Source organism: Alligator mississippiensis, chromosome 6 (assembly GCF_030867095.1).
Source record: "Alligator mississippiensis isolate rAllMis1 chromosome 6, rAllMis1, whole genome shotgun sequence".
Lineage (NCBI taxonomy): Eukaryota > Metazoa > Chordata > Crocodylia > Alligatoridae > Alligator > Alligator mississippiensis.
In genome coordinates this window covers 84,553,046-84,678,834 of record NC_081829.1, presented here as the reverse complement: position 1 = coordinate 84,678,834, position 125,789 = coordinate 84,553,046, and the positions used below count along the sequence as shown (strand labels likewise).

Sequence of the window (125,789 nt, the reverse complement as noted above, 5' to 3'; positions counted from 1 at the left end):
GGAGGCCTCACAAGAGCTCCAGGCCAGAGGCAGCAGCAGCTCAGGGTCCCTGGATACTCTTCATTTCACCACCCTTATAGTAGCCCCCCTCCTCATTCACTATTTGAAGTCTCTGTCAGAAGCTCCCATGTACTCCTACATAGTGTGTACTCCTACCAAAAAACTGCCTGCAAACTGCTTCCCTCTTGGTAGTCCCTGATCGCTGGCTCCCAGGTTCCATTAACATCCATATTGGCTCTAGCATGATCCTGATTTTTCTATTTCCTTTTCTAGAAAATAGTAAAAGCTATTTTTTTTCTTTTGCAACTGCTTCAGGTTAGGATGCCTCTTCATTCTGCATTTTAAATTACCCTTGCCTTAAATTTTCCTTGAAAAAGACGCCTATTATCTCAATCAGTCCTTTTTGCTTTCGTTTCCTTTTGTTCTTTGCTCTTGGTGTATTTTTCCTTTACATAATCATAACTGTGTTCTACAGTCTTCCTACTTCTCTCTGTACCTGGCCCCTGAAATACTTTGCTTCATGATTTCCTGAATTGTGATGTATTGATCCTTTGCTTTTTGTGTTCTCTGTTGGTTTCTTTCTGTTGTTTTCTCTGTTTCTGTGTATTTTAACACTAACTTATTCAACAATTATTTATTGTATTCTTGTAATGCCTACAGGTCCTAGGAATGGGCTAAGACCCCATTATGCTAAGCAGTGTAAAAGCAAGGAAGAGAAATGGGTCCTGCCCTGAAAGGAACACCAACTAACCTCTTTATATATCATTACAACCAAAATATGAGGGAAAGCCTGACCTGTTGCTCCTACATGGGTTTCAGTTTTTCATTTTATTCTTTCCAAAATCTGCATAATCAAGTAAAAGGCACAATATAATGGGGAGAAGAAAGAAGGGAACAATGTTGATCATATGTGGAATTTTTAAAGGTTATTTGTCAGGCTGTAGTAATCATGTGATGTGGAGTAATCTATTCGTGTGGTCTCTCCAACGTCCTTCCAACTAATCTTGCAAGCTTTGAGCCTGACCCTACTTATATGACCCTTATTTAAGTCAATGGAAGTTTTGACAGGAAATCTTGCAGACCTGGTCTTGTATAGTACCAGGCGTTGCAGTCTTGTAAAAACAGTTTGACCAACTGATACTTTCCATTAGCACTTCAGTTGTTTACATTAGCTTTCAATAATTCCCACATATGCCTGACCCCTAATCTTATAACTGAATATACTGAAATGATATCAAGTGTTTCATATGAGGCAGAATTATAAACAAGTAATATAATCTACTTCCTTATTATAAATACATACAGACAATACAACACTATTTTCTTTCTCTAAGACTAATTCCCTACTAAATGCACTGTATATACTCAAATCCAGGATGAAGTTTCTCCCACCCCTCAATAAGGGGGAAAAGTCCCTCATCGTAGATTCAAGCACAAAATGGGTGGCAGTGGCTTTGGCTTTGACTTCTGATTCTGTCCCAGAGCCTGGGTTCAGAGTCAGAGCTGCAGCTGCAGCTCTCCCTGAAGATTTTGTTCCTCCCTGCTTCACTTGCTGCTGCCACTTCTAATAAGAGCTCTGGCTCTGGCTGGAGCCCTGCTGTTGCGCATGCAGTGGCAGCAGCAGTTCTGGCCCTGGTCCTGGTCCTGTCCTTTGTGCTGGGATCATGGCTGGGGCCCGAGCTGGGGCTGCTGCCGCTGCTACTGTTGCTGCATGGCTGAGCTGGGGCCAGAGGTAGCATGTGCTCCCTGCCCCAGAGGCAGGCAGTTGCAGTAGGTAGTTGGTGCAAGTGGTGAGCAGCAAGGTGTGGCAGAATGCAAGCACCCTGTAGGAGTCAGACAGATGGCAGGGGGTACGAGCACTGCAGGGGGGCAGTATGGGGCATGCCAGTACCATGGGAGGGCAGGCAGCAGGGTGGTCAGGGAGCAGGCTACGTGGTTTCCATGCTGCCGACCTCCCTCCTACCTCCCCCTTTGCCACTGCTTGCCCCAATACAACAGTGAGGGGCATGAATTTAAGACAATCCTCCAACATTTAGATTCTAGACACAGAATATAATAACATTCATAATTTTTCTGTGTCTGTAATCTAATTATTGGGAGGCCATATTAAATTCAGAGTCATCTTAGATTCAGGGAAATACAGGAAATTGGCAGTGTTCTGAAACTGATAACTACTAAAATTTTGAAGAAGTGCCATATTGAGATGTACATTAGGTCTTGACCTGTGTAGTTAAGCAGACTTAGGAAGTAGTCAGGATGTTAGAATCATAGAAAATTTGGCTAGTGAGGAACCTCAGGAGGTCATCTAGTCCAACCCCCTGCTCAAAGCAGAACCATCCCCAACTAGATCATCCCAGCCAAAGCTTTGTCTAGCCACGTTTTGAAACCTCCAAGGAGGGAGATTCCACCACCTCTCTGGGTAACTTGTACTAGTGTTTTACTACCTTCCTAGTGAGAAAATTCTTCCTAATATCTAACCTAAACTTCCCTTGCTGCAACTTGAGACCGTTTCTCCTTGTTCTCTCATCTGCCACCATCAAGAACAGTCTAGCTCCATCCTCTTTTGAACCCCACTTTAGGTAGCTGAAGGCTGCTGTTAAATACCCTCTCAGTCTGCTTTTCTCTAGACTAAATAAGCCCAGTTCCCCCAGCCTCTTCTCATAAGTTATGTACTTCAGCCTTCTCACCATTTTTGTTGCCCTCTGCTGGACTCTCTCCAATTTGTCCTCATTCTTTCTTTAGTGGGGGCCCCAAAACTGAACACAGTACTCCAAATGTGGCCTCACCAGTGCTGAGCAGAGGGGAATAATCACTTCCCTAGACCTGCTGGCAACACTCCTACCATTGCAGCCCAGTATACTGTTAGCCTTCTTGTCAACAAGGACACATTACTGGTTCATAATCATCTTATTGTCCAGTAACCCCCAGGTCCTTTCTGCAGAGCTGCTGCCCAGCCAGACAGCCCCCAGCCAGTACCAGTGCATGGGACTGTTCCATCCTAAATGTGACACTTTGCACTTGTCCTTGTTGAACCTCATGAGATCTGTTTTGACTTAATCCTCCAATTTGTCTAGGTCACTCTGAATCCTAGCCCTTCCCTCCAGCATATCTACTACTCCCCCCAGTTTGGTGTTGTCTGCAAACTTGCTGAGGTGCACTCTATGCCAACTTCCAGGTCATTGATGAAGACATTGAACAAAACCAGCCCTAGGACAAACCCCTGGGGTACTCTACTTGATACTGGCTGCCAACTAGTCATCAATCCACTGATTACTACCCTCTGGCCCTGATGCTCCAGTGAGTTTTCTATCCACCTTACAGTCCATTCATCCAACCCGTACTTCTTTAACTTGCTTGAGAGAATGTTGTAGGAGACCGCATCAAAGCCTTGCTAAAGTCAAGGTATATCACATCCACTGGTCTTTCTGCATCCACAAAGCCAATTATCCCATTACAGAAGGCAATCAGGTTGGTCAGGCATGACTTGATGACTGTTCCTAATCACTTTCTCTTCCTCCAAGTACTTAGAATTGGATTTCTTGAGGGCCAGCTCCATGATTTTTCCAGGGACTGGGTGGAAGCTGTCCAGTTTGTAGTTTCCTGGATCCTCCTTCTTTCCTTTCTTAAATATGGGAAATATATTTGCCCTTTTTCATCTGGGACCTCCCCCAATTGCCATGACTTTTCAAAGATGATGTCCAGCGGCTCTGCAGTCACATTGAATGACCCCCTTAGCACCTCTGGATGTATTGTGTCTGGTCTCATGGACTTGTACATGTCCAGCTTTTCCAAATAGTCCCTAACCTGTTCATTGGCCACTGTTGTCTGCTCATCTTCTCCCCAAACTGCTTCCTGGTGCAATAGTTTGGGAGCTGACCTTTCCTGTGAAGACTGAGGTGAACAAGGCATTGAGCACTTCAGTTTTTCTGCATCCTCTGTCACAAGGTTGCCTCCCCCATTCAGTAAGGGACCCACACTTTCCCTGATCCTCCACTTGCTATCGACCCACTTGTAGAAACTCTTCACGTCCCTAGCAGCAACTTCAATTGCACTTTGGCCTTCCTGACTTCATCCCTGCATGCCCAAGCACTTCTCTTATACTCATCCCTAGTTATTTTTCCAAACTTCCACTTGTTATAAGCTTCCTTTTTGTGATTTAGTTTACCCAAGCATTCCCTGCTAAGCCAACCTGGTCTTCTGCTGTACTTGTTAGTCTTCCTGCGCATCAGGATAGGGTTGCTCCTGCACTCTCAATAAGGTTTCTTTGAACTACAGCTAGCTCTCCTTGAAGTTGCAAAAGGCATCACTTAACCATTAGGAAATGCCAAAATGAAGGTTGGCCCTACAGCCTTAATTCTACGCGCGCGCGTGTGTGTGTGTGTGTGTGTGTGTGTGGGAGAGAGAGAGAGAGAGAGAAAGAGAGACACTAGATTTTAATGTCATAATCATTTTTTTCCTGTGGAAAATCACTCTCATTCTGTGCATGTTTTAATGCTTATTTGTATTATTCTGCATTCAGACTCTGACCCCAGGACAAGTTAATTACACCCAAAACCAGTACTGAATGCAAAATTATTGATTTTTCTCATATATGTTCCAATAGTGTTGTTACCACAGCAGCTGAAGGCTTCACTTTGCCCCTAGTCAAGGTCATCGATGAAGATATTGAACAAAATCGGCCCCAGGACCAACCCCTGGGGCACTCCACTTGATACCAACTGCCAACTAGACATTGAGCCATTGACTACTACCCTCTTTGTCTGATGATCCAGCCAGTTTTCTATCCACCTTACAGGCTGTATCTACATGAGATGTTAACTTTGCTGTAGCCCGAAACTACAGCACACTAGCATCGCATGGTAGAAACCATGACAAAATGCTACCACACAGTAGTCTTGGGTTACTGCTCATTCAACACAACAAAGAAGGCATTTGTTGACACTACTACCCTCAGTAAGGTTTGTTTAAAATACAACCAACTCTCCTGGATTCCTTTCCCCCTCAGATTGGCCTCCCAAGAGATCCTGCGCATTAGTTCCCCAAATGAATTGAAGTCTGTTTTTCTGAAGTCCAGGGTCCTTACCCTGCTGCCCTCCTTCCTTCCTTTTGTTACAATCCTGAGCTCAATTATCTTGTGGCCCCAGAGGCCCAAGCTGCCATCCACTACTGCATTCCCCACCAGTTCCTCCCTATTTGTGAGCTGCAGGTGAAAAAGAGTATGGCCCCTAATTGGCCTCTCCAACACTTGCACCAGGAAGTTGTCCCAGTGCTCTCCAAAAGCTTCCTGTATTGTCCTCCCAGCAGATGTCAGGGTGATCAAAGTTCCCCATGAGAACCAGGGCCTGTGATCAGGAAACTTGTGCTAACTGTCTGAAAAAAACCCTCATACTCCATACCTTCCTGGTCTGGTGACTTATAGCAGATACCTACTATGACATCATCCTTGTTCCTCTCTCCTCTGACCCTAACCCAGAGACTTTCAACAGGTCTATCTACAGTTCCATACTGGAGCTCTGAGCAATCATATTGCTCTTTTACATAACGCACAGCTTCTCCTTCTCTTCTCCCCTGCCTGTCATTCCTGAACAGTTTATATCCATCCATGACAGTGCTCCAGTCTGTGAGCTATTCTGCCAAGTCTCTGTTATGCCAATTACATCATAGTTCTGGGACTGTGCAAGGACTTCCAGTTGAGAAGGCCTCCCCTGTTGCCCAGCTCTTGTTTGCACCTCCCCAGGTCATCTGCTTCCTCAGGGCTTTGATCTCCATCCCCAGGCAAGCCTAGTTTGCAGTTCTTTCTATGCCATGCAGCTCTCTCTACTCCATTATTCTCAAACTTTCTAGTCTGGCCTTAAAAATTAATTAAAGATAAATTATAAGGAAGTACAAGATGGAAATTCAGCCTCACTTTTAATTCAACTAGATTGTGTAGTAAGTAGCAAAAATGAATGATAAGAAATCAAAATAGAACCACCTGTACTGTAATCATGCTTACTCAAACAGATTGGCGACAAAGCTATTAAAAAAAACCCCATGTAATATTTTTAATGTATTTTATGATAAAAGAAAGATCCAATTTCAATGTCAGCCTCCTGTATATATTTTCAAGCAATATGTAACGTTCAGTCCATTTCTTTTCTGTTGCCTCCAAGCCCAGTCAACATGGATAGTACTCTGATCTTCATTTGGGTGCTACTTTTATACTCAGGTATTGGAACTAAGATGATAATTTTTCTCAATCTTTTTTTCCTCACTTATAAAACAATTGAAGAAAAGTTTAAATTATCAGAAGTGATAAATATTTGGATATAAATGTGAGCAGTCTAGGTAATTGAAGTGAAGTTATTTTTTAAACTCTTATTCTGTTGAATGTATGAACCTGATTCTAGTATCTTTTATACTTCACTAACTCTATGGACTTCATGTCCAGGAATGTAAAGAGGATCAGGCCCTGTATAAGTACAAATATAATTTGTACATGGTCAATATTCACTGTTTTTGTTAATCAAGGTTTAGAGGAGAGCAAACAGGGGATGGAAAACTAAACAATGCAAAAGAGCTTTTCCCTTCCACTCTAGCAAATGCAGTAGGAATGCTATTATGCTTTCCCTTGGTATCTATGTTAAACTAAAATCTCTCTTTCTCTTGCACTTGCTCTTGTCCAGACTCTGAATGAGCATTTAATGTTTTCTGGTTAAAACTAAACATGTATCGTGGGTGTTCTTTATTGCTCTGTATGGTCTTCTATGTTTGATTATTAAATAATATTGCAAGTACTTGCTAGTGATAATATGACTAATATGAGAATGATAGCAATTTCCACTGCTTACTGTTGGGCTTTCCTTCAAGACAGCTTGATGCTATTCAATATGTTACATACTGGGGCTGTGCAAAGCTTCAGGTGCCGATTGGATTCAGAGGAGATTTGGCCCGATTTGGTGGCTGAATCTCCAAATCCCAACCGAATCGGGACCAATTAAAAGCTCTGAATTGATTTGAAGCTCTCCAAATTAATTTGGAAAAGATTTGGAGAGTTTCGGTGATTCAGGCAGTGCCCGCCTGCTGCAGCAGGGAGCTGGACTTGGACTCCATGTTTGTAAGTAGGGGCAGGGGAGAGGAGGCAGGAGGAGCAGGGAGGGGGCCATAGGGGGGTCCTGCCAAGCCCCATTCCCTGCCTGCTCCCCCGTCCCCCCATGGCTGCCCTGCCCACCCCAGCTCCCAGTGTTTTAAAAAAAAGCCCCCACTCACCGAGTGCTGCCAGGCTAGGGGGAGGGGGCAATCTCTTCTGCCCCCCCACTGCCCCATACTACATAGAGGGCTCTGCCACAAGCCCCCCACTCCTCTTCCCACTGTCCCAGTGCCCCCATGGCCACCCCACCCACCCCAGCTCCCAGCCCTTTAAGAAAAAATAAACCAAAAAAAATTCTGTACTCACAGCTCCTGCAGTGGCCTTGGGGCTTCTGGGGGCTTATGCAGAGCTCCCCCATGCAGTGGGGGCAGCAGGGATTGCCCCCCCCCACTGGGAAGGAGCCTGTGACTGCAGGGTTTTTTTGGGGGAGGGGTTCTTAAAGGGCGGGAACTGGGATGGGTGGTGCAGCCTTGGGGGGCTGGGAGAGTGGGTGGGAGTCAGGGGGCTCATGGCAGAGCCCCTCCACGCAGTGGGGGGCAGCGGGGAATTGCCCCCCCCACCCGGTGCCACCTGTTGAGTTGGGGCTTTTTTTTCAAAGTGCCAGGAGCTGGGGTAGCCATTGCTGAGTCTGGGAGAGTGGGCAGGGGATGGGCCTGGGTGATTCAGAGATTTGGCAGCAGTCAAATCACCAAATTAGATTTGGCCCAATCAGTTCAGGATAGCGATTCAAATCACCGAATTGAATTACTGTCCCCCAAATTGGCCGAATCTGAATTCGAAGTGAATACTAGTTGCTTTGCACAGGCCTACTACATACAACTAACATGCACATGTGTGAGAGCTGTTACTACTTTCCCAAATACATGAAACTTAACTGAACTGAATGACAGGTCAAGGCCAAAGGGATACAGAGCAACTTGTTACAGTTAGTCCTTAGTTTTAATATCCATTCTTGCTACATGCATGCTACAGACAGATAACGTCCATGTGCTACAATATAGTGTAAATATTTTAAGCCATTATGGGACAGTTTATTTTTAATGATAATCACATATATTTTCATGTACATATCTCAGTAACATTTCTATTGAAGAGGGTAATATTTAATTAGGTATAAGTAAAATAAATTATCACCTTAGATTTCTATCTGTTACAATATTTTCTGCTAACATTCCTTAAATTGAAGCTTTAATTAATTATTTTCTTGGTTTTTGTACTGTTGGGTTAGAATAACCTAAGAAGTTGAATGTGACTTTCTGCTGAAGAAGAAAAACCCCTCCAAACACTACCTTTTGGCCAGATTTGCCAGTTTGCTTCATTTAAACAGAATGGTTTAATGCTATTGGAACTTAGCATTAAATATGGTATTTTGGTTTTGAGTTGGATAGATACTACATTCAGATTTAACAGCTTTTTATTTAATTATCAATTTAATTCTATCCCTTTTCACATTCAGCTTATGCTTACACCCTTTTCCGTTCATCTCTCTGCTAGTCAAAGAGAAAAAAAATCCCTTATTACATATATTTTGGAGCGTTTATTTAATCTTTCTTTGGTAAACTTAAGTTAAGAGAGTACATCTCAGCAAAAAAATATCTTAAAGTTTTGGTTCTGCCATGGAAACTTGACTGTATGTACAAGTTTCTGCAGGGGCACGGTTCCCTTACAACATATAAGTAATAATTCCTGCAGAATTCAATAAGACAGAATCAGGGTGAAGAGATGTGAATTAATCTCCCACAAAAGTTATAAAACATTCTTGTGTCTTAAGAGCTGTCTTTGCCTGTCACCTCACAGTACAACAGGCCTTCTCCAGGTAATGCTCTGAGATTTTTTTTTATGATTTGAAAAAACAAAGCCATAATTATTTACAGGAAAACTGTGTGAGATTCCCAGGTTTTCAGCCTAAAATCTTTTTTGGAATCATAAGTTATTCTGAGACTACAATGGGTATAAACTCCATTTTCCTGGGTTCTGTACATAGATTGGCATTTTTCAAATTGCAATTAACATATGCCTTAAAAAAGAAAGAATGAAGATCAGCTGTGAAATTCTTGACAGAGCTGGTTGATGCAGAAAGGAGTACCGGGTGTTTCAGAAAGCTTCCTCAGTGTATGCTGTCCTACATGTATGATTTAAGTTCAGTTCTTTTAGTCTTGGCCACATGACTTCTTGGATCCTCTCTCTCCATTGGGTAACAAAACCACAGTTCTGTTTTCTTATTTTACTTTCATCTTATTTACTGCTTTATAGTAAAGCTTTTGTTTCCATAATAAAAATGTTCCTCATTCCCTTGTTGGTTCTCCTTTTGATTTAACAGAAGTTTTCAGCTCCAGTGCCCCAGCACTGACAACAACAGGTAAATCAAATATCTTTTTCTGCTTGTTTCCCCAGATATGTGCTGAAGCCCTCTCTATTTCTGCATTAGAATTTTTGGGACATTCTTTTGGGCTTGGACAGATATGCAGTTTGTTTGTCACTGTCAAATGTCCTAAATGTCAAAACAGCACTGTTCCATTTCAACTTGAGTTTCAAGGTTTCAACAGAACAGTGTTTTATTTCAAACATCATTTTGATTTGAAACAGCTGTTTTTTTTCGCTTCATTGAAAGAGTGGGGCTGTTTCGATGCTGTTTCCATGTTTCGCCCATTAGCTATAACGGGGAAGCTTGAAACAGCCTGTCTCATCTGGCAGGCAGATGGGGGCCTGCAACCCTGGGAGGGCTGTGGGGGCTGTGCCAGTCCTCTTGGGGCTGCAGGCCCCCAATCTGCCTGCCTGATGAAGGAGGGAAGCTGGGTGCTGCCACCTGGGACCAGGGAGGTGGGGAAGGGAAATGAGCCAGATCGCTCAGTTCCTCCCGTCCCCAGTGCTAAGATCGGGCTGGGGATGAGAAGTCAGCCCAGCTGTCTGAATCTCCAACCCAGCTGGGCTGAGTTCCCATCCCCAGCCCGATCATAGCACAGGGGGTGGGAAGTCAGGTCTGACATGACCTGCCCCTAATGAAACCGTGCTGATTGCCCTTGAGCATCATCCCCAATGCCGGCCCGTCACAGATGTGCTCCTTGATGTTTTCTCAAAGAGTTTCCCCAGGATTGAGGTAAGACTGATGGGCCTATAGTTGCCCGGGTCCTCCCTCCTCCCTTTCTTAAAGATGGGGACCACATTGGCTATCTTTCAATCATCTGGCACCTGGCCTGAACACCACAAGTGTTCATAAAGCCATGCCAAGGGCCCAGCAATAACCCCTGCTAGCTCCCTCAACACCCTGGGGTGGAGAGCATCTGGACCTGCTAACTTGAACATGTCCATCCCCTCCAGAAGCACTCTAACCTGGTCCTCCTCAACCTTAGGTCTTGAGGCATTCCCCTCGAGTCTGTCTTGAAACATGGTGGGGGAGTCCCGGTTCCTGCACAAGAAAATGGAGGTGAAGCTTTCTTAAAGATGTCTGCCTTCTCCTCTGGCGCAACCACCAGATTGCCCAGCGCATCTTGCAGGGGCCCCACGTTTCCCAGTGCCTTCTTCATCCTCCCTATATATTTGAAAAAGGACTTTTTATTATCTTTGATCTTGGACGCTAGTCCTAGCTCTATGTCCGCCTTAGCTTTCCTAATAGCCCCCCTATAGGCCTGAGCAGTGGAGGTATACTCTTCTTTGGAGATAGCCCCCCGCTTCCACCGGGTGTATGCTGCCTTTTTGGCAACCAGGCATTCCCGGATGTCCTTGGTGAGCCAGGGAGGCTTTTGGGCACTCTTGCCCCACTTGCTTCTTGTTGTCACCCCTTGGGCCCTGAGTATCGTCTCCTTAAGGAACGACCATTCATCTTGGGCACTGAGTTCCCCTGCCTTCGAGAACCCCAGTGCCTCTCCCACCAATCTCCTCAACTCCTTGAAGTTGGCCCTCTTGAAGTCTAGGGCTACCGCCTTGCTGCAGGCCCTTGACACCCTGTGCTGGATGATGAATTCCAGCAAGTTATGATCACTATCACCCAGGTGGTCAAGGAACTGGAACCCCCTCACCAGATCATCGCCTGTGTCCAGGACCAGGTCCAACAGGGCATTTCCTCTGGTGGGACTGTGCACCTCCTGGGTTAAGTGGAGGTCCTGTATCTCAGCCAGGAACCTCCTGGAACGGTCCGACCTGGCTGACTGCTCCTCCCAGCAGATGTCCAGGTAATTTAGATCACCCATGACAACTACATCCCTTGCCTTAAGTGCCTTTGCAAGCTGGCCCGAAAATTCCCGGTCCAGCTCCTCCCCTTGGTTGGGGGGTCTGTAAGTAGACCCCCACCGTTAAATCCCTCTCCCCACGACCTCCTTGTATCTTGACCCAGAGCACTTCAGCTTGCCCCTCCTCTGACCCCATTTTGCTGGCAGAGGATGTGTATTGCTCTTTGACATAGAGTGCCACACCTCCTCCCTTCCTTCCTTCTCTATCCTGCCTGTAGAGCCTATAGCCCCTAATGCTAACTGCCTAGTCGTGGGATGAATCCCACCATGTTTCTGTAAGCCCTACTATGTCTGGGTTTGAACTGGCTATTCTGAGGGCGAGTTCCTCCTGTTTGTTCCCCATACTCCGAGCATTGGTATATAGGCATTTAAGGCCTTGCATAGCTGTGCTTGTCACCCCCCGATTAGGGAGACCCCTGTTTCTTACCTGGGTACTCCTTGCATGTGTCACTTGTCCCCAGTGCTCTCCAAAAGCTTCCTGGATTGCCTGTGCACTGCTGAATTGCCCTCCCAGCAGATATCAGGGTGATTGAAATCCCCCATGACAACCAGGGCCTGTGATCATGAAATGTCTGCTAAGTGTCTGAAGAAAGTCTCATTCGCTACTTCCTCCTGGTGGTCTATAGTAGACACCCACCATGGCATCACCCTTATTGCTCTCCCCTCTGACCCTAGCCCCGAGACTTTCACTGGGCCTGTTCCTGTTTCATATTGGATCTCTGAGAATCATACAGCTCTTTTATATAAAGTGCAACTCCTCCTCCTCTTCTCCCCTGCCTGTCCTTCCTGAACAGTTTATCTCCATTGTGGAGAGGAACTAGGTAAAAATAGGATACTTACCGCAGAGAATAAGGTTGAGCAGAGGGGAGAAGAGAAGACAGAAAGAGAGCGTCATTTCTGAAGCAGCTGTTGGATAAAAACAGAACAATCCCAGGAGGGACAGGGCAGGATGGTGCACCGAGAGAGAGTGGAGCAGAGGACAACTCAGCAGGAGGGAACATGAGAAAGCTGCTGGGGAAGAGAAAGCCCTGAAGATAGGTCCAGACTGAGGGAGAGAGATCGACTGGACCCAGTTGAGCTGAGAATCATCAGTGAAGAGGGTTCACCTTCAAAAGAAAAAAAATACATAAAAAATACTCAGAGTGGCGCAGGGATACCAGTTGAGACAGCGGCGAGGAACAAAATCTGTCTGTTTTTCAGGTTATAGCGAAAGCTGTGTTTATGGTTTTCTTTGATTGAGTTGGGGCATTTTAGTGAAGCCAGTCAAGTTCTAGAGGGATTAAGGGGAGAAAGAGCCTGAGTGACAGCTACTCCCTCACCCTTAAAGAACTGGGAATACTCAGAGTGATCTGGAATAATATGATCTCACCCAGAGACTGTGCAAGTTGTTTAAAAAAATTTTTTTTTTGCTTGTTTGGTTTTTTTATTAGTTCAAACTGGTGAATTATAATTAACCTAAATTGTGTATTACACAAGAGTGGAGTGAGCAAGCTGAATATGTCTGAAGTTAAAATTAAGACTTACCTGAATGGTGTAGGGTAACTACAGTCTGTCTTGCTGTGGGTGGATCATAGATGTAAAGATAAATCACAAAACAAAAAAAGAAAATTGTGTAACCCAAATAAGTCTGATTCCATCAATGACTGAAAGTTTGGGTGGCATCTCGAAGAGATACAGGAGAGGCTGTGACCCCAGTTAATTCCCACGTGGATTGCCAGTGTCCAACTGCAGTAGAAAAGAAGTAACACTTCCCAACTAATAAAATCATAAAATCCTTAAGACGTGGCAGAAAAGAGTTGGAATATACCACAGGGTCCCAAACTTGGGCAATCACAAAAATAAATAAATAAATAAATAAATAAAAGGAGGCGAGAGCCTGAACAAGCTGTACCACCATACTAATCCATGATGGGACCCCAGTTATGTGAGCTGGCCCACCAAATCTCTGTTATTCCAATCTTAATGAGTTAGTGCGTTGCTCTGAAGGTTTTCTCTCCTTAATGGAATGTTCAATACTTCTTTGTTGGTCTTCCTTAGTCTTAACTGAAGCTTCAGCATCACTATCTCAGCACTGACAGTAATTCAAATATCTTATTTACTAAGAAACTGCTGAAGTCTTCTGTTTTTAGAAAAGCTATGGGACATTTTTGGGTTTGGACAAGTGTGTGGTTGTAGCCAGGGTTCATATGCCAGTTCAAGAGGTATGACACTAGAACTATCAGACTATAGATTTGGTTGTATGGATCTACCACTTGCCACAGCTGTTTACATCTTGTATCCTTACTTCTCAGCCTTGCAGTTATACAGTGGAGATAAATTAACATTTTTTTCTCATGTCACTCATTCTTGCTTAGATCTTCTCTCTGAATGTGCTACCTGATATTTGCCTTTTGCTTTTATTTTCAACATAATGATTTTGATGCCTTGTTCACAAACTTCCATCTCTCTCTAGTTGAAAAAGGGTTTTTCATACCATTCCTATTCTTCCTTTTTCTTAAACAGGAATTTTCAGCACAAGTACCCCAGCACTGCCTATAATAAGTAACATTACACTGCGTACTATGAGTCCCCCAGCACCGCCTATACTGAGTACCATTGGACAGCCTATGACAAGTACCCCAGGACCGCCTACACTGAGTACCATTAGATGGCCTACTACAAATACTTCAGCACCACCAATAGTGAGTAACATTACACTGCCTACTATGAGTCCCCCAGCACCGCCTATACTGAGTACCATTGGACAGCCTATGACAAGTACCCCAGGACCGCCTACACTGAGTACCATTGGATGGCCTACTACAAGTACTTCAGCACCGCCAACACCAAGTAACATTACACTGGCTACTATGAGTCCCCCAGCACCGCCTATACTGAGTACCATTGGACAGCCTATTACAAGTACCCCAGGACCGCCAATACTGAGTACCATTGGATGGCCTACTACAAGTACTTCAGCACTGCCAACACCAAGTAACATTACACTGGCTACTATGAGTCCCCCAGCACCGCCTATACTGAGTACCATTGGACAGCCTATTACAAGTACCCCAGGACCGCCAATACTGAGTACCACTGGATGGCCTATTACCAGTACCCCAGGACCACCTACACTGAGTACCATTGGATGGCCTAGTACAAGTACTTCAGCACCGCCAATAGTGAGTAACATTACAATGCCTACTATGAGTCCCCCAGCACCGCCTATACTGAGTACCATTGGACAGCCTATTACAAGTACCCCAGGACCGCCAATACTGAGTACCACTGGATGGCCTATTACCAGTACCCCAGGACCGCCTACACTGAGTACCACTGGATGGCCTATTACCAGTACCCCAGGACCACCTACACTGAGTACCATTGGATGGCCTAGTACAAGTACTTCAGCACCGCCAATAGTGAGTAACATTACAATGCCTACTATGAGTCCCCCAGCACCGCCTATACTGAGTACCATTGGACAGCCTATTACAAGTACCCCAGGACCGCCTACACTGAGTACCATTGGATGGCCTACTACAAGTACTTCAGCACCACCAGTAGTGAGTAACATTACACTGCCTACTATGAGTCCCCCAGCACCGCCTATTCTGAGTACCATTGGACAGCCTATTACAAGTACCCCAGGACTGCCAATACTGAGTACCACTGGATGGCCTATTACAAGTACCCCTGGAACGCCTACACTGAGTAACATTGGGTGGCCTACTACAAGTACTTCAGCACCGCCAACACCGAGTAACATTACACTGGCTACTATGAGTCCCCCAGCACCGCCTATACTGAGTACCATTGGACAACCTATTACAAGTACCCCAGGACCGCCAATACTGAGTACCACTGGATGGCCTATTACCAGTACCCCAGGACCACCTACACTGAGTACCATTGGATGGCCTAGTACAAGTACTTCAGCACCGCCAACACCGAGTAACATTACACTGGCTACTATGAGTCCCCCAGCACCGCCTATACTGAGTACCATTGGACAACCTATTACAAGTACCCCAGGACCGCCAATACTGAGTACCACTGGATGGCCTATTACCAGTACCCCAGGACCGCCTACACTGAGTACCATTGGATGGCCTAGTACAAGTACTTCAGCATCGCCAATAGTGAGTAACATTACAATGCCTACTATGAGTCCCCCAGTACCGCCTATACTGAGCACCATTGGACGGCCTACTACAAGTACTTTAGCACCGCCTATAGTGAGTAACATTACACTGGCTACTATGAGTCCCCCAGCACCACCTATACTGAGTACCATTGGACAGCCTATTACAAGTACCCCAGGACCGCCAATACTGAGTACCACTGGATGGCCTATTGCCAGTACCCCAGGACCGCCTACACTGAGTACCATTGGATGGCCTACTACAAGTACTTCAGCACCGCCTATAGTGAGTAACATTACACTGCCTACTATGAGTCCCCCAGCACCGCCTATACTGAGTACCATTGGACAGCCTATTACAAGTACCCCAGGACCGCCTATATTGAGTACCATTGGACAGCCTACGATGAGTACCTCAGCACCTCCTATAATCAGTAACATTACACTGCCTACTATGAGTACCCCAGTGCCACCTATACTGAGTACCACTGGATTACTTGCTACGAGTACCCCACCACTGCCTATAATAAGTACCACTGGGCTGCCTGCTATGAGTACCCTAGCACCACCTATAATGAGCACCATTACACTGTCTAGTATGAATACCCCAACTCTGCCTATTATGACTACCATTAGACTGCCTACTATGAGTACCCCAGTACCGCCTATGAATGCCATTGCACTGCCTACTACAAGTATCCCAGCATCACCTATAATGACTACTACAGTACTACCTATTATGGATACCTTAGCACCATCTACTATGACTCTTCCACCTACAGGTTATTCTTTCCTTTATTATTTACCTATGTATTTGCAGAAGTTTGTCTTTTTCCACAATAGAATATACCACCACTGCTATATCTGAAATTCACCAGTCTTATGAGAGGGCAGGAAGAGCAATGAATGCTGTCTCTGCTAGGGAAGCTATTTCCATTCTAGAAACATTAGAACACTTCTAAGATCAGACTTGGCTTGAAGAAAGTAGATATATGAATAAATAGATTGGTCTGCAGGTTTGACTATCCAAACTGAAAAATGTGGAAAGCAGGCAGTGCTCTGCGGCTTACACACAAGAAAGTCCAATCTGCTTCTTAGAAAGAGTTGTGAGGTCCAAGGGCCTAGAAAACTAAGGTGGGAGGTGGTATAAAAAAATAACACACGGAGCAGCACACACTATGTCCAAAACCAGAAGTGAAGCAATGTTGGGTCTTGGAACAAAGACTGCAAGGAATGGAATTCCATCATTTGGCTAGCATTTGCAGGCATCAGCAGACCACACACAGCTGGGCAAAGAGGATTAGGAGAACACCAGTAGTGCCGTAGAATTCTTTGCTGGAGTGGTGGTTGAGGTGGGTAGACAGGCTGACTAGACAGAGAGCATGAAAAGCTACTAGGATAAGTATTTTAAGCTGGACACTTGTATAGTAGCCCAAACAGCACCTCAGATTGTAAGGATGGGCATTATTTATGCTGAAGTACTAGAGAGCACCCAGCTCACAAAAACACACCAGCCCAGTTAAAAATACATTAACAATTCTAGGGTATGTTCCATACTCATTGATTTGGCACATAGGATATCAAATTCATGGAAAAGAATGGCAGTTGGACTTCACAAATGGACTTCAGATATCAGAACATAATTCTATTTAAAAATTCATAATTTTTCTTTAGTGAAAATTATATTCTTTGATATCTATTCCCTGTCTTCACTTATATATATATCTTTAGAGCCTAATCTGGAGAGTTACTGAGCATTAAATAGATTGGTATAGACTCCAGCAGCTCTTTGGTTGGCTCCTCCTCATTCAGAACCTACCTAAAGGCCACTATCAATGGAAGACTTTCCTTTTAGCTTTAGTAGCTTTGGATTAGACTTCCAGGATCTATGCAAGTATGTGCAGAAATTAATGTAAATTATCTGTCTGCTTTTTTCTCCCCTTCACTCTGCAGCAAATTATTCTTGTGGTGGTTTACTTGCCAACTCATCTGGGGCATTTACTAGCCCATTCTATCCTGGAAATTATCCAAACAGTGCTGCTTGCATATGGGAAATACAAGTAGACAGCAATAGCCATATAACACTCGTTTTCAGAGATGTTGTGTAAGTATAGGGCAGACATCATGGGTGATGGATGGGGTCAAAATCTTGGATTTTTGATATTCATATCCTCTTTTGTTTAAGAACTTTGCTCATCCTGTTCAAAAATTATAGGTGTCTATAACTCTAAAATGAAAATACTACCAGTGATAATTTTTGTTCTTGCCTTTTGTTGAGCCTTAAAAATATGCTTGGTTCCATATTATTTCCCAAAATGGAAAAAATTCCTGGTCCCCATAGATTTTACAGTCTGAAAAAATGCCATCCCATATTAATGGACTGTTTTGTGATAAGAGGTTAAATTGTACTTTACACAATGCATACTACAGCATGTTCATGTTGCTTATCCCAGGATGCAAGGAGTTGGATGCCAATATGATTACATTGAAGTGTATGATGGACCACTAAATATATCTCCTTTGCTTGGGAGAATTTGTCATGGCTCTGTTTTCACCTACACATCATCCTCAAACTCGATGACTGTTCGCTTCCACACTGATGACAGCTATACAAGCAGTGGGTTTCATGCTAACTATTACTCCACACCAGCAGATCACAATACTAGTAAGTTCCTGTTCATTACTGTACTTTGATTCTTGGTGAATAAGAATATTTGTTCATTTTTTTGCTACTGAAAGGTTTGGTAGAATAGCAACCATTCCTTGACCAAACATTTACTATTTGATCATCGATTTGCTACTCTTAGGTAATAATTAGCTTTAACTTTTAAAGGTTCTGACTGTAAGTTTGTATAGCATGAATTATTTTTAAATTTTTAAAGTTATTCAGCCTAATTTTTTCTTTAAAATCAGATTAATGAAATTATATATACTTCCTTGTGCTGTTTTTTGGGTCAGATCCTAGTACAAATCCAGGGAAATGTCCACTGGAGTTGGACTCATCTTGTTTCACACTGTGTGAGATGGCTGCATGCCTTCCCTTAACAAATTCATTGTCATTTATCTGAGGATATGCTTTTTAAACACAACACTGGTTTGTCTGAATAAAGGATTTAGTCTGCAATAAGGACTCTTTAGCCCTAACTTACTGATCATCACCTCCCAGTGACCATCCAGCACATCCGGTAAAGATCATCTGAGCATCAGATCTCAAGACTGAACTTTCCTGTAGCTTCCCCTCTGCTCCCTTGCTGTGAGCTCTGTACTCACTGGAGATGAAAGAGGCATGGGAGGTCTGCCAGTGACTCTTCTGCACTCCACTTTCATTACCAATAATCATCACCACAGCAGGAGAGACAAGTAAAAGGCATGGATCTTAAAAGGACTCTACTTAAATTTCCTGTTCCTTTCCTTCTAGGACACTGCTCTCTGTGTAATGTTTCCATACTTCACAAAATCAGAACAGAATAGTAATACATAAGAGGAGGGTGGCTTGAATGCCTTTGGGATATTTTGAGGCAACCCTTGAAATGAACCCATAGCTGAAGTTTAAACTTTCCCTAAATCAGGCCTTAAAGTAGGTTCCTCTGCCAGCCTGAGATCTAGAATACCAAGTCCCTCTCCTGGGCACACAAAAATGGTTTTAGCAGTGAGGCTGCCAACTGGTTAGAGCATTCATGAAGGAAGAGGGAGTTCTGTGTTGGAGGCTGCCTCAGCCGAAGGAGCTTCAAACCCACAGCTCCCTCTTTCTTTCCCCCAGTTCCCAAGAGCTCACCAGCTATCAAATTAGAGACTAGGGCCATGTGTAGACGAAACGAGGGCCATGTGTGCATGACACTTTAAAGCGGGTTAATGCTTTTGCACTGTTTTAGTGGTGTTGGTGTTTGCACACATTGGCGGCATATTGTGCAGTAATTCCAACCGCTGTAGCAAATTCGGCACCATAATGTGCCTTAAGTAACTTGGGGCACAGCAAACTAAAACTCCTCTGAGGAATTTTAGTTTGCTGCCCTACAGCCATGAAGTGAAGCACCGGACTCTGTGCAGCTCCGCAGCTCTGCAGGAAGCCCATGCAGGCAGCCTGGCAGCAGCCCGGGAAGACAAGATCTGCCTAAGAAAAAAAAACCTGGAAAGCCTGATCTCCCCCCCTCCGGAGCCTGCTTGCCTGCCTAAGCTGTGTGGGGGGCCAGTGCATCCCTCCATGGCTGCAGTCCCCCAGGAGCTCCTTACCTGGGTGCCTGTAGGTGGGTGCTGCCTAGGGGGAGCACCAGCCCCCTGCCATAGCCCAGGGACCGCTCCACTCACGGGCAGCTCGCTCTCCCCTCCCTGCCATGGGAGAGGTAGGTAAGTTAGGGTGAGTGCATGACACAGGGGTTTAAAGAGCCCTAAATTAGAGCAGTGTTTCTAAAAACCCACCGCTTCAATTTAGGGCCTCCATTTCATCTACATATGCCCTAGCTGCACAGAGACACGCTGGACTCCTCCAGATGAAGCTTTACCAGACCCGTAGCGATTGCCACCGATGAAACACACTGTTCACAAGGACAGAAGCCCTAATTTGCTTGATTTCATTATAACAATTAATCTGTTTAAGAGTTAAAATGTTTAAGAAAACAGAAGTGAAAACATGTGGTTTGGCCTATGCTCTCCTTCCCACACAATTTACACATGCAATGGATAACAGCACTTGCTTAATTGCATTAGTTTATCATTACCAGATACTGGGCTGTACTAATGATATCTGTTTTTCCTTATCCCCTAGCACTTGTGTGCATGCCAGAACACATGCATGTGGCAATTAGCAGAGACTATGTCCACTCACAAGGCTACTCTACAAAGGATATCAGCTTGAATGACCTTTACTGTAAACCAAAGATCACACCACACTATGTCATATTCGATATACCATATAATGGCTGTGGCACAAGGAGGGAGGTATGATACTGAACACCTACCTGCATAAACAGATCTGTTTAAAAAGCAGAACTCATCTTGTGAAGGTCTGCGAATTGAAATGTGCACCACTATTCACAGTGATGAGGAGTGAACCGATGGCTGCAGAGATGTTTGAAGGTTCAAATTTAAACATTTAAGTGTAGGAGGGACTTGTGTAAAAAAAGAAAAAAAAACAAGTTTATGACTCTCCTAAGCATAAGAAGAACTTCATGATTAACAGTAAACACTTCAGTATAATAATTAAGTCATTTCTTCTTTAGGATTACTCACATATGCTTTAAAATACCTCGCTGCTTTGGAACATTTTGGAACCTTTATATATTATGTATTCAAAGCTTTCAAAAGATATCTTTGGATTCAGTTTAAATATCTTGCACATAATGTGTGGTTATATACAATGTTGTCAACAAGGTTGTTTAATATCCCCTTGAATAGACTTTTCTTTTCCATCCCAATGTCTACTAGTCTTTGAAAGACTTCCTATAGAAGCAACATGATTATCTTATATCATATGTACTCACACGCCACATTATTTCCCCCCCCCCATATTCAGCCCTACAAAATTACAGTACATGTCTGAAACAGGGAGGCTTATTTTTTAATTGGAATGGAAACATGAAGACAATGTTTTTTAATGACCACCCAGATGGTTGTGCTTCTCTCTGGCCCAGGAAGCAGCAGGGGTGGAGTCCAGTGTTAACCCTCACACAGACTAAAGCTGCTACCAATCCTTAGCAGCTGTTAGAGGCTTAATACTGTAGCTTGTGCCTAAAGCAACCATGGCATGGGCTTGAGGGCAAGGGAGCTGCTCCATGCAGTCAACCATCACCCTAAAAGAATTTCTTTTTTTTCTGTTTTCTGCCAAAAAAACAAGGTGCGTGTCTTGTTTGGTGGTGTGTGATATGTGAGGAAATGCAGTGTGTTAGCAGAGGGGTCCATTGAAATTTTATTATGCATACTGTTAACTTACCTGCATGAAATAATTCTGTACCCTTTCTCTAACATGCCTAATAGGAAAACAGCAATATTATCACCTACACTAATCTAATCAAAGCAACCTCTTCTGGTAACACAATCGAAAGACAAAAGGATCTTCTCTTGCGTGTTAATTGCAAAATGCTCCAGGACACCTGGATACAAGTCATGTATCTTGCTGACGATGTTATAGAGGTCAATGAAACTCAGTACAACAGATATGATGTGAACCTGACTTTTTATGAAACGTCGTCATTCTCACAGCCAATCTACGACTCTCCATATTATGTTGATTTGAACCAGAATGTATACCTTCAAGCTTATCTTCACAGCTCTGACCCAAACCTGATGATGATTGTGGATACATGTGTTGCTTCCCCTGATCCCAATAATTTTACAACAGTGACATATGATATAATCAGTCATGGGTAAGGACTTCCTCAGTCAAAATGTCTATATTTACAGTTGTGTGCAAGGTTTGGTTTTTTTTAACTTCTGTGTTTGTCATATTTATGGAAGAATGGGAATAGAACTAGCTTCAAGTGTAGGTAATAGCCACTGAATGTTTGATTTTTATACCATGGGACCATTTAGTGGAAGGACACACAGTCAAAGCAGGACATTTTTAACATAGGTTTCTTCCACGGTGGGTAACTGTTTGGAATCCATCCATAGCTGCAGTGGGAAAAAGGACATGACGCTGTCATTTCCCCAACAGTTTTGTGAGTCTTTCTCTGCAAATTTTCTGTTTCCAACCAAAATGAATTTTACCTAATTGTTTGAACACTTCCAGGGAGAATATTGTTGAAATTGAAATGTTTATGAATTTACTGTTTAAAAATGTTGCCCATCTGTGATCAAGATTGATTTTTTCCAAAGAGTTTATCTGTGGAATTTAATTATGTTTTTCCCTACTAGTCAGCTGTTTGGTTTTTTTTAATAATTCATGTGTGTGTGTCTGAAATTTCACCTGTCTTAGAATCAGCTCCTGCTGTCAAAGGACATCTTTTATTTTGCTGTGGTATTCCAGTTGTATAAAAATAATGGAAAATAGAGTGAAAAATCAAAATAATTAAACTAAGTTAATATTAGAACAGGACATTCGGAAGTTAAATTTAGAAGACGTTATTTTCAAGGTGGTTTAAGAAATTCCTGTCTAGGACAGCTTATAAAAACAAAATGGTCCAAAGGACCTTTCGAAACAGTAGTCTGATAGTGGTCCAATAACCTGTAGAAACTGAGATTATACTAAGAGCACTTTATTTCCTTGTGAATGTTTGATGAGTTTCTTGGACTTTATGTGAGAGCTGGGCAATTTATTCCAAGATAGCATCTGTGTGTGTAAACAGAGGAGTTGAGCTCCTTATTCCTGCTAGCTGAATTGAACCTGAATGCGCTGGCATGAAATTATGCTATCCAATGAATTTAGCTCCTTGACAGGAAAGCGAAACTTAAAAGAGAATAGAAAGTACTTCTGTAGCTGATCACATAGAAACCTTGTTCCATGGAAAAGCTTGCTTTCTTCCCACACCCTACGCAGAAATTGAAAGGGTGGAGGCAAGTGAGAGAAGAGGTTGGAAGAGGGACATTATTAATATTTCTATTTCATTAACAAGGAGAACCACTCGGGCCTGCTGGCTCCTTTGCACTAAACATTGTATAAACGGTTAGTAATGAACTGTTCCTGCCTTTAAGAGCATAAATCAAGGTCACGTTTTCTCCCAGTAGTAAAGTTAGATCTGCCTCAGTTTCAGCTGCTACATAGGGATCATTCATGTGGCAGCCTGAATGTATGAATCCCCAGTTCCAGGTTCCTGTGTTAGATTAGTTGCCAAAATATTTCCAAGGCACCTCTTTGCAATTTGGCAGTCCTTGTCCTCATCCTACAGACATCTGTGCATAGGTTTAACTTTAAACATATGAATTCAGTAAGGCTATTCACTCTTAAGGTTGTGCCTTACTGGATGGGACAATCAGTGTTGCCCATTTTGCTTTCAGAGACGCTATCCCTTCTAATTTTACAAGTCTTATTGCCTGTTTCATAAAAATACACATTTTTCTCTTTGCCGTTCCTGTTATATTTTCCGTTCAATATTTGGACTTAAATGTTTCTATTTGCTGTAAGTGATTCATTATTTTGTGTTTTCACTGTTACTATATTTATTTTTTGTCTTCCTTTTCAGGTGTGTTAGAGACTCTTCCTATGCTACATACTCTTCACCCCACACACACATGGCCCGGTTTAAATTTAATGCCTTCAAGTTTATTGGCAGACATCCTTCTGTTTACCTGCAGTGTAAGATGGTGGTGTGCAGGACAGATGATTATGCCTCCCACTGCTACCAGGGCTGTCTCAGTCAGACCAAGAAAGATACTAGCTCTTCCGAGGAAGAAGTGGCTGTTGTTGTTGGGCCACTGAAGCTTCAAAAGTAGCAATGCCGGTAAGGTTGCATGACCTTCCTTGTACTTAATATTGGAGTTTTCAAATCATTTTGCATTTCATGAAAGGCAATATCTTGACAGGTAGGTTTCCTTTTGATTTGTACCTCTGTAGCATGGTTTTATTGATTTCTTGACAGCTTAACATTAAACATGAGGGATATGTATATTAACTCATAATATTTATAGAAAATATTCCCCATTTAGCAATTTCAAATGATTTAATCTGCACATATAAAAATGCTGATTGAGTCAGAGTTATAATATATAGTCCAGTTCCATATAATAGCTCCACTGAATTCATTATACGCATTTATGAGAATCTTTAACAACTCCAGTAAAAACGTATGTTTCTCATTCCTTGAAAAATCTTCATTCCCTAACTCTTCTTCCTAATATTCAAAACCCCCTGCTTCTAGTTAAGTTATCTTGTAGTAATCCTTTCTAATATATCGATTGTTACATGTCTCTATTATCATGTATGAAATGAGATGAAAGAAATTGATAGCCAGGTTTGATCGTGGATTCATTATTTTAATGTACATTGCCTTTACTCTGACATCATTGGAAAGATATAGAACAAACAAAAGTTTGAACAACCTTTTCTTCTCTTCATTTACAGAACTGGGCCCTTCAAATCTTCTGGAAGACATGAATTCCTGTCATTCATTTATTCCTTCTGCTGATAATTTCCACTTATCATTATTACTGTCCACTTAATTACCATGGTCCTGTTGTTATCACTCTTGCTAGTTCTCTTTTGGGAAGCACATTCAAGAACGAGATTCTCTATGAGATGATGAGGAGAGATGTAAATAACACAGGAAGTTAGTGCATTTCCATTCCTCGATGGTACGTTTTCTAGCCTATGTGCTTGTTATCTTTAAATGCCAAATAAACTTTTAAAAAACAATGAAGAGAAAAGGTATAACAACGTTTCTAACTTTGGTTTTGCAAGTTCAGACTAGAAACGGGTCTGAGACTAAAATTTCTGCATCTGACTAAGGCTGGAGACTCAGGGAAGTTTGACTCGAGATCCCCTTGTCCAATCAGCTGCCATTTCCAGTAATGGACTCAATGCAAAGCCTGTATCTTATCCACCAGCTCCCTTTTATCATACTAAGCTTAGACTTTGCAACACAAGAGCTGTCTCTAATCTAGATAAATGGAAAAAGTTCTACCTGGTATTTTGTAATGCGGTTCCACAGGGTACATTTGGAAACCCTGAGAGTGCAGGAAGGATGACACAGCAAGTAGAGGGGTCACATGCGCTGGAGGAAATCTGGTTTCACACACCTTAGGGTCTGTGACACTAGGCAAATCAGTCTCCAAGTTCCTGACCAGTAACATGTAGATAACAGCACTTTCCTACCTCACGGAAGTGCTGTGAGAAAATGTCTACGTTCAAGTTCGTTCGGCATGGTAGGATGGGAGCCATGTCAGTACCTAAGAAAGTTGCTTTGATTGGTGGGATAATTGGGGCAGGGTGAATGGGGCAACTGCTCATGGAGAGAGGGGCATGAAAAAAAGTGTCTGCTATTGGCAGCCATGTGATCGCAATCATGATGGTGGCAGCAACTGGAAGTCAACGCACCTCTGTGCCCTCGATGCCTAGGAGCATCCCTGCACTACTGGGCTTTAATAGCTTATCCATAATAAAAACCAGTCAAACTTGTGGGTGTGGGTGTATAGAATACACACACACATGCGCACACACATATATGTTCTATTATATATTCTAAACTTTTAGGCACAACTACATCAGTCAGATATGTAATAGTTTTATACTCCGTTTCACTTTGCATCTGAATATCCAAATATCCGTTTTGGATTCAAACACAGGTTTCCTCTCATCCTACCGAGGCCCATTCCTCTTAACGTATCAGATATCTAAAATTGCATACTCTGGTTACATTGCTCAAATACAATATCAAAATTATTTTCAGCAGGAGCATCTTAAATTTAAATTACTTACGGCAACAAATATAAAGTATTTATTCTAATCTGTAACATTTCGCATTCAAAAAATTGTCTAAATGAGAACCAGAAGAGACACTGGTCATAAAGCACTTCTCTGAGTACATGAGCAAAAATACAGTATGTACATTTAAATTTCTAACTCATGATTTGTCCTGTTGCAGACCTCGGTCCCTCATAAAGAAGCTTTGCTAAGCAACAATTTGTACTGGTCTTTTTATATGTGTATATGCCAGGGGTGTTACAAAATGCACATTTAGCTATGAAATATGTCTATTCCTTCTTTTACCATATAGAATTTTGGAGAAACTGTCTTGAAGAACTGGATATATTACGGGATAGATATTTTAGATATTACTGATGTTTATTTTATCATTTTTTTGCCTTTAAATTTTTCCATTAGGTGTGATCATTGGTAAAAGAGAGTCAAAATGGCAGTAGGAACTGTCAAATAACCAAACCACATCTCCCTGTTTTTTTAAAGTCTGCACCAGCAGACTGTAGCCCTCAAAATGTGCAAGTCCTTACTGGCTACAACTATTGCTCAAGCCATACCAATGGCTTTCCTTGATTGTATACTACCTAAAATATGGCATGCAGGGAGATCCAGCATAGACATGGCTAGCCCTAGGACATGGATCTTTCTGGAGGACCTTAAGTGCCATTTTGAATGCCTGAAACACTTGTGATTCTTCCTGTAGGCCAACACTCGTGTCCCACCCCTTATTTGTATGTAATGGGGCCTATGAATATTTTACTGCAGACAGCCCATTTCATACTATTATGCAGGACCACGCCTTACAACTAGTATCCACTTGGAGTTAGTCTTATAAAAAAACCCACTCAAATGGATTTTTCTCCAGATTTTCTGGTCAACAGTTGCATATGAAAAGTATTTCAGATGACTTTTCTCACAAAATACCTGGATTTTGCTGATGCTATGGAGAACAGGGGGATTTCACTGTTTTATGTGATGTTCATACATGTTTCCATATGTTTGTTTTTCTATTGGGTATTGGGCATTGAGTTCGAGCAGAAGGATGCCTAAAGAAAACTAGCAGCAAACATTAAACAAAGTCCTGGATAAGGAATTTCCCCAAATACAATAGCCAGTCTCCCAGCTGTGAAAGGCACTCCTCAACCAAGGGCTGGTAACAGGTTCTGCATACCAAACCTGAGAACTTGGAGATGGAAAGACTCAGATCTGTTTAGAGGCCTGGCCTACAGAGAGGGGTGCCAGGAAGCTGTCAGCAGCCACACGCTGAGATAGATGTAGGGAGAGTAAGGAGCTGCAACAAGAAAATGAGAACACCAAGTTAAAATCTTGACTTCCTACAGGCTTGAGATTCATGCCAAACACAGACCTTAGAAGGAGAATATTTTCAAGGGCTAAATCCACTGGACCTGTGGGTTACCAATTTGAGAACTAGTTCTGAAATAGTTAAGGAGCTCCTGGAGGAGCTGGATGGGTACAAGTCAGCAGGCCTGGATGACCTCCATCCACGGCTGCTGAAAGAATTGGCCAGTGTCATAGCTGAGCCACTGGCACAGCTGTTCGAGCACTCATGGTGCTCTGGCCAGGTCCCTGAGGACTGGAGAAGGGCCAACATGGTGCTCATTTTCAAGAAAGGGAGAAGGGATGAGCCGGGTAACTTTAGACCACTCAGTCTTACCTCTATTCCTGGGAAAATGCTAGAGAAAATAATCAAAGAACACACTTGTGCAGGCCCAGCAGGGGAAACAATGCTGAGGGGAAACCAGCATGGGTTTGTCACAGGTAGATCCTGCCTGACAAACCTTGTAGCCTTCTGTGACCAGGTCACACACAGCCTGGATGCAGGAGCCAAGGCTGATGTCATCTTCCTGGACTTTAGGAAGGCCTTTGACACAGTTTCATACCCTATCCTCATTGGGAAGCTAGCAGACTGTGGAGCAAACGCCTACACGGTCAGGCGGGTGGCCAACTGGCTTAGGGACTGCACCCAGAGAGTGGTGGTGGATGGTTCCTTCTCGACCCGGAGGGAGGTGGGCAGTGAGGTCCCACAGAGTTCAGTCCTCAGACCAATATTATTTAATATCTTCATCAGTAATTTGGACGAGGGTGTCGAGAGCACCCTCTCCAAGTTTGATGCTAATACCAAGTTATGGGGCAAAGTTAGTACACAGGAGGGCAGGGAGCAGATTCAGGCCGACCTGGACAGGTTGGATCAATGGGCAGGGAGAAATAGGATGCAATTTAATAAAGATAAATGTAAGGTACTCCACCTGGGAAGGAGGAACCCCCAGCACACCTATAGGTTGAGCAGTGTCCTTCTCAGCAGCTCGGAGGCAGAGAGGGATCTTGGAGTCATAATTGACTCCAAGATGAACATGAGCCAGCAGTGTAAAGAGGCCATCAACAAGGCCAATTGCACCTTGATGTGCATTAGCAGGTGTATGACTAATAGATCAAAGGTGATGATGCTCCCTTTCTATGCAGCACTGGTCAGGCCACAGTTGGAGTACTGTGTCCAGTTTTGGGCACCACACTTCAAGAGAGACGTGGAGAATCTGGAGAGGGTCCAGAGGAGGGCCACTCGCATGATTAGTGGCCTTCGTGATAGACCCTACGGTGGGAGGTTGAGAGCTGAATCTCTTCAGCCTTCACAAGAGACGGCTTAGGGGAGATCTTGTGGCCGCCTATAAATGAATTGGGGGAAGTCAACGGGGAATAGGGAGTGACTAGGAATAGCGGGCGTAAACTAGTTGAAAGTGGATTTAGGTTAGATATTAGGAAGAAATTTTCACAGTAAGGGTGGCCAGGATCTGGAATGGGCTTCCAAGAGAGGTGGTGCTATCACCTAACTTGGAGGTCTTCAAGAAGAGGCTAAATAGTCACCTGGCTGGGGTCATCTGACCTCGGTCCTCTTTCCTGCCAGGGGCAGGGGGTCAGATACGATGATCCATTGTGGTACCTTCCGACTCTACAATCTATGAATCTATGAACTAGGGTTTAACTCAGAGATGCAGCTGGAGAATGGCTCATCAAGTGATCCCATCCCATAGAGAAATGAAGGCACAGGTCCTCTTGAAAGGAGGGCCTCATAGAGGACCAGACTGGTAACAAGCTAGTTTTTCTAATCTCTCCACTACCAATTACCTGGCCTGAGCACTTCTTTTCAGAGGTGGGACTTCATGGTGATTGGGGGTAGGATTGAAGGAAATCCTGTAGTGGTGATGGAGTGTTAGTGGGAGACAATTTGGGCACAAAGCAAAACGATCCCCGAGCGAGGCAAAAGAGGGAAAGGGGCCAGGAGGCTTCCATGGCTGACCAGAGAAATCCAGGGCAGCCTAAGGGCCAAAAGGGGAGCACATAAAATGTGGAAACAAGGTGAGATCACTAAAGATGAATATACCTCCTCTGCTCGTGCTTGTAGGGAGGCAGTTAGACGGGCCAAAGCTACCATGGAGCTGAGGATGGCAACCCAAGTAAAAGACAACAAGAAATTGTTTTTTAGATATATAGGGAGTAAAAGGAAGGCCCAGGGAGGAATAGGACCCCTGCTAAATGGGCAGAAACAATTGGTGACAGACAGGGGGGACAAGGCTGAACTCCTCAACGAGTTCTTTGCCTCAGTGTTCCTAAGTGAGGGGCACGACAAGTCTCTCACTGGGGTTATAGAGAGGCAGCAGGAAGGCACCAGACTTCCATGCGTAGACCCTGGGACGGTGCAGAGTCACTTGGAAGAACTGGATACCTTTAAGTCGGCAGACCCGGATGAGCTCCATCCGAGGGTGCTGAAGGCACTGGCCGACATCATTGCAGAGCCACTGGCGGGAATATTCGAATGCTCGTGGCGCACGGGCCAAGTCCTGGAGGACTGGAAAAGGGCTAACGTGGTCCCCATTTTCAAAAAGGGGAGGAAGGAGGACCCAGGCAACTATAGGCCAGTCAGTCTCACCTCCATCCTTGGTAAAGTCTTTGAAAAAATTATCAAGGCTCACATTTGTGAGAGCCCAGCAGGGCAAATTATGCTGAGGGGAAACCAGCATGGGTTTGTGGCAGGCAGATCGTGCCTGACCAATCTAGTCTCTTTCTATGACCAGGTTACGAAATGCCTGGACACAGGAGGAGGGGTGGATGTCATATACTTAGACTTCAGGAAGGCCTTCGATACGGTATCCTACCCCATACTGGTGAACAAGTTAAGAGGCTGTGACGTGGATGACTACACAGTCCGGTGGGTGGCGAATTGGCTAGAGGGTCGCACCCAAAGAGTCGTGGTGGATGGGTCAGTCTCGACCTGGAAGGGTGTGGGCAGTGGGGTCCCGCAGGGCTCGGTCCTTGGACCGATACTCTTTAATGTCTTCATCAGTGACTTGGACGAGGGAGTGAAATGTACTCTGTCCAAGTTTGCGGATGACACAAAGCTATGGGGAGATGTGGACACGCCGGAGGGCAGGGAACAGCTGCAGGCAGACCTGGACAGGCTGGACAAGTGGGCAGAAAACAACAGGATGCAGTTCAACAAGGAGAAATGCAAAGTGCTGCACCTAGGGAGGAAAAATGTCCAGCACACCTACAGCCTAGGGAATGACCTGCTGGGTGGCACAGAGGTGGAAAGGGATCTTGGAGTCCTAGTGGACTCCAAAATGAACATGAGCCGGCAGTGTGACGAAGCCATCAAAAAAGCCAATGGCACTTTATCGTGCATCAGCAGATGCATGACGAATAGGTTCAGGGAGGTGATACTTCCCCTCTATAGGGAGCTGGTCAGACCGCAGTTGGAGTACTGCGTGCAATTCTGGGCGCCACACTTCAAGAAGGATGCGGATAACCTGGAGAGGGTCCAGAGAAGGGCAACTTGTATGGTCAAGGGCCTGCAGACCAAGCCCTACGAGGAGAGACTAGAGAAACTGGATCTTTTCAGCCTCCGCAAGAGAAGGTTGAAAGGAGACCTTGTGGCTGCCTATAAGTTCATCACGGGGGCACAGAAGGGAATTGGTGAGTATTTAGTCACCAAGGTGCCCCCGGGGGTTACAAGAAACAATGGCCACAAGCTAGCAGAGAGCAGATTTAGATTGGACATTAGGAAGAACTTCTTCACAGTTCGAGTGGCCAAGGTCTGGAACGGGATCCCAAGGGAGGTGGTGCTCTCCCCTACCCTGGGGGTCTTCAGGAGGAGGTTAGATGAGCATCTAGCTGGGGTCATCTAGACCCAGCACTCTTTCCTGCTTATGCAGGGGGTCGGACTCGATGATCTATTGAGGTCCCTTCCGACCCTAACATCTATGAATCTATGAAAGTCCTCTTAATCTCTATAGAGAAGGAAAAGTAAATTGGTGTAGAAAAAAAGGCGGAGTCCTCTCACTGATCTTCAGAGCACTTGCTTGTGGTTAGTCACCAATATATCCAGTAGGCCTGTGTGAAGCGGCTAGTATTTGCTTCAGGTTCGGATTAGGCTGATTTGGGGGACAGAGATTCGATTCAGTGATTTGAATCACTGTCCCAAATCGATTCAGCCAAATCTGATTCAGAGATTTGGCTACCATCCCCTGCCCACTCTCAATTGCAGCCCTGCCCACTCTCCCAGCTCCTGGCTCTTTAAAAGAAAAAAAGCCCTCACTCACCGGCTGCTGCCAGGCGGTGGGGGGGCGATCCCCTCTGCCTCCTACTACCCTGTGCTGCATGGGGGGCACTACCTTGAGCCCCCAACCCCCACCCACTCTCCTAACCCACCCCCCTCATGGCAGCCCCACCCGGTCCCAGCTCCCGCCCTTTAAAAAAAGCCCCAACTCACCAGATTCTGCCAGATGGGGAGTGATCCCTGCTTCCCCCCACTACCCCTTGCTGCATGGGGGGGCTCTGTCATGAGCCCCAAGAAGCCGCAATGGCTACTACAGCAGCCGGTGAGTTGGGGCTTGTTTTTTTCTTTTTTAAAGACCCAGGAGCTGGGACGGGGAAGCCATGGGGGAGCTGGGAGAGCAGGCGGGAGTTGGAGGGCTCATGGCAGAGCCCCCCATGCAGTTCAGGGCAGTTGGGGGCAGCAGGGCAGTGGGGGGGGCAGCCCCCCTGCCTGGCAGCAGCCGGTGAGTGGGGGCTTTTTTTTTAAGGGCTGGGAGCTGGGGCAGGTGGGGCAACCATTCGGGGGCTGGGGGAGTGGGCGGGGGTCAGGGGACCGGTGGGGCTGGGGCTGCAGGCAGGGGATGGGGCCTGGAAGGGGTCCCCCCATGGTCCCCTCCCCGCTTCTCCAGTCCCCCCTCCCCTGCCCCCTACTTACCAGCACACAGTCCGGGTCCAACTCCCTGCTGGAGCAAGTGGGGACTGCCACATCTCTGAAGCTCTCTGAATCTTTTCTGAATTGATTCAGAGAGCTTCAAATTGATTCAGATCTTTTAATTGGTCTCCTGATTTGATTTGGATTCAGAGATTCGGCCACTGCATTGGGTCGGATCTCCTCCAAATCGAATAGGCACCCAAAGTGTCACACAGCCCTAATATCTAGATATGAAACCATATTAAAGGAAGCTAAAACATTATTTTTACCTTTACATGAAAACTTTGCCATGCCAAAAGTAAGCTATGTCATCATAGATAGGGTTGGGAAGGATCTGCACCAGTACAAGTGGGAAGGAAAGGGGTTAAGTCTTCATGGTGTGAGAAGTCCTGAAATAAGGAAAAGCAAACAGAAATCTAGGGAATAATGCAATACTCTCCCTCAGTGGATTTGTATGCTTTTGAGAATGTAAAGTTCTAAGTCTATTGGGCTGGGCCTGTAGGTAACATAGTTAATAACCAGTTGTTGTAACTTAGTGATTCAGGTAAGAATGATTAATGAGGTCATTCTCCCCCACAGAGAAGTGAAAGCACTTGCCTGTCACTCAGCTAGTACAGTAAGAGGTGGGGGGCCCATTAATGTAAGTGGAGATGTATGCCAAAGCTTGCTTTCTGTCTGATGCCACATCCCTATGAGCATAGGGATGCCCTATGTGGCATCAGAACTAAGATGTTCCAGTTCCATAAACATCCGTATTGGCTCTAGCATGATTCAAATTTTTCTGTTTCCATTTCTAGAAATAGTAGAAGCAATTTTTCTCTTCTGAAACTGCTTCAGGTTAGGATGCCTCTTCATTCTGCATTTTAAATTACCCTTGCCTTAAATTTTCCTTGAAAAAGACCCCTATTATCTCAATCAGTCCTTTTTGCTTTCATTTTATTTGTTCTTTGCTCTTGACATATTTTTCCTTTTCAGAATTTAAACTATGTTCTACAGTCTTCCTGCTTCTCTCTCTACCTGGCCCCTGAAATACTTGCTTCTTGATTTCCTGAATTATGATGATTTATGTATTGATCCTTGCTTTTTGTGTTCTCTGTTGGTTTCTCTCTGTTGTTTTCTCTGTATTTTAACACTAACTTATTCAACAATTATTTATTGTATTCTTGTAATGCCTACAGGTCCTAAGAATTAGGCCTGTGTGAAGTGGCTAGTATTTGGTTGGGATTTGGATTCAGCTGATTCAGGGGACAGTGATTCAATTTGCTGATTCAAATCACTGTTCCGATTCAATTCAGCAGAATCTGATTCTGGGATATGGCTGCTGCTGAATCTCTGAATCAGCCAGGCCAGGCCCATCCACCACCCACTCTCCCAGCCCGGCAATGGATGCCCCGCCCACACCAGCACTTGGGGGAAAAAAAGCCCCAACTCAGCAGGTGCTGCCAGGTGGGGGGGGCAACCCCAACTTCCCGCTGCATTAGGGGTTCTCCATGAGCCCCCTGACCCCTCCCTTGCTCCCTCAGCCCCCCTCCCCCCATGGATGCCCCACTCAGGCCAGATCTGGTTCTTTAAGGAAAAAAAAAAACACCTGAAACCCCCCCCCAGACTCACCGCTTCTGCTGGTGGGGAGCGATCCCTGCTGCCCCACACCATTTGTGGGGCTCTGCATGACCCCCTGAAGCCCCGAGGCTGCTGGAAGCATGGTGAGTCCCGGGGCTCTTCTCAGCTTTTTTTTTTCCTTAAAGAGCCAGAGCTGGCCCGGACGGGGCACCTGTTGGGGGACTGGGGGAACAGGGGGGTGAGAGGGTTCATGCAGAGCCCCCCATACAGCATGGGGCAGTAAGGGGCTGCAGGGATTGGCCCCCCCATCCAGCAGCACCAAGTGAGCACTGGGCCTTTTCTTTAAAGTACCAAACTGGGGTGGGCAGGGCAGTCATGGGACGGGGCTGGGGAAGCGGGTAGGGGTTGGGGGAGTGGGGGGGGTCAGGTGGGCTGGCAGGGGTCCCCCCATGGTCCTGTCCCCCCTCCCCCAGCCCCTAGTACTTACTAGCTCAGAGTCAACTGCAGCTTCCTGCTGTAGCCACTGTGGACTGCCCGAACCATCAAAGTTCTCCGACTCTTTCCCGAAGATTTGGAGAGCTTTGAATTGATTCAGCCTTTTAAACTGGTCCCCTGATTCAATTCGGATTCAGAGATTTGGCCACCGAATTGGGCCGAATCTTCTCCGAATCGAATTGCCACCCAAAGCTTTGTATATCCCTGCTATGAATGGGCTGAGACCCCATTATACTAAGCAGTGTGCAAGCAAGGAAGAGAAATGGGTCCTTCCCCAAAAGTACATCAACTAAACTCTTTATATATCATTACAACAAAAATATAGGGGAAAGACTGGCACGTTGCTCCTACATGGGTTTCAGTTTTTCATTTTATTTTTTCCAAAATCTGAATAATCAAGTAAAAGTCACAATTTAATAGGGCAAAGAAAGAACGGAACCATGTTGATCATATGTGGAATTTTACAAGGTTATTCTTTATGCTGTATAATCATGTGATGTGGAGTAATCTATTCATATGGTCTCTCCAACTTCCTTCTAACTAATCTTGCAAGCTTTGAGCCTGACCCTACTCATATGACCCTTATTTAAGTCAATGGAAGTTTTGATAGGAAATCTTGCAGAACTGATCTTGGTAGTACCAGGCATTGAAGTCCGATAAAAACAGTTTGACCAACTGATACTTTCCATTAGCACTATGTATGCCTGACCCCTAATCTCATAACTAAATTTACAGAAATGATATCGAGTGTTCCATATTAGGCAGAATTATAAACAAGTAATATAATCTACTTCCTTGTTACAAATACATACAGACAATACAATACTATTTTTCTTTATCAAGACTAATTCCTTGCTAAATCCCTCCTCCCTTGCCACTGCTTGCTCCACTACATCAGTGTGGGGCATGAATTTAAGACAATCCTCCAATATTTAGATGCTAGACATGGGATATAATAACATTAATAGATTTTCTATTTCTGGAATCTGATTATTGGGAGGCCATGTTAAATTCAGTCTCATCTTGGATTCAGGGAAATACAGTAAACACATTTATTGGCAGAGTTCCGAAACTGATAAGTACTAAAATGTTGAAGAAGTGCCATATTGAGATGTACATTAGGTCTTGACCCATGGGATTAAGCAGACTTGGGAAGTAGTCAGGATGTTAGAATCATAGAAAATTAGGGTTGAAAGGGACCTCAGGAGGCCATCTAGTCCAACCTCCTGCTCAAAGCAGGAACATCCCCAACTAGATCATCCCAGCCAAAGCTTTGTCTATCCAGGTTTTGAAAACTTCCAAGGATGGAGATTCCACCACCTCTCTGGGTAACTTGTGCTAGTGTTTTACTACCCTCCTAGTGAGAAAATTCTTCCTAATATCTAACCTAACCTTCCCTTGCTGCAACGTGAGACCATTGCTTCTTGTTTTCTCATATGCCACCAATGAGAACAGTCTAGCTCCATCCTCTTTTGAACCCCCCATCAGGCAGTTGAAGTCTGCTATTAAATCCACTCTTAGTCTCCTCTTCTCTAGACTAAATAAGCTCAGTTCCCTCAGCCTCTCCCCATAAGTCATGTGCTTCAGCCCTCTTACCCTTTTTGTTCCCCTCTGCTGGACTCTCTCTAATTTGTACTCATCCTTTCTGTAGTTCATAGATTTCATAGACATTAGGGCTGGAAGGGACCTCGGAAGATCATCGAGTCCAGCCCCCTGCCCAAAGGGCAGGAAGTCAGCTGGGTTCATAGGATCCCAGCAAGATGAGCATCCAGTTTGCTCTTGAAGGTGTTCAATGAAGGCGCTTGAACTGCCTCCGATGGCAGGCTGTTCCAGACCTTGGGGGCTCGGACAGTAAAGAAATTCTTATGTCCAGCCTGAAACGGTCTTGTAGTAGTTTATGACCATTCGACCTAGTCATCATCCCTTGGGCCGCTCTGGTGAACAAACATTCCCCCAGATAATGGTGGTCACCCCTGATAAACTTATAGGTGGCCATCAGATCACCCCTGAGCCTGCGCTTATCCAGGCTAAAGAGCCCCAGGGCTCTCAGCCTGTCTTCATAGGGTCTGCTTCCCTGACCTCTGATCATGTGTGTGGCTCTTCTCTGGACTCTCTCAAGCTTCTCCACGTCCTTTTTGAATTGTGGAGCCCAAAACTGGATGCAGTACTCCAGCTGCGGCCTCACCAAGGCCGAGTACAAGGGGAGAATGACGTCCCGGGATTTGCTTGAGAAGCATCTATGGATGCAAGCCAGCGTTTTGGTTGCTTTACTAGCCGCAGCATCGCACTGCAGGCTCATGTTCATCTTGTGGTCAATGATGACCCCCAAGTCTCTTTCTTCCATAGTGCTAGCCAACATAGCACTGCCGAGCCTATAAGGATGCTGTGGGTTTTTCTTCCCAAGGTGGAGAACCTTGCATTTATCGGCGTTGAACACCATCAGATTCTCATCCGCCCACTTGCTGAGCCTGTCCAGGTCAGCCTGGATCGCCTGCCTGTCTTCTAGTGTGGATGCTTTTCCCCAAAGTTTGGTGTCATCGGCGAACTTGGCCAGTCCGCTTTTGACTCCAGTGTCCACATCATTAATGTTGGTAGTTGGGGGCCCAAAACTGAACACATCTTGGATTCAGGGAAATACAGCAACCACATTTATTGGAAGAGTTCTGAAATTGGTAACTACTTAAATTTGGAAGAGGTGCCATATTGAGATGTACATTAGGTCTTGACCCATGGGGTTAAGCAGACTTAGGAAATGGTCAAGATGTTACACGGACAAAGAGAAAAGAAATCTATCTGAAATAATATCTTCCAACTAAAATCTTGGGGATACTCTTGAGACCCTCAAATATAGAGCTGGTATTTAAAATTATACAGAATTGATTCATTGAAGTACATTAAAATTGCAAAAGGCAGAACTTAATCACTAGGAAATGCCAAATTAAAGGTTGGCCATACAACCTGAATTCTACCACTGTATGGCTGCATCTACACAAGTCACTGACTGCGCAGTAGCCCATGACTACTGCACAGCAGTGTTGCATGGCAGAAACTGTGATGTGATGCTGCTGTGCTGTCAGCATCACAAAGAAGTTGTCGGTGCTACTGCACAGTAACCCAGATTACTGCAGTCATTTAGTACTTGTTTGTATGAGTTCTAAATTACTGCACAGTCAGCGTCTCATGTCAACGTGGCCTATGTGTGTGTGTGTTACACTAGCCTTTAATTTCATAATTAGTTTTCCCTCATGGGACATCACTCTCATTCTGTAAACAGTTTTTAATGTTTATTTGTATTGTTCCCCATTCAGAATCTGACCCCAGATTCTGGTAAATTAATTACAACCCAAACCCAGTACTGAATTCAAAATTATTCTTTTTGTCTCATAGATGCTCCAGTAGTGTTGTTAGTATAGTGGCTGATGGCTTCACATTTGTGTGTGACGGAAAATAAAGTTCACATTGCTTGAAATCCATTCATGTTAAGAGGCCAGGATGGCCTGTTTTTCCCAGGGTATGGATAATTTTTATAACGCTTGAAACCTTTAAAGCTTAACTCCAAGTAAGTGGTTGAAATTGCAGTAGCTGCATACCAATGCATGCGTGAACAGCTGATGCAGTTTCGTGGTTCAGGGTAGAAGTTGGTGTGCAAGGTTTGTCCTTAAAATAGAATAATAGAATCATAGAAAATTAGGGTTGGAAAGGACCTGAGGATGTCATCTAATCCCTGCTCCAGTTGGACCATCTCCAACTATGTCATCCCAGACAAGGATTTGCCTAGCTGGTTGTTCAAACCTCCAAGGACGTAAATTTCACAACCTTTCTGAGTTATCAGTTCCATTGATTTACTACCCTCTACATGATATCTAATCTTAATTTTGTTTGCCACAACTTGAGACCATTGCTCCTTGTTCTGTCATCTGCCACCACTGAGAACAGTCTAGCTCAGAGGTCAGCAACCTCTGGCACACATGCTGAAGCATGGCATACAAAGGCATTTTGCCTGGCACATGCACCTCGGGGTGGATGATAGGGAAGGGGCTAGGGCTACAATGCCACAACGAGGATTGGGTCCCTCACAGGTCCCCTGCAATCCATCTGGATATGCATGTGTGCCCATCACTGGCAACAAGCTGGGCTGGGGCTCTGTCAACCCCAGTGCAGCTGCTTGTACCCTCCCTGACACATGTCATGAGCAGCCCAGAATCCATAGTGGGTGGCAGGGGCCTTCTCAGAGTCCAGGCCAGATGTGGCATTCAGCTGGGAGGCTACAAGAACCTGCATGAGGGTCCACAGAGCTTCAGCCTGGCTTGTTGCTGACTGTGGGTACAAACACACCTGTGGCAGAAGGCAGGGAAGCAGCGAGGGACCAGATCCTTGTTGTGGCAGTGCAGCCCCAACCCCATTCTGCTGTATGCCCCAAAGTGTGCATGCACCAGCTGCCTGAAATGAGCCAGGCCAGGGCTGTGTGGACCTGGTGCAGCCAATTGTACCCTCTTGGTTGTGGCAAGCAGCCAGCTGGGGCAGGCCCAAGCCATCTTCCATGGAGTCTGGGCCGCTGGCAGCATGCAGGGGTGAGATACTAAGGTCTACAGAGCCCGGGCCTGGCTTATAGCCAGCTGTGGGTGCATGCATGCCTTGGGTCAGATGGTGTGGAAGGGGCCCAGGCTGTACTGCCACAATAAGGATTAGGCTCTTCACAGCTTCCCCCACCATCCACCCCGGCATGCCAACATCATCCAAGTAGAGATTGTGAGTGCTTTTGGTGCGCTGCCCAAAAACATTGCTGACCCCTGGTTTAGCTCCATCTTCTTTGTAACTGCCTTTCAGGTAGGGTGCTATTAAATTCCCCCTGTCTTCTCTTTTCCAGACTATATTAGTCAAGTTCCCTCAGCCTCTTCTCAGAAGTCATGTGCCCCAGTTCACTAACCATTTTTGTTGCCATCTGCTGGACTGTGTCCAATTTGTCTCTATCCTTTCTATGGTGGAGGGTCCCAAAACTGGACACAATACTCCAGATGTGGCCTCACCAGTGCTGAATAGAAGGGAAGAATCACTTTCCTTGATTAGCTAGCAGCACTTCTACTAATGCAGCCCAGTGTGCCATTAGCCTTCTTCTCAACAAAGGCACATTGTTGGCTCATAGTCAGCTGACCAGTCTCTAGTTCCATGGATATTCCTTCTTCCCTTTCTTAAAGATGGGCACTATATTTGCCCCTTTTCGGTCAACTGGGACCCCTCCCAATCACCCTGAGTTTTCAAAGATAAGGCCCTATAACTATATAAAGACATTGGCGAACTCCCTCACCACCCTTGGGTGCATAACATTTGACCCCATTAAGTTATATACATCCAGCTTTTCTAAATAGTTCCTAACCTGTTCTTCCACACCTGTTGCCTGCTCACCTCCTCCCCAAACTGTGCTGCCAGATGCAGTAGTCTGGGAGCTGACCTTGCCTGTGAAGATGGAGGTGAAACAGGCATTGAGTACTCCAGCCTTTTCTGCATCCTGTGTTACTAGGTTGCTTCTCCCATTCAGTAAGGGACCCACAGTTTCCCTGACCTTCTTGTTGCTGACATACTTGTAGAAACCCTTCTTGTTACCCTTCATGTCCTTTGCTAGCTGCAATTCCAGTTGCACTTTGGCCTTCCTGATTTCAACCCTGCATGCCCAAACAATATTCTTAAACTCCTTGCTACTTGTTTGTCAAAGCTTCTACTTCTTGTAAGCTTCCTTTTTGTGTTTTAGCACACTGAAGGGTTCCCTGCTAAGCCAAGCTGATCTTCTCCCATACTTGCTAGTCTTTCTGTACATCAGACTGGTTCATTCCTGTACCCTCAGTAAGGTTTCTTTAAAATACAGCCAGCTGTCCTGGACTCCTTTTCCCCTGAGACTGGTCCCCCAGGGGATCTTGCCCATGAGTTTCCTGAGCAAATTGAAGTCTGCTTTTCTGAAATCCAGGGTCCTTAGTCCACTGCTTTCCTTTATTCCTTTCCTTAGGATCCTGAACTCAGTTATCTCATGGTTGCTGCTGCCCAAGTTCCCATCCACTACTACATCTCCCACCAATTCTCCCCAGGCTGGTCAAGAACAGCATGGCCTCCAGTTGGCCTCTCCAACACTTGCACCAGGAAGTTGTCCCCAACACTCTCCAAAAACTTCCTGGATTGCCTGCACGCTGCTGTATTGCCCTCCCAGAAGATGTCAGGATGATTGAAGTCCCCCATGAGAACCAGAGTCTGTGATTGGGGAACTTCCATTAGTTGTTTGAAGAAAGCTGCATCCATGACAGTGCTCTAGTCATGCAAGCTATCCCACCAAGTCTGTTATTCCAATCCCATCATAGTGCTGTGACTGTGTGAGGACTTCCAGTCCTTTTTGCTTGTTTCCCAGGGTCCATGCATTTGTGTATAGACACCAAGAGTAACTAGCTCATTGCCCTACTTGGTCAGGAAGAATGAAAAGGCCTTCACTGTTACCCCCCCGCCCCCCGGTAAACCTAGTTTTCCATCCCCCGGCAAACCTAGTTTGAAGCTCTTTCTAGTCCATGAAGCTCTTTCTGCTCCATAATCCTCAAACTTTCTAGCTTGACCTTAAAATTATTGAGAAAAGCAAGGAGAAATTATAAGGAAATGTAAGATAGTAATTCGGCCTCACTTTTAATGCTAGCAATTTTTGCAGGAAGTAGCAAAAATGAATGATAAGAAATCAAAACAGCAGTGGCTGTACCTGTACTGTTATCATGCTTACTCAAAGAGATTGGCGTCAAAGCCTTTTAAAAAATTAATGTGAAATATTTTAATTTATTTGATGATAAAATAAAGATCCAGTTTCAAGGACAGCCTCCTCTATATATTTTCAAGCAATATATATCTTTCAGTCCATTTCTTTTCTTTCACCTCCAAGCCCAGTCAACATGGATAACACTCTGATCTTCGTTTGGGTGCTACTTTTATACTCAGGTATTGGTACTAAAATGATGATTTTCTCCCACTTTTTATCACCTATAAAAGAGTTGAAAAAATATTTAAATTGTTGGAGGAGAGAAATATTTGGATACAAATGTTAGCAGCCTAGATAGTTGAAATAAAATTATCTTTTAAACTCTTATCTTGCTGAATCTATGGACCTGATTCTATTATCTTATATACTTCTCTAACTCCATGGACTTCATGTCCAGAAATTTAAGAAGAATCAGGCCCTGTATAAGCACAAATTATTCTTTGTGCTTTGTTGATATTCTCTGCCTCTGTTAGTCAAAGTTAAGAGGAGAGCAGGCAGGGGATGGAAAACTGAACATTAAAAATAAAAGAACATTGTTTCCCTTCCACTCCAGGAAATGCAGTGGGAATGCCTTCCCTTAGTATCTATGTTAAACTAAAATCTTTCTTCTCTCTTGCACTTGCTCTTGTCCAGATTGCTATTGAGCATTTAATGTTACCTGGTTAAAACTGAACATGTATCATGGATGTTCTTTACTGTCCTGTAGGTCATGGTCTTCCGCGTTTGATCTTTGAATAAGAGCGCAATAATATGTTATTGATAATGTGACTAATATGATAATGATAGCAATTTCCACTTCTTACTGTAGGACTTTCCTTCATGACAGCTTGATGCTATTCAATGTATGACATCATATTAACACTTCACATGTGTGAGAGATGCTACTCCTTTCCCAACAACACAACACTAACTGAACTGAATGGCAAGTCAAGGCAGAAGGGGCATAAATAGGTTGTTACAGTTAGTTCTTAGTTTTAATATCCACTTTTGCTACATTCATGCTACTGAAAGATGATATCCATGTGCCACAATATAGTGTGGTAAGCCTTTATGAAAAAGATTATTTTAATGATAATCACACATATTTTCATTTACATATCTCATTAACATTTCTGCTGAATAGGGTAATATTTCATTTTGTATCAATAAAATAAATAATCACCTTAGTTTTCTGCATATTACAATACTTTCTGCATACACTCTCTAAAATGAAGCTGTAATTAATCATTTTGTTTCCTGTTTCTGTATTATTAGGTTATAATAATAACCCACAAAGTTGAATGTGACTTTCTGCCGAAAAACAGAAAAAGAAACAAACCAAACAAACAAACAAAAAAAACCCCCAAACAAGCCTTTTGGTCAGTTTTGCTGGTTAGCTTCACTTGAACAGAACGGTTTTAAGCAATTAAAACACAGCATAAAAATATGATCTTCTCATTTTCAGCTGGATACATGTTACATTCAGGTTTAACAACTTTGTATTTAATTAACCATTTTTCTTATGCCCCTTTAGAGGTTCAGCTTTTTCTTACATCCTCCTCTGTTTGTCTCTCTTCCAATCAAAGCAAAAAAATATTCCTTATTATGGATATTTTGGAGTGTTTATTTAACATTTCTTTGGTAAAGTTTAGTTAGGAGAGTAATTCCCAACCAGAAATTTTCTAAAGATTTGGTTCTGCCATGGAACTTCAACTGTATGTGCAAGTTTCTGCAGGGGCCTGGTTCCCTTGCAGCGTAGAAGTAATAATTCCTGCAGAATTCAGTAAGGTAGAGCCAGGTGAAGAGATGTGAACCGATGTCCCACAAAAACTCTAAGACATTCTTGTGAAATACTCTTTGTGTCTAATATGAATCCTTGTCAAACTACACTGTTCTGTCTTTTTGGTAATCCACTGCCTCATAAGAATCAACAATACTAATAGAATGTTTAAAACAGTTTCTAATTTTCTCATTTTTACCATCTGTATTAACATCTCTCCCAGATCCAGCATCTCATGTGGCTTCTAGTGCTGTGGCTAGGTTCTATTTTCTTTCCTTACTTGCTATCTTACTGTACATTCTTCATTCAAATAGGTGGCCTACACATCTAAAGATGGAAGAATCCATTTCATATCTCAATATGAGATATGACTCAACAGGGATTGGATTTACTTCTAATAACCCTATTGCCCTTGAATATGAACAGACCTCTTGATAATCCACCATGGAGTATGATAGAAGTTATAAAGCATAAGTCATTTTTTTCATTATCGAAGGCCTGAGGAGTTCTGAATAGAGGTGGACAAGACATGGGCTTTTATTTCTCATTTTTAAACATCATTTCAAAACTTATTTAAATGTGTTTTTTAAGTTAACACTTGAAAATAAACCTAACTCATCATATTACTATTGTCTTTTTGCATGAGCCAGCTGCTACAGCAACCACCACAGAGAATACTGCAAATCGTAAGTCAAAGCTCTTATTTTTATAATAGGGAACCAAATTCTGAATGGTTCTGAGCAGAGGAAGGCAGACCATGACCTTTTCATCTCATAAACATTTTTGAAATATTGAAAAAAGTTGCAATCCCAACTCAGCCTGAGAAGTAGAAATTGAAAAAAATGTTGCAAACTAAAACTCCAAACCAGGTTTGGATCAGGCCAATCAAAATATTTCATTTAAGTGATTTTGACCTGTTTCATTACTAATTTTTTACTATAACTATTTTTTATTATAAGTATATTTTTACTGTAATATTAAAAAATGTTGTTTAAAAAAATCAGATCCTTTTGTTCTGAAAATATCAAAATGAACCATTTCAGTAATTCTGAACCTTTTTCATAATTTTTTTGAAGTAGACAAAAATTTGTAAAAATTAACCCTCTCCTTTAAATGATGTATTAAAAGCAAAGCTACTTTTACGACAAATTGGCTGTCATTAGCCAATACCTGTATTTTGGTTTTTTTTTTCTTAACCGTGCATGTCACTTAGGTGTAAAATTTTGTTTCAGTGCAGATATCATGTTTAGCTATCAAACCTGATTGCTGGCTATGCAAATTTGCAAGCTAGGAGAAATGTAATTTTTTTTCTTTGTCTTTTTTAACTTGTTATCTCTGATATAGATGTAGAAATTCAGGCAGCTTCATCTTGCCATGAGCTGCCATCACTACTAAAGCCCAGTAACTCTGTATGTACAAAAGTACTAAAAGTTCTTCAGGAAAGTTAGTCATTGAGGTCTCCCCGCTTAGACTTGGCCAAGGTGGATACTTGGCTTTGCCAGAGGTTATTGGGAGGCTCAAGAATGCCTTTCTTATTTAGCCTGCATCCTGAAATACCAGGTGCCAATGTTACATCATTTCAGACTTCTCTTAAATGGCTACTAGGGGAATCGGTAAGGGATCTGCTGTTTTCTCTTGTTCTTGTTACATGCCTTCCTCTGCCCACAGGAATATTTACAAACATTTCAATTTGGTATTTCCTGTAATATATATTTCTTGGTTTTCATTATTTGCATTCCAAATCCATCCATCTGCATCCATCTCACAAATAGCTTCCTGCTTATATCTTCTTCGGTTGCAGGCAATAAAAATGACACCAACTATTTTGGGGTAACAGTAGTGAATGGAGATCCCTTTGAATTCAGTTGGTATAACTTGTTATCTTTTCACTGCCAGAGAAGAAGCACACAGCCAGAACTAAATCAGGCTTCTGGATTGATTAATTATGTCACCATATTTATCTTGTTTTTTATTTATTAAGTAATTATTGAAATTTTATTGCCCAAAACTTATTCAGTAGTGGATTCAGCTACATAAATCAACGATAAATGTAAAGATTTGAATACCACTTTTAGATGACTATTTCTTTATTTTTTTCTGCCAACAGAAACAACAATATTGACAACGTCAATTATATCCACCACCACACCGGAGTTTACTTCGAGTAAGTGGTGAATCCTTGGCTGTGGGGTAAATTCAGTGGATAGATTAGATCAAAAGAAAACTGACACCTGATGTTTGCCTGAACTGCAAATCGAACCCCACTACCCTCAGTAGTGTTATGCCATTTACATTTGCTGTTTTCACATATAGCTATTCATGTCTTTATTTTGGGCAAGAACATAAAGGGAGAAGATCTACTAAATGATCTATAGAGCATCTATCCATAACTAACCATTTTACACTTTCTTTTTGTCACTCAGTTATTTCATTTGGGCCTAGAATTTAGCAAAGTAGAAGCTTCATCTGCAAGACTATTCTTATATTATAAAAGCCTTTGTCTGTCTGTCTGTCTGTCTGTCCATAATGCTTTATTCACACATTGATTGGTTGTCTGAAACAACCAATCAGAGTGCTCCAAAAACATTCCAGAGAGGAGGCAGTGGTGGCCCTGCTTCCTGGAGGCAGCACCATTGGCCTACCCTTACCCCTTCAGCCCTGCTCCCTGGAGGTGGCCAGGGTGCTGGCCGAGGGGGATGGAGGGAATGAAGGACACCCCACCGCTGCTGCCCCACTGCTGCCACTGGGCCTTGAGAACAGCTTGGGGGAGGGGGTTGCACATGGATGGATGCACAGCAGTAGCATCATGAGGCACTGGGTGGCTGCTGCAGCTGTCGTATGCAAGCTTCAAGCTCCGCCCCCCCCCCCACGCACACCTGGAGAAGGAATCCACAGCATACATACTGGCTGGGGAGTTCCCTTCTTGAAAGCACAGAGGCGGAAAGGGATCTTGGAGTCATTATTGACTCCAAGATGAACATGAGCCGCCAATGCCAGACCGCAGCCAGCAAGGCCAGCCATACCTTGTCGTGCATCCAAAGGTAGATCTCAAGCCGGTCCAGAGAGGTGACACTCCCCTTCTATGTGACTTTGGTCAGGCCGCAGTTGGAGTACTGCGTCCAGTACTGGGCGCTGCACTTCAAAAGGGATGTGACCAGCCTGGAGAAGGTTCAGAGGAGGGCCACCCGCTTGGTGATAGGGCAGCAGGACAGGCCCTATGAGGAGAGACTGAGGGACCTGAACCTGTTCAGTCTCAGCAAGAGGAGGCTGAGGGGGGACCTGGTGGCTGCCTACAAACTCATCAGGGGAGATCATCAGCAAATAGGTAAAGCCCTTTTCTCCCCAGCACCACCTGCGGTGATGAGGAGCAATGGTAAGAAGCTGATGGAGAATAAGTTTAGGTTGGAGATCAGAAGGCAATATTTTACATTTAGGGTGGCCAAAATCTGGAACCCACTTCCCAGGCAGGTGGTCCTCACCCCAACCTTGGTCATATTCAAGAGGAGGTTGGATGATCACCTGTCTGGGGTCTTGTGAACCCAGCATTCATTCCTGCCTGTGGCAGGGGGTCAGGCTAGATGATCTGTTCAGGTCCCTCCTGACCCTAGCTACTATGAAACTATGGAACCTGGGAGGCGGTGGCACTACAGGCTGGAGCAGCGGGTGGCTGGGGTGGTGCACAGAGCCAGATGGCAGGGTGGGCACACAGGGCCAGAGGCACAATGGTGGCAGTGTGGGCCACTGGGTGCTGGCACTCTGTTTTCACCTGCTCCCCACCCCCCCCACCCCGTCATTCTTGATGGGCAATTGGCTAGTATGTAATAAATGGATACAGTGGGAAATAGTTTTTATTTGACTAATAACTTTTTTTTCATTAACAGCTCAAGTACCAACTACATCAGAACATCCTGTAAATAGTAAGTTTCATAACATTTAGGCATTTAGGCTCCTCATTTTGTTCTTTTTAGTTATTTTGTCATTTTGTTGACTATTGCAGGAAGGTTTTAAGCTGATTTTACTGCTTTCTTCCAAATCTGTGTAGCCCCTTCATCAGTGAATCATTACCCTTTCATGCAATGTCTTTTGTAACAATTTTAACTTCTGGCACTTTTAGAAAAATTGAATCTTGGGTCAGTAGCTGAATTTTGAAATGGAAAAAGACTGTTCTGCTAACTGTGTGTCGACCTGCAAAGGGTTGGGTTTTTTTCTTCAGCCTCTTGCTGGAAAAAGAATCAAGAGTTATTTCAGATTGAGTTGAATTAAATATTTCAATCAACCTCAGGTGAAATGTTTATTTTAAGGTTTCTTACTTTTTTAAAAAAAGATCACGGTAGGTAAATTCTTAGATTAAAGTTTGTTTTGAAATGAAAAAGTTTATTCTTTTTCAAAATGTAAAAAAATACTAAGTGTTTCCCTTTTCCCTATTCTTTCCCCCTCCCTACCTCCTCTTTCCTGATACTTTAATGATTTGACATGCATTTGATAATAATTTAAATAGGCATTTTTGGCAGAAAATAATTTTTCCTGAAAAATTTCCCAAAGCTCTACCACCCCCTTTCTCCTAACATGACTGTTGTCCTGTTTGGATTATAAGGTCAACTATGGAGTTAATGTCCCTACATATTACATCTAGGTTGCCCATACGTTACAACTTGTTAGGTCTAGCATTATGGTCAGCTGATGTGTGTCAGACTAAATTGTGATTCAGAGCTTATAAAATGCAAACTGGAAAGGCTTGTGGCCAAGCCAGATGGCCAATGGGCTCTGCAAGAAACATAAATGTGCATGGGATACATGTAAGTGGAGTTTTGAATGTGTAAATTTGAGTGAGCTAAAGGCCATTAGGAAGGAGCCAAGAGCATAGTTGGATATTTCCTTAGCAAATAGGAGCACAACCTGATTAGGCAGATTCTCTTGGACCAAACTTTCCAGAGTCTTTTTGTGTATTTGTCCCTCACATAAAACAGAACAATCATTCAGCCACAGGTTGAAATGTATCTGAAAGACTTACATTGTTGATGGACAAATTAGTCATTGCTAGGAACCTTTCTTGCACCAAATACATTTTGTTTTTTATGGAGTTGATTTCTACACACATATGCAGGTTCTTTTTTGTGATTGTGCAAACATGCATGCACTCTTGTCCCAAAAATCACCTGTCCCATAAATCAGCTCTCCAAAATTGGACTGCATGTCTTAAGCAGCGAAACTGATTTCTGCACTGTATAGAAGCACAGGGGTGCTGTAATGGCTGCTGGGACTTTGCTCCTCTCTATGGCTGTAGAGAGGGAAGTCCAATCTGTGGTGTCACCGTTTTAACCCTTTTATAGCCACTGCTGAATTGGCAGTAGCTTTTGGCTGAGCAGCCAAAAACTGCTGCCTTTTCAGCAGCAGCTACAAGAGGGTTAAAAACTTTGGCTGCACAGCGATAGCCAGAATTCAGCCATAACTCTGGAAAAATAATTTTATTCTTCATTCTGCTGTCCCAAAAACAAGGTATGTGTCTTATTTGGGGGCAGGTGGCATGTGAAAAAATATGGTAAGTGCATCATCCACCCTCGTTGTAATTGCTTCACGCAGAATCAATGGCATCTCCTCTGAAGAGAGCATCTGGGAATTTTCTTGATCTAATTCTATTCAGCTAGCATCAAGCCACCCTAACTTTTGCCATACCATCCAGCCTTTCCCCTGCTGTACACAGTAACAGGAGATGTTGTCAGCTGGAGAAAGAAGAACTGGAAAGCAATGTTTACTAGCAGTTCTCAACCATAATGCTATATATTCTGGCATATAAGATAAATCAATATATGGTAAGCCTCTGAGAGAGGATAAAAATATGATGAAAAGCTTTCAACATAAATTTGATTATATTTCATGAATATTTGTACAGCAATTCTTGCCTTCCTTCCTTCCTTTTACACTTTTTTTTTTTCTGGAAAAATCTGTGTCTTATACACCAGGCAATATGGTAGCAGTTTCTATAATTTAGTGAAAGTTAGAGCAGGCCTTAGGTGGCTGCAACTTGGGCCAAGGCATGGGTTAATTGGTACCTTTCCCCCGTCAGCAGCCTTAGATCTTGTTCTACATGCCTGGATATCTGCACAGGTTTAAAAAGAAATGGCATTTTAAATAGTTCTGTGCATTTTCTCTTCCAGAAACTTCCATCTCTTGTGGTGGCTTCCTTACCAGGTCTTCTGGATCATTCTCTAGTCCTTCATATCCTGGAAACCATTCACAAAATATACAATGTGTGTGGAGAATAAAAATATCGAACAATTATTACATAAGACTCACCTTTCAAGACCTTAAGTAAGTAAATTGTTAAGCATTTAACACAAACTTGCCATCTTATAATTAATATGCATGTGTTTATATTTTGATTGCCTTTTCACAGAAAAGTCTCCCAATTTAATTTATTTCCTTAAACTAACAGTGTCACAACTACTATCATGCTAAAGTTTCTTTTACTTCTGGCACTTCTGGCATGGCTGGAAATGAGAATGCTTAATCGCAGAAGCCACATACCACATCAAGTTCAAAGCGGTGGGAAGGGGGACGTAATGGTTATTAGCTGCTCTATAAGTACTATTTCATGTGTCTTTTCTACCTTTTGGTAACCAAAAGAAATGGGTCTAAATTACCATGATGTAGCTTTTATTAGCCATGGGATAGAATAAATACTCAAAGCAGGTATCTGTTGATGAGATGATACACAGTATGTGCATCCTCCTCTTTTTAACTTGGTATATTTTGCTCATCTGTCCACATCCAAAAGATATAGACCTGGACCTGCTTCATGATGTGCATTTAATTTCATTTTCCAAGGAATAGAACAGCCATAGCTACTATGGATCCATTTATGTACACTAAGTGCCCTTCCTTTTAACACAGTACATTTTGTTTGCTGGTTTACATTCTCTGGACTCTCTCCTACAAGTAATCCATGGGATAATTCAGCCACTAAAAATTAGATACATATTTGTTATCTCCTGGCTGCTATAGTCAGGCCCTGTGTTCATATCTGAAGCTGCCCCACCTTGTGGAATTGGCAAGAAGGATCTCTACACAGTTTGAACCCTTGATGGTAGATGAAATTAGTCTAACAGAAGTAAAAAGATTTTCAGAATCATCAAACAGAGGACGAATAGTTCACAGGGGGAGAAACACAGTTCTAACAGTGCTAAAAAACCATTGTTTTAGATTTTGGCAAAAAATGTTGAATCTGTACTTCTCTGGTTTTAAAGCAGCTAATGGGGTGGATTCACTTTATAGACCTACAGACTGTGGATGGTGGTGGTGCTAGGGATGTTAAACAACTAGTACATGTTAATTTACTGTAGCAATGATCTGGCAGGTTTTTGTCACCGAACCCAAACCTGGTCTGCATAGAGGGGAAAACACCAACTCAGTACAAGAAGGCACTAGTTTGTGAATAAGCTTAAACTTCCATTACCTGGGTGCATCTACTTGTGCCCTTTACTGTGGAGTTGACTAATTAGCTCCATAGTAAGCAGGGGTGACATGTAGGGGTACATGTGCACCCCATGAGCGTGGCGGTGCACCCCCTGCAAAAAGGCAGTGTTTGCGGGTGGTCTGTGGGACTGCTGGTGGCATCTGCAGGTGGTCTGTGATTCCTGCTGGACGCTGCTGGTGGCTGTGGCTCGTAGCCAACCCTTGGTTGGCAATTGCCACCCACCACCCTGCTGCTTACTGGCAGCATCTGTGGGAGATCCCCCGCTTACTGCCACTGTGCTCCCACCACTGCCATGCTCCCCCAGCTGCTGGGGGCACATGCCATTTATGACAGTAAGGCATCACAGTCTACACATGTGCCAGCACTAGGGCTCAGTAAATTAATTAACTCCATCATAGGATAGTACTGTCAGTATTATCCTATGGCCAAGTAATACACTCTGCTGAAACACATGTGTAGATGATGACAGGGGCTGGCTGGGGCATGAGGGTGCTAAAGTGTGGAGGCTGCCTGCTGCCTAGCTCTGTGCTGTAGGACTCATGCCCCAGCCAGCCTCTCTGCCACCTGATGCTATCACCTCGAGCCTGGGCCTGACCCCCTGGGCCTCATGTCAGCCCAGGCCTGCTCTGCCCTGGCTCCCAGTGCTGCGGTCCAGGGAGCACATGTAAACACTGAGCCCAGCAGCTGCTGACTGTCGCAACCTGAGCCAGAGTTTTTCATCACACGAATAGCATGCGTAGATGCACCCCTTGTTTTAAAATAACTTCTGTTTATGGTCTTTTAGGCTCTATGGCTATCAGTCCAGTACTTTCCAAAGTAACAAAGTCACTTTTAAAAGGGACGGCTTGGAAAGTAAGAGTATCTACATATACCTTTTTAACCTGTGTAAGCACCCTTCCCCAATTCTCTCTGTGAGTCTCCATTACTGTGATTATGCAAAAGAGATCATAATGGCACATCTGGGAGGGGAAATTTACTGCAGATTTGCATTAGTTCATCAAACCATTTGCTTATCCCAAGTATTGCTACCAGACAGGAGTGTCTTCTGTGATACAAATAAGGGAGTACATTATTCAAGAGTTTGGATTCCCACTGAAATCAATGGGAGCGATTTAGCTAAAGCTCCATTTCACCATTTTGAAAATGTAAAGCGTTGTATAACCTTGACACTATTTTATAGTAACATGATAATTTCAATCCACAGTCTAGGTGATTCAAATAATTGTCTCTATGACTATATCGAAGTCTATGATGGTCCTCTATATACATCACCTCTACTTGGGAAGATTTGTGATGGCTCAAATTACTCATTTACATCAACTTCAAATACAATGACTGTTCTGTTTTCAAGTGTTTCTGGTTACTCAGCGGGTGGATTCAGTGCTTATTATTACTCTGTTCCAGAAAACAACAATGATACAGGTAGGCTTACCTAAACCATTGTAATTGGCCTATAAAATCCTGATTGTGTGCCTTTGAATTCAGTGAACAGTTTCCTATTTAACAAACACAGGATCAAGCTATAAGTCATGGAACAATCCTATAATAATGTTTGGTGCTAATGTTAAAAGTAATTTATTTTTTCTTCTCTCTCTGTTAGCATTGACATGTTCTGGAGAATATATGCATGCAGTTATTAACAGAACCTATCTCCTATCATTGGGCTACTATGCATGGGATGTTCATATGAAGGACACCTCCTGTGTGCCACAGTTTACAGAAAACTATATTATATTCAATATACCACTGGTTGGATGTGGTACAGTGAAAGAGGTAAAAAATGGTTCTCTTTATTCATATGTCATATCTGTGTACAGTGATATCTTTCACTGGACAAAGTAATTTAAAATTAGCTTTGGACAAAAATCATTATATTTTAGATTCATCAAAACTCAGAAGACTATACTTCAGATTTGGAAATAATGTTTAAATGGTCTAAATTAGAGGTCACCAACCTATGGTCCAGGGACTGGATCTGGCCTACAAAGCCATTAAATCCAGCCTGTGGACCAACCCTCTAGGATTGCCCTGGAGCCTCCAGGAATTAGATATAAATCTCCAGGAGACTGCTGAGAGTCACCTGAGAGATAAATGATAGGACATTCATCAAAATAAATATTAAATGTTGAATCCGAGTTATACAATAGTCCAATGGGTTTTCAAAATGTAATAGTAATGTGCATTTGCCTTCCTGATGTAACGTCTACACATTGTAATCTATAACTGATATACACAAGTATATAGGCACATTTGTGCAGTGTGTCGCGGACACACTGGTGTTCTTGAAACCTTCCTTAATAGATTCAAAGAGAGTTGGCAAATTCAGGACCAAAGGTGGCCGTGATTTTGGTGGTATTCAATGGTATGGGGCGTCAGCAACTTTCATCAGGAGCAGTCTTCACCCACTCTATCACCAAGAGGTATTGGGTTTCACTCATGCCATAGCTGGTTCACAGGGAAAAAACAGGAATGGCTGGATCTTAGCACCAGCCTGCCTTGGACTTGAGACAGATCATTCTGGCCCACCACAGCAAATAATGTTCGAAATGAAGTAAGGGGTATAGGTTGAAGTAATGTTCTTTCTTCATTTGAGTTGGTGTGTCTGTTTGCTTTGTATCACTGGTGCCTTACTGGATCCAGATTTTTAAAAAATCTGTTATATCAGAGGGAAATTAAATTCTGTCACTTTATTTATCATGGACGACTTTTGGTCATGGAAATGTGCATGGTTCAACAGCCTTTGACATCTTGGTCACCAGTATGAATGCTGCTATCCACCCAGATGCTGGTGTCAGGGGGGAAGGGGAACCTGGTAAAAATGAGAATCCAGTTCCTTTGTTTTTTAGAAGGAAATGGTAAACTTTTAATACTAAGTTCTGTGAAAGCTGTACACATTCTTCAGTTCTTCTTGAACTGTGGTGACAACCTGTCAATAGCAATCCAAGATGGTAGTAATCTACTCTCACTCCTAGAAGTGGTCCTTCTCAGGGACCATGGTGGTAGATCACTGTGTAAAAGTAGCTGTCAGTCTGTAGAGCTCTGTATCTCATAAACCTACTGAAGAACGTGAAAAGTAATCAAAACCAGTGCTCAGCTGTAATGCATATTAAACCACAAAATTGGTATTGACCATGAAGTCAAACCTCCTGTTCTCCTTGAACCTAGGAGGCATTGAAAAGAGAAAACCTATTTTGAAAAGGATAATAAAAAGTCAGATTCAGTTGTCCACTTTACTACTGACTAAGCCATTTTTTGAACTTTCTGTTCTGTCACAACCAAATAAAAGGATGGCATTAATTTGAAAATGTTGTTTGTTAGAAAATGTCATACCTAATATGTCATACCTAATATCACCTAAATGATATTCCAGATTACTCATCTGAAAAATGTTGATGGGGGAAAACATGACTTACCTCTATTTTTTCAGCATGAAATATTACTTTGTGTATAACTGTTTCTTTGCAAAGACCATAAACATCAACTGAGAAACAAAAAAATTAGGGATGTATTTTTAAAGAACTAAAAATTTAAAATAGTTAAATGATATTTAAAGGGTATGAGTTGGAAAATTGATTTTTTTTAAGTGAAGTTGACTTGATATCTTTATCTAAATCAATTATGTTAACTATAATATATTGACAAAATACATGCCCAACTTTTACTTTATTCTCTTTTATATTTTAGCAAGGAATAAATAACACTATCACCTACTCCAATGTAATCACAGCATCATTGTCTGGTGATGTTATCGTGAGGGAAAAAGACTTTGTGTTTCATATTACCTGCAAAATGAACGAGAACGCAGTGTCAGAAATAAAATATGTTGCCAAAGATACTGTTTACATAAATGAAACTCAGTATGGCAAATTTGACGTGAACATTTCATTTTTTGAGTCGTCATATTTCTTGAAACAAGTTTCTGCTTCGCCATATTACGTTGACCTAAATCAGGATTTGTTTCTTCAAGCAACTCTCTACAGTTCTGATCCAAATCTGGTGATATTTATAGACACGTGTGTGGCATCTCCATATCCTGATGACTTCACAAACCTGACTTATGATTTAATCAAGAGTGGGTAAGGACTTCTAGTCTTAGATGAGAAATCAAGCTCAAAACATCTTTCATTTTGTTTTATACTACTGATAGAGAACACGATTTGCATTGCAGAAATATTACTCTGATTGCTTCCTTTCTACAGTTCATGCAGGAATTTTGATTTGTTTTGTCTTTTCTTTTTGTTAGTTGTCCAGTGGATCCCACCTACAACACATACTATTCATCAAACAGCAGCATTGTTCGTTTCAAATTTAATGCCTTCAAGTTTCTGAACAGACATTCTGAAGTTTACTTGCAGTGCCAGATGGTTATATGCAGCAAAAATGATCTTTCTTCTCGATGCCACCAGGGATGTCTTGCTAGATACAAAAGGGATACAAGTTCCTATCAGAAAAAAATGGATGTCATTGTGGGGCCAGTTCAACTTCAAAGCAAAACAGAGGACACCAAACTGGGTAACTTATCTTATAAACAGCTACATATAACTTTAGGTATAACTTTGCCATATCATTTTTAAGTCTCTTTTTTCTATATGTCAAGTTCTTTACCTTTTTGCATTGCTATTTGTGCTATGCCTTCCACAAGATATTAACCTCCCGACTATTACTCCCGGCTAGGATACTCTCACAGCTAATGCGATTTACATTAAACTAGCACATAAAATTTATTCATATAACATACATTAATCAATTGCCTATTTATTTCACATTTATTTGGCCAGGTTACTCTTATCCTAAAGAGTGGTTATATTTTCACCTATGAATCTCAACATGCTATCCAACTGGCCCTTCCCAGGTATTTTGACAATAACTGTATGACACCAAGTCAAATAAACTGCATTTCTCATTTGCAGGTTCAGACAACAGCGTGCTTCTGGGAACACAGAATATCCACGGCCCGTATTTTGTTGCCACTCTGTTTTTGGCACTAACTGTGTTGGTTCTTACTGGGATCCTTTTGAGAAGTAAACTGAAAGGAAGAAATGAGCATCAACTACTGTGAGAAACAGGACCACAAACCATCACTTCAGGTTGCTCTGTCTTATTCTTTAAAATTCTCAGGCTAAAACCAGACATTTTTGTTGTGGCATCATCTGTGCCAGAATGCATCCCAGAACGACTAATCTGATTAGCCAAAACAAATGTCACCATTTTCCCATAAGGTTAGGGATCTGCTTCTCCCAGGGCTTCAGGTGCTTGGCCTGGGGCACAGCAGTGCGAAACACATGCCCTGGAAATCTTCCTGCAGGGGGATTCCTGCGGTTCACAGGATCAGGTCCCTAAAGCTTCAGGAGTGCCTCTCCTGGGTTGCCTGCTCTCTCCTTCCATAAACTGACAGACATCAGCCACAAAAAGGCAGCACAACTGTTACCACAAATTGCCATAACCACAAATGTAAAGACTTGCGGGGTGACAAAGGGCGTTGGTGTCTCTTAGCTTGGGTTTTGTGCTGCTGTAAACAGTTTATGGCAGTACAAAGGCTATGTCAGTGATTTAATAGTTTAAAAGGAAAGTACTTGTCTTTCAAAGTACCTGTAATAAATAAAATTCCTGCAATAAATACTAAGATCCTGCTATAGTTTGCAGACATACAGTTCACAAAATAATTTGCATACACTTAAATAGGACTGAAGAATCAAATGATTCATAAGGTACAGGTGCTGGGTACAAAAGTATACATGCATCAGTTGCTTTGGCTGCAACTTGCTTTTGACTAACAAACAAATGTTTAAGTTTTGAAGTGGGCAGATGTACAACTTGGAGATAAGTACGTAATAACTTGATTCATGTAGGATTTGGTGAGCACTTATTGAATGTCTAGTGAATGTCTTGTTAGTTAACCAAAAATACAAAGACATCATTCTAAGTCTATTCATTAACACGCTGGAAAGTGTTTAGAAATAACGATGGCTCAGCAACACAGAAGATTAGGTTGACTTGGATTTCATTAGGTAACATGAATGGATGCTACCTAGTTACTTAGAGACACAAGGAACCTGGTACTGGTCCACAAATCACTATGGATGTCCAACCTCCCAGGCAGCATTGGTCACTTCAGAACATCACTTCACTGATTCTTTGTTAGAATGGATAATAATATCTTTCCTCTACTTTCTTTGCCCCATGTGTATTAGCTCCTACTTTCCGTCTTATCTCTCTTCCCATTTTATGCATATTTTCTACCAAATTAAACTGGATTTTTCTCACTGTGTAACCATTTGTACTTTTTTCTCTACTAGTATTATATGCTTCCATGCAGCTTCTTAGGTGTGCAGAGTCCTGCTAGCACTAAGCTATGAATGAACTGATGTAATCACCAATGAACATTTGTATGAAATGCATGCTTTGTTTCTGGTTGAAATGCAAATCTGAAATCTATTAAAATCCTAAAACTTTGTCAATGTAGTATGCACGCTATTTTATAAAGGAGTCCTTTAAAGCAAAAAAAAAAAAAAAGAAGTCCTTAAATGTTGGCATATGAACTTTAAAAGGAAATCAGTTATCAGTATTATATCATTTTAATTAATAGAAACTTGTAGCTAGTTTTCTACCAATCCCCATCTGTGGGTACCATAGGCAGTGGAAGGCTGGGGCTAACAGAGGTTATCACTGCCAAACACGGCTACACTGCTCCAGCGCCACCTCCACGTGCTCCTCCACAACAGCCCTGCAGGAGGGGGAGGGGAAGGGGTCAAGCAAGTGCCCCCTGCACTGCCCCCATACTCCCAGCTCCCCAAATAATATTTCCTCCTGCCACTTATGGTGGGCACATCACCAAGTACACAAGCATTTTAATAATTAAGACTATAATAAAAATAGGTGCAGCACTGAGTTTGCCAATTTACTTCTGATGGCGTAAAACCAGTCCCATGAATACAGTTTACTGTATCTCCCCCCACTTTGCGATTGTTGAAATTTCATTGCTCACCCTCTATGACACTATTCATGGCATGTAAGTGTTTGCAGGAGAGATCTAAAACTGACAGCTCTATTATGAAAACTTTCCCATTTACAAGCTTGTAAAGTAAAGTGCATAATAACAAATGGCCAGTTCCCTGACATGTTTAGTTAAGAACAAGGAAAGAGAAGCATTTTTCTGCGTAAGGTCTGTATCATCTGTCCCAATATTTTATATGTAAATTTCTTTGGTGCTTATCATAAAAATACAGCATCTAATTTTGTGCACTGTTCACTGTGAGAAACTTTCAGAGGACCTAATGTTACTAGGTGAATCAACACTAGGCAAATCAACACTGGTGGTGAATAACATTGATACCTAGGTGAATAACACTGGTAAATTAAATCTGCTGTTCTCTAATACAAGATGGTTATACTGCATATTGGAAGGGATAATAGGTTGATATACACAGCATTGGTCTCACAGAGCATTGGATTTCTAGATTAACAATAAGCATTCAGAGAAAAAACTGAATATCACCAGTGACCAAGCAATGAAAGCATGTGCCCCATGTGCTTAAATCAAAGTGATCTGAGGCTTAAGAAGACTTTCATCCATTAACAGCCATGGTACCATTTAGCACAGAAAAGGGATACAGAAGGAAGAGTCTTATTTGGCCTTTCTTGCAATGTGTAAACAAGAGGGCTGTGCGAGTCGGCAGTGATTCAATCCGGCTTTGGATCCGGCCGCTTTGGGTGGCCACGATCAGATCTGGTGCACTGGACCGGGTTTCCGCCTTGATCCAGCTGAAGCAGCTCCAAAGCTTTGGATCCGCCTCAGAGATCCAGCCATAGGGTATAATGGGGAATCAACGGAAGATCTATAACTTTGGGGTTTTTTTATGATTTGGATGAAACTTGCTGAGATGGTAGCCTTTGCTAAGAGCATGTAGCCTGCCAAGTTTCAAGAAGATCAGTATAGGGGTTTGGGGGGAACTATACCCCAAATTCTTGAAAGTCAAACTCATGTCACGGTTGTGTGTCACACCACAGGGGTGTGAAAACTGCAGAGGTGGTAGCTCTTACTGAGGTCACAAAGCTTGCCAAGTTTCAAGAAGATCAGTGCAGGGATTGGGGGGAACTGTACCCCAAATGCTTGAAAGCAAAGCTCCTGTCACGTCTATGTGTTACAACACAGGGGGCTGAAAACTGCAGGGATGGTGGCTCTTGCCGAGGCCACAAAGTCTGCCAAGTTTCAAGAAGATCAGTGCAGGGGGGAACTGCACCCCAAGCTGCTGACAGGCAAAACTCATGACACAGACGACCCTGTGTGTGTTAAGGAGCAGCGGGCTGAAAACTGCAGGGGTGGTGGCTCTTACTGAGGCCACAATGCCTGCCAGCTGTGTGTGTCCTAGAGCAGGCCTGAGTGAGGGCTGGGCCCTGCCAAGCCATGAAGCCCACCTGCCAGCTGTGTGTGTCTCACTGGGGGAGTCTGTCGTTTGGGGCCCTGCACCCCAAGCTGCTGGCAGGCAAAACTCGTGGTGTGTGTGTGTGTGTGTGTGTGTGTGTGTGTGTGTGTGTGTGTTAAGGTGCACCCTTCCTGGCACTGGGGCCTCTGCACAACACGGCAGCGTGCCCCACTGAGGCCTCCTCCTCCCCTACAGCCTCACGCCCGGTCCTCCGCTTTACATGACAAGAGGTACAATAACTTAGCTGGCTCAACACCAGTATCAGCAGCAGCAGCAGCAGCATCAAAGGTACCCACACACAACTGTCACCGAGCCTGTCGTTTTTTAAAGGAATTGACAGCAAGAAGTAAAGATGTTGTGCTGTCTTAAACATATGATGTTATTCATGGTGTGTGATGGCTTATTTTGTGTTTTTATGTCTATATGTGTATTATGAAAAAAAAGGAGTGCTTAAAAAAAATGTATCTTTGGAAGCTTTAGGGTTGAAAACCCCTTTGTCAGGCTGACGAAGTACTTGCAGTTGGTCCTGGATGGAAGGAATAGTAAAGAAGCCAGAGGTTGGCCTGGCCTGCAATGCAGGCAAGAAAGCCAGTCCGTGAAAATGGAAATAGAGGCATCAGGGGGTGAGGGATAGGCTGGGGTGGGGGGTAGGGGGGAAAGGGGGATGTAGCAGGGCAGGTAAAAGCTCAGAGGTGCCTGGGGTGCCAGATGTCCGGCCGGTCGCAGTGCGCCAGAACTCCACCGTGTATATTGAGTCCATGAGTTTCTGTACCTACTACCTAGGAGGATGAAGAAGTGCAGTTCATAGGCCCGGCTCTGAAAAGTTGCTTGTACATTCAAACAAGCACCTAACCTCATCACCAAAACTGAAGCCAACCTCCTACAGCTCAAAACACAAACCTACCAACTATCTCCAGTACTACCACAAACTGCACACCAAAATCTATCAAAGACAACAAAACCTAACTACCTGTGGGGACATATTCCTCACCAAAAAAAGACTCTGCCTCCAGTCTCTCAGGCCTGATCCTGAGAGGGAACAAATTACAACGCAAACCACTTTTCAGAGCTGGGCCTATGAACTGCACTTCATCAACCTCCTAGGTAGTAGGTACAGAAAGTCATCCGGAGACTCGCACCACCCTAGTAAACAAAGGTAAATGAAATGGTGGTTCCTTTGTTATGAATGTTACTTATTAGACCTATCAGGTGACATTTAAACATCAACTTTCATACAGAAAGACATTTTTTATGCAACACATAAGTGACTTGTAAACCCCCAAATATCAGAACGCAAATTAACTACTTACACAGAAAAGGAGTTAAGATCATGCTACTATATTGTTCTTTCTGTATCTGGACTTCAGCAAGGTTTTTGACAAGATCCCACATGACTCTCTCATAAACAACTGGAGAAATGTGGGCTGGATCAAACTACTACAAGGTGGATAGATAACTGTCTCAATAGCTCTAAGCAAAAGATGCTTATTACAGGCACCCCCCGCTTAACGCTGTTCCTCTTAGCGCCATTTTGCTATAAGGCTCATTTCAGATTGATACCTGATTTCATTTAGGGCTCAGTGAGTTTTGTTATAACACTTGCAGTTGCCATCCTGGGTAATTAAAAACACTTGTGGTTGCCATCTTGGATCGCCAAATACCTTTGGTTTCACTTACTGCGTGTTTCGCTTAACACTCGTTTTTTCAGAAACCAATTAAGAGCACTATGCGGGGTTTGCCTATAATGGCTCTGTTTCAAAAAGGCAGAAAGTTCCAAGTGGAGTCCCACGGAGGAATAATCAAAAATATGAAATGGGGGACACCTGGCTGAATGGCTGACTGGCAGTGCTATGGAAAAGGACTTGCAAGTCTTGGTAGATCACAGGCTCAATACGAGTTGGCAGTGTGAGGCAGCCACACAAAATGCAAATGTGGTTTGGGGCTACATCAATAGAAGAATAAAGTGCAAGACAAGGGAGGTGATAGCACCTCTCTACCCAGCATTGGTAGGATGTGTATTCATGTCATAGATGCTTATGAGCAAGCAAACAGGGGCAGCAAACAGAGCAGTTTGCAAGCAATTCACTGAGAGTAAGAGGAGGAAGGGGAGGAAGAAGAGGAGCCAACCATCAGGTACCAGATCCTTCTCTGAGAAGGTAAGTGAGCCAGACCTGTCTGTGTTTGGCTTGCTCAATGTTTGTTTCAGTGGGTTGTGGGTTTGGTCTTGTGCTCTGAGCAGCTGGGAATGCTGCTAGCTGGGTGATTGCTACCTGTGTCTAACAAAAGTCATAGGCCCGGAGGTTATAAAAGGAGACTCCCGCAGTGGCCAAAATAAGTAAAAGTGTGTGTGTGTGTGTGTGAGATTGATTATAAACAACCAGAGGGCTATTAAAACAGTTCTTCTATATTGATATCTTACAGGAAATAGAAGATAAAAAACCTAGTAGAACCTAGTAGATAAAACCTAGCAAGATAATCTTGATTTGAATGCTACTGTTAAATGCAGGATGTTCACATAACTCAGATAGTGTATCTGAAATCATCTCCATTTCTCTCTAATACTTCAAAGAGTATATGGAAGGAAATAGCTATGCACAATATCTCCTGAACTATGAACTCACTAAAACTTGTAGATTACACTGGGCACATCTACATGTGTCCCTATGGTGCCTTGGTTACTGCGCTGTCATTTAGTACTTTCTTTTGGTCCAACACCTTTCTCAAAGCAGGACCAACCCCAACTAGACCATTCCAGTGACAAAGCCCTGGCTAAAATGATCTAGTTGGAGATGGTCCTTCTTTGAGCAAGGGGTTGGACTATATGACCTTCTGAGGTCCCTTAAAAACCTCCAAGGATGGAGATTCCATAACCTCTCTGGGTAACCTGTGCCAGTGTTTTTTACTACCCTCCTTGTGAAAGAGCTTTTCCTGATATCTAACTTTAACTTCCTTTGCTTCAATTTTAGACCATTGCTCCTGGTCCTGTCATCTGCCACCATTGAAAGCAGTCTAGTTCCATCTTCTTCATAATCACCTTTCAGGTAGTTGAAGTCTGCTCTGGCAGGTTCAAGCCCCAGGGGTAGCAGTGATGCCCCCTGGTATTTGTGTGGCTCCTGTCTAGCTCAATCTTTACTGTAGCCCTCCTTTGATTGCTTGCCCACCACGCCTTGGTCTTATTGAAGATTATGTAAGGCAGGCTGTCCACAGAGTGAGCCTTAGTCCATTCATATCACTATTGGGTCCCCCCCAGACCCCACTATTCTCAATTTAGTCCTTACTTTCAATAGGCCCCCTCGGCCTACCCATGCCTCTACAGGGCACCTGCAGCCTTATGGGCTCATTGTGTAGCTCCATCCTCCCGTACATCACAACCCATGCCTTGTGGGTATTGTTGTATAGTCTTTTTAGAGGTCTTAGCTTTATTGGCCTCCTCCCCTTATACCCTCTCTCTGGGCCTTTTAGCCCTAGCCCACAATATGGGACCAGGCTTCTAGGCTTCAGCCTCCCTGACTGCAGGTCCCTAACCCTATCAGTCTCTGATGGTGGTCCCTCTTGGACCTCTGGTCCCTTCTGGGCCCTGGCCCCACACCTTGCCCAGTTGAGATCTAGACTCCCCTGCTCTGGTAGTCCCCAGTTGTGGTCTCTCCTTGACCTTTAGGCCCTCCTTGACCCTGACCCCACTCTCAGGCCAGTTGAGACCTCCAGGCTCCCTGGCCCAACTTTCCCCCTGGACTTGGTCTCCAGCAGTGGCCCATCCTAGATGTTTGGCCCCTCCTGGGCCTTGTCTCTGCTCTAGGCCAGTTAGGATCACCAGGGGCCCTGGTCCTGGCAATCTCTTTTGACAGTCTTTCCTCTGGGGTTGTGGACCCTCAAGTCCCACTAACAGCCCCTCCTGAGCTACTGGCTCTCTGAGTAGGCCTTGAGCTGACCCCAAACAAGCTCCAGGCTACACTACTGGTGCAACTTAAGTAAAAAGCATCTCAGCCCTCTGGCAGGCACCCAAACTCTCTCTGGATTTAACATAAATAAAGGCTGCCTGCCTACATAAAGAAGCCTTTCCCTGTTCCCCAGGTAACTTTCCCCGGATCCCTAACCATTTTCGCTGCCTTCCACTGAACTAACTCCAATTTTCATAGATTCATAGATGTTAGGGTCAGAAGGGACCTCAATAGATCATCGAGTCCGACCCCCTACATAAGCAGGAAAGAGTGCTGGGTCTAGATGACCCCAGCTAGATACTCGTCTAACCTCCTCTTGAAGACCCCCAGGGGTAGGGGAGAGCACCACCTCCCTTGGGAGCCCGTTCCAGACCCTGGCCACTCGAACTGTGAAGAAGTTCTTCCTTATGTCCAGTCTAAATCTGCTCTCTACTAGCTTGTGGCCATTGTTTCTTGTAACCCCCGGGGGCGCCTTGGTGAATAAATCCTCACCAATTCCCTTCTGTGCCCCCGTGATGAACTTATAGGCAGCTACAAGGTCGCCTCTCAACCTTCTCTTGTGGAAGCTGAAAAGGTCCAGTATCTCTAGTCTCTCCTCGTAGGGCTTGGTCTGCAGGCCCTTGACCATACGAGTTGCCCTTCGCTGTACCCTCTCCAGGTTATCCACATCCTTCTTGAAGTGTGGCGCCCAGAATTGCACGCAGTACTCCAACTGCGGTCTGACCAGCGCCCAATAGAGGGGAAGTATCACCTCCCTGGACCTATTTGTCATGCATCTGCTGATGCACGATAAAGTGCCATTGGGTTTTCTGATGGCTTCGTCACACTGCCGACTCATGTTCATCTTGGAGTCCACTAGGACTCCAAGATCCCTTTCCACCTCTGTGCCACCCAGCAGGTCATTCCCTAGGCTGTAGGTGTGCTGGACATTTTTCCTCCCTAGGTGCAGCACTTTGCATTTCTCCTTGTTGAACTGTATCCTGTTGTTTTCTGCCCACTTGTCCAACCTATCCAGGTCTGCCTGCAGCTGTTTCCTGCCCTCCGGCATGTCCACTTCTCCCCATAGCTTTGTGTCATCCGCAAACTTGGACAGAGTACATTTCACTCCCACGTCCAAGTCGCTGATGAAGACATTAAAGAGTATCGGTCCAAGGACCGAGCCCTGCGGGACCCCACTGCCCACACCCTTCCAGGTCGAGACCGACCCATCTACCACGACTTTTTGGGTGCGACCCTCTAGCCAATTCGCCACCCACCGGACTGTGTAGTCATCCACGTCACAGCCTCTTAACTTGTTCACCAGTATGGGGTGGGATACCGTATCGAAGGCCTTCCTGAAGTCTAAGTATATGACATCCACCCCTCCTCCTGTGTCCAGGCGTTTCGTAACCTGGTCATAGAAAGAGACTAGATTGGTCAGGCACGATCTGCCCGTCACAAACCCGTGCTGGTTTCCCCTCAGCATAATTTGCCCTGCTGGGCTGTCACAAATGTGAGCCTTGATAATTTTTTCAAAGACTTTACCAAGGATGGAGGTGAGACTGACTGGCCTATAGTTGCCTGGGTCCTCCTTCCTCCCCTTTTTGAAAATGGGGACCACGTTAGCCCTTTTCCAGTCCTCCGGGACTTGGCCCGTGCGCCACGAGCATTCGAATATTCCCGCCAGTGGCTCTGCAATGATGTCGGCCAGTGCCTTCAGCACCCTCGGATGGAGCTCATCCGGGCCTGCCGACTTAAAGGTATCCAGTTCTTCCAAGTGACTCTGCACCGTCTCAGGGTCTACGCATGGAAGTCTGGCGCCCTGCTGCTGCCTCTCTATAACCCCAGTGAGAGACTTGTCGTGCCCCTCACTTAGGAACACTGAGGCAAAGAACTCGTTGAGGAGTTCAGCCTTGTCCCCCCTGTCTGTCACCAATTGTTTCTGCCCATTTAGCAGGGGTCCTATTCCTCCCTGGGCCTTCCTTTTACTCCCTATATATCTAAAAAACAATTTCTTGTTGTCTGTTACTTGGGTTGCCATCCTCAGCTCCATGGTAGCTTTGGCCCGTCTAACTGCCTCCCTACAAGCACGAGCAGAGGAGGTATATTCATCTTTAGTGATCTCACCTTGTTTCCACATTTTATGTGCTCCCCTTTTGGCCCTTAGGCTGCCCTGGATTTCTCTGGTCAGCCATGGAAGCCTCCTGGCCCCTTTCCCTCTTTTGCCTCGCTCGGGGATCGTTTTGCTTTGTGCCCAAATTGTCTCCCACTAACACTCCATCACCACTACAGGATTTCCTTCAATCCTACCCCCAATCACCATGAAGTCCCACCTCTGAAAAGAAGTGCTCAGGCCAGGTAATTGGTAGTGGAGAGATTAGAAAAACTAGCTTGTTACCAGTCTGGTCCTCTATGAGGCCCTCCTTTCAAGAGGACCTGTGCCTTCATTTCTCTATGGGATGGGATCACTTGATGAGCCATTCTCCAGCTGGATCTCTGAGTTAAACCCTAGTTCATAGATTCATAGATTGTAGAGTCGGAAGGTACCACAATGGATCATCGTATCTGACCCCCTGCCCCTGGCAGGAAAGAGGACCGAGGTCAGATGACTCCAGCCAGGTGACTATTTAGCCTCTTCTTGAAGACCTCCAAGTTAGGTGATAGCACCACCTCTCTTGGAAGCCCATTCCAGATCCTGGCCACCCTTACTGTGAAAATTTCTTCCTAATATCTAACTTAAATCCACTTTCAACTAGTTTACGCCCGCTATTCCTAGTCACTCCCTATTCCCCGTTGACTTCCCCCAATTCATTTATAGGCGGCCACAAGATCTCCCCTAAGCCGTCTCTTGTGAAGGCTGAAGAGATTCAGCTCTCAACCTCCCACCGTAGGGTCTATCACGAAGGCCACTAATCATGCGAGTGGCCCTCCTCTGGACCCTCTCCAGATTCTCCACGTCTCTCTTGAAGTGTGGTGCCCAAAACTGGACACAGTACACCAACTGTGGCCTGACCAGTGCTGCATAGAAAGGGAGCATCATCACCTTTGATCTATTAGTCATACACCTGCTAATGCACAACAAGGTGCAATTGGCCTTGTTGATGGCCTCTTTACACTGCTGGCTCATGTTCATCTTGGAGTCAATTATGACTCCAAGATCCCTCTCTGCCTCCGAGCTGCTGAGAAGGACACTCCTCAACCTATAGGTGTGCTGGGGGTTCCTCCTTCCCAGGTGGAGTACCTTACATTTATCTTTATTAAATTGCATCCTATTTCTCCCTGCCCATTGATCCAACCTGCCTCCTGGCCCCTTTCCCTTTTTTGCCCCGCTCGGGGATCGTCTTGCCTTGTGCCTGAAGGATCGTTTCCTTAAGGCACAGCCACCCTTCTTGGGCACCCATCCCATCAAAACTCCTACTCTGCAGTGCTTCCTTGACTAATCGCCTGAGTGCAATGAGATCAGCTTTCCTAAAGTCTAGCACTTTCACCCTACTAGTTACCTTACCCACTCGCCATCTTATGTTGAATTCTATTATAAGGTGATCACTGTCTCCCAGATGGCTACCGATCTGGAGGTCCCCTATCATGTCATCTCCCATTGCCAATACCAGATCCAGTATGGCATTCCCCCTAGTGGGACCATGCACCTCCTGTGTCAGGTGGAGGTCCTGTACACAAGTTAGAAACCTGCGTGAGCGATGGGACCTTGCTGTCTGCGTCTCCCAGCAGATGTCCGGGTAGTTTAGGTCCCCCATGACTACCGCTTCTTTAGCTTTTATGGTCTCCGAGAGTTGCCTCAGGAGCCCCGCATCTATTTCTTCCCCTTGGTGTGGGGGTCTGTAACAGACCCCTACCACCAAATCCCTTTCTCCTTGCCCTCCATGTAGCCTAACCCACAATCCTTCTACTTCCTCAACCTCGGATTCTGTCTTGATGAGGGTTGATGTGTATTGCTCACTGACATAAAGTGCAACCCCCCCCCTTTCTTCCCCGACCTGTCCTTTCTATACAATCTATAGCCCTCAATATGTACCGCCCAGTCATGGGATGAATCCTACCAGGTCTCTGTTAGTCCCACTAAGTCATAAGTGTTTAGTGCAAGCAGGAGCGCTAGTTCATCCTGCTTGTTCCCCATGCTCCTAGCATTAGTATATAGGCACTTGAGCCCTGCGACTGGTGCCTTTGCTGCCCCCCCGCCCCCAGTCCCATGGGGCCCATTGTTTCTTACCTTCTTGTTCCTTACCTGTTCTGTAGTGCTGGCCTCCCCATGGCTTTCAGGTTCCCAATGTTCTCCTTCTTCAGGCTGGGCTGTCCTTGTGGGTGCCACATGGTTTGGTGGTCCACAGCTTCCCCTGACCTCGTACTCCCCTCCCCCCGACGAGCCTAGTTTAAAGGCCGGAGGAGATCCGCCAACCTAGAAGAAAACACACACTTACCTTTGGGGGACAGGTGAAGCCCATCCCAGCTGAGCATGTCCCTCGTCGTGATGTGCGGGTCATTGTCCAGGAAGCCGAAGCCTGCCTCGAGACACCACTGCCGAAGCCGCCAGTTGGTCTCTCTGATGCAGTTCTCCTGCCGTCTTCCTCGTCCGGGCACTGGTAGGATGGAAGAGAAAACCACCTGGGCACCGAACTCCTTCAGCACACCGCCCAGAGCACTGTAGTCCGCCATCAAGTGATCGGGGGTTCTCCTGGCCCCATCATTAGTACCCACATGGACTAGGACCATGGGGTAATAATCGGTGGGCTTGATCCTGGCCTGGATTACCTCCGTCACATCCCGAATCTTTGCTCCAGGGAGGCAGCATACCTCTCGTGCCGAGGGGTCCTGGCGACAGATGGGTCCTTCCCTACCTCTCAGGATGGAGTCTCCTATGACGAGCACTCGTCGCCTCCTCCTCTGGGTCCTCGTGGATCTCTTGATCTGTTTGGAGTGTGAAGAACGTGGCGTTTCTTCTTGCCCAAGGGTTTCCTCCTCCCCTTCCATCTCCTGCAGGGTCGCCAGGGCCTCGTACCTGTTCACCACACCACAATTTATCCACATCCTTTCTGTAATGGGGGGCACAAAACTCAACACAGTACTCCAGAGGTGGCCTCAGCAGTGTGGAATAGAGGGGAATCTGTTGGCAATGCACTTCCCTCAGTCTGTTGGCAATGCTTTTACTAATGCAGCCCAGTATGTCATCACCCTTCTTGGCAACAAGGCCTCACTGTTGGCTAATATTCAGCTTATTGTCCACTGTAACTCCCAGGTCCTTTTCTACAGAACTTTTCTGTATGATATGTGTTGTGCAAATAACTGGATTTGCACTCTCCAATAGGTCACACAGCAAACAGGCTTTCTTTGTTTGATGGATTTCCCTATAAAATCTGTTACTAAGGGAGACAAGCAAGCTGTTATATGCCAACAGTGTAGAAATCAATCTAAATGTTATATGCAATGCTTCCTCTTGAGAAAGCAAAATTTAACTATTAAATATGAACTTAAACATTTAAAACTTCTACTTCGTTGTTTTGTAAATCATAAATTAGACATTTGCTATTTTGCCCCCTTGTATTATTAAAGTCTTATTATTTTCCTAGCAGGTATATTTGCTTCATGCCAGGAGGGGTTCCACAAATGTAAATCCCAAGTGCAAATTGGTGTCTTTCCTTGGCCTGGATGTAGGTATAGGGATCCTTGAGGAGGATTTAAAGCCTCAATAAGGCTTTAAAGAAGTCAGGGATGAAGTCAGGAAGGCCAAAGCACAATTGGAGTTGCAACTAGCAAGGGATGTGAAGGGTAACAAAAAGGGCTTCTACAAGTATGTCGGTATCAAGAGGTGGATCAGGGAAAGTGTGGGTCCCTGACTGAATGGGGGAGGCAACCTAGTGACAGAGGATGCAAAAAAGGCTAAAGTACTCCATGCCTTTTTCACCTCAGTCTTCACAGGCAAGGTCAGCTCCCAGACTACTGCACTGGGCAGCACAGTTTGGGGAGGAAGTGAGCACCCTCAGTGGTGAAAGAACAGGTTAGGGACTACTTAGAAAAGCTGGACATATACAAGTCCATGGGGCCATATGGGATGCACCCGAGGGTGCTGAGGGAGCTGGCTGATGTGATTGCAGAGCCACTGACCATCATCTTTGAAAACTCATGGTGATCAGGAGAGGTCCTGGATGATTGGAAAAGGGCAAACATAGTGCCCATATTTAAGAAGAGGAAAAAGGAGGATCCAGGGAATCACAGATCAGTTAGCCTCAACTCAGTCCCTGGAGAAAGCATTGAGCAGATCCTCAAGAAAGCCATTTTGAAACACTTGGAGGATAAAATGGTGATTAGGACAGTCAGCATGGATTCACTAGGGGCAAGTCATGCCTGATCAACCTGATTGCCTTTTATGATGAGATGACTGGCTCTGTGGATGTGGGGAGACTGGTGGATGTGGCATACTTTGATTTTAGCAACACTTTTGATACAGCCTCCCACAGCATTCTCTCAGGCAAGCTAAGGAAGTATGGATGAACTGAACTAGGCTTATTTAGTCTAGAGAAGAGGAGCCTGAGAGGGGACTTATTAGCAGCTTGCAACTCCCTAAAGTGGGGTTCAAAAGGGGATGGAGCTGGACTGTTCTCAGTGGTAGCAGAAGACAGAACAAGGAGCAATGTTCTCAAGTTTTAGCAAGGGAAGTTTAGGTTAGATATTAGGAAGAATTTTCTCACTAGGAGGGTAGTAAAGCACTGGAATAGGTTACCCAGAGAGGTGTTGGAAGCTCCATCCTTGGAGGTTTGCAAAACCCAGTTAGAGAAAACTTTGGCTGGGATGATCTAGTTGGGGATGGTCCTGCTCTGAGCAGGGGGTTGGACTAGATGACCTCCTGAGGTCCTTTCCAACCCTTACTTCCTATGATTCTATGAGAGATCTTAGGCCTCAAGGCTCTCATCAGAACTTGAATTGGGTAGCTTGGGTGGTTTCCAATGGATCCTGTGAATCCTTTTGTTAAGTGCACAACTCTACCTAAGTATTATGTAGGGGAGCCTGGACATCTGACTCAATATTATTAATTGCATTAGGTGACAGAGCAGCCAAGAGCTAAGTGTTACAACTGAAGTCTAAGCCCACTTGTTAACCTAACTCTGAACGCCTCTTCCAAGCTAATGATCACACTCAGCCCTCATGAAGGCAAAATGTGAGTTGAAAATGTTGGCAATGGATCAGCAAATGAGCTCCACATATTGCAGTATACAGCCTTCAGTGCTCCTTCCAGAAATAGCCTGCTGAATTAGAAAGGGAAAAGTGTCCGTGCTTGGATTTCATTGTTGCATAGTACTAGCAGGCATCACCCAGTAGACTTTCTAGACAGTGGGCCAGTTCTCAGCTAGTGTAAATAGATGCAACTGATTTAAGGGCCTTGTTACATGTTGCACTTTGACCTGCTCAAATGTTGATTGGTGTTAGTGCTAGCTTGAGTTTGGAGTAGTCACACCTTAAAACTAAGAACCTTTTTGGACTGTCGTCCATCTGCACAGCTGTGACTTACCACTAGAGGGCTGGTGAGCACGTCTGATTAGGTGTTATGGCTGTGGGTTGCACTACAGGCCTGGTGGACCACAACAGGCTTCTAGCCCTGCTCAAGATGTGGGGGTGTGAGAGATGGGTTGGGGGTGTGTGGGAACATGAAGCTGGGAGGCAGAAAGTTAATGGGATGGAGGTAGGTAATGAAATGGGATGTAGAAAGGAAATGGGGGTGGGGGGAGGATGGTGAAATGAAGGCAGTCAGCCACTGAAGGATAAAACAAAAAGAAGAAAAACAAAAATTAAAAAGAAATAAAGAGGAGGTAAATTGAAGAGGTTCTCATGTTTTAATAAATCTTGAGTAGATGTATGAAGTTCCCGTTGATGTTTGTGGCTGCTCTTTGGGTACTGAAGGGAAGGTATAATTCTGTTTCCAGCGAGGAGGAAATCTTTTTTGTTAAAATAAATAAGGATACGAAAAGATGGAGCTGTTGTGAACACACCTTTTCCAGAAAATGATAAGAATGTTTTTAAAATAAAAGCTTCTATTGTGTGGAGCCAGTTCGTTAGAAATGGAAGATCAAGTTGCAAACCACTCCTCTTCGTTATCTATCCACATATAAATTCTGAACAGAGTTTCATTAATGTTACATGAAACCTCATCAAAATGAGTTCCATGCTGATTTGTATTTGGATACTGTTGTCACACGGAGGATGTCTACATGGGTCAGGTACTATATACCTCTTCCCCTCTCTCTTACCTTTTCAGTTCCCCAAAATCTGCTGGAGACAGGTGCTAAACCTATCGGTATCAGTGGGAGTCTTTTTAAATGTTAATGGGCTCTGGATCTGGCCTTTCAGGACTCAAGAAATGAATTCATCAACCAAATATAAGACAAAGAGCTAAAATCTGCCAGGGCTTGCATGAGAACTTGAAGCGAAGAGTGATCAGGTAGCTTGTTGTCCAGCAGAGCACTTACACAGGAATGGGGGAAGATATAGACTTTTTGCTCTCATTAGTACTAGCCTGGGAGTCCAGCTAAGTCTGTAGGAGAGGCTCCATGAATCTAAGGGAACAGGGCTGGTGAGTTTGGAATGATGGGCAATCTCCCAGCAACCTAGTATTTGTATTACTGAGTGTAGAGCATGCTATTGTTTTTTTGTAGGAAACTGGCTCTTTGCTGATTGTGCCATCTCTTGACTATGTTGAGCTATTCCCTGTTCAGAGCCTCTCTTTTCTGTTACTCATTCTTTTCCTCTTTGGTGTCCATCAGCGTACTAAATTAAGAATTGCAGCCTTAAGGCTATTAAGCTAATTAAATGCTATCTAACTGCTTCTCTTCCAAGTCCATCAAAATTCTCCTTTTGAATTTAGCTTCTTGTTTTGTCTTCATACCTCCTCTGATATGCCTGATTGTGGCAGAATCTAGCCCTAACTCATAGATTATACCTCTTTTTTTTAGCGCACAATCTGGCTTTTCTCAACAAAAGCTGATCTTAACTATTAAGCTTCAGTACATCAGATATATTTTGATATTGTCAAAAAAGATATGTGGGTAAGTTTTATGGCAATCAATCCAACTTACATTGACTGAACCTCTAAAGAAAACACTATGAGATACTGCCAAACTTGCTTTGAGATTTTTAATATATTGTAGGAAACATCATGGACGGAACAAATAGACACAGTAAGAGACCCCTATTATTACCATACCATAGGAATGTAATTAGAAAATATCTACTTTAAGACTTGAAGAAGCTGCAATGTTATTTTTCTGTAATATTGTGTCATTATTCTAGTATTAAGTGTGTGGTTTAGTTTAAGTTTCACACAGAAACCTATTCAACAACCAATGAAGGAATACATTCTTATTTTACATTGGCAAATTATAATGAGTTAATTTTACAGGTAGCTTACACTTATAAAGAGAAAAATAATGTTGAATAAGTAAATAAATACTTCTTTTGGGTTTCAGAAGGGGCTTTTTTAGTGGAAAATATCCAAAACTTATTCTTGAGAGAGAGGTGATTGTAGCTTTTATTCATTAAGCAGAGTTGCCTAAAATGTGAATTAATTTTTTTTTTACTTTTTAACAGGTTTGATGAGATCAAAGTCATGTAATAATTATTGCATTTATATTAGTTAATTTTATTGTAAAACTGCTTTTTAAAACCAGGATTAATTAATTCACTGGTCTGTAGTATTTTTATGTAAGACTTGGCATATAGAAGGAGTGATATTTACCATTATGGTGGTATGTTGCATAGTGAACTTAAGGACCATAGTCGAGGTCTTTGCTCATTGAGAAGTAGACTTTAACTGAATATTCAAACATTTAAGACATTCACTCTCCCCGCTACAAGTTCCCATTCCATATTATAACTCTGATCCTTTGCTCTCTCCTCCCGACTTCTCTTCCTGTTCTGTGGTAAGGGTCACCTTTTGTTCTTTAGTTATGCAACTTCTAGCACAGTGAGATCCTTGTTTGTGACTAGCGTTCTTGGTTGCTATGGTAATGCAGTCAGACATCTGGGATGCAGAGGATTCTTCACCAATGGGTAGATTCTTTAGGTTATTCCTGGTCTGCTCTCATTCCAATGCTCACGACAGCCTGAAGTGCATCCCACATTTCCACCACTCCTCACCACCATCCCATTACTTCCTACAGCAACACTAGGCCCTCGCTGCTATTCCTTTTACATTTTTAGTGCATTTTAGCTTCCTTAATTAGAGCCCCAGACAGCCCTAAGCAGAAAAATACATACATGCATATATGTGTCCCATTTAGGATTTATGTTTTATATAAATATAAATCCATTGATTTCATTGGCGCTACTCTTCATACTCTGAATGTACTTTAATTTGGTAAAACAGAAAATCTTAAAGTGGACAAGGAACCATTCTGGAACAAATTTTACTTACCAAGCTATTCTAGATGCTCACTCAGTTATTTTGAAAAGCTACTGGCATTGAGAACACAACCATGCTTTCTAATTTGAGGTCACGTGATTTTATTATTCAAAGGGGAATTGTTGAGACTGGTGAATGGAAGGAACAGATGTGAGGGTCGTGTTGAAATTTCTTACAATGGAAAGTGGGGAACAATTTGTGATGATTCCTGGGACACAAATGATGCAGAAGTTGTATGTAGTGAGCTTGGATGTGGACGAGCCATTTCAGCATCAAGAGAGGCTCATTTTGGCGAAGGCTCAGGTACAATTCTCCTGGACGAAGTGCAGTGCACAGGGAATGAAGCCTACCTCTGGCAGTGTCCTCACAATGGGTGGTCCGTACATAACTGCTTTCATCATGAAGATGCTGGTGTCATCTGTGCAGGTACATTGTAATGTATTTATGTTTTCAGGGTAATAACGTGCTACAAATATATTAAAGTTTAAATTGTTGATATTCACTATTTTTGTTTCTCCACATTTTAGCAAACAATTTTTAAGAGCATGTTTAGGTTTCTTTTGAATTCAGAATTGTTGTTTTTATGCTATTTGATCCAGTCCATCCATTATCATCATTAATTAGTATCATACCATCTACATAACTCCTCATAACACCATTTTTAATTGCATGATTAATTAAATTGATTAAAAATGCATGTTACTGAGAAAATAATGAAAGATTGATTTGGGTTATATAAAAAACTATCTTCAGGTCTAATACGGTCTCATAAACTTACTAGAAAAAGTAAAAAGCCAAAAGTACAGTATATTGCTAATGCTGATTCTTATTAAACATAATTTCTTTGTCATTCAGTTGAGCGAAGACACCAAAAAGTAATCTTTTCATACATTTTTTTTGCTGCTTCCATGGGACCTGATACACCTGGTAATGTTCACTTCAGTTTTTTTGATTGATTCCATTGACAAAATACATCTGGCTTAAAATTTTTGTTGAAAAATGATTTTATTACTACTGTATAAATTACAGCATACTTGAAAAAGTCATAAAGGACATTTACATACCCCGTATAATTAAAATTCATGTTCTTCTAGGCTAAGTACAGACAACCAAAAAGCCCAAGGTGGAATCCATCAAAACTTTGCAGGTTTTTCTTAGCTGTGAAACATAGATCAGGAAGGAATAAAACACACATTCTGCCATCAGCGGGGGATGCAAAGGGTGTCTGCACTGGCCCCTGCCAGGATGCTGGCAGTGCCCATGTGTACCTCCCACCATGCCTGACAGGCACAAAAACAGCCGAGTCCAGCCAATTTTATCCCCACACTATCTCCCCAGTTCTGCCCCCCAGCAGCTGCCCACAGCAGTGGGTGGGAAGGGCAGTATTTGGGGGTTGAAAGGAGAGGCCTCCACCCTGGTGCCCTCTGACCCAGCCAGAACCACTGTGGGGAGAGCACCATGGGGGGCTTTCTCTCTTGTCCTGCTGCTTGACTTGCCCAACTCCACCCCAACCCAGCCAGAACCAAGCCAGTCAGCAAGGAAGGGGAGGAAACCCCTTGTGGCATGCCCCCCAGTAGGTCTGGCTGGGTGGGAGATGGGACATGAACCTCCACTCCCCCCTCAGTGCCTGGCTGGCAGACACAGGCAGGATGCAGGCTGGGTGTAAGACTTTGTTGTCTCAGCTATAGGACATCCTGGGGGTGGGACCAGCCTGTGTCAGCCAGAGCAAGTTAGGCTGCCATCCTGCAAGGGGGAGGGGGTTAGCAGGGTGCCACAAGGCATCCTGGGAAGCTGTAGGGCAAGGAACTAAGGTGATTCACTGCAGGATCTGGGACAGAAGTTCAATAGACCATTTTAACCTAAATCAGTTAAGTCTAACACTACATCCATCCAGGTCTATCTTAAACCAGTTTCAGCCATTTTGAAACCGGTCTACATGCACTGAACTTCTGTTCTGTTACAGGTTTAAACTTGTTTCCAATCACTTATACCAGTTTATGTGTAGTGTCTGTCCCTAGCCCTAAAGTTTCAAATATGAGGAATATGTCCTAATCTTCTGTTCTGGGAATATACTATATACTCATCTATAAACTAATTTGCACATAAGTCAACTCCAAATTTCACATCTAAGCATTCTTACTTTAATTCCTACATAGTAGAGCCCTTGTTAATCATCTATTTAATATTCAGTTGCACTGTAAGACAAAACATGACTTTGTGGTAGGGTGGGGTTGCAGCTTCCTGGAAGTCTTTGTTTAAGAGTTATCAGGAAAGCAGGATGTCTCCCTGAGCTCCAAAGTGACTGTAAGGCCCCCTCTACGCATTACAGGTATCATGCTACTAACTGGTTCATTGTGCAATTACCTTAAGACCAGTATAACAGAGCGCTGGAAGCGTGTTACTTTAAGGGTGAAGGAGCAGCAAGGAGAGCCCCAGGAGGGGGAAAGCTGCTCGTTGTGAGCTTTCATGTTTACATCTCCTAGGGCAGAGTCCTCTTAAATATAAGCATCAGAAAAACATTTTTAATTGGCAAGTGAGTAATTGGCTCTCTCTTTCATTGGAGAAATGCTAGCACAGGCATAGACGATAGTTTCATCTGACACCACACAACACCTAATGAGGCATGACTGTGAGAATTTTAACACAATGGTTGTAGTGTCTTTGAAGTGGAGTAAACACAGCGATCTGGGGGAATGACAGGCAGTAACCTTTTGGAAATCGATGCACTGTGTTCTATATGCAACAAACTGTGCCATGTCTTTGTCATTCATTTAACTTAAAGTAAACCTGCAGGAACGTTACATATTGTAAAAAGGACTATTGATTACAGTTGAATTTCCCTGACCTTATTCTATCATTTACTCTGTGATGCAAATACACGTTACTCTTTGGCTTCGAATAAGAGCCAGTAGTGTCCCCTGGAGAGTCAAATTCTGTTGTCATTACAAGACGCTTCTGTTCTCTCCTGACTTTGATCTTTCAAATATTAGTAAGCAACTATAGCAGTGGAACGATTAGTCACCATGCTTTTTTGAACAATGTCTACCTTCCTGTCATTTCCATCAGCAATCTTCAAAACAAGACTTTGCCAAATTGTTCTCTGTGCCTTTGCTTTGTGACAACTGATTTTTTTTAGTAATTGCATCATGCTTATTTTTTCTGAACACCAAATACATCAAAAATATATATTTCTCTGAAATCATAAGCTGATTCCTGAAAGAATAAACTTCATTGCTATTGAAGACCTATGTAATAGTCTTGACATATATGAACATACAATATACTGTTCAGCGCTGTTTCATTAATATTTCCAACATCAGGCAAGATCCCAATCTTTAATCAATAGATTTCATTGTTACTGTAAAATGTAACTGAAGATGCTTCTTGAATGTGAACTTGTCATATTGTTTGCATTCACAGCTGCCACAGAATGGGAAGCCTCTGGTAATTTTTTAATATTTATGTAATTGCTTTTGCTACCAACATTCAGTAGGGTTAATCCATTTCAAACAGCACATTTGGAAATTGTAATCTTACTGACACTGAATTTTCCATGAGAAAAAAATCACAAAAAGAGAATGCAGAGCATCAGACATTATGGATGTCCTATGAGATAGGGCATGGTCCATAAAGCAAACAGTGGGAGAAAGGCTAATAATTATCAATTATCAATCTCCACAAGTCACTGCAGTGACTCAAGGAGAGAGTTTGAATTATCCCTATTCTGAATCTGGCATGGAAAAAATTGAGCTATGCATGCAAGTATCTGGCTGTGGGAGAAGGCTAGGCAGGCAACAGGAAAGCTTAGCTATCAGCAGCACAAATTGCAGAGATGTGATCTCAACCTTTGGTTACCCTTGGCCATTGTCTGTCTTATCAAGATCTCTTCCTAGGTACATTGCTAAGGCATGGGATCACAGATCTCTCAAATCTTCTCCATGAGACACAGAAAGAGTTGAACTTAATTACAGTGACCAGGGATGTTGATGATTGAATTAAGACTCCTAACATTTCATAACTCACAGCCTTCAACCCAGGCCATCCTTTTCTTCACCTCTTTATGTCAGAGTAGAGCAAGAATCAAATGTACATCTGACTCTCTGTTCTGATAGTCTTGATAGCAAAATTAAGCTGAGAATCAATCCAAATTGTAAATAAATCCAAGCAAGGACTGGACCGGGCAAGTGAAGCTTGGTAAAGAAAGAAAGAATGAGCTCAGCCACAGTTCATTCATTGCAGTCAAGGTGTAGATCATTTCTGAGTCACATGACTCATCTTGTTCATGCTTATGAATTTGACATGTCTTGAGACAGCAGTGGCATAAACTTTGAGCTTATAGCCTTGCTCCATGTCTGTCCATGAAAGTCAAAAGCTTCAACAATTACTTTAAACGCATGCTCATGCCAAATCTCACTACTCACCTGCTCGGCACAGGACTAACTTAATCTACTCCTTGAAAAGAAATACCTTTGATTCTACAGAACCATGAATCATGTCTAGCAAGCATCCACTTTCAATTAAACTATCTTCTCTTTTTCAAAGACATATTGCTAAGATTGATGAAGGGATGGAACAGATGTGAAGGTTGAGTTGAAATTCATTATAGAGGAAACTGGAGGCTCATTTGCAAGGATTCTTGGGATATAAATGATGCAGAAGTCCTATGTAACCAACTTGAATGTGGACATGCTGTATCAATTTCAGGATACATCAGCTTTCCCCATAGCATAGGAGGTATTTTCATTGGTGATGTGCCGTGTAGAGGGAATGAACATTACCTATGGGAGTGCTCTCGTAATTGTACAGACATAACTGTCTCCACCATGAGGGTTCCAGTGTCACGTATTCAAGTTTTCTTGGATTTCTTTTCATTATTTATACTACTGAATGCTGTAAAATCACTTAATTTCTGAGTTACAGTATGAATATCATTATGGAAAATATTTGCTTAGAGCTTTTATTTTGTGATTATTGGAAAACTGTATATTGAAGCTCAGTCTACTGGCTTAATTACCAATACTCCTAGGTTTTCCAATCCTGAATGTTTCCCATGTTTTGTTTAATGTGGATATGGAAACACATAATACAAAACTGACACCCTTTCATACGTTAGTAACGTGGACTGCATAATCCTCCAAGACAGGAGGAAGTTTTTATTGCACTGTTAAGGCAGAAGAGATTAAGAATGTTTTTACTTACTATGGCCATTGACATCTCTAGAGTGATTTTTCAAGTAAGGCAATCAAGACCTGCCATATTAAGGATGTTAAGAGCCTCAGATTTTTGAAGACCCACAGCTTCTAAGAAGGAAGTGATCTGCACAGAGTTTGTGGAGCTTCTTGATACTTATCCAAAATGTAGCTAATATTGAAACTTTTTCAGTGCCTGTACATGAGAGTGGAGGCTTGATTCATCTTTGTAATTTATCTAAAGCTTTATCTAAAGCTCACTGAATAAGCTTTAGTACAAGTGCCCCTGCCTCCAGTTTGAAGCATGGGCACGTTGATAAACGAGACGCTGTGGTGCTTTAGAGTGGCTCACACAGCGGGAGCATGTGTAAAAATGTCCTTTATATCTGCCAGGTGCCAAAGGAGTTGCAAAATATTATATTCTTGTCCACTGGCTTTCAGTTTGTTAGGAAAGAAAGCCAGCTCATAGTTTCATGCTTACCTCCTGCAGCTACCCAATCATTATACAAAATAATTAATTGTTTTGCATATCTTACTTGGTAACCTTGTCATTTAAAACTATCTAATACAAAAATATGTATAAGTAAGATGGGGTGAAATGTTTAGTTTAACTATTTAGCTGCTATTATATAGTAATCATAGCAAAGGCTATGACTAAAATATACACTTTTTTGTATTTTTTTATTCACAGCTTCCATAGGAACTGAAATACCTGGTAATTTTTTTTCATATTTATTTAATTGCTTTTATTATAAAAATATTTTAAAATATAAAATAACTTGTTGTCCTAGTGATCACCAATTTTAATAATATTTAATCATTTAAAATGTATTCCTAGAAGAAAGTGACTTTTGGAAGTGCTGTGTATTTTAATTACAAGGGAAGATCACAGCATCTGCTTACACAGTCCCCATTTTCTATTAATTTTAGTAGCAAAATTGAGCTGGAAAGTTAACAACTGAGTAGATACACCCAAACAAGTGCTAACCATGACTACACGCTTGATATGACAAATATATCATAAAAAATACTCCTCATACATTTCCTGGACCATCACCACTACAACAGCACTCAAACCCTACTACACACCTGAATAACTGTGCCTCAGTTTCACAAAATGAATCATGAAACAATAAATGATCATGTATTGGACAGCAGTCTGTATCCCAGGATGTGATCTAGTCTATTGGCACAAAGGCCGGTTCCACACCAGGGGTGTGCCTGTGCAGCAGCACAAATAGTAGTGGCACCACTACTTTGTACCCGCTGCTCCATGTGCTGCGGGATGCAGGAGGGGGCTGGCTGGGGCACAGGATGCCTCAGCATGGGCTAGTCATGCTTTGCACTGAGGCACCCTGTGCCCCCGCCAACCAGGGAGCAGCAAGTGGAGATGGGGGAGCTGCTCCCCACCTGGCTGGGCACAGTGTACCTTGAGACGGGGGAGCAGGTAGCCTTGGGCTGCTCCCCTGTCTCAGCACGGGGGCTCCACCTGCCTACCTGCCAGCTTCTCTGTCTCGAGGCACCCTGCATCCACCCAGCCAGGGAGCGGGTGGCTGGGGTGTAGGGTGCTTCAGCACAGGGGCTCCACAGCATGCAGAGATGAGCAGGCTACCCTGGTCTGCCTGCTCTCCTATCTCTGCATTTGTCCTGGATCCTGCCACTTGGGTGTGGTTTGCACTGCTTTTTTTCTAGGTTTTATTTTTTTACTACCGGGAAGTCCCAGTAGAAAATTTGGCCCCAGCACAGCAAATCAGCAGCGCCGCACACTGGTTAATGTGCAACTTGTGCTGTTTGTGGCACTGCAAAGAGATTTGCAGCTCCACAAACCACACATGCCTGAATGTCTGGATCCAGCCAAAATGTCTATCACTACTGTGAATTGAAAATCTCCCGAGAGAGACAAAAGTCATGCTATAACCTCACATCTTTACCTGCCAGATTTCAGCATAATTTAGAAATGTTTTTTCTGTGTCTGATCATTAAAACCATGACAGATAAGCAGTAAGAGAAGTTCCAAAACCACACATAATAAAATACCTGAATCAACTCCAGAAAGATTCGAAGGGTGGTTTTGTTGGCAAGTTTGCTATTAGTTTGTTATTTATTTCCCATTTACATTGACTCATCTTTCACAGAAGTGTCATTGAGACTGATAAATGGCAGACATAGATGCGAAGGTCGAGTTGAGGTATTTTACCAAGGAACCTGGGGAACAGTCTGTGATGATTCTTGGGACATAAATGATGCACAGGTTGTGTGCAGGCAGCTTGGATGTGGAGAGGCTGTCTCAGCCATGGGAAATGCCCATTTTTCTCAAGGTTCAGGAATTATTCTTTTGGATGATGTACAGTGCCAAGGGAATGAATCCTTCCTATGGTGTTGCTCCCATAGAGGATGGGCTGTGAATAACTGTGGTCACAAAGAAGATGCAGGTGTCCTCTGCTTAGGTACTTTCTGATTTTTCAGATCTATGTCCAAGACAGTCTTGTAAATCTCATACTTATGCAGAAGTCCTGTTGCTCACACAAAACCAGAACACTTTGTTAAGCGGAGAACACAAGAGCAGTACTGCAGTGGGCCAAAGAAGGGCAGAGCATAAGTAATCCTGGTCCTAGTCTCTCTCTCACCCCTTGCAGAGGGGACTAGTTAAAATGTTTGCAGAGTCATGGAGGAAGGATTTCTCTCAGCCCCAAATACTCAGTGAAAGAGACTGATGGACCGAGTCAGAAACACCAAGGAGGATGAATGTAGAAGCTGCAATTATATTTGAACACTATATTGCAGGGAGTTGGGGGAATGACTTCATTTTCTTTAAAAAAAAAAATCATGTTTATTCTTGAAAATAAACTTGAAGTAACTAACCTGTAAACTTGTTGTGTTTGTTGTTTGTTCACAGCTTTGAGAGGGCATGATACGCCTGGTAAGTCTTATCTCCTGTTACTTTCTCAGAATGTTTTTTGTTTAAAAACTGATCTTTAACTATTCACTGAAAAGAAAAAAGCACGTGTTGGAGGGGAAGGAACAGTTCCAAACTCTTTGCCAGCAGTTTTTTAAATGCTCTGTGATATTGGATGTCTCCAATTTTGAACGTATGACTCAAAAGAACCCTAGAAAAGTATGATTCTTTGGGAGAAGGGATACTTTGCGCTTATTGCTTCAAGATATCTCAAGCTGAGCTCTGACAATTACTAGTGAGTTAAAAATGTTGGTCCATACTTATGGTAATCACTACAAAAGATTAAAGCTGTTATTTGTGTAGACCAATCAAAAGAAATTCATATTTATCTAGTGATTTTCCAGTGTTTTTGAGTAAAGGGAACTCCATTAATCTAAGCAGTGCAAATGTTCCTGTCTACCACTGTATAAGAAATCTTTTGTTAGCTAATCTAAGATATGATTTTTTTTTTCTGTCTTTCATAGAAATATCACTGAGATTAGAAAATGGGAGTAATGCATGTGAAGGCCGTATTGAAATATATTACAAAGGACACTGGGGAACAGTCTGTGATGATTCCTGGGACCTGAATGAAGCACAGGTTGTGTGCAATCAGCTTGGATGTGGCCAGGCCATTTCAGCACCAGGAAATGCCCACTTTGGCAAAGGTTCAGGAAGTATTTTCCTGGATGATCTGCAGTGCGACGGAGAGGAATCCTACCTATGGGAGTGCCCTCACAGGGGCTGGTCCTTCCATAATTGTGGCCACCAGGAAGATGCTGGCATTGTGTGTTTAGGTAGCTTATGCTTCATTTACTTTATCTTAAGTGGGAATTACATTTTGCAATATGGAAGATCATTATGAAAATACCCTGGGGAACAAATTGCCACTATGGCCTGCTCCTGTGGTATGTTGATGCCCTGGGAGGTATGTATTACGTGCATCCCCTGCCAACCTTGCATGTGTACCCAATTCCCACATCACATTTCTCTGAAGCAATTTATACAGGGAGAGACATTTCATGTGTACAGTGCACATCATATGTGCAGGTACCTTGCATAATGTACTAAATGCCTTTCTTTAAGACCCTGAACCACCATGGGAGGCAAATAGGTGTCTAGTAGGCACCTAGAGCCAAGGTCCCATTCATCCTGCTTCCAATGCCATGTTAAACCTCCTTTACCACTCCAGTTCTTTTAACATCTACTCGCTCGGACCAGAGGCCTTCAGTTCCCCTCTGTTCTGTTGTTTTTCACCTTCATCATTACTTCTTCCTTCACCACTTTCCCTTAGCCACTGTACTACTGCACCAAAAGCATCTTCCCCTTTCCCCTCTGACTCCACTGTGTATTAATCTCCCTTCTGTCCCCTTCCACTACCTATTCACAAGGATAATTTTTTGCGTAAGTAGCCTGAATTTCCTACTGTCCTCAAATTATATTGCCTCAGAATAAATATGTTGCCTTCCATTTTTTGGTTAATTCCAGATTTCCCAAACTAACTGGCTCAGTTGTTCATCAGGATCAAATGCTACTGCATGTCTCCTAAAGCCACCCACCTCCTACTATCATAAAAATGATCTTGTCAAGGATGTGAATTCCAGTGCACTCACTTTTACACTAGCATTTTTAATACAATTTCAACTATAAAACTTCATTTAACACAATTAAAAATCAAGTTCAGCCATAGTTCTACATATAAATGCAATTTTGGAAAAGGTTATGGAAGGTAGAATGAAGGACTGTGGCTAGCAAGAAAAAAAAAGCCGAGGCCCAAAATTCACGTGCAAGTCCAGTGCAAATTGCCTCAACATTTAGGAACATTTAATTAGAGGCACTAAGTTTTTAACTTGTTCTTCTTCATTCACAGGTCCTGACAGAACTGATGCACCTGGTAGGTTTCGTGTCTCTCTACTTGATCATTTTTAGTGTCAAAATATGATTTTTTCTGAGATGTTAAACAATTCGCTAATGCAAAAGTTGAGGAAAAATACAAAACAGTTTAGGGGAATACATCATTACAAGCCTCTGGCCTCAGTTTTCAAAGACACTGATGGGTTCCTCAGTTTTTGTCAACTAACTTGAGAGAAAATGAAAGAGGTTTGAATTTTAGAGGATAGAAGTAAGCATTTATTTAGCAGTCTGTGCAAAGCAGCTAGTTTTTGCTTAAGATTCAGCCGATTTGCAGGACAGTGATTCGATTCGTTGATTCAAATCACTGTCCCAAATTGATTCGGCTGAATCTGATATGGAGATTCAGCTGCTACCAAATAAGCTGAAATGAACAAGTCCCATCCCTTACCCACTCTCCCAGCTGTGTCAATGACTGCCCTGCCCGGCCCCATTGTCCCAGCACTTAAAAAAAAAAAAAAAAAAAAAGCCTCGCCCTCACCGACTCCTGCCAGGCAGAGGGGTGATCTCTTCTGCCCCCACTGCTCTGATCTGCATAGGTGGGGGCACTGCCACAAGCCCCCAGAGGCCCCGATGGCCACTACAGCAGCCTGTGAGTGTGGGGCTTCTTTATTTATTTATTTTTTTAAGGGCCAGGATGCTGGGGCCAGGCGAGGCAGCCATTGACAGGGCTGGGAGAGCGGGCAGGGTTCAGGGGGGCACTCAGGGGGGCTGGGAGAGCAGGCAGAAGAGGAGGCCTGGTGGGCATCCCCCCCCCCGGTCCCCTCCCCCCTCCTCCAGCCCCCTCCTACTCCCTACTTACTGGCACAGATCCCTGCAGTGGCAAGCAGTGACTGCCCGAATCTCTGAATCTTCTCCAAATCTTTTCTGAATCAATTTGGAGGCTTTGAATCTATTCAGACCTTTTAATTAGTCTCCCAATTCCCAATTCAATTCCAATTCAGAGATTCAGCCACCAAATCACCTCTGAATCAAATCAGCAACCAAAACTTCACACAGCCCTATTATTTACAATACCTATTCAGCTTTACAAAACTGCACCAAGCCATTAGCTTTCTTTGGCTGATGTGGCTGATAATGTCAGCGATAAATGCCCTGTGCATGCGCGCAGCTACAGTGCAGCATGCAGGCAGCCAGGAGCGCAACCTGGTAGTGTGGAGAGCAACTGGGTTCAGCTAGTAAATCTGTTGTAAAGGAAGGGTATGTAGGGGTCAGATCAAGGCCCTAGTGGTGAGGGAGGAAGTGGGGCTGGGGTAGGGGTAAGTGCTACACAGCCAGGGTGGGTCATGGGACAGAACCACAAGCAGCTCACCCGGGGAGCATGGAGAGAGGGGTAGTGGCTCCCATTTCTGCACACCCCCACGCAGAGCATGGGGAGGGTGTGCCCCCAGATCTGCACATGGGATGAGGGCAGGCTGCTGCTGTGGGCTGTGGGCGGGGACGGTGCCAGGCTGTTCCCAGTGGGGAGGGTTGGGCCGGGGCTGCACTCAGGGCAGGTGGTGGCAGCACTGGGAGGGGGGTTACAAACTCCCATTTGAGTACCACCATCACCTGCCCTGAGTGCAGCCCAGCCCAGCCCCACACCAGGAAGAGCTTGGTGCCACCTGATTTGGGCTAGCAGAGGACTGGGGGGAGCAGGTGACACCCCAGTCCCCCACCAGCCCAGATTGGGCACACCACCCACCAACCTGGATCAGCCCTGGCATCCCAGATCCCTACTAACCAGCCCCCTGGCCCCAGCTCACCTGTGAGTGCCAGCACGGTCCTGGAGGAGCAGGCAGGGAAGATGTAAATACACCCCCAGCAACCTAACTTTGCTCATGGATTATGAATTTTCTTTTACACTTTCTAAGAGAGATCTCAGTAGCCAATATGAAAACCTGAGCATACATGGTAAGATTTTCTTTTCACTTTTGTAATACACTAACATTTGTGCAGTCGGCTTAGCAAACTGGAGCCAAGTATGATTTGGATTTTATGCCCAATCCCCATGTGCATCCTCACCTCTGATATGCTTCTAGGGGAGTATGCTAGAGGATTTGATTCAGGGAATGGTAGCAACATTTCCCCGGTTACATATTAACAGTGCAGGACTCTGGCTTGACTGTTTTATATGCTGAGATCCTGGTGTAGGCAGGAAGAGTGGCTCAGATATCCCCAGTAGGATAGAGTCTCCTCCAGTTCAGTGTTCCAACAGGAGAACCTCCTGCTCCACTCACCTTAGCAAACCAACCCATGCTACCTCTCCTATAGCCCAACACCCTCAGTCCTCTCCTCTCCAACAGCCTCCACCCCTTCTCCTGACCTGAGACCCCACGTGTAGTCCTACGCCTTCACAACGTTGTCCTTACTCCTCTTCTGTCATAACCGAAATCTGCCACTATTACCTCCTCCTCTGTATGGCTTGATCATCTCCTCTCAGGGCACCTGTTGAAGGTATTCCTTTCTGGCAGTGGAGTGCTTTCTGTTTGTTCTTCTATACTTGTATTAAGTAGCTGCAAATGAGAAAATTCTCTTTTACCAAAGGCAAACATATACAGAATAACCTCTTTGTTTTGTCTCTATGGGTTTCTGCCAAGGATCACAGTGACATTACAATATCAGAGTGTGGGCTAGGATTTTGCACTACTGCATGAGCCGCCTAGAACTTGGGAAAGCTGGCAGCTTAGAAAGCATTTTGGCTACACTATCCCTGCCTGTGCAGAATAATCCTTTCAGGCCATGCGAACAATGGTGGTTTCTATATTGAAAGCTGAGCTCTCATTTGAACGGGTTTTTCAATTAAAAGTACTTCAAAATAACTAGAGTCCTAAATATCTGGGCCTTTCTTTGTGATCACGACAACAAACATGAAGAGAATGTTGCTCATTCGCCCACTTCAGGAGAATAGCTCTTTTTTTTATTAATCTTCCAAAATGTTGTGCCGTTATAAAGAATGAAGTGAACCAAGCCAGTGCACATGCTCAAGTATGCAAACTTAATTGAAAATTCAGTTTCATGGATATCCTGAGGCAAGTAAGGTCCAGCTATTGACTATGGCTTTACCTAAAGGATAGCCCTATTATGCAGAAAACTTATGAATATTCATCTTAGGGGGCTTAACCAACTACAAGCACTAGTCCAGAATCAAAAACATCTTTAATTCATACATAGATTAATAATTATGACTGAATCTTTTTAAGATAAATTTTGTTAGCCAATTATAAAATAAAAAAGCCAGTGAAGGATAAGATTTTCTTCTGTTTTTCATAGCAATTTCACTAAGGCTGGAGAATGGAAGTAGTAGTTGTGAAGGCTGGGTTCAAATTTATTATAAAGGACACTAGGAAACAGTCTGTGATGATTCCTGGGACATGAGTGATACACAGGTTGTGTTCAGTCAGCTTGGATGTGGCCAGGCCACTGCAGCCTCAGGAAAGGCTCACTATGGTCTGGGTTCTGGAAATATTCTCCTGGATGAAGTGAAGCACAGTGGAAATGAATCCTTGCTGTGGCAGTGGTCTCATATGGGGTGGGGTGTCCACAGGGAAGTTGCTGGTATTATCTGCTCAGGTACATTCTGCTTTATTCTTTTCAAACTGTTTTTTTGTTATTACAGTATAAATTATGGGTAAGAGCTCATGGGAATTTGGCTCTCTGCACTTCCTGTGCTGTTTACTGAGGCTACTATGTGCCATGTGATTCTTTGCCTGCACTGCACATGTGCACTACATCCCCCATCCTCCATAGCAGTACTGTACTAGGAAGTTCTCCAAGGAGGCAAGGAGACATGCCCATGATGCATATAAAGATTGGAGTCACTTTACATGACCACTTGATGTGGCCCAGGACTCCCGATGAAAACATGAGAACAAGGAAAAAGGTTCTGTTATCCTAGTCAGAGACCTCCCCGATCCCTGGCACATCCCTAGAAGTTGACTCTCCAGCTGAGTTTACCACCCTCCACTTATGCCATCTGTCCTCCTTTTCTATCTATTCAGTCTGCAACTTCACCAATCTCTACCTTTTTCTCTTCTGAGCTAAGAACCAGGATACATACTTCTATTCCTCCTAATTGTCTTTCTTTAATAATTTCTCTAAAGCCCCTGGCACATGTTACGCTTAAGATGTGATTAACTGGTTAACCACGTATTAAGTAGTACCCTGGCCACACATTCATACAATTAATCTTATGATAAAACCAGGAATAAGTGACAAAGTTATTACACAAAATATGTCTGATGCCTTTGTGCCTGGTTCCTGTCGCACCTTAAATTGAACAGGTGGCCAATGCTCCCAGCCTCCGGACCACATTCCTGTGTGCTCCAGAGGCTGGGAGCACTGATAACTGACTGGGGCTCCCTGCTGTCTCAATCTAAAATGCCCTGTGATCAAGATACGTTGTGGAAAGCTGCCTTCCTTTTTATTTTCCTTTTGCTGTCATGTTTCCATCAAAACTGGGGTTCAAACTACCTGTATGCCTAATATCTGCAGAGCAGATTCAAGTACTTCTGTATATCAGCTTGACTTAAGCAGACTTAGAGCAAGAAGCTGGAAAGCCATTTAGTGATTCAGTACATGTCTTGAGAGTAATTCTTTGGTCATCATTGTTAGGTGAGTATTAAAGCCAAGTAAATATTTCAATACCTTTTGAATACCAATTTTATTTCCTTGCAACAGTGGTAGATGCCACAACTTAGATGGGAAGCCACTGAGCCCAGTTTAGTGTAGATCAGAGATGTGCATCTAGAAGCTAATGCTAGAAGTAGGAGAGCCCATCAAACTTAAAAACTAGGGGAGTTTGTTGATGGTGGTCTATATATCAGGACCCCTTGTTCAAATTCAGCATAATAACTCTACTCTGCAGCACACAAGGCAGACAAACTAAGGTAGAATGGATTTTAGAAGGCTTAGAAATATTTATCTTTAGGTAGAAAGGGACCCAGCCCACTTTAAATATTGGTAAGACAGTAGTCCAATAACAAAACAGGCTTTTCAAGGAGAAAAATCACTTTATCTACCCATGATAAAATACTCTCCATTTTATATGATTGAAGATGGAATCAGACAGAAATGCTTTGGAAAAAAATAATGTATGTTGGGTTATAGGCTCTGAGCCAAGGTATAAAAAAATGGGAAAAGCAGCATTCACACTTGCATTTGCAGCCACACTTTCACAAAGTTTGCATGCATTAGTCACATTCCTAGGATTCTGGACAAGATCATTTACTTTAAGACTATAGCTAAAGTTATTCATATGACAACTGTTTTCTGTTTGATTCACAGCTCTTGAAAGAACAGAACTACCAGGTAAGATTTTAAACGGGTATTGAGTTTGATGAGTTGTTGTGAGCCAGGTCATCCCCCTCCCCCTGCCTCATTAATTTGCTAAACTCAACAGCTCACTAAAATGTGGAATGGGGCCAGGGATGAATGAGGAGCAGTGTTCAAGAGTGAGATGGGTGGGCGAGACCAGGATCATGGGGTGGGATTGTGGAACAGCCCCTGCCCTGTGGGGCATCATGGGGTGGGTGGGTGTGTGTGACACGGGTGCATCTGTGTGGGTGTGGGGTGCTGCCTTGGTACTAGGTTGTGGGGGCTGACTGGGAATGAGGAGAAGGAGGAGGGGGCAGGGGGCATGTGCAGCAGAGTTTGCCCAGGTAGCACGGTCCACAGCTGCCCCTGCAGTGCTCTGAATGAGGCCAAGGCCCAGATGCTCCCACCTGGGCAGCTCAGCCACACTCCAGCCTACCCCCACTGGCTCTGCCTCAGCCAATGCACATCTGCTGGTGCAGCTGCTCCTGGTGCGGCTGCAGCCACCCGGATACTGCTCTGTTATCCTTGCCTGCTGTGGTGGCTCCTCCTGCTGCTGCTGCTGTGTTGCTCCTGGCTGGGAGGAAGCTTCAGCCAGACAGCTCCTGACCCAGTGCACGGGGTTCGTGCTCCAGCTCCTGGCTGCCTGTGCAGGGCGGGTGGAGTGCAAGGAAGGCAGCTGGGAGTGGACGCCAGAGCCCCATGTGCTGGGGCACGAGCCACCCTGCTTTCTCCTGGCCAGGAGCAGTGCAACAGGAGCAGGATGAGGAGCCACTGCTGGAGGCAAGAGGAGCAGAGCAGCACCCAGGTGGCTTCAGTTGCACCAGGAGTAGCTCTGCTTGCAGCTGTGTGCTGCTCACCAGGCCAGGCTGGCAGGAGCAGGCTGGACTATAACACAGGCTACCCCAGATGGGGCTCAGCCCCGTGCAGAGTGCCATGGGGGAAGCAATGGGCTGGAAATAGTCAATTGGCGGGCATCCCCCACAGGACAGATTCAGTCACTTGGTGGGATTGATCTGGACCACATACTGTATTTTGCCCACCCCTGTCTAGTAACTTCCAGGCCTCAATTCTTGGTTGTTCCCCTTGACAGCACTCTTTAAAAAGGCTTGAGTTTCAAGTATGGATACTCTGCATTAAAACGTTTTGTACTGCTTGAAAGGTATTCGTATAGCCCAAACAATGCAAATGTGCTCACATTCATTCCATCCAGGAAGAGCACACACCAACTGCTGCGGCGTCCTTAGCCTGACGAAGGGTTTTTGAACCCGAAAGCTTGGTTAATAACTATTCTCCAACCATTTGGGTTGGTCTAATAAAAGATATCAAATTCACCCAAGGAACCTTGTCTGCCTAATGTGCTCACATGTCATTTTTACATGAATTTCAGTTTTACTTTGGTAGGTTATACTGTTGGCTTTACATTGAAGATGCATATGCCTTGTTCTGGGGGAGGGGAGGTGCCTGAGGGCAGAAACGCCAACAAATGGCTTTTTTGTGATGCTGACTGAGCAGGATACTGTATAGTAGTGCTGCATCACAGTTTCTATCACATGATGCTAGCATGTAGCAGTTTTGGGCAACTGCATAGTCAGCAGCTTGTGTAGACACAGCCTATAAGGTGGGTAGAAAACTGTTTGCCCTTGTTGTGTTAGCAGTATGGTACATGCCCCCTCAATAATGTGAATAAATGTGATCAGCATTTATTAAAGGGAATTACTGAATTGAGATGGGCCACTTCTCTTAGAATTTTACTTGAAGATAAGCCATAATTTTGGCTTGTATATCATGAAGGTTAAGGCTAGATCACATAGTTTCTTTGCAGCATGTTATATATCTGGAAAGTTGTCCTGCTGGGAGGTGTATCATACTCTTCCTTTCTACATGGATCTCATATTTTCCTTTAAATTAGTTTGCTTTTGTACAGGAGTAAGATCTGATGTTTTCCTTTTTCCACAAAAAACAGATATTAAAATCACAACTTTTGTGCCATCTGCTTACTTACAACTTTCCTAAACCAATGATGATAACATCAAAAATATGCCAACTTCACCTAAAATTATAATAGTAATTATTATTAGCTAAAGGACGTAATTCTGACACCCAGCAGCAAATGTCAAGGGATAATACATGTATATTTAACTTGTTTTTCTACAAAGTCTGGAATGTAAACCTATTAACCAACAATTCAGTTTTCAGAGAGAAGAGGGGGTCTTCTCGGGTTTTTTGTTTGTGTTTTGTTTTGTTTGATTTTTCCTCTTTTACTGATTGTTTGTTCTCTTGTTCTCACTAATAAGTTATTCCCCCATTTTTCTGGTCACATTTGCAGAAGACACGACACCAGAACCCAGTATCTTCTTTGCGTGCACTTCAACTTTGTGTCCAACTGCTGAAACTTCCTTAGCCTGATGAAGGGTTTTTTAACCCAAAAGCTTGCTTAATAAAGATTCTCCAACTATTTGGGTTGGTCTAATAAAAGATATCAAATTCACCCAAGGAACCTTGTCTGCCTATGTCCTTAGACCAACACGGCTACAACTTAAACCCCTGCTTCCATCAAGCACAACACTTAACTAAAACGGTAGCAAAACTGCACAATTTTAAACATGTATTTATAAAGAAAAAAGGCATTATATTATTGCCCAGTGTGAGAAATGCAACTGACCTACTTTATGGCCTATTAATACTTGTCTGCGATCCAGGCTATGCAAACATTCAGACATAAATTGTTTAACCAAGAGCCTACGCGATCTTCATTTTCCTAACATAGGGCTGCCAGTGCATTATGAAATAATGTAGATTTGGCTCTGCACCTCAAGGGGCATTCAGTTATCATGACTCCATGTTTGTATGTCTTGTTGGCCTAACAGATGTCTAACTGGAGGTGGATAAATCCAGTTGTCACATTTTGTTCTGGAACCAAGTCAGCATAGAAGTTAGGCAGAATACTTATTTGTAACTTGAATTTTTGTCAGATGCTGGATTAATATGATGTCCTTGAGTATCATCCTTGAGTATAGTGTGAAACCTATTCTTCGAAGCTATATGTTCCAGATTACTGAATTCAAAGTGATTGAAACACAAACCATGTTTATCACTAAGGTATAAGTACATAAAGGCACAATTGTTTAGTGATAACATGACCCCTGCTGAGTATCTTTACTTGGTAGCTGTATTATTTCCCATATCAAATTTTGCTGTTTCTTAATGTAATTTTAGAGTCTATGTACTGTGATGAGAATTGTTTCTGTGTTTTCCACTTTAACAGATCCTGGAAGAACAACACCTGTAGCAGCAAGTAAGTCAGATTTTTAATTATCTTTGGCATACATTTTACAGTATACTTTTTGCTACCTTTTGCACTTTACAATGCCCTTTTTCTAACATCTTGTCTGGGCCAATTTCCAAGACTTTTCTAGTGTTTGGGTTTGCACCACTGTTCTCAGTCCCCTTGTTCCTGAAGCCATGCCATCCCATGAATCTTTAGTTTAGCTCAGTCTCCACTTGCATGGAAAATTAATATATGCTTACCTGTTATGGTGGTTTATGCTACTCAGTAGGGCTGCATGAAGCTTCAGTCTCTGATTTGATATGGTGGAGATTCAGCCTGATTCGGTAGCTGAATCTCTGAATCCGAATCGAATCAAGAAACCCTTTAATCTCTCCAAATAGATTCAGAGAGATTTGGTGATTCGGACATAGACACAGCTTTAAATGTTTTTTCTACATACCTCAAGGTACCAGGCAGCTCATCAATGCTGTGATGGTGGGGCAGATGGAGCATCGCACAAGAGTGCGGAGGAGCCCCAGACATGCTTGGTGGTGAACCCAGAAGTGGACCAGAAGCACTTCCAGTCCGCATCCGGGTCCACCGCAGGGTGCACTGGGGCCCCCCTCCCCCCCCCCCACAACCCTCAGATCCGTGGCTGGTGCCTCCTGGGTCTGAGGGCGTACCCAGAGTCTCCCCATGGCTGATCACTGAGCAACAGGGGTGCAGAAGAGCCCCCCAGTGTGCTCTCCGGCAGACCCAGAAGTGGACCAGAACTACTTCCAGTCCACTTCCTGGTTCACTGCCAAGCATGCGGGGGTCCCGTCCCCCCCCCCCCCATGGTCCCGTGGGGTGCTCCATCTGCCCCAGCATTGCAGCATTCACAAGCTTTGCCTGGTACCTCAAGGTATGTAGAAAAAATATTTACAGCTGCGTCTATGGCCAAATCGCTGATTCTCTGAATCAGAATTGAATATTCAGATTCGGATTCGGCTGAATCGAATCAGGACAGTGATCTGAATCAACTAATCGAATCATCATCCCTGATCTGGGCCTAATCCACATCCAAATCTGAAGCAAATACAGCACATTTCACACACCACCAGAACTATGCTAAAAATGTAGTCCTCTACCACTGAAGTAAAGAGCAAGAATGTCCTGAATACAACAGCTATTGAAATTATTCCCCATTTTATACTTGTGCATGTGATTTTTCCTTCCTACACTTACTCCTTTGCAGTTGTTCTTATTGAATGTTATTGAATGTTATCAATCCAAGAGAGTTCCTTTGTTACCTCATGGGATGTATCCTAGAAAAGTTCTTCATATGTTTGGCATTAACCTAGGTATTCAGGGGGGAATCTGCTCCATCCAGGCAGCATGCAGGCTCTTCCTACGTTCTGGAAGTCTCTTTAGATTGAAAACAGCATGAATATATTAACAATGCAATTGCTATATCCTGTGTTCTCCCCAGATGCATCTCTGAGGCTGGTGAATGGAGAGGACATAATACTTTCTTAAGCAGCTCTTGCTAGCTAATATAAAAAAAACAAACACATGCAGACAGAAAATACTCTTTTTTTACATAGACATATCACTGAGGCTGAAGAATGGAAGCACTAGGTGTGAAGGCTGCGTTGAAATTTATTATGAAGGGCACTGGGGCATGGTCTGCGATGATTCCTGGGACATGAATGATGCACAGTTTGTATGCAGTCAGCTTGGATGTGGTCAGGCCATTGCAGCCCCAGGACATACCAGCTATGGCTATGGCTCTGGACATATCCTCCTGGATGATGTGTTCAGTGGGAATGAATCTGTTTTGTGGCAGTGCTCTCACAATGGGTGGGGCGCCCATAACTGTGGTCCTCAGGAAGATGCCAGTGTCATCTGCTCAGGTGCTTCTACTCATGTTCCTATACCTCATGTGCTTCATGGGAATAGTAGCATGAGTTATGGCTGAGAGATGATTACAAAGAAATTGTGGGAAGCAGTATGCCCCCTGCATCATTTGGGTGTGTTATCTAATACCCTATGCCTGTCTCCCCCCATAACTGTTTTCTGTAGCTATGCAATAATCCTCCTGGAGTTGAAGGCATATTTTCACCATGTGACTAAAGAAAGGGGCATTTCACCCTAAGGTCTTAGGAGAAACTTGGTGGCAGGAGAGGAACTCAACAGTCCAAGAGAGACATTAATCCCCAGGTCCTGGCATACCCACAGCAGAAAGGTGCCAGTGGATGATCCCTATGCCACCTCTTCTCCTGTCTTCCTTCCTCTCCCACTCCCCTTGTCTGTACCCACTTTCCAAATCCCATACCCCATACCCACTAACTGGCTTCATAGTCCATTTCTCAATATCCTTTCTTTATCATGCTCCCAATTTCCCTCACACTAACACTCCCCCCTCCTTTTGGCTTTATTCTTTCCGTTCTCTCATGGAAAGCATGTGACATACTTTTGCAAAAAACAGATTGGGCACTGTCTGCTTGTTTTGCTTTACTCCACTTATGTGGCCATAAAATAGAAAATGTCTTTGATAAAGGTACACCTTTGCAAGATGCCTTTTCTTTTCTTTACTCTGGCTTCCTGTGGGTCATGGTCAAGAGGTACCATACGATCTCTTGAGGCGGTGAACACTGGCAAGCTAGAAAGTTTTTTGGCTTCTCAGCCTGTATGAACAGTGTAATCCAGGAGTTGGCGACCCCCAATATGCGTGCCAAAACACAGGACATGAAGACTTTTTGCTAGGCATGTACACCTTGGGGCAGATATCAGGAAAGGTGAGTGGGGCCTGATCCTTTGTTGTGGCAATTCAACCCTGGCCCTTTCCCTGCCGCCCACCCTGAGGTGCATGTGGACTCACCACCAGCCGCAAGCTGGGCTGGGGCTCTAAATAGGATGTGTCACCTTTGGGAATCAAAAATTAAATCCAAAGGTTGAGGCTAAAACGAGTTGCTAGAATGCATCAAATTAAAGAAAAGCTGATGTTCTTTTTGCATGGGGATTCATATTTCAAATGTCCCCAGATCCGTAACTCTACATTAACCAGCACTGTCATACAGCACACCTAATTTCAGGAGAATCCATGGAATTCAGAGGTTTTAGAAAACGGTATCTGCCTTAATTATCAGGACTATCAGTTTGACTTCTCTATAAAAATAAGATTCTGTAAAGAAACAATCCTAGCACATCCCTTTTTCACCAGAGTTTTTCTCTATAAAATTCTTCTTCTTTCAGTGTAATTGAAGATAGAACTAGTCACAAGTGTTAGTTTTGAATCCACCTTTGCAAACAGGTAGGGGATATTGAATATTGAACCCAGTTACATAGAAAGGTGGGTGGCAAAGTTCACACCTACATTTGTATTCAGATATTCAGAGTTTGGAATTGTATATTTTTTTTCTTTAAAAAATAGGTGATGTTACTCATATGAGGGCTTTGTTTGATTTTTTTCAACTTGTTTTGTTCCGTTTCATTCACAGCTCTGGAAGGAAGAGAGGCACCAGGTAATTTTATCTCAAAAATACACAAGCTCAAGAATAAATACAGCATAGGTTTAAGGGAAATAAAAGTTTACAAACTCCTGCCAATTTTTTAAAAGGGGGCTAGTACAGGGGTGGGCAAGTATTTGGGCACAGGGACTACATAAGGAGTTTGAGTTGTTGCGGGCCAGGTCATCCCCTTTCCACCCACCCCTTACCCCACCTCAACAACTTGCTAAACTCAACAACTCACTAAAACTTCCTATGTGGAGTGGAGCCACGGGCGAGTGAGGAGCAGTGTTCAGGAGTGAGATGGGTGGGTGAGGCCAGGATCATGGGGCAGGATTGTGGAACAGCCTCTGCCCTGTGGGAGGGCGTTGGGTGAGAGGGTGGAGGGTGTGCATGTGTGTACTCGCATTTGTGTGTGGGGAGCTACCTGAGTGCTAGGTCCTGGGAGCTGACCGGAAATGAGGGGAAGGAGGAGGGGCATTGGGCATGTCCAGCAGAACTCACCCTGGCAGAGTGGTCCACGGCTGCCACTGCAGTGCTCCAGATGAGGCCATGGCCCAGACGCTCCCACCAGTATGTACTGGCTGGGGCAGTGCAGCCATATTCCAGCCTATGCCCACTGGCCCTCCCCCAGCCAGTGCATACAGCTGCTCCCAGTGTGGCTGCAGCCACCTGGGTGCTGCTTTGTTCCCCACTCCTGCACTGGCTTCTCCTCCTCCTTCTGCTGCATTGCTCCTGGCTGGAAGGAAGTTTCAGATGGATGGTTCCTGCCCCAGTGCATGAGGTTGTGGCTCCAGCTCCCAGCTGCCTGCACTGGGCAGATAGAGTGGATGGAAGGCAGCTGGGAGTGGGAGCCAGTGCCCTGCGTGCTGGGGCTGGAACCACCCACCTTTCTCCTGGCCAGGACTGGCACAGGAGGAGTGGGAGGGGGAGCCACCACTGGAATTAAGGAGAGCAGAGCAGCACCCAGGCGGCTGCAGATGCACTGGGAGTACCCCGCTGAGAGCTGTGTGCTGCTGATCAGGGCCAGGCTGGCAGAAGCAGGCTGGAGTGTGGCACAGGCTATCCCAGGTGGGCCTCAACCGCATGCAGAATTGCATGGAGGCAGCCATGGACCACACTGAGTCAAGTGGCAGGTGTCCCCCACAGGCTGGATTCAATCAGTTGGTGGGCCAGATCCAGCATGCCTGCCATATTTTGCCCACCCCTGGTCTCATAACTTCCAGGCCTCAATCCTTGGGTGTTCCCCTTGACAGAACCCTTAAAAAGGCTTGAATTTCAAATATGGAAACTGCATTTTCTTGAAAATCTGAATATTTAAACATTCCAAAATTAGTCATAAGTTGAGAACCAAGGCCTCTTTGTGGGAACAAGAAAATTTCAGTATCACTCTTGAAAGCCACTTAAGGCATCATTAGCTTCTCAAGCACCTTGAAAAGTTTTGTACTGCTTTAAAAGTATGCATAGAACCCAAACAGTGCAAATGTGCTCACATGTCATTCTTACATGGACTTCAGTTTTACTTTGGTAAATTGTTAAGAACAACATATCCTGAGCTAGATCAGGTATATGCCTGCTATAGATTGTACCTTTGCTACATACAGGGCATACTACTGCAGAAAATTTCTCACGTTGCTCATGCACCTACTGCATAAGTGTTCTATACTACATACATACACTACATATGAAATAATTGAGATCCAAAATCTTTATATTCATGGGTTCTATAATAAAATGAATAGTAGCTACTTTCTTAAACAGCTCTTACTAGCTAATATGAACACATAAAAACACAAAAAGACTAAATATAGTCTTTTTTATACATAGAAATATCACTGAGGCTGGAGAACGGAAGCAATAGGTGTGAAGGCCGCATTGAAATATATTATGAAGGGCAGTGGGGCACAGTCTGCGATGATTACTGGGACATGAGTGAGGCTCAGGTTGTTTGCAGCCAACTTGGATGTGGCAAGGCAATATCAGCCCCAGGAAAGGCCCGCTACGGCCAGGGCTCTGGAAATATTCTCCTGGATGATGTGCGGTGCAATGGGAATGAATCCTCTTTGGTGCAGTGCTCTCATAGAGGGTGGGGTACCCATAATTGTAATCACCAGGAAGATGCCAGTGTCATCTGCTCAGGTATTTTGGGCTCTATTTCCTTTGTACAAATGCTTTGAAGGAATTCCAGTATCACTTACAGATGATAGATCATTAAGAAATTACCCTATAGAGCAGATTTCCCTTTCTGAGCCATTTGGGTAGCATGTTCAAGCTGCTAGAGCCAATTAATATGGGGGTCTCTTGCTTATCACACCAGGTGATGCACAGCCAGGTCTGGGGCCATGCTGGGGTTCAGATGCAGACTGGAGACAGAACTAATGATTGAGCAGCTTCCAGCAACAAGCTGGTTCAGAAAGCCAGCGGTCAATCTGAGAACAGTGTCTAAGAACCGGCAGAGTCAGGAATCCAGGGGATCAGGCAGAGGGAAATCAGAGCACAAGTTGTAGGAAACAGCAAGGCAGTGTGGGATCAAGTCAAGCCCTACTTGAGCCTAGAAAATCTTGGTGTCTTATATAACAATGACAAATATTAGCATTACTCAAACGCCACGTAAAGGAAACACGGGGTCCCCAAGGAATCTTGCTAAATTTTGTGTTACCATAAGTAATGGATAGAATCAAGACTCTTCAAGTGTTTGCAAACCTTAATCTCCCTTAAATTTTGATTCGATATCTCTTGGTTTATACCACTTAGCAGGTACAAACGTCCTGAGTCAAATACGGGTTGTGGATTTGCTGTACCAGGACTATCCAACTGCTCAGTGGCTGGGGATCACATACTGTGCAGGCCACAATAGGATAAGAAAAGGCCTCACCCCTACACACCTCCCCCAATTGCAGGGTACGTGCTGGAGGCCTGCCACACTGCTCCACAGTGCCAGGGCAGGCACTCCACTGTGCACATTTACAGGCAGCTCTCCTCAAACTCACCAGCCTTGGACTTCCCCCCTGCACCTGTGCACTGCAGTGATGGCTCCTGCATGCTACATCACCCCCCGGGACAGATGCAGGAAATGGAAGTAGGAAGGTAACCCCAGAGCCCCTGGCTGCTGTTGCAGAGTTGTAGAGAGAGCAGCAAGGCTTGGGGTGGTGGATGGGAGCCCAGAAGATGCAATTAACCCCTTGTTAATCTTCCTGCAGGCAGACTTCAGGCTACTAGCTGGAAAGCCTTGTCCTACACTGATGTAGTGTCCGACACTACATCAGTGTAGTGTCCTACGCTACATGTAGGACACTACACAGTCCTACATGTGTAGGACACTACACTATCAGTGTAGTGTCCTACAGTGTGTCACTAGCCAGTTTGCAATAATAAATAATTGTCTCTTGTCTTGCACAGAAATCTCACTGAGACTAGAGAATGGAAGCAATAAATGTGAAGGCCGTGTTGAAATTTATAACCAGGGACAGTGGGGAACGGTCTGTGATGACTCGTGGGATATGAACAATGCTCAGGTGGTGTGCAGCCAGCTTGGATGTGGCCCGGCCATTTCAGCCCCAGGAAGAGCCCGCTACGGCCAGGGCTCTGGAAATATTCTCCTGGATGATGTGCGGTGCAATGGGAATGAATCCTCTTTGGTGCAGTGCTCTCATAGAGGGTGGGGTACCCATAATTGTAATCACCAGGAAGATGCCAGTGTCATCTGCTCAGGTATTTTGGGCTCTATTTCCTTTGTACAAATGCTTTGAAGGAATTCCAGTAACACTTACAGATGATAGATCATTAAGAAATTACCCTATAGAGCAGATTTCCCTTTCTGAGCCATTTGGGTAGCATGTTCAAGCTGCTAGAGCCAATTAATATGGGGGTCTCTTGCTTATCACACCAGGTGACGCACAGCCAGGTCTGGGGCCATCCTGGGGTTCAGATGCAGACTGGAGACAGAACTAATGATTGAGCAGCTTCCAGCAACAAGCTGGTTCAGAAAGCCAGCGGTCAATCTGAGAACAGTGTCTAAGAACCGGCAGAGTCAGGAATCCAGGGGATCAGGCAGAGGGAAGTCAGAGCACAAGTTGTAGGAAACAGCAAGGCAGTGTGGGATCAAGTCAAACCCTACTTGAGCCTAGAAAATCTTGGTGTCTTATATAACAATGACAAATATTAGCATTACTCAAACGCCACGTAAAGGAAACACGGGGTCCCCAAGGAATCTTGCTAAATTTTGTGTTACCATAAGTAATGGATAGAATCAAGACTCTTCAAGTGTTTGCAAACCTTAATCTCCCTTAAATTTCGATTCGATATCTCTTGGTTTATACCACTTAGCAGGTACAAACGTCCCGAGTCAAATACGAGTTGTGGATTTGCTGTACCAGGGCTATCCAACTGCTCAGTGGCTGGGGATCACATGCCGTGCAGGCCACAATTGGACAAGGAAAGGCCTCACCCCTACACACCTGCCCCAATTGCAGGGTACATGCTGGAGGCCTGCCACACTGCTCCACAGTGCCAGGGCAGGCACTCCACTGTGCACATTTACAGGCAGCTCTCCTCAAACTCACCAGCCTTAGACTTCCCCCCTGCACCTGTGCACTGCAGTGATGGCTCCTGCATGCTACATCACCCCCCAGGACAGATGCAGGAAATGGAAGTAGGAAGGTAACCCCAGAGCCCCTGGCTGCTGTTGCAGAGTTGTAGAGAGAGCAGCAAGGCTTGGGGTGGTGGATGGGAGCCCAGAAGATGCGATTAACCCCTTGTTAATCTTCCTGCAGGCAGACTTCAGGCTACTAGCTGGAAAGCCTTGTCCTACACTGATGTAGTGTCCGACACTACATCAGTGTAGTGTCGGACACTACATCAGTGTAGTGTCCTACGCTACATGTAGGACACTACACTATCAGTGTAGTGTCCTACAGTGTGTCACTAGCCAGTTTGCAATAATAAATAATTGTCTCCTGTCTTGCACAGAAATCTCACTGAGACTAGAGAATGGAAGCAATAAATGTGAAGGCCGTGTTGAAATTTATAACCAGGGACAGTGGGGAACGGTCTGTGATGACTCGTGGGATATGAACAATGCTCAGGTGGTGTGCAGCCAGCTTGGATGTGGCCCGGCCATTTCAGCCCCAGGAAGAGCCCGCTACGGCCAGGGCTCTGGAAATATTCTCCTGGATGATGTGCGGTGCAATGGGAATGAATCCTCTTTGGTGCAGTGCTCTCATAGAGGGTGGGGTACCCATAATTGTAATCACCAGGAAGATGCCAGTGTCATCTGCTCAGGTATTTTGGGCTCTATTTCCTTTGTACAAATGCTTTGAAGGAATTCCAGTAACACTTACAGATGATAGATCATTAAGAAATTACCCTATAGAGCAGATTTCCCTTTCTGAGCCATTTGGGTAGCATGTTCAAGCTGCTAGAGCCAATTAATATGGGGGTCTCTTGCTTATCACACCAGGAGATGCACAGCCAGGTCTGGGGCCATGCTGGGGTTCAGATGCAGACTGGAGACAGAACTAATGATTGAGCAGCTTCCAGCAACAAGCTGGTTCAGAAAGCCAGCGGTCAATCTGAGAACAGTGTCTAAGAACCGGCAGAGTCAGGAATCCAGGGGATCAGGCAGAGGGAAATCAGAGCACAAGTTGTAGGAAACAGCAAGGCAGTGTGGGATCAAGTCAAGCCCTACTTGAGCCTAGAAAATCTTGGTGTCTGATATAACAATGACAAATATTAGCATTACTCAAACGCCACGTAAAGGAAACACGGGGTCCCCAAGGAATCTTGCTAAATTTTGTGTTACCATAAGTAATGGATAGAATCAAGACTCTTCAAGTGTTTGCAAACCTTAATCTCCCTTAAATTTCGATTCGATATCTCTTGGTTTATACCACTTAGCAGGTACAAACGTCCCGAGTCAAATACGGGTTGTGGATTTGCTGTACCAGCGCTATCCAACTGCTCAGTGGCTGGGGATCACATGCCGTGCAGGCCACAATTGGACAAGGAAAGGCCTCACCCCTACACACCTGCCCCAATTGCAGGGTACATGCTGGAGGCCTGCCACACTGCTCCACAGTGCCAGGGCAGGCACTCCACTGTGCACATTTACAGGCAGCTCTCCTCAAACTCACCAGCCTTAGACTTCCCCCCTGCACCTGTGCACTGCAGTGATGGCTCCTGCATGCTACATCACCCCCCAGGACAGATGCAGGAAATGGAAGTAGGAAGGTAACCCCAGAGCCCCTGGCTGCTGTTGCAGAGTTGTAGAGAGAGCAGCAAGGCTTGGGGTGGTGGATGGGAGCCCAGAAGATGCGATTAACCCCTTGTTAATCTTCCTGCAGGCAGACTTCAGGCTACTAGCTGGAAAGCCTTGTCCTACACTGATGTAGTGTCCGACACTACATCAGTGTAGTGTCGGACACTACATCAGTGTAGTGTCCTACGCTACATGTAGGACACTACACTATCAGTGTAGTGTCCTACAGTGTGTCACTAGCCAGTTTGCAATAATAAATAATTGTCTCCTGTCTTGCACAGAAATCTCACTGAGACTAGAGAATGGAAGCAATAAATGTGAAGGCCGTGTTGAAATTTATAACCAGGGACAGTGGGGAACGGTCTGTGATGACTCGTGGGATATGAACAATGCTCAGGTGGTGTGCAGCCAGCTTGGATGTGGCCCGGCCATTTCAGCCCCAGGAAGAGCCCGCTACGGCCAGGGCTCTGGAAATATTCTCCTGGATGATGTGCGGTGCAATGGGAATGAATCCTCTTTGGTGCAGTGCTCTCATAGAGGGTGGGGTACCCATAATTGTAATCACCAGGAAGATGCCAGTGTCATCTGCTCAGGTATTTTGGGCTCTATTTCCTTTGTACAAATGCTTTGAAGGAATTCCAGTAACACTTACAGATGATAGATCATTAAGAAATTACCCTATAGAGCAGATTTCCCTTTCTGAGCCATTTGGGTAGCATGTTCAAGCTGCTAGAGCCAATTAATATGGGGGTCTCTTGCTTATCACACCAGGAGATGCACAGCCAGGTCTGGGGCCATGCTGGGGTTCAGATGCAGACTGGAGACAGAACTAATGATTGAGCAGCTTCCAGCAACAAGCTGGTTCAGAAAGCCAGCGGTCAATCTGAGAACAGTGTCTAAGAACCGGCAGAGTCAGGAATCCAGGGGATCAGGCAGAGGGAAATCAGAGCACAAGTTGTAGGAAACAGCAAGGCAGTGTGGGATCAAGTCAAGCCCTACTTGAGCCTAGAAAATCTTGGTGTCTGATATAACAATGACAAATATTAGCATTACTCAAACGCCACGTAAAGGAAACACGGGGTCCCCAAGGAATCTTGCTAAATTTTGTGTTACCATAAGTAATGGATAGAATCAAGACTCTTCAAGTGTTTGCAAACCTTAATCTCCCTTAAATTTCGATTCGATATCTCTTGGTTTATACCACTTAGCAGGTACAAACGTCCCGAGTCAAATACGGGTTGTGGATTTGCTGTACCAGCGCTATCCAACTGCTCAGTGGCTGGGGATCACATGCCGTGCAGGCCACAATTGGACAAGGAAAGGCCTCACCCCTACACACCTGCCCCAATTGCAGGGTACATGCTGGAGGCCTGCCACACTGCTCCACAGTGCCAGGGCAGGCACTCCACTGTGCACATTTACAGGCAGCTCTCCTCAAACTCACCAGCCTTGGACTTCCCCCCTGCACCTGTGCACTGCAGTGATGGCTCCTGCATGCTACATCACCCCCCGGGACAGATGCAGGAAATGGAAGTAGGAAGGTAACCCCAGAGCCCCTGGCTGCTGTTGCAGAGTTGTAGAGAGAGCAGCAAGGCTTGGGGTGGTGGATGGGAGCCCAGAAGATACAATTAACCCCTTGTTAATCTTCCTGCAGGCAGACTTGAGGCTACTAGCTGGAAAGCCTTGTCCTACACTGATGTAGTGTCGGACACTACATCAGTGTAGTGTCCTACGCTACATGTAGGACACTACACAGTCCTACATGTGTAGGACACTACACTATCAGTGTAGTGTCCTACAGTGTGTCACTAGCCAGTTTGCAATAATAAATAATTGTCTCCTGTCTTGCACAGAAATCTCACTGAGACTAGAGAATGGAAGCAATAAATGTGAAGGCCGTGTTGAAATTTATAACCAGGGACAGTGGGGAACGGTCTGTGATGACTCGTGGGATATGAACAATGCTCAGGTGGTGTGCAGCCAGCTTGGATGTGGCCCGGCCATTTCAGCCCCAGGAAGAGCCCGCTACGGCCAGGGCTCTGGAAATATTCTCCTGGATGATGTGCGGTGCAATGGGAATGAATCCTCTTTGGTGCAGTGCTCTCATAGAGGGTGGGGTACCCATAATTGTAATCACCAGGAAGATGCCAGTGTCATCTGCTCAGGTATTTTGGGCTCTATTTCCTTTGTACAAATGCTTTGAAGGAATTCCAGTAACACTTACAGATGATAGATCATTAAGAAATTACCCTATAGAGCAGATTTCCCTTTCTGAGCCATTTGGGTAGCATGTTCAAGCTGCTAGAGCCAATTAATATGGGGGTCTCTTGCTTATCACACCAGGAGATGCACAGCCAGGTCTGGGGCCATGCTGGGGTTCAGATGCAGACTGGAGACAGAACTAATGATTGAGCAGCTTCCAGCAACAAGCTGGTTCAGAAAGCCAGCGGTCAATCTGAGAACAGTGTCTAAGAACCGGCAGAGTCAGGAATCCAGGGGATCAGGCAGAGGGAAGTCAGAGCACAAGTTGTAGGAAACAGCAAGGCAGTGTGGGATCAAGTCAAACCCTACTTGAGCCTAGAAAATCTTGGTGTCTTATATAACAATGACAAATATTAGCATTACTCAAACGCCACGTAAAGGAAACACGGGGTCCCCAAGGAATCTTGCTAAATTTTGTGTTACCATAAGTAATGGATAGAATCAAGACTCTTCAAGTGTTTGCAAACCTTAATCTCCCTTAAATTTCGATTCGATATCTCTTGGTTTATACCACTTAGCAGGTACAAACGTCCCGAGTCAAATACGAGTTGTGGATTTGCTGTACCAGGGCTATCCAACTGCTCAGTGGCTGGGGATCACATGCCGTGCAGGCCACAATTGGACAAGGAAAGGCCTCACCCCTACACACCTGCCCCAATTGCAGGGTACATGCTGGAGGCCTGCCACACTGCTCCACAGTGCCAGGGCAGGCACTCCACTGTGCACATTTACAGGCAGCTCTCCTCAAACTCACCAGCCTTAGACTTCCCCCCTGCACCTGTGCACTGCAGTGATGGCTCCTGCATGCTACATCACCCCCCAGGACAGATGCAGGAAATGGAAGTAGGAAGGTAACCCCAGAGCCCCTGGCTGCTGTTGCAGAGTTGTAGAGAGAGCAGCAAGGCTTGGGGTGGTGGATGGGAGCCCAGAAGATGCGATTAACCCCTTGTTAATCTTCCTGCAGGCAGACTTCAGGCTACTAGCTGGAAAGCCTTGTCCTACACTGATGTAGTGTCCGACACTACATCAGTGTAGTGTCGGACACTACATCAGTGTAGTGTCCTACGCTACATGTAGGACACTACACTATCAGTGTAGTGTCCTACAGTGTGTCACTAGCCAGTTTGCAATAATAAATAATTGTCTCCTGTCTTGCACAGAAATCTCACTGAGACTAGAGAATGGAAGCAATAAATGTGAAGGCCGTGTTGAAATTTATAACCAGGGACAGTGGGGAACGGTCTGTGATGACTCGTGGGATATGAACAATGCTCAGGTGGTGTGCAGCCAGCTTGGATGTGGCCCGGCCATTTCAGCCCCAGGAAGAGCCCGCTACGGCCAGGGCTCTGGAAATATTCTCCTGGATGATGTGCGGTGCAATGGGAATGAATCCTCTTTGGTGCAGTGCTCTCATAGAGGGTGGGGTACCCATAATTGTAATCACCAGGAAGATGCCAGTGTCATCTGCTCAGGTATTTTGGGCTCTATTTCCTTTGTACAAATGCTTTGAAGGAATTCCAGTAACACTTACAGATGATAGATCATTAAGAAATTACCCTATAGAGCAGATTTCCCTTTCTGAGCCATTTGGGTAGCATGTTCAAGCTGCTAGAGCCAATTAATATGGGGGTCTCTTGCTTATCACACCAGGAGATGCACAGCCAGGTCTGGGGCCATGCTGGGGTTCAGATGCAGACTGGAGACAGAACTAATGATTGAGCAGCTTCCAGCAACAAGCTGGTTCAGAAAGCCAGCGGTCAATCTGAGAACAGTGTCTAAGAACCGGCAGAGTCAGGAATCCAGGGGATCAGGCAGAGGGAAATCAGAGCACAAGTTGTAGGAAACAGCAAGGCAGTGTGGGATCAAGTCAAGCCCTACTTGAGCCTAGAAAATCTTGGTGTCTGATATAACAATGACAAATATTAGCATTACTCAAACGCCACGTAAAGGAAACACGGGGTCCCCAAGGAATCTTGCTAAATTTTGTGTTACCATAAGTAATGGATAGAATCAAGACTCTTCAAGTGTTTGCAAACCTTAATCTCCCTTAAATTTCGATTCGATATCTCTTGGTTTATACCACTTAGCAGGTACAAACGTCCCGAGTCAAATACGGGTTGTGGATTTGCTGTACCAGCGCTATCCAACTGCTCAGTGGCTGGGGATCACATGCCGTGCAGGCCACAATTGGACAAGGAAAGGCCTCACCCCTACACACCTGCCCCAATTGCAGGGTACATGCTGGAGGCCTGCCACACTGCTCCACAGTGCCAGGGCAGGCACTCCACTGTGCACATTTACAGGCAGCTCTCCTCAAACTCACCAGCCTTAGACTTCCCCCCTGCACCTGTGCACTGCAGTGATGGCTCCTGCATGCTACATCACCCCCCAGGACAGATGCAGGAAATGGAAGTAGGAAGGTAACCCCAGAGCCCCTGGCTGCTGTTGCAGAGTTGTAGAGAGAGCAGCAAGGCTTGGGGTGGTGGATGGGAGCCCAGAAGATGCGATTAACCCCTTGTTAATCTTCCTGCAGGCAGACTTCAGGCTACTAGCTGGAAAGCCTTGTCCTACACTGATGTAGTGTCCGACACTACATCAGTGTAGTGTCGGACACTACATCAGTGTAGTGTCCTACGCTACATGTAGGACACTACACTATCAGTGTAGTGTCCTACAGTGTGTCACTAGCCAGTTTGCAATAATAAATAATTGTCTCCTGTCTTGCACAGAAATCTCACTGAGACTAGAGAATGGAAGCAATAAATGTGAAGGCCGTGTTGAAATTTATAACCAGGGACAGTGGGGAACGGTCTGTGATGACTCGTGGGATATGAACAATGCTCAGGTGGTGTGCAGCCAGCTTGGATGTGGCCCGGCCATTTCAGCCCCAGGAAGAGCCCGCTACGGCCAGGGCTCTGGAAATATTCTCCTGGATGATGTGCGGTGCAATGGGAATGAATCCTCTTTGGTGCAGTGCTCTCATAGAGGGTGGGGTACCCATAATTGTAATCACCAGGAAGATGCCAGTGTCATCTGCTCAGGTATTTTGGGCTCTATTTCCTTTGTACAAATGCTTTGAAGGAATTCCAGTAACACTTACAGATGATAGATCATTAAGAAATTACCCTATAGAGCAGATTTCCCTTTCTGAGCCATTTGGGTAGCATGTTCAAGCTGCTAGAGCCAATTAATATGGGGGTCTCTTGCTTATCACACCAGGAGATGCACAGCCAGGTCTGGGGCCATGCTGGGGTTCAGATGCAGACTGGAGACAGAACTAATGATTGAGCAGCTTCCAGCAACAAGCTGGTTCAGAAAGCCAGCGGTCAATCTGAGAACAGTGTCTAAGAACCGGCAGAGTCAGGAATCCAGGGGATCAGGCAGAGGGAAATCAGAGCACAAGTTGTAGGAAACAGCAAGGCAGTGTGGGATCAAGTCAAGCCCTACTTGAGCCTAGAAAATCTTGGTGTCTGATATAACAATGACAAATATTAGCATTACTCAAACGCCACGTAAAGGAAACACGGGGTCCCCAAGGAATCTTGCTAAATTTTGTGTTACCATAAGTAATGGATAGAATCAAGACTCTTCAAGTGTTTGCAAACCTTAATCTCCCTTAAATTTCGATTCGATATCTCTTGGTTTATACCACTTAGCAGGTACAAACGTCCCGAGTCAAATACGGGTTGTGGATTTGCTGTACCAGCGCTATCCAACTGCTCAGTGGCTGGGGATCACATGCCGTGCAGGCCACAATTGGACAAGGAAAGGCCTCACCCCTACACACCTGCCCCAATTGCAGGGTACATGCTGGAGGCCTGCCACACTGCTCCACAGTGCCAGGGCAGGCACTCCACTGTGCACATTTACAGGCAGCTCTCCTCAAACTCACCAGCCTTGGACTTCCCCCCTGCACCTGTGCACTGCAGTGATGGCTCCTGCATGCTACATCACCCCCCGGGACAGATGCAGGAAATGGAAGTAGGAAGGTAACCCCAGAGCCCCTGGCTGCTGTTGCAGAGTTGTAGAGAGAGCAGCAAGGCTTGGGGTGGTGGATGGGAGCCCAGAAGATACAATTAACCCCTTGTTAATCTTCCTGCAGGCAGACTTGAGGCTACTAGCTGGAAAGCCTTGTCCTACACTGATGTAGTGTCGGACACTACATCAGTGTAGTGTCCTACGCTACATGTAGGACACTACACAGTCCTACATGTGTAGGACACTACACTATCAGTGTAGTGTCCTACAGTGTGTCACTAGCCAGTTTGCAATAATAAATAATTGTCTCCTGTCTTGCACAGAAATCTCACTGAGACTAGAGAATGGAAGCAATAAATGTGAAGGCCGTGTTGAAATTTATAACCAGGGACAGTGGGGAACGGTCTGTGATGACTCGTGGGATATGAACAATGCTCAGGTGGTGTGCAGCCAGCTTGGATGTGGCCCGGCCATTTCAGCCCCAGGAAGAGCCCGCTACGGCCAGGGCTCTGGAAATATTCTCCTGGATGATGTGCGGTGCAATGGGAATGAATCCTCTTTGGTGCAGTGCTCTCATAGAGGGTGGGGTACCCATAATTGTAATCACCAGGAAGATGCCAGTGTCATCTGCTCAGGTATTTTGGGCTCTATTTCCTTTGTACAAATGCTTTGAAGGAATTCCAGTAACACTTACAGATGATAGATCATTAAGAAATTACCCTATAGAGCAGATTTCCCTTTCTGAGCCATTTGGGTAGCATGTTCAAGCTGCTAGAGCCAATTAATATGGGGGTCTCTTGCTTATCACACCAGGAGATGCACAGCCAGGTCTGGGGCCATGCTGGGGTTCAGATGCAGACTGGAGACAGAACTAATGATTGAGCAGCTTCCAGCAACAAGCTGGTTCAGAAAGCCAGCGGTCAATCTGAGAACAGTGTCTAAGAACCGGCAGAGTCAGGAATCCAGGGGATCAGGCAGAGGGAAATCAGAGCACAAGTTGTAGGAAACAGCAAGGCAGTGTGGGATCAAGTCAAGCCCTACTTGAGCCTAGAAAATCTTGGTGTCTGATATAACAATGACAAATATTAGCATTACTCAAACGCCACGTAAAGGAAACACGGGGTCCCCAAGGAATCTTGCTAAATTTTGTGTTACCATAAGTAATGGATAGAATCAAGACTCTTCAAGTGTTTGCAAACCTTAATCTCCCTTAAATTTCGATTCGATATCTCTTGGTTTATACCACTTAGCAGGTACAAACGTCCCGAGTCAAATACGGGTTGTGGATTTGCTGTACCAGCGCTATCCAACTGCTCAGTGGCTGGGGATCACATGCCGTGCAGGCCACAATTGGACAAGGAAAGGCCTCACCCCTACACACCTGCCCCAATTGCAGGGTACATGCTGGAGGCCTGCCACACTGCTCCACAGTGCCAGGGCAGGCACTCCACTGTGCACATTTACAGGCAGCTCTCCTCAAACTCACCAGCCTTGGACTTCCCCCCTGCACCTGTGCACTGCAGTGATGGCTCCTGCATGCTACATCACCCCCCGGGACAGATGCAGGAAATGGAAGTAGGAAGGTAACCCCAGAGCCCCTGGCTGCTGTTGCAGAGTTGTAGAGAGAGCAGCAAGGCTTGGGGTGGTGGATGGGAGCCCAGAAGATACAATTAACCCCTTGTTAATCTTCCTGCAGGCAGACTTGAGGCTACTAGCTGGAAAGCCTTGTCCTACACTGATGTAGTGTCGGACACTACATCAGTGTAGTGTCCTACGCTACATGTAGGACACTACACAGTCCTACATGTGTAGGACACTACACTATCAGTGTAGTGTCCTACAGTGTGTCACTAGCCAGTTTGCAATAATAAATAATTGTCTCCTGTCTTGCACAGAAATCTCACTGAGACTAGAGAATGGAAGCAATAAATGTGAAGGCCGTGTTGAAATTTATAACCAGGGACAGTGGGGAACGGTCTGTGATGACTCGTGGGATATGAACAATGCTCAGGTGGTGTGCAGCCAGCTTGGATGTGGCCCGGCCATTTCAGCCCCAGGAAGAGCCCGCTACGGCCAGGGCTCTGGAAATATTCTCCTGGATGATGTGCGGTGCAATGGGAATGAATCCTCTTTGGTGCAGTGCTCTCATAGAGGGTGGGGTACCCATAATTGTAATCACCAGGAAGATGCCAGTGTCATCTGCTCAGGTATTTTGGGCTCTATTTCCTTTGTACAAATGCTTTGAAGGAATTCCAGTAACACTTACAGATGATAGATCATTAAGAAATTACCCTATAGAGCAGATTTCCCTTTCTGAGCCATTTGGGTAGCATGTTCAAGCTGCTAGAGCCAATTAATATGGGGGTCTCTTGCTTATCACACCAGGAGATGCACAGCCAGGTCTGGGGCCATGCTGGGGTTCAGATGCAGACTGGAGACAGAACTAATGATTGAGCAGCTTCCAGCAACAAGCTGGTTCAGAAAGCCAGCGGTCAATCTGAGAACAGTGTCTAAGAACCGGCAGAGTCAGGAATCCAGGGGATCAGGCAGAGGGAAATCAGAGCACAAGTTGTAGGAAACAGCAAGGCAGTGTGGGATCAAGTCAAGCCCTACTTGAGCCTAGAAAATCTTGGTGTCTGATATAACAATGACAAATATTAGCATTACTCAAACGCCACGTAAAGGAAACACGGGGTCCCCAAGGAATCTTGCTAAATTTTGTGTTACCATAAGTAATGGATAGAATCAAGACTCTTCAAGTGTTTGCAAACCTTAATCTCCCTTAAATTTCGATTCGATATCTCTTGGTTTATACCACTTAGCAGGTACAAACGTCCCGAGTCAAATACGGGTTGTGGATTTGCTGTACCAGGGCTATCCAACTGCTCAGTGGCTGGGGATCACATGCCGTGCAGGCCACAATTGGACAAGGAAAGGCCTCACCCCTACACACCTGCCCCAATTGCAGGGTACATGCTGGAGGCCTGCCACACTGCTCCACAGTGCCAGGGCAGGCACTCCACTGTGCACATTTACAGGCAGCTCTCCTCAAACTCACCAGCCTTGGACTTCCCCCCTGCACCTGTGCACTGCAGTGATGGCTCCTGCATGCTACATCACCCCCCGGGACAGATGCAGGAAATGGAAGTAGGAAGGTAACCCCAGAGCCCCTGGCTGCTGTTGCAGAGTTGTAGAGAGAGCAGCAAGGCTTGGGGTGGTGGATGGGAGCCCAGAAGATGCAATTAACCCCTTGTTAATCTTCCTGCAGGCAGACTTGAGGCTACTAGCTGGAAAGCCTTGTCCTACACTGATGTAGTGTCCGACACTACATCAGTGTAGTGTCCTACGCTACACGTAGGACACTACACAGTCCTACATGTGTAGGACACTACACTATCAGTGTAGTGTCCTACAGTGTGTCACTAGCCAGTTTGCAATAATAAATAATTGTCTCTTGTCTTGCACAGAAATCTCACTGAGACTAGAGAATGGAAGCAATAAATGTGAAGGCCGTGTTGAAATTTATAACCAGGGACAGTGGGGAACGGTCTGTGATGACTCGTGGGATATGAACAATGCTCAGGTGGTGTGCAGCCAGCTTGGATGTGGCCCGGCCATTTCAGCCCCAGGAAGAGCCCGCTACGGCCAGGGCTCTGGAAATATTCTCCTGGATGATGTGCGGTGCAATGGGAATGAATCCTCTTTGGTGCAGTGCTCTCATAGAGGGTGGGGTACCCATAATTGTAATCACCAGGAAGATGCCAGTGTCATCTGCTCAGGTATTTTGGGCTCTATTTCCTTTGTACAAATGCTTTGAAGGAATTCCAGTATCACTTACAGATGATAGATCATTAAGAAATTACCCTATAGAGCAGATTTCCCTTTCTGAGCCATTTGGGTAGCATGTTCAAGCTGCTAGAGCCAATTAATATGGGGGTCTCTTGCTTATCACACCAGGTGATGCACAGCCAGGTCTGGGGCCATGCTGGGGTTCAGATGCAGACTGGAGACAGAACTAATGATTGAGCAGCTTCCAGCAACAAGCTGGTTCAGAAAGCCAGCGGTCAATCTGAGAACAGTGTCTAAGAACCGGCAGAGTCAGGAATCCAGGGGATCAGGCAGAGGGAAGTCAGAGCACAAGTTGTAGGAAACAGCAAGGCAGTGTGGGATCAAGTCAAGCCCTACTTGAGCCTAGAAAATCTTGGTGTCTTATATAACAATGACAAATATTAGCATTACTCAAACGCCACGTAAAGGAAACACGGGGTCCCCAAGGAATCTTGCTAAATTTTGTGTTACCATAAGTAATGGATAGAATCAAGAGTCTTCAAGTGTTTGCAAACCTTAATCTCCCTTAAATTTCGATTCAATATCTCTTGGTTTATACCACTTAGCAGGTACAAACGTCCTGAGTCAAATACGGGTTGTGGATTTGCTGTACCAGGACTATCCAACTGCTCAGTGGCTGGGGATCACATACTGTGCAGGCCACAATAGGATAAGAAAAGGCCTCACCCCTACACACCTCCCCCAATTGCAGGGTACGTGCTGGAGGCCTGCCACACTGCTCCACAGTGCCAGGGCAGGCACTCCACTGTGCACATTTACAGGCAGCTCTCCTCAAACTCACCAGCCTTGGACTTCCCCCCTGCACCTGTGCACTGCAGTGATGGCTCCTGCATGCTACATCACCCCCCGGGACAGATGCAGGAAATGGAAGTAGGAAGGTAACCCCAGAGCCCCTGGCTGCTGTTGCAGAGTTGTAGAGAGAGCAGCAAGGCTTGGGGTGGTGGATGGGAGCCCAGAAGATGCAATTAACCCCTTGTTAATCTTCCTGCAGGCAGACTTCAGGCTACTAGCTGGAAAGCCTTGTCCTACACTGATGTAGTGTCCGACACTACATCAGTGTAGTGTCCTACGCTACATGTAGGACACTACACAGTCCTACATGTGTAGGACACTACACTATCAGTGTAGTGTCCTACAGTGTGTCACTAGCCAGTTTGCAATAATAAATAATTGTCTCTTGTCTTGCACAGAAATCTCACTGAGACTAGAGAATGGAAGCAATAAATGTGAAGGCCGTGTTGAAATTTATAACCAGGGACAGTGGGGAACGGTCTGTGATGACTCGTGGGATATGAACAATGCTCAGGTGGTGTGCAGCCAGCTTGGATGTGGCCCGGCCATTTCAGCCCCAGGAAGAGCCCGCTACGGCCAGGGCTCTGGAAATATTCTCCTGGATGATGTGCGGTGCAATGGGAATGAATCCTCTTTGGTGCAGTGCTCTCATAGAGGGTGGGGTACCCATAATTGTAATCACCAGGAAGATGCCAGTGTCATCTGCTCAGGTATTTTGGGCTCTATTTCCTTTGTACAAATGCTTTGAAGGAATTCCAGTAACACTTACAGATGATAGATCATTAAGAAATTACCCTATAGAGCAGATTTCCCTTTCTGAGCCATTTGGGTAGCATGTTCAAGCTGCTAGAGCCAATTAATATGGGGGTCTCTTGCTTATCACACCAGGTGACGCACAGCCAGGTCTGGGGCCATCCTGGGGTTCAGATGCAGACTGGAGACAGAACTAATGATTGAGCAGCTTCCAGCAACAAGCTGGTTCAGAAAGCCAGCGGTCAATCTGAGAACAGTGTCTAAGAACCGGCAGAGTCAGGAATCCAGGGGATCAGGCAGAGGGAAGTCAGAGCACAAGTTGTAGGAAACAGCAAGGCAGTGTGGGATCAAGTCAAACCCTACTTGAGCCTAGAAAATCTTGGTGTCTTATATAACAATGACAAATATTAGCATTACTCAAACGCCACGTAAAGGAAACACGGGGTCCCCAAGGAATCTTGCTAAATTTTGTGTTACCATAAGTAATGGATAGAATCAAGACTCTTCAAGTGTTTGCAAACCTTAATCTCCCTTAAATTTCGATTCGATATCTCTTGGTTTATACCACTTAGCAGGTACAAACGTCCCGAGTCAAATACGAGTTGTGGATTTGCTGTACCAGGGCTATCCAACTGCTCAGTGGCTGGGGATCACATGCCGTGCAGGCCACAATTGGACAAGGAAAGGCCTCACCCCTACACACCTGCCCCAATTGCAGGGTACATGCTGGAGGCCTGCCACACTGCTCCACAGTGCCAGGGCAGGCACTCCACTGTGCACATTTACAGGCAGCTCTCCTCAAACTCACCAGCCTTAGACTTCCCCCCTGCACCTGTGCACTGCAGTGATGGCTCCTGCATGCTACATCACCCCCCAGGACAGATGCAGGAAATGGAAGTAGGAAGGTAACCCCAGAGCCCCTGGCTGCTGTTGCAGAGTTGTAGAGAGAGCAGCAAGGCTTGGGGTGGTGGATGGGAGCCCAGAAGATGCGATTAACCCCTTGTTAATCTTCCTGCAGGCAGACTTCAGGCTACTAGCTGGAAAGCCTTGTCCTACACTGATGTAGTGTCCGACACTACATCAGTGTAGTGTCGGACACTACATCAGTGTAGTGTCCTACGCTACATGTAGGACACTACACTATCAGTGTAGTGTCCTACAGTGTGTCACTAGCCAGTTTGCAATAATAAATAATTGTCTCCTGTCTTGCACAGAAATCTCACTGAGACTAGAGAATGGAAGCAATAAATGTGAAGGCCGTGTTGAAATTTATAACCAGGGACAGTGGGGAACGGTCTGTGATGACTCGTGGGATATGAACAATGCTCAGGTGGTGTGCAGCCAGCTTGGATGTGGCCCGGCCATTTCAGCCCCAGGAAGAGCCCGCTACGGCCAGGGCTCTGGAAATATTCTCCTGGATGATGTGCGGTGCAATGGGAATGAATCCTCTTTGGTGCAGTGCTCTCATAGAGGGTGGGGTACCCATAATTGTAATCACCAGGAAGATGCCAGTGTCATCTGCTCAGGTATTTTGGGCTCTATTTCCTTTGTACAAATGCTTTGAAGGAATTCCAGTAACACTTACAGATGATAGATCATTAAGAAATTACCCTATAGAGCAGATTTCCCTTTCTGAGCCATTTGGGTAGCATGTTCAAGCTGCTAGAGCCAATTAATATGGGGGTCTCTTGCTTATCACACCAGGAGATGCACAGCCAGGTCTGGGGCCATGCTGGGGTTCAGATGCAGACTGGAGACAGAACTAATGATTGAGCAGCTTCCAGCAACAAGCTGGTTCAGAAAGCCAGCGGTCAATCTGAGAACAGTGTCTAAGAACCGGCAGAGTCAGGAATCCAGGGGATCAGGCAGAGGGAAATCAGAGCACAAGTTGTAGGAAACAGCAAGGCAGTGTGGGATCAAGTCAAGCCCTACTTGAGCCTAGAAAATCTTGGTGTCTGATATAACAATGACAAATATTAGCATTACTCAAACGCCACGTAAAGGAAACACGGGGTCCCCAAGGAATCTTGCTAAATTTTGTGTTACCATAAGTAATGGATAGAATCAAGACTCTTCAAGTGTTTGCAAACCTTAATCTCCCTTAAATTTCGATTCGATATCTCTTGGTTTATACCACTTAGCAGGTACAAACGTCCCGAGTCAAATACGGGTTGTGGATTTGCTGTACCAGGGCTATCCAACTGCTCAGTGGCTGGGGATCACATGCCGTGCAGGCCACAATTGGACAAGGAAAGGCCTCACCCTTACACACCTGCCCCAATTGCAGGGTACATGCTGGAGGCCTGCCACACTGCTCCACAGTGCCAGGGCAGGCACTCCACTGTGCACATTTACAGGCAGCTCTCCTCAAACTCACCAGCCTTGGACTTCCCCCCTGCACCTGTGCACTGCAGTGATGGCTCCTGCATGCTACATCACCCCCCGGGACAGATGCAGGAAATGGAAGTAGGAAGGTAACCCCAGAGCCCCTGGCTGCTGTTGCAGAGTTGTAGAGAGAGCAGCAAGGCTTGGGGTGGTGGATGGGAGCCCAGAAGATGCGATTAACCCCTTGTTACTCTTCCTGCAGGCAGACTTCAGGCTACTAGCTGGAAAGCCTTGTCCTACCCTGATGTAGTGTCCGACACTACATCAGTGTAGTGTCGGACACTACATCAGTGTAGTGTCCTACGCTACATGTAGGACACTACACTATCAGTGTAGTGTCCTACAGTGTGTCACTAGCCAGTTTGCAATAATAAATAATTGTCTCCTGTCTTGCACAGAAATCTCACTGAGACTAGAGAATGGAAGCAATAAATGTGAAGGCCGTGTTGAAATTTATAACCAGGGACAGTGGGGAACGGTCTGTGATGACTCGTGGGATATGAACAATGCTCAGGTGGTGTGCAGCCAGCTTGGATGTGGCCCGGCCATTTCAGCCCCAGGAAGAGCCCGCTACGGCCAGGGCTCTGGAAATATTCTCCTGGATGATGTGCGGTGCAATGGGAATGAATCCTCTTTGGTGCAGTGCTCTCATAGAGGGTGGGGTACCCATAATTGTAATCACCAGGAAGATGCCAGTGTCATCTGCTCAGGTATTTTGGGCTCTATTTCCTTTGTACAAATGCTTTGAAGGAATTCCAGTAACACTTACAGATGATAGATCATTAAGAAATTACCCTATAGAGCAGATTTCCCTTTCTGAGCCATTTGGGTAGCATGTTCAAGCTGCTAGAGCCAATTAATATGGGGGTCTCTTGCTTATCACACCAGGTGATGCACAGCCAGGTCTGGGGCCATCCTTGGGTTCAGATGCAGACTGGAGACAGAACTAATGATTGAGCAGCTTCCAGCAACAAGCTGGTTCAGAAAGCCAGCGGTCAATCTGAGAACAGTGTCTAAGAACCGGCAGAGTCAGGAATCCAGGGGATCAGGCAGAGGGAAGTCAGAGCACAAGTTGTAGGAAACAGCAAGGCAGTGTGGGATCAAGTCAAGCCCTACTTGAGCCTAGAAAATCTTGGTGTCTGATATAACAATGACAAATATTAGCATTACTCAAACGCCACGTAAAGGAAACACGGGGTCCCCAAGGAATCTTGCTAAATTTTGCGTTACCATAAGTAATGGATAGAATCAAGACTCTTCAAGTGTTTGCAAACCTTAATCTCCCTTAAATTTCGATTCGATATCTCTTGGTTTATACCACTTAGCAGGTACAAACGTCCCGAGTCAAATACGGGTTGTGGATTTGCTGTACCAGGGCTATCCAACTGCTCAGTGGCTGGGGATCACATGCCGTGCAGGCCACAATTGGACAAGGAAAGGCCTCACCCCTACACACCTGCCCCAATTGCAGGGTACATGCTGGAGGCCTGCCACACTGCTCCACAGTGCCAGGGCAGGCACTCCACTGTGCACATTTACAGGCAGCTCTCCTCAAACTCACCAGCCTTGGACTTCCCCCCTGCACCTGTGCACTGCAGTGATGGCTCCTGCATGCTACATCACCCCCCGGGACAGATGCAGGAAATGGAAGTAGGAAGGTAACCCCAGAGCCCCTGGCTGCTGTTGCAGAGTTGTAGAGAGAGCAGCAAGGCTTGGGGTGGTGGATGGGAGCCCAGAAGATGCAATTAACCCCTTGTTAATCTTCCTGCAGGCAGACTTGAGGCTACTAGCTGGAAAGCCTTGTCCTACACTGATGTAGTGTCCGACACTACATCAGTGTAGTGTCCTACGCTACACGTAGGACACTACACAGTCCTACATGTGTAGGACACTACACTATCAGTGTAGTGTCCTACAGTGTGTCACTAGCCAGTTTGCAATAATAAATAATTGTCTCTTGTCTTGCACAGAAATCTCACTGAGACTAGAGAATGGAAGCAATAAATGTGAAGGCCGTGTTGAAATTTATAACCAGGGACAGTGGGGAACGGTCTGTGATGACTCGTGGGATATGAACAATGCTCAGGTGGTGTGCAGCCAGCTTGGATGTGGCCCGGCCATTTCAGCCCCAGGAAGAGCCCGCTACGGCCAGGGCTCTGGAAATATTCTCCTGGATGATGTGCGGTGCAATGGGAATGAATCCTCTTTGGTGCAGTGCTCTCATAGAGGGTGGGGTACCCATAATTGTAATCACCAGGAAGATGCCAGTGTCATCTGCTCAGGTATTTTGGGCTCTATTTCCTTTGTACAAATGCTTTGAAGGAATTCCAGTATCACTTACAGATGATAAATCATTAAGAAATTACCCTATAGAGCAGATTTCCCTTTCTGAGCCATTTGGGTAGCATGTTCAAGCTGCTAGAGCCAATTAATATGGGGGTCTCTTGCTTATCACACCAGGTGATGCACAGCCAGGTCTGGGGCCATCCTGGGGTTCAGATGCAGACTGGAGACAGAACTAATGATTGAGCAGCTTCCAGCAACAAGCTGGTTCAGAAAGCCAGCGGTCAATCTGAGAACAGTGTCTAAGAACCGGCAGAGTCAGGAATCCAGGGGATCAGGCAGAGGGAAGTCAGAGCACAAGTTGTAGGAAACAGCAAGGCAGTGTGGGATCAAGTCAAGCCCTACTTGAGCCTAGAAAATCTTGGTGTCTTATATAACAATGACAAATATTAGCATTACTCAAACGCCACGTAAAGGAAACACGGGGTCCCCAAGGAATCTTGCTAAATTTTGTGTTACCATAAGTAATGGATAGAATCAAGAGTCTTCAAGTGTTTGCAAACCTTAATCTCCCTTAAATTTCGATTCGATATCTCTTGGTTTATACCACTTAGCAGGTACAAACGTCCTGAGTCAAATACGGGTTGTGGATTTGCTGTACCAGGACTATCCAACTGCTCAGTGGCTGGGGATCACATACTGTGCAGGCCACAATAGGATAAGAAAAGGCCTCACCCCTACACACCTCCCCCAATTGCAGGGTACGTGCTGGAGGCCTGCCACACTGCTCCTTTTTGCCAGGGCAGGCACTCCACTGTGCACATTTACAGGCAGCTCTCCTCAAACTCACCAGCCTTGGACTTCCCCCCTGCACCTGTGCACTGCAGTGATGGCTCCTGCATGCTACATCACCCCCCGGGACAGATGCAGGAAATGGAAGTAGGAAGGTAACCCCAGAGCCCCTGGCTGCTGTTGCAGAGTTGTAGAGAGAGCAGCAAGGCTTGGGGTGGTGGATGGGAGCCCAGAAGATGCAATTAACCCCTTGTTAATCTTCCTGCAGGCAGACTTCAGGCTACTAGCTGGAAAGCCTTGTCCTACACTTATGTAGTGTCGGACACTACTTCCGTGTAGTGTCCTACGCTACATGTAGGACACTACACAGTCCTACATGTGTAGGACACTACACTATCGGTGTAGTGTCCTACAGTGTGTCACTAGCCAGTTTGCAATAATAAATAATTGTCTCTTGTCTTGCACAGAAATCTCACTGAGACTAGAGAATGGAAGCAATAAATGTGAAGGCCGTGTTGAAATTTATTACCAGGGACAGTGGGGAACAGTCTGTGATGACTCTTGGGATATGAACAATGCTGAGGTGGTGTGCAGGCAGCTTGGATGTGGCCCTGCCATTTCAGCCCCAAGAAGCGCCCGCTATGGTCAAGGATCAGGAAATATTCTCCTGGATGATGTGCGGTGCAATGGGAATGAATCCTATTTGATGCAGTGCTTTCACCTTGGACGAGGCACCCATAACTGTGTCCACTGGGAAGATGCCAGCGTCATCTGTTCAGGTACTTTCTGCTTTATATTCCCAGGGTACAGCACCGGAATTGCAGTATCAGTTACAGCTGATGCATCATTATTTAAAAACTATGAGGACCAGATTGCTGTTCTGTATCAATATGATACCATGTTCTTGGCACACAGGAGAAGAGAGGCCCCACACTAACCCTGTCACTCACGCCTCTCATGTTCCTCCTCTCCTCTATTCCTGTTGCACTTCCTCAAACACTGGACAGTCCTCTCACCTGAAATCTTTTCCCTTACTACCACTTCCACCATCATTTCTCCAACTCCTGTGACACTGTTCCCCCATTCTTCCATGCCTTAACCACCTTTTCCCTCACCATAGAGTATTTATCCATGATGGCATTTAAAGGAAAAATCGGATGTTGCCTACAAATCTCCAGTGGCATCAGTGGTATAGGGTGACCGGGGCCTCCCCAGGTGCTGAGTTATGGGGTGGAAAAAAACAGCTGCCAGTGCAGCCACACCATCACAACCAGAAGTCACTGCTGACTTTGTGTGGCAGACGCAGCAGGCACTATTCCATGGTGTTACACCTCTGCAAATCTTGCATCATTTTGTGATCCAATAAAGAATGTAGTATATCAAGATGATGCAGTTGTTCACACATATCATTCATATGTGAATTTAATTTCTCTTTTTCTTAATTATGCTACACTGTTGGTACGTCTACACATGTTTTAATGTGTGTTAGCTTATTTTTAATGTGCATTAAAGCGTCACTAAAAACAGGCTATTTAGTTAATACGCATTAAAATCGGCTAATGCGCATTAAGTGTCACTTAAAAACAATGGGCGTTTCTACATGTGCTCTGAAAGTGGTGGTGTTTTTACATGTGCACCATTGAGTCTGTTCGAGGGTGGCAATTCCTGTGCTCTAGCAGCCTTCTGCATTTCATGTAGCAGCATCCCCATGCTTAAAAACGGCAGTGGGGACGCTTGAACTAAAGCTCATTTTTAAGTGTGAGGACTTTGATATGGGAGGCAGAGTGAAACTTTAAATCAAGTGGCTCTCGGAGCCACTCTAATTAAAGTGCTGCCCTCCCCACCCCCAGAGCACATGTAAAAGTGGCCAGAGGTACTAGATTTAATGCACATTAACTAAAGCACTTTAATTCGTGTGTAAATGTGCCCTGTAAGTACAAAATATGCAATTCAGAAAGAGGGAGCCATACCACATAAAAGCACTAGTCTAGAAGTGGAATTCACTTATTCACTCCTAGACAAAGAAAACTAGATTCAGTTAGAAAATAAGAAAGCATAAAAGAACAATGCAAAGCAAGCTTTTATTTTACCTCTCATAGAAATATTATTAAGGCTGAAGATATTGCATCATAGAGAAATAGGGCTGGAAGAGACCTCCAGAGGTCATCTAGTTCAACCTCCTGCCTGAGGCAGAAATTTTCCTATCCAAACCATCCTATACAAATCCATTTTCTAACCTCATGGTAAAACTGTACAGTCAGCCATGATATGACACAAAACAAGGTTTAAATTCAAATTACAATGGTTGGGTTTGAAGTGTTATTGAATGTTCCCCTGGAACTATCCTTTTCTTGTGAAATCTGGCCAGCTAGAAATACTTTTGGGTGCATAACCATGCATATACCATATAATCAATTTTGGTGAAAATGTTAAGCTACTGCAGAGATTATCAAACAGAGTGCTGGAACACCCTGTGTGAGGTTTGAGGTAAGAAGCAGATAAGGCCAAGCTCAGGATGTCTCTGCCTGCCCACTCTTCCAACCCCATTGCCTGGCCCTTCTACAAGGAGGTAAGCACTGTAATAATAAAAAAAACCCCAGTTTTTGAAATGAGGTACTAATCAAGTCACAGAAGTTATGGAGGGGAGCCTTGAGTCCACTAAGCCGGGGGCTTGAATCTAAAAAGGTTGAAAACCTCTTACAGGTTTGGGTCCCGGGCAGCCACGATGCCCTCTGATGGCCACACAATTCCTGCCCCAGCTCTAATGCTAGGAGCCCTCACCTCTTTTACTTGCCTGCCATGCCTTTGATGTTATTATTTAGAAAGGAAGGAGGCTGCCTGCGTGTTGCAGAGCACTAAGGTGCCCTGCTCCTAAAGAGGGGAAACTGCTAGGGAAAGAGCCCTAGCAGTGAGTCAGGAGCCCAGATGCTGGTTACCAGGGCAACTAGAGTAGTTAGTGACCCACACCTGCCAGCGGTCAAATGACCGAAGTGGGGCTGGGCCTGGCACATATAAACGCATTTCCCTGCCAGCAACCAAGGGGGAAGGAGCTCTCCCAGAGAAGAGACAAGAGGCCTGACTGTAGGAGCAGCTTCTGACAGTGCTGAGGGACGAAGTATTCCCCAGTAGGCTTGAATGATGTTTTAGCTCGGCGGCTTGAATTTATGTTACAGCCCAGGGGCTTGTGCTTTGTTGCTGTTTAAAAACCGGTGGTTTGGGTGAGGCTATTAGGAGAAGGAGGAGGCCTCATAGGGGACCCACAGCAGTGTGGGGACCCCAGCACCAGTGAGGGCACAGCATTTGGGGTGTACCGACCCCAGCCCCAGGGGGGGGGCAGCCTTTGAGAAGCCCCAGGGGGAGAAGCCTTTCAGAAGCCCCAGAGAGGAGGCAGCATTGACAAGCACCAGAGAGGGCGCAGAGTGAGACAGGGCCGCAGAGGGCCCAGGGAGGACAGTGGGGCCAAATTATAACAAGGCCCAGACTGAACAACGTCAGTTCCATCTGTGAGGCTTGGGGTGTGGTAAAAGGGTGGTTGGAGCCACGCATAGCCCATAAGTCTAGGGTGCCCCGAAACACCCGTTATACCATCTGTCTTGGAGTGGGACCTACCAGGTTTCTGGGAATCCACGGGGTCCGAGTGTACAGCAAAACGTGACCAAGAGGGCATAAAAAGCAGCCTTCCAAATATGTATTTTATCATCAAAAACATGGCAGGCGAAAGTCGAGGGGGCCCATTGGGTCAACTTGGCACGGTAAAGGGGGTCTTAGGAAGATCACGGCCATCCTACTGGACCCCACGCCATGACACTGAGGAACCTAGAGCAAGCTTGTCATTGTTCCTGTGTTGGGTTTTGACCTTCTTGGCCTCTGGCCTTTTTTCTATTGCTGAGCCCTCTAGCTCTAGCCCACTCACTAAACTGAGCTTCAGGGTTCCCAACTTTTTGTCTGTCCTTCCAGTGCCTTTGTCTCTGCACTCTCTCAGGCTGTTGAACCTCCTTGGGTGCTTTCTCTCTCTCCATTATCTCTATCCAACATTCACATAAGGCACACCTAATTTTGGGATAATTCAAGAACACATGTGAATTAGAGGACATTTAGAAGAGTTCATCTTTAAATAGACAAGGACTTCCAGCTTAACTATGGGTGAGTGGTGCTCCTCTATTAAAACCTGGTTTTCTTAAGAAATGAGTCCTTTCACCTTTTTTCAGTGCCAGTTAAAATTATATCTTTCATTTAATATACCTAGAGATGCATTCAGCCATCTATTGTGTCATGAGTCACACTTAAAGTTGGCGAATATTAACTGACAGTTTGAGTTCTATATAGAAAGACACGTCAACATCCACTGTTTCCATACTTTCATAATATTTCCTTAATACTTAAACGTCCATAAAATATGGGAGTATTTAGTAACAGCTCTGTCTCTAGAAAGAAATATTTTCCTTTTTTTTTTTTTTTTGTAAATATCCTTAAATGGATTAGTATGAGAACTTTTCATGTTCTTTTTTTATTCACAATTCATGAAGGAACTGAAACACCTGGTAAGTTTCTTCTCTTTGTGGCATAATATGGTTTTCTGGTACGTTCAGATGTTCACTAATAGAAACACACAAGAAAATTTAAAGCACTATTTGAATGGGATGGACAATTATAAACCTCTGGCCAAAATTTCCACAGAGGAAACTTATTTTGTTATTTCATATGTGGATCTCATTCCCACTCTCCAGCTGTTGGCCTAGATCATCATCACTTCTCTGAATTACTCTATGCACAGGGCCTTTGGCAGGGGCGGGCAATTATTTCAGGCAGAGGGCCACTTACTGAGTTTTGGCAAGCCATCAAGGGCCACATGACAGGCTGCCAGGGGCAGATAAGTATTTATTTTCCAATTTTTTTAGGGGCCCCACGGGCCAGATAGAATCCTGGCAGGCTGCATCCGGCCCCCAGGCCGCATTTTGCCCACTATTTTCTTATGGGAAGGGAACATTTTCCACAGTCCACAAGAGTGGAGGCATCATGCCTGACTCTTCTACATTCATCTTCCCCCTCTACACCCAAAGCCGAAGTGAAAACTTGAGTGTTGAAGATTAGTTAAGTGTATGCTGCTGATGAAAGAACTTTAGTAATGGTCATTGTATCTGTTAATTGTCTGTACAATACTGTCAAAAATCTAAGGAGGATTTGCCTGACTATGATTTCTAAATCCAACTGAGTTGCAAAATATTAAATTTTTACTCTTCTTTTCTCTTCACAGAATCTACTGGAACTGGTCATTATAATCCAGAGTAACATCATTAACTTGATTGATAACATGAATTTTGCTGAAGGTAAGAGAGCGAGAGTACAAATTGGGTCTCATTCTAGTAGATCTTCACTCACTGCATTAGGTCCCTTATCACCACCTATTCCTCGGAAGCACAACTCCCAGGAAAAGAAGACATTTAGAGATGTACCTTATCAACCAACTTAGTCAGAAATGCATAAGCTTTCTGAGCTTGGGCTCGTTAATCTTCTGCATCTCTGATTTGGTTATTTTATAACGACCATCTCTATGCTGCCTTCTGCCTGATTTCAGACTAATATGTTGCAATGGGGTCCTGATCCATGAGTGGCTTTGAAGCCCCTGAAGCCCCCTCAGCCCTTGTGAAACTTTGCTTTCTTTGGGCAATCTCCCCTTCTACTTTCCTGCCACACCTCAGTGTAATTATCAGTTTAAGAAAAGGAAGGCTGTCCCAGGGCTTCTGGCTCTGTTTGTCCTTATACCAGTTCCTGCTTCAGTAAGGGATCAGAAAATATTCTCCTGGATGAGGTGCAGTGCAGAGGGGATGAATCTGGCCCATGGCAGTGTGCACACAAGGGATGGTTGTGCCATGATTGTAAGCATGAGGAAGACACTACTGTCATCTGTCCTCTTACTTTCTGACTTCTTTTGCAAAGGAAACGTCTGGTAATTGCAGGTGTTTTTGCTCTCTAGATTTTGAAGATCACCGAAGGATCACTGATGCTACATGACTTGCTTAATTGATTATTAAGTGAATATTATTCAGAGTTTCATTATTACAGAGTAAATCCTAAATTCTTCATTCCCAGGGGGACTTGTGCCTGAGTAAAGACTTCAAGTTTTATGCAGAAGCTTATGTGGTTTTCCCTTCTTCCTTGTTTTACTTTAGAAAGGGCAGTGTTTGTTTTTAGATCTGAATTATAGGGCCTTAATCTTCACTCATTGACCTAGTGTAGATTAGGAATGACACCAGTGAAATCAATCACAAATCAAGTCTAGGGAATTCATGTCTCCTTTTCAAGGACCCCTGGGATTTGAGGTACTGATTACTAATTTGTTCTTTGCTCATTTATGTGCTACTTCTACTGCTAAATGGTTTATCTTTAAAACTTGATTTTTTTTGATAAAACATTGATCACTCCTACAGAACAAATGACTAGGTAATAAATCTCTCCACCCTCCCATGCCAGTACAAAACTTTCAGGAATTTAAGATTTTAATCCAAATCAAGATTTCACACCTGGCCTCTACATCTAAACAAAGCTCTCATAGTTTTCTTTAGGTAAAGATTATATCTAGGTTCATATTAAGATATAATAATCTGTAGTCCTACCACATTGATTATTCCAATGTCAGAAAGAAATAAAGGATGCTTAAATGGTGTAATATGTGCTGAAGCTCACTCTCCTACACCACTTGCATTTACTGGTTATGGTATAAGGCCTGGTATACTGCCTCTTGTTCGAATGCTGGGTTTTTGGTTGTAGATGTATTGGTCTACATGGTCTTGGTCTTGTTTGAATGGTAACTCTTAAAGAGTTCAACACAATTTAGCAAATAAGATTTTATGTAACTCACCTAAGACTATATACTGAGATCACAAGGATTCATTGAATGCAGGAAAAGCCTCTTTATTAAAAGTACACCATTGTTCAGGTAAATATTAGAGGAGAAAAAGAGCAGGAACTTACCTCATGCCAATATAAACAAGCTATATTGATAGAAAATCTTACTTCATCAGGTTTGTTCAGTAACCAGATGAATTATTTTTAGTACTATGCTCTGAGCCAAGATTAATGGTATCAATCTACTTTGATATACCTAATGTCTGTGTATTAAAAGAAAATGTTTTCCCAGGTATGAGGAGAGGTGGGTGGTGGCGGTGGGGGGAGGCAAGCAAGAGCTGCCAGAGACTGTACTACTAGATGTGAGCTACTGAATAAAATTAATTTTATATTAGAGGTAATTGCTTGGATGGATGGAGTTTGAACTCTGATACTGAAGACGAGTAAGATTGTGTCTACACAGCTATCTCTTCATTTGGTGATTATAACCTGTGCTAGTATACCTATACTAGCTTAGTATAGCTAGTACATATAATAATCAGAGTGAAAATATAGGTATGAGGTTTGTTTGTTGTAGATGAGCCTATGAACTTCACTTCATAAATCTA

At 44.5% G+C, this 125,789-nt stretch overlaps 2 protein-coding genes across 2 annotated transcripts; both read left to right on the top strand.

Annotated features, from left to right (window-relative positions):
* Nucleotides 1–31,695: 31,695 nt before the first annotated feature.
* On the top strand, nucleotides 31,696–94,736 carry LOC102566234 (deleted in malignant brain tumors 1 protein). Its single transcript, XM_059730341.1, has 11 exons — nucleotides 31,696–31,714; nucleotides 44,022–44,120; nucleotides 44,479–44,545; nucleotides 50,936–51,003; nucleotides 51,752–51,924; nucleotides 53,836–54,227; nucleotides 54,395–54,699; nucleotides 55,062–55,206; nucleotides 91,199–91,325; nucleotides 91,443–91,521; nucleotides 94,732–94,736. Exons 1-11 carry the CDS (start codon nucleotides 31,696–31,698, stop codon nucleotides 94,734–94,736), a joined length of 1,479 nt encoding a protein of 492 aa, XP_059586324.1.
* A 2,314-nt stretch (nucleotides 94,737–97,050) lies between these two features.
* Nucleotides 97,051–125,372, top strand: LOC109282072 (deleted in malignant brain tumors 1 protein-like). The gene is made up of 17 exons (XM_059730056.1): nucleotides 97,051–97,124; nucleotides 98,385–98,696; nucleotides 99,954–100,265; nucleotides 101,523–101,834; nucleotides 103,095–103,406; nucleotides 104,664–104,975; nucleotides 106,233–106,544; nucleotides 107,805–108,116; nucleotides 109,377–109,688; nucleotides 110,949–111,260; nucleotides 112,521–112,832; nucleotides 114,090–114,401; nucleotides 115,659–115,970; nucleotides 117,231–117,542; nucleotides 118,803–119,114; nucleotides 123,590–123,662; nucleotides 124,310–125,372. The coding sequence occupies exons 2-16, from the start codon at nucleotides 98,486–98,488 to the stop codon at nucleotides 123,622–123,624; spliced, it is 4,302 nt and encodes a 1,433-aa protein (XP_059586039.1). The 5' UTR covers nucleotides 97,051–97,124; nucleotides 98,385–98,485; the 3' UTR covers nucleotides 123,625–123,662; nucleotides 124,310–125,372.
* The last annotated feature ends 417 nt before the right edge of the window (nucleotides 125,373–125,789 follow it).

Bases quoted from the DNA above. Each gene is read 5' to 3' on its own strand.
- LOC109282072 (XM_059730056.1), top strand. From the start codon at position 98,486: ATGAACAATGCTCAGGTGGTGTGCAGCCAGCTTGGATGTGGCCCGGCC. The intron at 101,835-103,094 runs GTATTTTGGGCT...TGTCTTGCACAG, and splicing joins TGCCAGTGTCATCTGCTCAG to AAATCTCACTGAGACTAGAG. The intron at 103,407-104,663 runs GTATTTTGGGCT...TGTCTTGCACAG, and splicing joins TGCCAGTGTCATCTGCTCAG to AAATCTCACTGAGACTAGAG.
- LOC102566234 (XM_059730341.1), top strand. The intron at 44,121-44,478 runs GTTAGTCATTGA...CTTCGGTTGCAG, and splicing joins ACTAAAAGTTCTTCAGGAAA to GCAATAAAAATGACACCAAC. The intron at 44,546-50,935 runs GTATAACTTGTT...ATGGTCTTTTAG, and splicing joins GATCCCTTTGAATTCAGTTG to GCTCTATGGCTATCAGTCCA.